The sequence below is a fragment of the Daucus carota genome, chromosome 1, assembly GCF_001625215.2.
Source record: "Daucus carota subsp. sativus chromosome 1, DH1 v3.0, whole genome shotgun sequence".
NCBI lineage: Eukaryota > Viridiplantae > Streptophyta > Magnoliopsida > Apiales > Apiaceae > Daucus > Daucus carota.
In genome coordinates, this window is record NC_030381.2 from 35,848,606 (window position 1) to 35,990,164 (window position 141,559).

At 34.6% G+C, this 141,559-nt stretch overlaps 17 protein-coding genes and 1 pseudogene across 26 annotated transcripts; 6 read left to right on the plus strand and 12 right to left on the minus strand.

The window, feature by feature from the left end:
* Window positions 1–2,578: 2,578 nt before the first annotated feature.
* LOC108203830 (E3 ubiquitin-protein ligase UPL6) lies at window positions 2,579–23,728 on the minus strand. Its single transcript, XM_017373026.2, has 26 exons — window positions 23,250–23,728; window positions 20,668–20,765; window positions 20,396–20,523; window positions 19,787–19,898; window positions 17,701–17,881; window positions 15,183–15,362; window positions 14,552–14,734; window positions 14,183–14,264; window positions 13,588–13,697; window positions 13,121–13,425; window positions 12,882–12,978; window positions 11,565–11,708; window positions 11,311–11,394; window positions 11,147–11,233; window positions 10,791–10,931; window positions 10,515–10,640; window positions 8,682–8,780; window positions 7,792–7,859; window positions 6,185–6,251; window positions 5,759–5,929; window positions 5,579–5,668; window positions 4,673–4,753; window positions 4,201–4,274; window positions 3,929–4,000; window positions 3,724–3,813; window positions 2,579–3,059 (listed from the first exon to the last, which is right to left on the minus strand). Exons 1-26 carry the CDS (start codon window positions 23,406–23,408, stop codon window positions 2,993–2,995), a joined length of 3,096 nt encoding a protein of 1,031 aa, XP_017228515.1. The 5' UTR covers window positions 23,409–23,728; the 3' UTR covers window positions 2,579–2,992.
* A 3,271-nt stretch (window positions 23,729–26,999) lies between these two features.
* On the plus strand, window positions 27,000–35,386 carry LOC108204328 (uncharacterized). Its single transcript, XM_017373708.2, has 14 exons — window positions 27,000–27,204; window positions 27,543–27,655; window positions 28,352–28,448; window positions 28,550–28,674; window positions 29,656–30,208; window positions 30,342–30,527; window positions 31,158–31,451; window positions 31,868–32,020; window positions 32,599–32,753; window positions 32,888–32,993; window positions 33,088–34,002; window positions 34,187–34,265; window positions 34,352–34,714; window positions 34,945–35,386. Exons 1-14 carry the CDS (start codon window positions 27,100–27,102, stop codon window positions 35,136–35,138), a joined length of 3,438 nt encoding a protein of 1,145 aa, XP_017229197.1. The 5' UTR covers window positions 27,000–27,099; the 3' UTR covers window positions 35,139–35,386.
* A 90-nt stretch (window positions 35,387–35,476) lies between these two features.
* Window positions 35,477–39,411, minus strand: LOC108204329 (small ribosomal subunit protein bS1c-like; annotated as a pseudogene).
* A 4,051-nt stretch (window positions 39,412–43,462) lies between these two features.
* LOC108204332 (stress-response A/B barrel domain-containing protein HS1-like) lies at window positions 43,463–44,137 on the plus strand. The gene is made up of 2 exons (XM_017373711.2): window positions 43,463–43,632; window positions 43,948–44,137. Exons 1-2 carry the CDS (start codon window positions 43,463–43,465, stop codon window positions 44,135–44,137), a joined length of 360 nt encoding a protein of 119 aa, XP_017229200.1.
* Window positions 44,138–46,633: 2,496 nt separating this feature from the next.
* LOC108204333 (stress-response A/B barrel domain-containing protein HS1-like) lies at window positions 46,634–47,308 on the plus strand. The gene is made up of 2 exons (XM_017373712.2): window positions 46,634–46,803; window positions 47,119–47,308. Exons 1-2 carry the CDS (start codon window positions 46,634–46,636, stop codon window positions 47,306–47,308), a joined length of 360 nt encoding a protein of 119 aa, XP_017229201.1.
* Window positions 47,309–54,435: 7,127 nt separating this feature from the next.
* LOC108205046 (dihydrolipoyl dehydrogenase, mitochondrial) lies at window positions 54,436–58,651 on the minus strand. 2 transcript variants are annotated; one of them, XM_017374807.2, is made up of 3 exons: window positions 58,273–58,598; window positions 55,722–56,979; window positions 54,436–55,055 (listed from the first exon to the last, which is right to left on the minus strand). In XM_017374807.2, exons 1-2 carry the CDS (start codon window positions 58,519–58,521, stop codon window positions 55,729–55,731), a joined length of 1,500 nt encoding a protein of 499 aa, XP_017230296.1. In that variant the 5' UTR covers window positions 58,522–58,598; the 3' UTR covers window positions 54,436–55,055; window positions 55,722–55,728. The 2 variants fall into 2 exon arrangements, with proteins under 2 accessions (XP_017230296.1, XP_017230295.1); XM_017374806.1 differs by lacking the exon at window positions 54,436–55,055 and having other exon boundaries at window positions 55,429–56,979; window positions 58,273–58,651.
* Window positions 58,652–59,390: 739 nt separating this feature from the next.
* On the minus strand, window positions 59,391–61,373 carry LOC108208098 (probable protein phosphatase 2C 2). The gene is made up of 2 exons (XM_017378584.2): window positions 61,021–61,373; window positions 59,391–60,469 (listed from the first exon to the last, which is right to left on the minus strand). Exons 1-2 carry the CDS (start codon window positions 61,129–61,131, stop codon window positions 59,471–59,473), a joined length of 1,110 nt encoding a protein of 369 aa, XP_017234073.1. The 5' UTR covers window positions 61,132–61,373; the 3' UTR covers window positions 59,391–59,470.
* A 1,616-nt stretch (window positions 61,374–62,989) lies between these two features.
* On the minus strand, window positions 62,990–68,655 carry LOC108205400 (hydroxyproline O-galactosyltransferase GALT3). The gene is made up of 8 exons (XM_017375343.2): window positions 68,478–68,655; window positions 67,126–68,131; window positions 66,319–66,554; window positions 65,932–66,210; window positions 65,306–65,434; window positions 63,927–64,103; window positions 63,736–63,843; window positions 62,990–63,395 (listed from the first exon to the last, which is right to left on the minus strand). The coding sequence occupies exons 2-8, from the start codon at window positions 67,892–67,894 to the stop codon at window positions 63,189–63,191; spliced, it is 1,905 nt and encodes a 634-aa protein (XP_017230832.1). The 5' UTR covers window positions 67,895–68,131; window positions 68,478–68,655; the 3' UTR covers window positions 62,990–63,188.
* A 1,149-nt stretch (window positions 68,656–69,804) lies between these two features.
* LOC108214545 (zinc finger BED domain-containing protein RICESLEEPER 1-like) lies at window positions 69,805–73,879 on the minus strand. Its single transcript, XM_017386611.2, has 3 exons — window positions 73,800–73,879; window positions 71,274–72,989; window positions 69,805–70,092 (listed from the first exon to the last, which is right to left on the minus strand). Exon 2 carries the CDS (start codon window positions 72,985–72,987, stop codon window positions 71,293–71,295), a length of 1,695 nt encoding a protein of 564 aa, XP_017242100.1. The 5' UTR covers window positions 72,988–72,989; window positions 73,800–73,879; the 3' UTR covers window positions 69,805–70,092; window positions 71,274–71,292.
* Window positions 73,880–74,699: 820 nt separating this feature from the next.
* LOC108209958 (zinc finger BED domain-containing protein RICESLEEPER 2-like) lies at window positions 74,700–79,017 on the minus strand. Of its 4 annotated transcripts, none has more exons than XR_010285780.1 (4): window positions 78,893–79,017; window positions 76,901–78,454; window positions 75,290–75,349; window positions 74,700–74,965 (listed from the first exon to the last, which is right to left on the minus strand). XR_010285780.1 is itself a non-coding variant. In XM_017381186.2 (3 exons), exon 2 carries the CDS (start codon window positions 78,450–78,452, stop codon window positions 76,920–76,922), a length of 1,533 nt encoding a protein of 510 aa, XP_017236675.1. In that variant the 5' UTR covers window positions 78,453–78,454; window positions 78,893–79,017; the 3' UTR covers window positions 74,700–74,965; window positions 76,901–76,919. The 4 variants fall into 4 exon arrangements, 1 of the variants encoding a protein (XP_017236675.1); XR_001804762.2 differs by lacking the exon at window positions 75,290–75,349 and adding an exon at window positions 76,461–76,497; XR_001804763.2 differs by lacking the exon at window positions 75,290–75,349 and adding an exon at window positions 76,461–76,497 and having other exon boundaries at window positions 74,700–75,003.
* A 1,222-nt stretch (window positions 79,018–80,239) lies between these two features.
* LOC108212427 (zinc finger BED domain-containing protein RICESLEEPER 2-like) lies at window positions 80,240–84,213 on the minus strand. Of its 3 annotated transcripts, none has more exons than XR_010285781.1 (3): window positions 84,081–84,213; window positions 81,646–83,227; window positions 80,240–80,500 (listed from the first exon to the last, which is right to left on the minus strand). XR_010285781.1 is itself a non-coding variant. In XM_017384159.2 (3 exons), the coding sequence occupies exon 2, from the start codon at window positions 83,223–83,225 to the stop codon at window positions 81,720–81,722; it is 1,506 nt and encodes a 501-aa protein (XP_017239648.1). In that variant the 5' UTR covers window positions 83,226–83,227; window positions 84,081–84,213; the 3' UTR covers window positions 80,240–80,494; window positions 81,701–81,719. The 3 variants fall into 3 exon arrangements, 2 of the variants coding, with proteins under 2 accessions (XP_017239648.1, XP_017239642.1); XM_017384159.2 differs by having other exon boundaries at window positions 80,240–80,494; window positions 81,701–83,227; XM_017384153.2 differs by having other exon boundaries at window positions 81,701–83,227.
* Window positions 84,214–86,867: 2,654 nt separating this feature from the next.
* Window positions 86,868–95,286, plus strand: LOC108205206 (uncharacterized). 3 transcript variants are annotated; one of them, XR_001803915.2, is made up of 11 exons: window positions 86,868–87,395; window positions 87,645–87,729; window positions 87,814–87,889; window positions 88,198–88,368; window positions 88,629–88,731; window positions 89,750–89,859; window positions 90,551–90,640; window positions 90,729–90,809; window positions 91,445–92,302; window positions 94,357–94,834; window positions 94,946–95,286. XR_001803915.2 is itself a non-coding variant. In XM_017375052.2 (10 exons), exons 1-10 carry the CDS (start codon window positions 86,966–86,968, stop codon window positions 94,447–94,449), a joined length of 2,097 nt encoding a protein of 698 aa, XP_017230541.1. In that variant the 5' UTR covers window positions 86,868–86,965; the 3' UTR covers window positions 94,450–95,286. The 3 variants fall into 3 exon arrangements, 1 of the variants encoding a protein (XP_017230541.1); XR_001803917.2 differs by having other exon boundaries at window positions 94,357–94,513; XM_017375052.2 differs by having other exon boundaries at window positions 94,357–95,286.
* A 3,495-nt stretch (window positions 95,287–98,781) lies between these two features.
* On the plus strand, window positions 98,782–101,299 carry LOC108204701 (polygalacturonase At1g48100). The gene is made up of 6 exons (XM_017374264.2): window positions 98,782–99,349; window positions 99,429–99,596; window positions 99,871–99,915; window positions 100,022–100,229; window positions 100,330–100,411; window positions 100,511–101,299. The coding sequence occupies exons 1-6, from the start codon at window positions 98,912–98,914 to the stop codon at window positions 101,013–101,015; spliced, it is 1,446 nt and encodes a 481-aa protein (XP_017229753.1). The 5' UTR covers window positions 98,782–98,911; the 3' UTR covers window positions 101,016–101,299.
* Window positions 101,300–101,369: 70 nt separating this feature from the next.
* Window positions 101,370–106,451, minus strand: LOC108204700 (probable boron transporter 2). 2 transcript variants are annotated; one of them, XM_064081877.1, is made up of 13 exons: window positions 106,314–106,451; window positions 105,684–105,903; window positions 105,508–105,590; window positions 105,224–105,416; window positions 104,944–105,082; window positions 104,480–104,645; window positions 104,037–104,203; window positions 103,767–103,940; window positions 103,578–103,673; window positions 103,241–103,378; window positions 102,802–103,121; window positions 102,355–102,622; window positions 101,370–101,957 (listed from the first exon to the last, which is right to left on the minus strand). In XM_064081877.1, exons 2-13 carry the CDS (start codon window positions 105,785–105,787, stop codon window positions 101,679–101,681), a joined length of 2,127 nt encoding a protein of 708 aa, XP_063937947.1. In that variant the 5' UTR covers window positions 105,788–105,903; window positions 106,314–106,451; the 3' UTR covers window positions 101,370–101,678. The 2 variants fall into 2 exon arrangements, with proteins under 2 accessions (XP_063937947.1, XP_063937949.1); XM_064081879.1 differs by having other exon boundaries at window positions 101,439–101,957; window positions 105,684–105,796; window positions 106,314–106,441.
* A 5,145-nt stretch (window positions 106,452–111,596) lies between these two features.
* Window positions 111,597–113,200, minus strand: LOC108221772 (fe(2+) transport protein 1). The gene is made up of 3 exons (XM_017395633.2): window positions 112,575–113,200; window positions 112,055–112,204; window positions 111,597–111,975 (listed from the first exon to the last, which is right to left on the minus strand). The coding sequence occupies exons 1-3, from the start codon at window positions 113,163–113,165 to the stop codon at window positions 111,670–111,672; spliced, it is 1,047 nt and encodes a 348-aa protein (XP_017251122.1). The 5' UTR covers window positions 113,166–113,200; the 3' UTR covers window positions 111,597–111,669.
* A 1,712-nt stretch (window positions 113,201–114,912) lies between these two features.
* On the minus strand, window positions 114,913–130,283 carry LOC108205503 (probable inactive DNA (cytosine-5)-methyltransferase DRM3). The gene is made up of 11 exons (XM_017375486.2): window positions 130,151–130,283; window positions 129,348–129,445; window positions 126,447–126,543; window positions 126,112–126,158; window positions 125,490–125,591; window positions 125,191–125,295; window positions 121,525–121,624; window positions 118,810–118,922; window positions 117,679–117,781; window positions 116,892–116,950; window positions 114,913–116,470 (listed from the first exon to the last, which is right to left on the minus strand). Exons 2-11 carry the CDS (start codon window positions 129,414–129,416, stop codon window positions 115,097–115,099), a joined length of 2,169 nt encoding a protein of 722 aa, XP_017230975.1. The 5' UTR covers window positions 129,417–129,445; window positions 130,151–130,283; the 3' UTR covers window positions 114,913–115,096.
* Window positions 130,284–134,195: 3,912 nt separating this feature from the next.
* LOC108221782 (cysteine-rich receptor-like protein kinase 2) lies at window positions 134,196–138,368 on the minus strand. The gene is made up of 8 exons (XM_017395643.2): window positions 138,002–138,368; window positions 137,337–137,734; window positions 137,029–137,151; window positions 136,784–136,911; window positions 136,495–136,696; window positions 134,966–135,197; window positions 134,705–134,849; window positions 134,196–134,620 (listed from the first exon to the last, which is right to left on the minus strand). Exons 1-8 carry the CDS (start codon window positions 138,364–138,366, stop codon window positions 134,309–134,311), a joined length of 1,905 nt encoding a protein of 634 aa, XP_017251132.2. The 5' UTR covers window positions 138,367–138,368; the 3' UTR covers window positions 134,196–134,308.
* Window positions 138,369–139,891: 1,523 nt separating this feature from the next.
* Window positions 139,892–141,059, plus strand: LOC108221791 (uncharacterized). The gene is made up of 3 exons (XM_017395651.1): window positions 139,892–140,302; window positions 140,384–140,452; window positions 140,535–141,059. Exons 1-3 carry the CDS (start codon window positions 139,892–139,894, stop codon window positions 141,057–141,059), a joined length of 1,005 nt encoding a protein of 334 aa, XP_017251140.1.
* Window positions 141,060–141,559: the final 500 nt, after the last annotated feature.

The window sequence follows — 141,559 nt, forward strand, 5'->3', positions numbered from 1 at the left end:
TTTCGGGCTGATGTTGGCTTTTAATTTAGTTTCAACAAAATTGAAACATAATAAATAATTATAGAATTAGTGACACGAAGGATATACTCTTTCTTTTTATACGTGATATTTCGACTATTGACATGTAACTTGAAATGTTTTAACTGTATATTAAAATTAATTTTTAATTACATATTTTTTTTTTCAGAAAAGTAAATTTTGAAAACAAATAATTTTACCAGTTTCATCAAAACACTTAAAAAAATATGACAAAAGTCAACTGCTAAATAAAAAACAGAAAAAATTGTTTTCAGGAATGCCCGTGTATTCCAGATTTCTTAATTAGTGTATCGACTTAAACTTCCTTCGTCCCTTTTTAGTTGTCACATTTTTATTTTTATTGGTCAAATTGACTAATTTTTTACCAAAAATTATAAATCACTCTTTCACTATTTTTAAAAAGCTGAAAATTACATGTTAAAGTAAATTAAAAATTATTTCCGATGACATATTTATTTTATTTTTTCACTTATTAGAATATTAATAAATTTCAGTCAAATCTAGAGACTCGCAGGCACATATAGAGAGAAAATGACCTTAATATCATAATTTATATACATACATGTCCAAAATACCAGTTATCATTGAAGGCAGAGGCGGATCTTAGAAGGGGCAAGAGGGGGCAACTGACCCCCCTTAAATTTTATTTTTTTTAACATTATACATATTTTTAGGTTGTAAAATTGAAATTGACCCCCCTTAATTTTTTTGTGACCCCTTTTAATTTTTTTTACAAAAAATTGACCCCCTTAACTTCATAGTCAGATCCGCCACTGATTGAAGGTGTCTAAAATAACCACTCATATGCGCAGTTCCCGAATGCGTGCCCTCTTAATAATCGAACAAATAGTGAATTCACATATTCATGTGTCTCTATACTCTCATCCCTGTCTAATTAACACATCTCTCTTCACGTGACCACATCTATCTTCTAATATTAAAAGTATTCATATCGCTTTGTGTTTATACATGTAGTATTTATATATAAAAGCTCACAACTGGAAAACTCATCGGCAATTAGTCACACCACCTTCGACTTATATATCTTTACATCAGAATTCAAACTTAGTTGCACATTTTATAATATCCTCGAAATCAAAAACTCTATTTGTTTGTGATATTATTTAAGGTTGAAGTTGGAAAAAAAGGTGAGAGATACATATATATATATTTCTAATAGAGAATCGAAAGAATTCAAGGTGTGAGACTTAAAAGAAATATGTGCAAATACAGTATTTGTAACTAAGATAACATCGCACGGAATCGCAACAACTCGCATATTATGAATGCGTAGGTAGTAGTTACGCATGGCAGGAATGTGTGTGTGCAGGCACGCATGATCTCGTTGCGTGTACAATATGTTATTTTGGGAAGTTTTTCTGAGAATTGTTATTTTGGTCGAATTGATCTGAAAAGGTGATAAAAAGGATATTCACCCCACATATAGGTTGTCATAGCATTGCGTGTGTATGGTCTATCTTCGTAAACGTTTAATGTGTTTGTACATTTGCTCCTAATATAAAACCAAACCAACATACTTCGCATATCTCGCTTAGAGCAGGGTGTAATGAGTATGCAAACCATGCCCCTGTTCGCAAAGAGTAGGGAGGTTGTTTCCGTGCAGACGCCGGTAGAATATAAAATATTGTATGACATGTATGTAAATAGTATATTGACCTATGATTTTGTTATATGAGACTTACCTGTTTTGCAAAATCCTACATCAATTGAATGATTTGAGTCCTCTTCAGATCAAAGTGTCATATTTAAAAAAATAAAAATCTCGTAAATGCTCTTCGTAATACCTCATTTGGTGATTGATGTACGACTCAACAACATCTTGATCCTTCACAAATAATGCAGAACTACAATTACAGATTGAAGTCGATAAACGAGGGTTAAGGTGAAGGAACTTGGGCGGTTGTTACAAGTGAAGTGGCGGTTCCTTTTCTTTGATTTTTACTCCCTCCGTCTCATTTTATAGGTCTTTTTTGGAAAAAAAAAATAAATTTGTCCCAATATACTTGTCCCTATCTTCTTTCAATACAATTTTATCTCTATATTAATTATGACTTTTTTGAAACTCAACATCATTCTCATTTCTCAATATACTAAATCACTATATGTATTGTGATTTTTTTGAAACTCAACTCTATTCTCCCTCATCAATGTACCAATTAATGATACATGACATAAAATTATATCTAACCAATCATTGTCTTAATATGCGTGTTTATTCCAAAATAGACCTATAAATTGAGACGGAGGGAGTAGAATATTTTTGATTTTCTTACATGTTGCTCCTCATATTTAGCTGCGAAAGAAAACTAATGCACAAATACGTTATAGTTTTTAGTCAATGACTTTGTCGATTCGTTTTCTTCTTACAATTTTTCTCCCATCAATAAAATAAACTAGTTTGTAGCCCAAAAGTTCACATTCTTTCTTCTTTTTTGGATTAAGGATATAAGAAAACACCCGACCTTGGAAAAAATCTTGCTAGGAGACGTGCAAAATACTCATTAAAACTCAGATAAAATGCCTGAAATAGTAAGAAAACATAGAATTATTGTACCAGAGTCATCAGATAATAGTTACAAGTGCTTCAAGTGAACATAATTAAAATACATTATGATTACATTATTTATAAGAGTTCATGATATATTCACAAACTTCCAAACTTCTGAAACATGGTATACATTGCACTGACCTGTATATATACATCTACCTTAACTGAATAATTTAATATCTACCAATTTTTTTTTTCTTAAGCACGCTGTTGCACTGTCAATGTTTTGACAGTCATCTCCCGTTGTCCACTGTACAGCTTGAGAAATACAAATCTGGATATATCACTTCTTATGAACCAAACTCTCTTGTGTTGGCACAAAGTTGGTTGACTCCATTTTGAACTCGATATTACATGTAGAAGATTTCAAAATGAGGTCCTTCATCAGCTCAAATCGAAACCAGCCTCAGCATTTATAGAATACAATAATTTCTGCTCCATCTGTGCCTTGCTGCATCAGAATTTTTTTTCAGAAGGTGCAAATAAGTTTTCATTTAAGGACAACAATGTCGGAAAGAGCCAAATATAATTTGACAAACAAGTTCTAAAGCATACAAGAGACTATTTGCTATGATATCAATATATTGTCAGTCATATTTTTATTCCAAACCAAAATCATAAAGCTCTGATTCTAAGTTGATCTTGCTGCCTATGTCCGATCTATAATCAGTCCTACACGGGTGATAGATGACGGCATGACCCTTAAACATTCAGTTCATTTTCTACATAGTAATACTAAATCCTTTCTTTTAGCCTCTTTAGACTTGTAGCTAGCTGAACCACACTCATTTCTGAGTTAAAGAATCCTTATCCCTACCATTGTAGGCTTGTAGCCTAGTGGATACCTCCTCAACCTTTGTAACACGAGGTCGAGGAGAGAAGAGTGCGCGAGTATTAAGTATTTTGTTATTGGCCTTGCCAAAAAAAAAGATAGCCTCCGCCAGAATAACTAGAACACAAACTTATGGTGGTGACCACAGATAAAAATTTGTGCAGCTTCAGTTAATAATCTTGTAATTAAATAGTACACTAAACATTACTTCTCTATAGCTGTTCATTCGCTACAAAATTTTAGGCTCACAACTTCAAAGAAAGGTGAATGAACTGGGCCAAACCTTTTATATGGGGGGAGCTTTAAGAGATTCATACAAGTAGCAGATGTTGGCAACCGATCAAGGGCTTCTTCAGATGCCTCACCACCAGCTCTGTAAGAAAAAAAAAAACATGAAAACTATGCAATCAGCTAGGTAAAAGCATAAATTCTTAGTCATAAGAGAAACATATGATCTCAAGACAGGATGGAAAAGATATGAAAATTACCTTTGTATACAGAACAAGGGTTCCAGATATTTAAATCCAAGTAAAGGTCCTCTAGAGCAACCTGTCACGAACCTGTTTAAAATGTCAGTATACATAAAGATCCATTCCATTAGTTTACTCATGTAAAGGTAAAAAATAATACTTGTGTCCATCACACAGCCCAATTTAATTATCTAAATTATCAAGGCTATAAACACTAAAATTCAATTTGACCATCCAACAGACAACTACTTGTATTTTTTTAAAAGAGTAAGACACATGGTTTAACTTACTTCAAAAACTTCCTCTGGTTTTCCATGGAAAAACTTTTTAGAACTTCCCAGAACATATCAATGACATAGTGATCCTGCCAGATATAAAATGTTAGTGATCCACTATATAAGATCAGAAACAAAACAAACAGATATTATAAAAGTACACCAAGATAACGATAAAACATAGCGGTAAGATTGCCGTAAGAAGAACGCCTAGTCTTGTTGAAAAGTATTAACATTGAAGAAAGGGATAGTGTAAGCAGCATATAAAGTTAGTAAAGCACTACAGTTAGGAAGAAATTTAATGGTTTCAATATGGCAATTGCTACAAGAGAGATGCTGGCAATAATAATGATTCTGACATGCGAAGAAAAAAGAGAGTTAAATTTTGGGATTCAAATGATATTGCCAGCGGAGAAAAAATTGACATGATATTAAGAATAAAAGTTTTATATATACACAAACATCCTTATGGCCCTACAGAACTTACTTGATGATAACCACCCGCATAATTTGTATGAGACCGAAGATTATCAAGATCAAAGCCATCTACTGATCCTGATATCATCAGCTGGATGGAAAGGGAAACAAGAAAAATTACTAGGGTGCATACAATTAGGAAAGAATGGAGCCACTACAATTCAGTTAGAATACATATATGTGTTTATATATGAGAAAATTTCCCACAAATATGTAGTACCTCCCATTTTCCTAAGCATGGTTTGAATTTTGATTTAAGGTTAAAAAATTATCCTTCTATATTCTAATAGGTCCAAGATTGTAACCATTATAATATATCAAAAATAAAATTAGATTAATAATATAATATAGGGTTAACAACAGTACAATATAAAATTGGTCAATTTAACCAAAATATTCAGAACAGCCAAAGCAAATGGGACGCAGGAAGTACTAAATGGTCGTACATGCTTTTGAAAATAAAAATTGAATGTAAAACATAGTAGGTACCAAGTTATTCCGGTCTTTTAATTTAGAATATTATTTCTGATACTATCATTATTATTGATCATTAGGTCAAAGCTTAAGGGCCAGAATGATTTCAGTGGATGTTCCTATTACCATATTATGCACACAAAACCATATCTACATTACATGGAAGAGAAAAAATGTAGAGTTTAGTTCTGCTTATTTAGTAGTAAGTATTCTGCAAATATGTAGAGTTTCCATCACGAAAGCTAAAAATATAAATTTGTGAGCTTAAAAGAGAAAAAGATATTTCAAATGTATAGCCTACACTAGTGTCCCCAGTATGCTGAGCCGGGCTATATACTTTAACAGCATATTGACAAACAACTACACTCAAAATATGAGACACAATTAATTAGAAACCCAATAATATACAGCAATTAATATATTACATATCGTATTATATAACCTGAAGTTCATGCTCGTTAAATATATCAATCCAATCTTTCGGAATGAGTTGCTGGAAACCCCTAAAGAAATGAGAACTTTGCTGCCGTATCTGCAACATTATGTCAACTTTGTATAGTAACTCCCCACCAGATGAAATGATGATAATTAAGTTAATAAGCAGTGTGCAGAATTATATTACCTGGTAGTTCAATCGATGATTCGCTACAAGATGAATAAATGTGATGACATTTTCATTGGTAACACGCAAGTTCTTCCCTCCAGGTAGCAGATCTTCTACTGTTTGCTCCCCGTATTCATTATTTACAATAACAAAGTACAATTCCAACTCAGATATATCGCCCTCATAATGCTACAATTGACAACCAGAAATTTATATGAAATTACTAGTGATCAAGGAGCAAGACAGATATGCAAAATCAAATGTCAACCAATCTTATAATATAAAATATATTGAGAAGTATCCATGAACAATATTTGCTTTACTGTGAAACACAGTCAATACAACATTCTTTCATTTGATTAACTTGCAAATCAAAACAAGCACAAGGATGTATTGCGAGTAAAATGAAAAACCAAATATTGGAAGTAAAAGAGCAGGAATCACCTTTAAGAAGATGAGGTGACGATATAATTCAGGATCCAAGGAAGGCAAGTCATTCAGATAGTTGTACCTGAGCAAACGAATATGTAAAAACAAAAAGGATAATGTTATTACTCACTTCGTTAGGTAAGTATGGAACTCAAGTACAAAATTTAGAAAAGTAATATCTTTTTCCCTAAGGTTTCATAGTTCCCAAAAGGCATAGTTTTTTCTTGTGCTAACTTAGGGAGATTGATGATCTAATCGTAATCAAATTCGAAGTATTTGACTATTAATATTGTGTCCATTCTATTTACGAGAATCTGTCTCTTTTGAGAGATCTAGCTGACGAAAATTCGATGATGCGGGTGAGGAACATGAAACAATGGCATTATCTCTATTATCAGCTATACTCCAAAGAAAAGTTGGCTAATGCTTACCGCGAAGCAACATACAATTGCAGTAATAATGTGGAACACAGACATAAAGAGCCACTGAAAACATTCATTTTTACTGCTTCAAAGTAACAGTACTTCACAATTGCTCATGGCAGGTGGATTATTATTAGCTAGTGCATTTCCACAGGGAACAGAGTCCATGTTAGAATTTTGTTTCGTTATTAACTTCTAGGATTAATATTTGAACACTTATAATCTGCAGAATATCAATTTTTAGGGTCTTGAAGATAAAAATTGAAATAACAAAGTTACAAAATTATGTTTATTAATGATTTTGCGCTTACATGCGTCTTATTGTTTCTTAACAAAAGGCTCATATTTCAGATTATAAAGAAACTGAAACTACATCTCCCTTTTCTACTCTTATAATTATTCATCGGTGATGTGATATATGATGTGACATTACAAGTTACAGCAGAAAATATGAGATTGAGGAAGTGAAGCAAGTACTCCCTCCGTCCCTTTTTAGTTGTCCAGTTTTGACTTTCAATGGTCAAATTGACTAAAGTTTGACTGAACTTTATATATATTATATAATTGAAAAAAAAATAAAAAATTTATATCATATGAAGTACATTCAATCTATTTTAAAATGCAATTTTCAGTTTTTAAAATAATAAAAAAATTGTCCTTAATCTTTGGTCAAAAATGGTCAATTTGACCATTGAAAGTTAAAAGTGGACAACTAAAAAGAAACTGAGGGAGCAATTTTTAGGCAAGCCTCACTTCTGTGTCCAGTATCCACTCATGTCGTATGTTGTTTACCGTCTACCCAGTTTCCTTTACATATTTAATTAAATGGGAAAAATATAACTGTTAATTTGATATAAATAAAACCAACACATCAACAATGAAGTTTTAAATAACGGTCTTTCTAATGTGTGCCCAAGGGCACACAATAAACACTAAATTCTATAAAAATGGCTTATTTTGATTGGTGGAGTTGATGTGAATGCAGGGGGGCCATCATCATTTATTGTTCATCCACCAATCAAAAGAAGCTATTTTTATTGGAGTTAGGGACTATTGTGTGCCCTTGGGCACACCATAGAAAATCTTTTTAAATAATAATGAAACCTGGATTACAAAGATAAAAGGTATTTAGTAAGGATAAACGCATAACAGCAAGTTACAATGATGTAAACATCAATCTAATGAAGGTGATTTGCTTACTTCTGCTTTAACTTGCTCAAGAAAAATGTTGCAAAGGGTATATCCACAAGAATACCCTCAAACATCGCCTGCAGAGTAGCCAATTGAAAATGACAGAGACCCATTAAAGTGTTGATCAAAGAATAGAACGCCAGATATAATAACACAAAAAATTCAACAATTTACAATCAGAAAAAGCATAAATAGGCTATAAATTCAACAGAAGATAAGGAAAAAACTATTGGTATAAAATAGGGAATGTAAGTGATTAAAGACCAGACAGTCAAAAAGAGGCATGCTAGCGCTAGTCAAGTGATGAATTTTCTTTTTTCATGTGTTGACAAAGATCTAATTTTGATCTATATTAAACCTATGGTTTTTCCTTTATATACATTTATCTAAATACTGCAAAATATAACAAAAGAACTTCCATTTTATTGCACAAGCATGCATATAGTCATGCTACAAATGTTCTCATAATTAGATAGTAATTACAAATTATGTAAAGTATTGGCAAGATTGCACATGCGCGGAATCATAATAGTTCAGAGAACAATTTACCCAAAAGAGCACAATTTACAATCTTGAGACCTCCATTAATTTTTGTTTTTTGTAGTTACTATTCAGACAACTTACAAGCCATTTTTCTTGCGAACATGTAATTTTTTATAGTTGCAACTATCCAACATGTAACTGCTTCAATTTAAATCAAACATATACATAAAAGCACTAATAAATAAGCACATATTTAAGCTAGACCAAACATGGTCAAAGTCATATCCAGCAAATACAGGTTTAACAAGCGAAATAGAAAAACCCCCAGCGTGTACTTGTTGTGCTTTTTCCGTAGTTGAGTAAAAAAAATCACATATCTAACAGGGTCAAAAACAGAACAAAACAAAAACATATACCTTCGCAAGAAGAGTTCCAAGAAAGTGGAAAAACTGGAGATGCTGTTCATGTACCATTGCTGATCCAGGATTCGGATAGAGTAAGTGATCAGTTGTTTCCTATAGACAGCCAAAACAATATAGCACCAAGATATGAGTAATAATGGTGAGCGTGCAAGTGCCAGGCATGTTTTATGGTGTTGGCCCCCATTATCACAATATCCATCGTTAATGCCCAGAATATTACGATCGGAAAAAATGGCCCCGAATACCATTTATTAACGCTACAACCTGTAGCGTTTTGAATATTTATCAAAAACGCTACATCGTCTAGCGTTTGTTAGTGTTAAAATAACAGAACGTCTAGCGTTTGTTAGTGTTAAAATAACAGAACGCTATTTCATGTAGCGTTCTGTTTGGGCTAAAAGAATATAACACTACATGATATAGCGTTCTTCTGGGGATAAAAAACAGAACCTACTTCGTAGATCGTTTTGCTGGGGTTAAAACAACAAAATGCTACACGATCTAGCGTTATCTTCCAAAATTAAAAACGCTAGATTATCCAGCGTTAATAACTGGTATTCGGGGCCATTTTCCCTAACTATGTTGTTTTGGGCATCAACTATGTGTTTTGTGACATCTGGGGACTTCTCCATGTTTTAATGTCATTATAGATATAATCTGGCCAACTACATAATTACTTAAGAAACAAGATAACAGTTTACACTAATTATAAAGTACATGAAGATATCACAGAATATGATGGAAAGATAACTGTCTTGCCAAAGCATGTCCCAGCTCAACCTAATACAAGATATAACACCAAGATTATCCATATTACTAGAGAAACTATCCTGGTCATCCAACGCATCCAATGGCATAAATATTAAATATGTTGTCAACAAACTCAGTTATATTTCCAAATTATTACCAGGAAACCAGAACATGTTATTGTAGCAGTAGGCTGCTCGTTTATTCAAATATGTTTATAAACAATCCAGTATCTCTCGGTACAACTACAATGTATCCCTGAGATTACCATGACTATAAAAACCATCCAGTATTAGCTGACTAACATCAACTATAAGAGAGAAGGGAGTTTCAGTTTTTGCCCTTTTATCTTTATCTTACAAGTAACAACCAATCTGCCTCTATAGTAAGACAGTAAAATTATCAAGTGGAGCCACACTTCTCAAAGAAACTATAATATATTTTTTGACTTCACAAGAACAGCAAACTGAAACATATTTAAACTTTTTTAGTAGCTAGTAGAACCATACTTATTCGAAAATAATAAAGGAGTACGTAAGAGAATTCCAATACCCTGTAAAAGATAGGAAAGAGTAAACACTGAGCTATACTGTTATCCAGAGACGCAACAGAATATCTAAGATTAATAAAAAGTGAATCTTAAGGGGTGGAACCAATGAGAAACTATAACAGACAATCTCTAGAACAAAACAATACTACTCGGAAGATTAAGAAAGCGGCTAAAATCCCAGGACGATTACACCAACAGGTCCACAACAAAAGTATATCCTAAATGACAGAGAAATAGCTTCAGTGGATGCTAAATATGAATTTACAGTCCACACAACATCCTACTAGAATCTCATGTGGGAACCTAGAAGAGCGCAGAGCACATTATCCTTTAAGGGACATTCAGGGATCCAAGCTCTTGACACCATCTTGACTTGGTAACTATGATTTTTTGTAATATTATAACAAGGCAAGGGGCAAGGACCAGAGAGAGATATAACTTGTAACATATTTTCACGTTTTACTAATTCATACATAGATTAGATATAGAGGCACTGGTGAAAGAAAACAGAAATTACAAGGATATGCAACCTTAAAAAGCCCGTACTGTGCGTCGAAAGCTGCTCGAGTGATGTTCTCCATAAAATCTTTAAAAATACCACCGCCATCAATACCAGCCTCTTCAACACCAAATTCGTTAACGAAGGTAACTCGAATCTAGATGCATAGAACAACAATGGTGTAAATTATCTAAAGCCACTATAACGTGCTACTTTTACTAATGAAAATGGATATAGGAAAAAAAAGCAAAGAATATATCCACAGAAGCATAAATGTCAAAACATGAATTAACTAAATAATCTCTACCGCTGCTTTAAGATCTTCTTCTGATAATGAGCTCAACTGACTAAAAGCATCTTCCAATATATGGTCTCGTCTTATTCTGAAACGGTTTCTAGTAAAAACGGCATGAGAATCACTAGTTTCTTTTGCTGCAGCTAGCTGTGACTGGTAAATATGCAAAAAGAAAAAATATATTAAGGGTACAAGAATAAATACGTAAAAGCAAAATTAAGTACCACTACTTAAACTGGCCCCAAAGCATATGTACACAAAAAAGTAAATACACTGCTGCCACCAAGGAGTTGGCCTTATTTTTTAAAAACAATTAACCAGTAAAAAAAACATTAAAATAAACAAAACAAAACTTGTATGTTACTCACAGTAAAGATTTTCACTCTGCTTGTAAAAGGGACCAAGAATGGAGCTCGTTTCAGCACATCATATGCTCTACTACCTTCAACCATGGCCTGCAGAATAGTGAAATATATAAACTAAGCCAGTCATTTCCTTATACATATTGGAAATACTTTTGAGAAGACGTCACCTGAGAATTGAAGTGCTCATTGACCCCGTCAGCCTGGAAGTCACTAGGGGGTGTAAATTGCCGTCTATTATTCCAATCTTGCAACTACAAGAGCAATAAACAAAACTTGGTTATTCTTAAATTGAAATGGCTGTATTCATTATCGATTACTCAAAGCTGAAAATTTTCCATAACCCAAAAATGCTTTTTAGCAATGTCAATTCAAATCATCTAGCAACAGCAACATATCACAAAACAAAGATAAGCATACGTACCTGGGACAGAAGCTCAGAAGCTGCAATACTAACCCTGTGTTGTATAAATTCTACAGGCCGGCTCCTTAATGAATTTGTATTGGTGGCAGACTTTGCTGAGCTTGCAGGCATTGAAGGATTTAACCACAACAGCTGCCATAAAGCCTGGGAAAAGAGCAAATGCATGCATCAGGGAAAGGAAATTACATATGCTGCACAAAATGAAGAGTGTGGAAAATACAAAAAGAAAATACCAGCAGCATTATATGACACTTAAAGTTTAATTGAATGCACAAGAGTAGGCTTGACATATACACCTTGTTTTATAAAAGGTTATGAAATTGATTGGGCATTCAGATAAGCAGACTCGTTCAGGTTCAACTCAGCTTGGCTCAAGCTCTTTAGGTTTTGAATATATTTTGTGTAAACTTTATATATTTTGAACAATAATATAATAACTATCTGTAAGATAATTTTATAATATAACTTGGACAGTTGGCTCATCATTCCAATTATGTTTGAACTTCATTAAGGAAAAGGATGTATTGAATTTAAATATATGAAATCAGAGCTATTATTATAAAACTAATTTGGTATGGTAAGGTCAACCTGTGTCAGAACTATATTAATATAAGGGAGCTGAACACTCTTTTTAGACTTGTTTAAAATTTAGGTTTTGCTCTGCTCATGAGAAACAACTTGAGAATTGAGATATTTATAAAAAAAGTTGGCCAGGCTCGACAACAACTATAACTCTACATCATTGAATAAACAACTCCACGTGTACAATAAAGAGCACCGGAACTGTCTCCATAATGTGGATATTCTAGTAATCAACATGCATAACTGATACATGCATGATTAGATATTATTACTTATGCACTTACAATTTTAAATCCGTGCATGAGATTCAATAAATTATGATGCACTAAATTAAGAAAAAGACACTTCAAACTCCAGGAGCCAAGCTGACTCAAATTCTTGGTAAGAAGTCTATGCAGATCACGTAGCAAGCTTGAGCCTAATTATTGAACATATTAGCAATCAATAATCTGCCAATTGCAGTTTAACAGTGAACTAAACCAATGATATCAATTGCATGCATGTTCTTTTATTTGTCAGAATTTTATGCATATTTTTTTATTTTTTAATAGACATGGGATATCTTATTCAAAAAAGTAAAAGAGCACCCATCCACATAAAAGAATTATATGATGGTACAATACACAAATTTTCATCAAATTCACATGATATATTCCCAAGGGTATATGTAGCACCTCAAACAGTATTCTTTCCAAGAAAGTTTACTCTGACAAGTCCAAATTTACAGTAACTCACCTGTCTCAGGATAACAATCAAGCATCTAATATCCTTTAGCGATAGTGGTTTCTCTTGGTCATAAAACTCCTCATTATCAACAATCATAAGCATGTGCCTGTTACAACATGATGGCTAACTCATAGTGGCTAAACATGTGCTTAGTTTATAAACACTGCAGTAAGATTTAATGTCTATAGGATAGCAAGACAATATCAGATACATAAGACAATATTAGATACATAAGACAACATTCTTACTTGTATATAGGACAAAAAACTGCCAACGGCAATAGCCATCCAGGTGCATCTCCTGGCAAATATGCAGAATGCTCTGAGAAGGATGACCAATTTTGATTTTCATGGCATCGCTTCATGAAGTTCCAGAGAACAGGTATTATTTCAGTTCTATAAGCTAATACAGTCATGATGCGCTCAAGGGGTAGAATATTGAAAGTCACGTGCAAGAAGGAACAGGCAGCAGTAACAGCAGCCACTTCTTTATTACTGGGCCTTTCTTTGTATGAACCATTGGCGTGTGAAAATCCTTTGAACAAAACATTTGTCTGTACAAAATGTACCAAAAACACTAGTATAAATTCAAGATACATCCAGTAGTATGATATAAATACGATAGAATTTGAATACTATCATTGTTATAGTTCCAAAGAATCAAATAAGTATATACTATCTGTATAGTTATTAACATGGCATAATAGCCAACATACCAGCTGTAAAAGAAAACGAGGATCTATGGCATTTGAAATTTGTCGTTCTAGATCCACATTCAAAACTTTGTCGTTAGTTTTCTCATCAATAGCCATTTCATCATCATCCGCTGCAAAATTTTAAGTCACGTTTAAACTTTCTAGAAATAAGATAATTAAATAATATGAACAGTTCCCATACTCTTACGTTGCGTTTGGTTGGGATGAATGATAGTGAGAGGATGGAATAATATTTACACTATTTTATGCGTGAATGTCAATAAATTCCATTCTAAGAAATCTAAAATGAAGTTCAACCCTACAAATTTAAGACGAAATGCTTTATTCTCCTTCCTACTCAATTTCCTTACAAACTTCATCACTGAAAATTTTACCCCCTCATTTTTGTTCACTCTTCCCTTTGCAGCCCTTCTGTCTCTTTTAATTTGCTCACAAATTTTTCAGTTATTCAATTACCATTCATTCTCTCTAACAAACAAATTGGACTCCAGTACTTGAACATTAGACAGAAAGTTAATGGAAGTTAATATGATTATTATATGAGAGATAGAGCACAACAGGGAGTAGAAAAGGAGAATAGAGTTCAGAGGCATACCTTCTTTACTTTTTGTATTTAAAGTGTAAAAGGGAGCGAGTTCCTCCAAAAAAGATGTCGCAACAACCGTAAAATCCATAGCCTAGTTCAAGAGAACAGAAAGATAATGACAAGGGCCAATAATAATGCCATAAAGCCTGTACTACAAAATATTAAAAGGAAAAGTGGAACATGGATATAATTTAACCTTTTAAAATGAATACAAAGCAAACTATATACAAGCCAAAAAGGATTCAGTTAAAAGATATTAGTCTGACTTCTTGAGTGGATGATGGTTAAACCAAGTATCATAAATGTAATTTAAATATCTAAAAGTCAAACATATAGTATGCAAGGAAGATTATTCACTTCAAAACCCACTATATTTACCAAATCAAAAGAGCAGTCGGGCCGAGCGAAAGCAAGTGCAGCTGCTTCCAATAAGTTCCCAAGTAAGCATGCATAACCAGGAAATTCAGCAGACATGTCAACTGGTAGAACTTTATCAGGACCTTTTGCAAAAATTGTCATATGATGGATATATTGTTGACTCAGATCATTTGTTGTAAAAATCTATATAAAGAGAAAGAACATTAGCAAGCATTACCCAGCACAAGCTTTGTGACAACAGGCCAAATCTAAGAACCATGATTAGAGTACTGCTACAGTCAAAGCCAGAAATCAATACTAGGAGCATATTTTTAAGTGAATATAAGAAGATACGTGACTATATTATTAGTCATGGTTACAATAATAAAAAAAAGTTTGATTATCCACATTAACATGTTGGATTATCCAAAAAAAAAACAGATTCTATTCATTAGTACCGAAATTATATATTTTTAAGGGGTGATTAATGATATTTTATATACAAGTCAAATAATCAAATGGGCAAATCGAAAAACTCCTAGCTGTGGAGGGTATTACACCAAGTGAGTGCAAATTGTTGCGGCATGCCAACGCACAAGACAAATACAGATACAGAGAGACGGATGCAGTAAAACCACAAAAGCCTAAATACCTTCTTAAGGTATGGAAAAAGTTGCCATAGGAATGGAATTGTTAGGATCTGGGATATGAACGTCCATCGTACATCCGTTGCACATATACATGGTTTTTGCCCCATATGAGACATAATGAGCACAAGAACATGCTCCAATGACGAGTCTTTGGCAGCAGGACCTTGAAAACTTGTGCTTTTCTACACATTTAATAATCAGGTCAGTTCACAAATAAACAACATAGCACCATCTGCACCACATGGAAGATTAAAATATATATGAAGATAAATTTAAAACTGAAATGTCTTTCACTAAGCGATAGCGGCGAATGATATTGCTATAAACATACACATGATTAAACTGTGCTACAGCTATGACAAGCCGTTTCATTAAAACCAGTGTAGCTACTATTCTGATCTACATTTTTTCATAGGGCCAACCAGACAAATGCATTAACATTCATAGAAGTAAATACAATAAAGGCTGCAGGTGAATTTTAACAATTACAAGATTGTCATTCTGAATCCGAATTATCAGATTAGCAGTGGCTCAGATTTATTAATATACATCAGAACAGACTATACAGTCCCCACAGCCTTGTTTGTTAGGTAGCCAGTAGCCAATAGTGAGCGAATGTTGCAGTTCTGGAAGGACATTTGCAATTCCCATAAAATTTAAACTTACAAGAATCTTAAATAACTAAAGTATAGTCCGCAAAATATTCCAAACACTAGTTTTGAGAGATAAAAACAGCAAGATAGTCAGATAATTGGGGAGTTTTTCTGTATAAAGGTAAGGTTAGATGTGATTTCCCACATAAAAAGAGACAGTGTAGCTCGCAAACACTGACTTCTACAAACTTACTGGATCCCCTTCCTTGAGATTGTGCAAAATGTTTCACCTTCTTTTTTGGAGCGGTCATTGGAAGCACTGTACTACACTAAACCTTTAGAGTCATGAAACTCCAATAATTTACTAAGGTTTTATACTCACTCGTGTGCACACAAAAACTGGCAGTGAATAATTTTGACCAGTCAAATTTGACCCATTGTAAAGATCAAGTATTTACGGGTAGAAAGTTTTAACAATGCAAGTTGTAGAATTTAAAATCTACTCTGGAAGTTTTTCTAATGATATTTATCTATAAACATATACATACGAAATTCACAAAAAACCAATGTCCATTGACCGTATGATAAACCACCACTTTCAGGCAGCGGACGTTGTAATTGATAAATTAATTATTTGTTAACTAATTTGAAGAGAAGTTTGTCGTTCAAACTTCATAAAGTAATACAAGGCGCAAGTTTCTTAATACATATTACTGTTTAAGTCCATAAGTAATAGAAAATTCAGAGTTGCCTCACGAATTTGAGTCACTTCAAGTGAGCTAAAGTGCAACCTTGTTCAAACGAGAAGCATTTTTTAAAACCCATGTGATGTGTCATGGAAACCTACTGCATACCCTGTTGATGTAGGATGCCCTTAACAGTAATTCATCAAATATTAATTTGTAAAGTTTTTTAAATTTAACAAAAAGAGGACATTTAAGGAACTCAGGTAGCCAATGCAAAGGACAATGCCCACTCTTACTAGAGTTGCTACCACACAGTGATCTATCTTTTTATACAATTATACATTTTTATTTAAAATTTAAAAAATATAGTATATAACTATGATAACATAATTCAACCTTTAGAAAGGATATTTATTAAAAATCGAACAATACTTAACATTAATTACTTGTGCGTGCAATGCTATAAAATTGATAACATATTAGCTATAAAAATTTCTGCAAAGAACATATGGGTAAATAGATTTTAAATTTATATGTTGAAAGTGATATCAAGCCTTGTCACCACACCTAAAGACAAATGTCGATTAAAAGTCTGAGCTCAAGAACACTTACTGTCAGCAAAGACTTGCATATTTAAAATATGAGGTTGAATATACATAAACAACATAAAGAATAAGATCATATGCAACGGAAATCACAGTCATGAAATGTCATGAGGCAGAAGACATTATAAGCAGAAAATAAAATTCTAAAAAATTAAACAAGATGGCTCTGTAAAGCACCTCTCAAAAATAACTCGACCTAAAAAAGAATTATATAAGGAATTTCAGAAACAACAAGATGTGTGTGTCATTAGTAAAAACTACTCATTCACATATTCCGGTCAAGAAATGCAGCTTTAAGAAAAACTCAGGAAACCATGAATGACAAGAACAATAGAGGTACCATGTATGACAAGAACAATAGTGCTCCAAAAGAGAAACCAAAACTAAGATATTTTGAAGGAAAAACGTGGTTGCACTATATAAAATTACACAAGTAATAAGTTACAGATGGCAGAAAAAACTAAAACTCGGTCCAAACATTGGCCATCAGGTGCCCTTGCAAAACAGAACAGAGGATCGAAAAATGCAGATGTAGAAAGAACACTAGGAATCATAAATACAAAAACAAAAAAGAGGTTTCCCATATAATAAGAGCATGCACAAATACTATCAACCACTGGGTCAAGAAAGGTTTACCTTTGCCGTAAAAATAATCTCCCTTATTTGATAATATACATTCCTCTGCAAGAGAAAGGCAACAATCTTACAAGACCAAGAAACTTGGGGTTCAATCAGCATAACTAATGACTCTAGTAAGAGGGTTGTTGATGTACTGGATCCTGAAGGTGCCATAATGAGTTGATCCTTCAACTGATTCCTGTTAAAAAGTATAACCAAAAAAGTTGTCTGTCATTTTTATATAGAAAAAAATGCTTGAAACAGATGTGCAAAATAATATCGCATAACAATTTCAGTAAAAGCTGGAAAATATAATTTTTACCGATTCAACATCACATTAGATAGACTTAGGTTACCACTAAGACTGACAATTAGATTTGAGTCAAATGATTTTTCTACTGTGTGCCCATTGGCACACCCTAACAACCACTTTTTGATTATGTGGAGAATTTTTATTGGCTCTCATCTCATAAATAATGATGGCCCCCCTGCATGCACAAAAACCTGCCACCTAGTTAAAAAGTATCTAGTGTGTGCCCATGGGCACACGCTAGAAAGACCCTAAGCTAAATATCGACTTCACTTGTAAAACTCTTATAGAGACTCGTCAAAAGATTTGCACTTTTTTGTCCAAATATTAAAACAAGTACAACTTTTAAAAAGGCTTCAAACACTTAAACAATTTAGATAGCTCAAAGATGAACCCCTCTGACCCCAACACAACTTACAAGTGTTCAAAACTTGAAATTCAATAAATTTTCCAAATGGATCAATGGTACAACCTAATAACCTATTGATATAGTATGATGGATATCTAAAGACTAAATTATAGCTCTCCTACAAAGGCAAGAAAACATAACTGACAACAAATATTTGTAAGTATTCCGTCTCATTGCCAAATTACTTTGCAACGACAATATAGAAGCCGGTGAAGGAATTTTGTAACTTAAACAGTCGTTTAAGATGTAGCGATATCATCTACGCTTGAAATGACATCTCTTCAAAGGATTTCTACGAGTAACATTAAAATACTCAATTACTTAACAGAAACGCTGCTGTAATTCGTCAACACATGTGTGGCATGTAACTGTAAGTCCTGTATATTAAAGAGTATCTATTGACTGAATATTGGAACCAAAAGTTAATTAGCAAAAAGGCTGGGGAGGACGGGTACTTTAGATTCGTAAACATTAAAGAGATTTACAATCTAACATGAGTTCAACTACAAAATTGGCTCAATAATATTGGAAGGTTCGAGGAGTAATTCAAAGGTTGGCAACTACCCAACAATGCAGAAGAGTTTCATCCTTAGCAATCCAATGCCCCACCCCCAATCCCCCTCCCTCTTTCATGTAATTTAAAAAATAAAGAGACACAAGCAATGCTTCCGAAAAATAAATCATTCATGCTTCAAAAAATCAAGAGCATAGAGCTCAACCTCAGATAGATCATCCAGGTTCCATGTATTATTGTATTGTATACAAGATTTAACTGAAGTGCTGAGAAAACAAGGGCCTATCATGTTTTTAGTGAAGGGGTCACAGTATGTGAAGTGCAGTAAGAACGTAAAGCAATTCATAATTAATTTATGTACCCTATATAAGGTCATTAGCACAGAGACGAAAATAGATAATTATAATTTATATGAAAAACAAACTATACAAAGTGTGGTTCAAACAAATAAGCTTACTAAACTAATAAACTATTTTTTTAATAATTAAGGGTATGAAAACAAAACATTAATTCTAAAAAAGGAACAAACCAATATTTGTAACACAGTCCAAACTGGAATTTCATCTGGTCCTTGTCCAAGGAAAGGAGTGGCCAAAAAAGGAGAAAGAACATTATTTGACATAGAGAAGATCAAGTTATCAAATACCAGAACAAGGTCATTAAGACATTAACACATCACAACATATAGAAATTTATGAAAAAATTGCATGCCTCATGGTTTTGATCCTCATGTAAATGACATAACCAAGTTGTATTAATTTGACCTTAGAGTAGGCACCTACTGTCAACCACATATATATAAATTTATAATGCATATCAGAAATTGTTTTAACTGTAGCAGAACTCCAACACAAGTAAACCCAAAAAATACCTATTCTCATAAACTGCTTGGATACAAGCATAGGCAAATCGCTTCACCCTGTAACTCACAGATTCATCTTCGAACAAATAGTCTGTACCTCCAAAGAGGACATAAATATCTCCTGACACATAAGAGAACTTTAATTAATGAAATGAAGTTTCTAAATTCAATACAATTCTTGTGCATTAACTTCAAACATGAACCATAAGCTCTAAGCATCATGGACATGGGGGGAGGGGGGGCACTTGTGTACAAAATACAAATAACAAGTTAAACCTAACAAAACCAAAATTTCCCGAGGTTATAATTTCTATATTATGGTTCTTAACCATCATTTCTCTGTCACTTATGCTTATTCAAAAATTTATATATTAAACTACATTCTGCAACATTATGCATGTGGGCTTTTAGACATACATGTTGCATTTTAAGCTCTAATTTACAGATTTCTTTCAAGAAGATTACAACTGAGGTGGGTATATCAACATATATAAACAATGTTGGAGTAACACAAACTGAATCACTTGAGATATTTATTTCATCAAAAGTGAAAGACAAGTTTGATTAACATGGTATATGGACAAAAAGTACTTCAAAGAGCAATCAAATAATACACACCGCTATTTTGAACAAACTGTCTAAGCAGCCGGCATACTTCCACAAGAGCAGAATAATCAGTAGCATTTTTGGCATTGAAGAAAAAGAGAAATTGACGAAGAAAATTCGAATTGGGCCCAAAGCAAGACCTGCATATCCAGATATTAGAAGTAAGATACATACTACATTTATAGACAAAAAAAAACAAATATTCTTACCACATGTCACATATATGCATATAACAAAATAATTCTCAAAGAAAAATATTAGTGAAAGAATCATATTTATCCAACCTGTCGACATTTTGTAAGTGCCTCCCATATACACTGAAAAACTGTTCTCGGACTTTCGAACGTTCTGCTTCCACCACTTTTCTTCCTCTGAAGCATTTCTGTTGCTAGTAATTAGTCAAATTCAAAATTCTACAATAGCAGATAAAAGTCTTTCTATAATATTGTCAAACAAACAAGATACACAGTATTAAACTTATTAAACGATATCGTCATAACATAAAATGTAGAATGCTAATCCAAAAAATTAACCCTAAAGATTGAATGACTCAGCAGTTGATTTTAAAATTAAGAAATGCAGAACTATAGTAAATATAATAACATAATCCTCTCCTATTTGCGGTGTTGTTACCAAAACAATTCCAAAAAATGGAACACTAAAACAAGGATTTCAAACCTAAATCTGCTTGTAGCAAGACATAGCAAGCCCTAAAATATAAGGAATACACCAAATTAGGTAGTTTCACAAATGAAGTCATTTAGCAACATTTCCGCTATAAAAATTCAATACTCGGAAATAATTTTCAAAACAATCTCTGTAGCAAGAGACTTAACATCAATTAATATTGCTCTGTAGTCCATACTGGAGGACTAAAAGACATCTCAAGTTCTATGCACATACATAATCACCATCCAAAGGTCAAGAACTACGCCTCTTTAAGCACCACAGAAAACAAAGGAACCATGATAAAGTTTGTTCTAGAGAAAACTTGAATTTGATGGACGGAAAAAAGATCATGAAGTATACGAATCTCAAACAAGACTTCTAAAATAACATCCAAATTTGATGGAGTAAGATAATTGAATATTTTAGTCAAAACAAAGACACTTACTGAAGTCTTCCAACCTATAAGAAGAAAGAAGAAAATATATTTTACCTACATAACTTACTCTAGCATATGTCAAAACATCTTACACCTCTCCCAATCCTGAGTCCCAAGAACAACACATGCATAAAACCATATAGTGGTCGAATTCGAAGAGGCTTGCCCATATCTACAGTGTCTTGATGCTCATCCAATACTAGGATTTATGACTTACTTTTTAAGCTCTATTACTCCCACTATCCTATCCACTTCTATGCATTTGTGTTTGTGTTGGGCACAGAGGTTATAAAGTAGTGAGAGAGTAAAAAATGTGGGTAAGGTGGAAGGACAAGTGTTATTAAAAGCGCACACACATGTGCACGCATATGCGCCCCTAAAGTGCATTGCTTCAGAGATGCGATATGCAATGTGCCTTCACCCTCAATGATGCCTTCACCTTCAATGATGCGCTCGCTTATGCGCAGTTCAAAAAGCGCAAGATAAGCGCGCTTCTGTGAATATGGTTCATTTACAAATAAAATGGGTCAAAGAAAACCTTACACACCCTTAAAGTACAAGAACGGAGGTACTGAATGTGAGACAACCACTCATTTTCTTATATAATTCTTGCATAGAGACACACACATACATATACACATATGCATATGTGTATAAAGAAATGTATACTAAACACAAACTTAAACTAATGACTCTGTAACTACTTAAGAGCATCTCCAAGATACTCTCTATATGAGCTCTTAAGTTGAAAATAAAGAGTCATTCATGGTTCAAACAGAGCTCCAAGAGGCTCTTTATATACTTAAAAGCCTTTTCTCTCTCCTCTATTTAAAGAGCCTCCACATAGCTCTTATCTTATTTTTATTAATAAAAAATGTTATTCCCTCCGATTCGTCCACTTTTTCAGCTCTTTTGGTTCAAATATGAATTAAAAATAAAATACAGGATGAGTATAAAGAGCTTCACTGGAATTGACACTCTTAATAATACTCTTAAGAATGTACTAACTTGCTAGAAGTCGTGTTGTTTATATTATATTTAGGAGTCAACTAAGGAAACTCTTGGAGATGCTAACATAAGTAAGCATTTACTCCTTCGCTAATAAGATTTTCGATCAAATTAAAAAAAAATCTTAATACTCCCTCCCGAAAACCTTCGTTTTAAAATTTCCAATAAAACAAAAAAAACATCTTAATACTCTCCCAAAAGCTCCACCCAATTACCACAACACAAACAACACTAAATGTAAAAAAAAATGTGCAATATTAAGCAGCATAAACGTATAGGGTCGCGCTCAATAGAACCAATGCTTAAAATAGAACCATAGAACCACTAAGGTTTTAATGCACATAGATTTTCATGATCTAAATCTAAATACATGTTTTTTGCATCGTTGGGTGTGTTCAAAAGTAATTTCAAAATAGAATACATAAATGAGACATTTTTTTCATATGCAGTTCTGCAGCGGAACCCTAACTAATACTAGAAATAAGCTAATGGTTCTAAGGGTTCTATGGCTAACAGTTCTATGTCGAACATGACCCTAAACATATAATTCACCTCTTTAAATAATCAAATTACGATTTATCTCAGCCTACAATGCACTATCGCAAAGACTAACTACAAACTCCACTTCCGAAATCAAGAGGCGTAAAGTAGCAAATATCACCAAAAGTACATACACTCCGTCTCTCCGTCAATTAACAAACATCGCAACAAGCACGATCAAGTAAATAATGCAATAAAATAAAATGAGGTAACCTGGATGTTAGTAGCTGCAGTGTTTTGTTGGCGCAATCGCAACCGCTTATTCCTCTCTAACCTAGTTTGTTCCAGAAGCTTCTGCCTATCCCTTTCTTTCGAACTCCGACCGCCTAAATCGACTCGCTTACGAGTCGACGGATCGCCGCTGAAAAACATCCTTCCACTCCGAATTCACCCCGAATTCGATGCCTCGAGAATCGTGTCGCCTGCTACAGAATGCTGAGTTATGATTAATGATTTGTTGTGAGAGAGATTGAGATTGAAAGTTGAGAGTTGTGGAGAAGAAAGGTATTGAAAAGAGAGAAAAATAAATAAAGGGGAATTGAATTGAATGGAATGGGCGAGTATGTGTCGATTACAAAAGGGAATGGAATCAGAGAAGGGCTTTGTTTTCTTGTTTTTTCTTTTTGTGCGTCACGAGTGAGGGTGGAAGTGGTGGAGTTATTATTTATTTGGGAGAGCGTTGAACCTGAATTCACCGAGTCAACAAAAGACCTCCTACGTTCCACCCTTCACATCCTTGCGATCAAAATTTATTTTATTTTTCCAAAAACAGTTTTAAAATTTTAATCAAAAATAATTTTATTTTTAAAAGTTTAAAATTATTTAGGAAAGATAATTGTAGTGAAGATAAAGAGTATTAGTAATATTTATAAACATAAACAAACGAATAATCTATATAATTATATTATAACTAGTGTTGTAAAAAGCGGGAATCAGACTTAATCGGCAAAAGCACCGTCTAGCGATTAATCGGATAATCAGGGGTTATTGATTAATCGGATCATTAATCGGAATCAATTTAATATTATTTTTTAAATATAAATATATTTATATTTATATTTACAACAGATTTATAATCATATATTCTATAAATTAAAAAAATCAATGATTTTATCCACAAAATATCCATTTTTTTAAATATTTAGGTCAATTAATCCCGTAAGACAGTAGTACAGTGTGTCTTAAAATTATTATTTAATTTTTAAATTTCTTTTACTATGATTTTTAAATTTACCAATTTTTGCCGATTTTATCGTGTTTTGACCGATTAATCTCGATTACTCCCGTTTTTGTCCGATTTTTTAGAAAAAACAATTTTTTCACCGATTAACACTTAATCGAGACGGTGGCCGTCCGAACATCGATTAATCGGCGACTAATCCTGATTAATCGCCAATTTTTAGAACACTGATTATAACAAACAAATATATAAATAATTTTTATTAGTAAAGTCTGTTTACATATTTTTAATAATTGGTCATTACTCTTTTTTTTATAAATTGAAAAAATTTATAAATAATTGGATAAATAAGTAATAACGTGTTTTATTCAAATTCAAATATGAATCATCATCTGACTCTTACTCGAACATGCTGTCTTCTAATAATATCTCCAGCCATACAAAATCCTTGGCTAAAATATGAGCTGGCATACTAAAAATAAAAAATTTAGCCAACCTCGTAAAAAACTCACGCTCCAAATCACACCTATCTGTTGTCTATAATTTTGGCCTACAAAATCCTTGGCTAAAATGTGAACTGATATATTATATTTTAACAATCAAAAATATTAATAACACATTATTTTTAAATTATAACGAGCCAATACCGTTTAAGCATAAAATCTTATAGGTTCAACAAACTTTACATAATGTCTGTCCAATTTAGCCAATCCATTGGAGATACTGAAATGTTCTATGCTGGGATAAACATGAACCATTATCTAAACATTTTTGAATTTGACATTATCTATTGCAAAAGAATCACAAAGCTATTTTTTCTTATGGAAGAAGAAATATAAAAAATATGATTTAAAATTAGTCAAAAACAATCATTACATATTAATATTAGAAAAAAAATTACAAATAGATAACAAAAATATTTCATTGTTTATACCTATGCTATTTATAATATATAAAATATTATTATAACTAAATTTACAAGAAAAAAAAAATATTCAATCGATCAATATAATGTAACCAAATTTCAATTCATTATCATATAATTCAAAGTGCAAAAAAATTATGAGAATTCAACAATATTAAACTACTAATAAAATAATATCTGTGAATTTGTTCATGAATTTGGCGAGGACGTCAATTTTATAATAAATCTATTCTATAAGAAGGTGTTTATAACATTTGGTATGGTTTAGAATTTAGATATACCACTATTACAAGTATGACTAAATAAACATTTTAGCAATTTAAATATAATTTTAGTGTAAGTAAAATAATTTAGGGATCTTTTTAAAAATACCCATCTGTAAAATTATTTTTTTAAAAATACTACCATCTTTTTCATTGTTTTTAAAAATACCTTTTCATAAAAAAAAATTTCAAAAATACGATTTGCAACCTTTGCAACCTCATTTGCAACCTTGGGCGGCGCAGCCGTAAAAGTTGCAAATGAGGTTGCAAAAGTTGCAAATAAAAATGGAAATGAGGTTGCAAAAGTTGCAAATGAGGTTGCAAAAGTTGCAAATAAAAATAGAAAGTTGCAACAGTTGCAACTGCAATTGCAACTAGTTCAACTGAAAACTGTAAGTTGCAAAAGTTGCAAATGAGGTTGCAAAAGTTGCAAATGAGGTTGCAACTGCAGTTGCAAAAGTTGCAACTTCAGTTGCAACTTCATTTGCAACCTCAGTTGCAACTAAATGCAACTGAAAACTGTAAGTAACAACAGATGTATGGTGTGCCCCTGGCGGGGCCATTAGATTACAATAGAATCAACTGAATGCAACCATATGCAACTGAATACAACCATATGCAACCATATATGCAATTACAAATCCTGATTTCAAGTTCCAGTTTTCAAATGTCGTTTTCGACCTCATTTTCGGAATCGATATATATATATATATATATATCGATTCCGAAAATGAGGTCGAAAACGACATTTGAAAACTGGAACTTGAAATCAGGAATTTGGTTGCATATGAAGTTGCAAAAGAGGTTGCAACACGGCTGGCGCCGCCTGGAGTTGCAGATGAGGTTGCAAAAGTTGCAAACAGTATTTTTGAAAAAAAGATTTTATGAAAAGGTATTTTTAAAAAGAATTCTGGAAGGTAGTATTTTTGTAAATAATTAAAGAAAAGGTAGGTAGTTTTGTAGATTTCCCAATAATTTATGCATGATTTCTTTTACTTGCTTTTCGTCTATTTTTATGTTTTTGAGTAATTTTTATTTTTTTTATTCTAATCTATACTATATTATAATAAGCCAGCATGGGTATAATTTGTAGTCGTACAAAATTTTGGTTTGGTCATCTCCTTTATAACTACAAGTTTGTCACATGTAAACTTCTCTTACTCTTACAAAGCCAGCATGGGTATAATTTGTAGTCGTACAAAATTTTGGTTTGGTCATCTCCTTTATAACTACAAGTTTGTCACATGTAAACTTCTCTTACTCTTACAATATTAAAGAGTTTTATATGGTTCAAATTACAAACACTTATGATGTAGTACAAGATATAAACTCCACCATTATTCTTTTAAATATAATTTATATACTGTTCATATACTATATTATAATAAACGATATTGGTATAATTTGTAGTTGTCTAAAAAATATAATAAGTTGGTAAATATAATCCGGTTAAAATCCAATTCACTAATACAAAAATACTAATAAGATGATGTTAAAATTTAAATTATAACTAATAAATTACGAATTCTATACTCGCCCGTGCTTTGCACGGCTTAAAGGCTAGTACACATAAGTCGATTTCTTCTTACCCACGTTTTAACACTTATAATTCCAGATTTCCAAACTAACGGTTCACTTAAGCCCCAAACCCTAACTTAGTTATTTTGACACTACATACACCGTCGAACGTGAAAAATGGTGAAAGTACGAATGAACACGGCTGACCTTGCCGCTGAGGTCAAGTGTCTACGACGGTTAATTGGGATGCGTTGCTCTAATGTCTATGACTTGAATCCCAAGGTACTGTTTTTTCCTTTCCGAGCAGTGTTATATGCACAAATTTGGGAACAAAACTTTACACAAAGACATGCTAATTGAGGTGTGATGTTTTAATTAGCGTTATTTATGTGATTACAGAGAGCCCGTTCTAATCAAAACTTACTTAAAACATGTCATATTTTGTACCGATTTTGTGCACGAAGCATCTTCTTTCCGATAATATAACACACTCACCCGCCTAATAACCAATAATGAATAACCAGTAGGTTTATTAATTTGAAAAGTTTATTCATTTGATTTGGCTATAACAAGAACCTGAGAAAGTTTTTATGTTTATAATTCTTAATATTTGTGTATAGACATATGTGTTTAAGCTTATAAACAGCAGTGGACAAACTGAATCCGGCGAGAGCGAGAAAGTCTTGTTGTTGATGGAAAGTGGCGCCAGGTTGCATACTACTGATTATGTAAGGTGAGTATTCTATATCTCCCAGGTTGCGATTTTAATAACCCGAAGAGAAGTCGATTTAATATGATGCATGTTTGTATTTCCATGCGGTTAATCTATACACGCCTAATTCGAAAATGATAGCCTGTTAGTTTAATCTCTGAAATGAAATGAACTTGTTTTTCGGGTGATGCTAGTACAAAATTGTTCACATGTTAATAATTTTCAGCTATTCAGTATATGATCACTCTCTGTTGTGAGGTGAATCCACATTCAGTTCATGTATTATATATAATATATATGTCTGAAGTAACTTCCGGAGAAAGAGGGCTATGTGATGATATTACAATTAGACAATTGTTCAAATACAAATGAATAGCAATCACTCTTAAACGACTCCACCCCTTCTCTATATGTCATCACCTCCTCTCTGTATGACATCACCTACCTAGAATTTGTCCCTATTCCCACTCAATTCACTCCGGGCCCTATTCCTAAGCCGAAACTTGGCTCCACCATGGTCCCTAGACCCCACACAGACCTTACTAGGCCCCACCCAAGTCCCATCGAGACCCATCCCGGGATCCATCCCCAGGCCCAAAATCCTTGACATTCTATTTAATTATATTTGTTTGTATTTATTTTTTATTTCAGTAGTTTGTATGAGAGTGACACCCGTTATAATTATTTGTTATGTGAAAGACACTTTTTCGTATGTAGGGACAAAAGCAATACTCCTTCCGGATTCACACTCAAACTAAGGAAGCACATAAGGACTAGAAGGCTTGAGGATGTGCGGCAAATTGGATATGATAGGGTATATACCTTCTCAGAATATTTAGTTGCTGCATAAAAGTTATTTATAGTTGTTCTTGTTCATATGGGCTTTTTGTAATGCCTCTATTGTGTTGCCTTCAGATAGTTCTCTTTCAATTTGGACTTGGTGCTAATACACATTACGTGTTATTGGAGCTGTATGCCCACGGGAATATAATTCTCACAGATTCTGATTTCATGGTTTTGACTCTTCTTCGATCACACAGGTTGGTGATTCTTGATCTATGATCATATTGGTTTCAATAGGTGCCAAAATTTATAGTTTATTCGGCTGAAGAGCTTCATGTGCCACATTCTGTTTTCCTGGACAAAGTTTCAGCTAGTCATTCTAGCTTGGGTTCCAAGCCAAGGATGTATTTCAACCCTACATATTTTTTCAAAATTACTTTTTATCATTGACTGAGAGTAGACCTTGATGCTTAATTTCGTTTTTTGGTTACTAATTTCATGCACGGATTGGTTCTTTATCTCTGTTCATATATTTTGACGCACCAGTGTTGGTAGTTCTTCCACAACAGCAAAGAGGATTAAGTGATTGACATATGCCACGTTTTGACCCTAGCTAGATACTACTTCCTCTTAAATTAAATTCTCCAAGCATTGATGGGACATGCCCTCCTATATTGCATTTGAAGTTCACTAGATTCACAATGCAATGTTACGCCTCAGTAGTGATATCTTGATAACTTTTATTCATGCCCCCTAGCTACTAGTTAAATGCTTTTATTGTGAGCACACCAATGTCTCAGTGTGTGTGTGTGTGGGGTGGTGGTAGTTAGAAGTTTTAGCCTGAAGGCCCTGAACTAGAAGTCTAGAACTAAGAATTAACCAATGTATATTATATATTCCTATGTTTTGCTGGTAGAGATAGTATATGAACAGAGGCTTGACTTCAACCGTTGTTTGAATTATTTGTCCAAAAGATGTTAACAACTACAAGCATTAATGGAAAGCGTCCTATTTTGCCTTCACTCTACAGTCAACATAAACTTCAGACCGCAATGTTCTTCCATAGTACTTATCTTGGATATGCTTGCCTAATGTTCAGACGATTAGAGAACCTTTGGTCCATGCATGTGTGTGTTAAATTTTTTACACATGCCTTCAAAGCAAAACAGGTCTGATGTTTTTATGTGAGCATTGCTTTTTACTTACTTCAATTGATGATGACGAGTCAAGAATGGCAGGGATGATGACAAAGGATTGGCAATTATGTCGAGGCACAAGTACCCATTAGACCTTTGTCGAGTTTTTGAGCGGACCACTATTACAAAGGTACAAGAAGTCCTTGCATCTAAAATACCCCCCGAAGCATCCAAAAAAACCCCCAAGCGCAATGAACACATGAAACATAGTGAGGTGGGTGATATTGGTCCTGATATGCATAAAGCAAAGCAAAAACGAGAACGTTCAAGGTCTGCGGGTAAGCCAAAAACTGGTACCTATCCCCAGAAACTGACCTTTAAATTTGCTCTCGGGGAAGCATTGGGTTATGGACCGGGAATACTGGAACATATTATTCTAGATGCTGGGTTGGCTCCAAATGTAAAATTTACAAAGCACTTTAAATTAGATGAAAATGCTCTCCAGGCTCTGCTAAAATCTATTGAGAAATTTGAAGACTGGATGGAGGACGTTATAAAAGGGGATAAAATTCCTGAAGGATATATCTTGATGAAGAGGAAGGTTTTGGGGGAGGACTCCAGTACTTCTGATAGTGAAACGCAAAACTCTAATCAGGTTTTGTATTTGTCGCGAGCATTAATCTTTTCTTTTAAATTGAACTGTATTACAAGTTCTGTTTGTGCCATATTATTGGTGATAGGAATATTGCAATCTTTTTTGTGCCTCATTACAAATGTCCTCCTTACAGATCTACAATGATTTTTGCCCATTGCTGTTGAATCAGTTTAAGTCGAGGGATTCTTTGTATTTTGAGACCTTTGATGCAGCACTGGATGAGTTCTACAGTAAAATCGAGTCTCAAAAGTTGGAACAACAGCATAAAGCGAAAGAGAGCTTCGCAATGCAGAAACTTAACAAAATACGCACAGACCAGGTACATATCTGAATTTTAACTATAAAGGTCCAATGTACTCCCATTTTCTAGTTTTGCGTCATACAATCACATTATATGCACTGATCAGGTTCACATCTATATCTGACTACAGAGATTCAACTGTTTTTCACCAGAACCATCACTGGTATAAAGTTTAATAATTGGCTTGGTTTGCCATATCTTTATTTCACGTGGTTTATGCTAAGTTTCACTTTACGGGCGTATGAAAAGAAATTTACTGTGAGTACCAAAGTGTCATCTTTTACGATGTCTTTGGGGTCAAATTGCATACAAATATCTTTTTAAGGTTTTTTTAAGAAAGTAAATATGCTTTCTTATGTAGTGAGAACTGAGCTTGCCCCCCATTAGTTATGATTTAAACAATCCAATGGAAACACTTAGTAAAACTTCAACTTCTGGATTAGTCAGCATATATGCCGATGTTGCTTGTGAGAAGGCCCGGTTGTTTTATTAGGTATCATACTATTTAATATATAGGAAATGAACTTTGATGTTCTAGTCATTTATAGAGATAAAGCTCAAAAATAGTTTCATGATTTTGATGCGTACTTTGGATATTTACTGTACTGAACATGTTTCTGAAATCCAAACATCTATGCAATGTTACAGGAAAGCCGTGTACATGTATTGAAGAATGAAGTTGATAATAGTGTTAAAATGGCGGAACTGATTGAGTACAACTTAGAAGATGTTGATGCTGCTATACTAGCTGTTCGTGTTGCTGTGGAAAATGGTAAGAGTTGGGAAGATCTAGTTCGCATGGTAAAAGAGGAGAAAAAGTCTGGAAATCCTGTGGCTGGCCTCATTGACAAGCTCTACCTTGAAAAAAATTGCATGACACTTCTTTTGAGTAACAATCTCGATGAAATGGATGATAATGGAAAGACACAACCTGTAGATAAGGTATCACGTAAAGATACATATATAGTTGGTTCTCTTTTCCCCTAGCTCAGTTTTATAGTGTAGTTTCCTCGCAGATTAATTCTGCGTGAACATGCAACTATGCATAGTATCCATTAAAATTTGGATATGTTTCTATATGATTATAAACACATTCACATACTATGTGATGCTATATGGTTGGTTTGATGTTAGACATCATTCAATAACAATATCCGAATTACCATCTTAGTATCTTGTACATCTGAGTAATTGATCCAAGTCCATATGGTTTTTATGCTTGCAGTTAATGTTATTATGGTCTTTGCTACTGTTGGATGTTTTATAAGTAGTGGAATGCTTCAGCCCCTCGGTACCTAAATTCGTTAAAGAGATATAGCATCTCACTATAATTTCCTCATTATTTGATAAACTTGTAGGTGGAAGTTGACCTGACACTTTCAGCTTTTGCCAATGCTCGGCGCTGGTATGAAATGAAGAAAAAACAGGAAAGCAAGCAGGAAAAGACAGTCTCAGCTCATGAAAAAGCTTTCAAAGCTGCTGAGAGAAAGACCCAGTATCATCTTTCACTGGTACACGAACATAAGAGCACTTTACCAGGATACTTTACATACATATTTATTTCTTACTACTTCGACAAGTCCCTTCTTGCATAGTCGGGTGAACTGTGACCTTAGTTACTACCACTTACACGAAGACTTTGTGAAATTGTTTCTTGATGCCAGTTTAGGTGTCATGCACAATATCGCATGCAATGGCCCTTTATATATTTAAGTGATTTGGTTACAGGCAGCTCCGTCTGAAGTTGAACCTACATAATGTTATAAGTTGGATGTTTACAAATATTAATGATAGTACCATATTACCACCTAGTAAGACTTCACTTATTATCTGGCAAAGTAAATGATCCTCTGCGACTTCTATTTCATCAAGATTACACTTCATAATAACTGTGGTCTGTGGGATCAATATTTTTCTAGGCATGCAGAATCTGGATTTAATTTAGTGGATATGGAATACTAACTGGAGTACTATGTGTCCTGCATCCAGTTAGTACTCCATATAAGGTTACTCCATTGAACTTTTCCCTGCAGAATTTTATTACATAACATATTTTTAGTCCTTACTGTAACTCGATTTTCGTTTGCAGGAAAAAACTGTTGCTGCAATTACACATATGCGCAAAGTTCACTGGTTTGAAAAATTCAACTGGTTTATCAGCAGTGAGAATTATCTGGTAATTAGTGGAAGAGATGCTCAACAAAATGAGATGATAGTCAAACGTTATATGTCAAAAGGAGATTTGTAAGTAATTCTTATAATCATTTGTTTATTTGTTTTCGTTACTTCACTTGTATGATAAGCGTTCACTGCTAAACAATTAGGCAGCATTTGTGTAGTTCAAACTTACATATATTGTGAGTTTGGTGATAAACCAGGTATGTCCATGCAGAACTTCATGGAGCTTCTAGCACCATAATTAAAAACCACAAGCCAGAAAGCCCTGTACCCCCTCTCACGTTAAACCAAGCTGGATGTTTCACTGTAAGTAGGAATGCCACTAGCTATGCTTCTCTAGTTATTTTCATTTCTCTTTTTGCATGGTACAGGAATTTACCTTGACTTTGTTTTTGATTAGGTCTGTCACAGCCAGGCTTGGGACTCCAAGATTGTCACAAGTGCGTGGTGGGTCTATCCTAACCAGGTCAGTAAAACTGCTCCCACCGGAGAATATCTCACAGTTGGAAGTTTCATGATCCGGGGGAAAAAGAATTTTCTTCCACCACACCCTCTTGTCATGGGATTTGGAATGTTATTTCGTTTGGATGAGAGTTCTTTGGGGTCTCATATAAATGAGAGGAGAGTTAGGGGTGAAGGGGAAGGAATAAATGAAAAAGAGGAAACTGATCATTTTAAAGAACTATCAGACTCTGAGTCCGAGGAGGAGGTTTCAGAGAAGCACAATCTGCCATTGGGAACTAGTCCAGAGTTGTCTAGAGAAGAACCAAGACTTGAAGCAGTGTCTAGTGAGTATCACTCAGACAATAGTCCAAATATCAGTGATGTCAAAGCTATGAACGAGCAGAAACATTCTGTTGAAAATGGGGCTAGTCTGCATAATATGCACACCGGACCTCAATTTTCTGGTACCTCACAACTTGAGGACCTTATGGATAGAGCACTAGTGCTTAGGCCTACTGAGTTGGCTAATAATAACGGGTTCCAAGGTTCTCAAGAAGGATCTGAGCAACATAATCTTTACGACGGAGAAAGAGCACAAAGGGAAAAGCCTTATATTTCAAAAGCTGAGAGAAGAAAGCAAAAGAAAGACCAGAAAAGAGACAGTGTAAATGGGTCAATTAATCATGGAAAGAAAGAGGATTCCAGATGTAATAGCAATACAAGAAGCGAGCCTGACAATCACAATCAATCTTCGAGGCCAGGAGGTGGTGGGAAATTGATCCGCGGGCAGAAAGGTAAGCTTAAGAAGATGAAAGAAAAGTACGCTGATCAGGACGAGGAGGAAAAGGAAATTCGAATGGCTTTACTTGCTGTGAGTACAAACCTTGACAGTTGCAGTAATTATATTGAAACTTTTTTTCATTCTCTTACATTATGTTACTCACCATATGACTTCATTCTTTACCTATACTGTAATCTTTCTTATGTATTTTACGTTATATTTTGAAGTTCAAAATACATGAATCCACTAACTCCTTTCTATTATGATTTCCTAGTCTGCTGGAAAAGTAGAAAATAACATAGTGGAGCCTGAGACTGAAGTATCAGCAGCAGATGTGCCAAAACCAGTTACTGGTATGTTTTATACATCAAGAGGACCTTACAAGTTCACAGGCTTTCTATAAGTTATCAGTAAGGGATATATTTTTTTGTTTTTTCAGGCTTTGGAGTTGCGACAAAAATATGTTACAAATGTAAGAAGGCAGGTCATCTGTCTCGCGATTGCCAAGAGCTTCCAGATGAAGCTCTGCAAGGTCGTGCACGTACTAGACCTAAGAAAAGTTCCGATGCAAGCATAGATATAGGTGGTACTGAGGAAGACAGGGTAGCCATGGAAGAAGAAAATATACATGAGATTGAGGAAGATGAGAAAGATCAACAAAATGATGCGGATTATTTGACAGGGAATCCGTTGCCTAATGACATCTTATTATACGCCGTACCTGTCTGTGGCCCTTACAATGCATTGCAATCATACAAATATCGAGTCAAGATAATCCCAGGCACATCAAAGAGAGGGAAAGGTAATTATATAATTTTTCAAAGATAAGTAATATTTTCAGTACCCGTTCAGGTTTCTAGTTTTGTCTGTCGTAATATGGCACATATATATATTTACAGGTCAACATTTATAAAGTTGACGAAAATATGTTCTCTTGATATTTCTCAGGAACCTCAGCATTGTGTTCTGTTGAGCTGACATGTTTTTAACCATTGTTTTTCTTCTTTTCCTCCCTCTTTTCGATATCTGCAGCTGCCAAGATGTCTGTGAACTTGTTCAGTCAGATGCCAGAGGCAACACAAAGAGAGAAGGAACTGATGAAAGCATGTACAGATTCTGAGATTGTTGCCGCAATCATTGGCAATTTGAAAGTGTGTGCGACAGGCCTTAATCAACTGAAGCAGAAAGAAAAGAAAGGAAAGAAAGCTAGCAGACAACAAAAATAGCGACTTTAAGAGTAGTCCAGACACGCATAAGTAGAACTTCTCTTGGCTTATGAAGAGAGTTCAAAGGGATCTGCATTTGACTGAAGATAACATGATCAAATCTTTGCTTACAGTGACTGAAAAGTTACTTGTCTTTAATATTGTGACGTGTTGGCTTTAATTCTATTGGTGAAACTGGATGTGAATACTATGAACTATGAAGACAGCAAGTCTCAACACGCGGTAATATAGACAACATTAGTTCTTACAACCTATGTTGCCAACCTTTTTTGATTTCACGTGTAAGCCTTTCATTCAATTCTTTAAATCACCCTCAAAGGCATTACTGTGGTTGATAGTAGCAAAGAATTAAAAAGCACACTTTTTATATTGATAAATGTTACAGAAGTTCTGTTTATACTAGTCAACTGTAGGTATATCATTCAAAATCCAGACCCTTTGGAGGTGCTTCCAACGCCAGAGGACTTAAGAGGGGATCAGGGCAGAGTAATCTACTCTGCAAAGTAGAAAAATTAATTATATTCAACATGATTGGTCTAGGATTACAAGTAAATATCAACTAAATAAAGCAAATTCATACCTCAGGCTGCAGTCTCAGCATATCAGCACGAGCCATGGCTTCCGCCTGAGCAATTCTTTCCCTAAATATCTGGCCCATCTCCTCTGCCTGTTGGAATCAAGCAATGAAGTAATTTATTATGTCTGTTCAACATGATTATGCAAAAAATTAAAGCTGGACTGCGACAATTGGACATTTCTATCAACACAGAATGCCGATCACACACCAGCTAATAGAGATTGAAGAAAAATAAAGGCCAAATTAAATACCAAAATACCAAGCAGCTTTACTAAAGCATAGTAAAATTATTACAAAGGATTACCTTCTCAAAAACTAGCTTGGGGTTGCGAATCATGTCACCGGGAGAAGGTTCTAATTTTTTGGTGGAGAGACTGATTCGCCCTCTTTCGCGATCGTTACTCAAAATCATGACCTATGTAAAGGTTTATTGTTATCTAACAGGAAAGGTAATATTTACCCACTGCTGCATATATGTAGACACTATACCTTGAGAACGTCACCAGGCTGAAATACTGTTGCAAGGTCGGAAACAAGATCCTGACTTATCTGACTGACATGAAGAAGCCCGCTTATTCCACCAATATCAATGAAGGCTCCATAAGGTTTCAAGCTCTGAACAGATCCTGTGACAACCGATCCAATTTCAAGATGGGATTGGCTGTCCACCAAGGCCTTGCTGTTACTTAGAACAAGTTTAGATTGTTCCTCATCTACCTCAACAAATTTGAGAAGAATTTCCTTATCAATAAGTTCTTTACCAACTGATTTCTGATGCATAAATGAGTATCAGTAAGTACTAAATTTAAAATTTAAAAGGAAGGATATTTATGATTCAACAAGAGTCTGTAAACTCATATAATGTGGCGGAGACAACAGATTAAAGACAAAATAAAATATAAAGTAAACAATCCTCTATATCCGGTCAATTTTTTAGAAACTTGTTTTGTGTTATCATGTTATAGTCAGCCATCAGAATAACAAATCTGGAGTTCTGGACTAAGGAAAACGATGTATCAAGTGCATTCCATATCTCTACACTTAAAGATAATGGACAACTCCATTATTTTTCACACTTGTGGTGGAACTGTGATATGCCTTGAGCAAAAAATTGACAAAGAGAGAATTAACAAAATTTCAGTGATACTGGATTTTAGCAAAGATGCTTCCAGAGTTCACTGCAGAATTAATTACAGAATTAGCATCATGCATTAATCCAGAATTGTTCGAAGGTACCCGTAGGCCGTAGCATATTCATTTTATTAATAAAGAAAGCAATTTATATTCTTCAGTCAAGCAATATGCATATTCCTTACCAAAGCTAGAAAGTTTAAAACCTTACGCCCATAAGGAGGAAGAGTAACTAGTTACATGTTTGATGATCGTAAACTCAATAATATTATCAGGATTAAGGGGCCTAATCATCTTTTTTTGGGGACAGAATGACATGCAGGGAAAAAAGACAGGAAAAAAGGAGAAAAGGAAAGAGTGCAGGGCCTGGTGTTGAGTGCATGCCATCAGAGTTGAAGCTGCAATGGATTAGCACTTTATAAAGCTTATTCGTCCTATTTCCTTTCTGCCTAGTGCCTATGATGGAGGGTATAAATCAGTATCTGTGTAGAATATTTGAACATTTAGAACGTAGAAATCTACCTCTGACCCTGAAACGGAGCATAAAACTTCATATATGGAAATATGGAGACACTTTGCAATGAATCCTAGTGATTCTTTGCAAGAGGTTATATATAAATTGACCAAATTGTGCATGCATGATGCGTAAAGATTAAAAACAAAAAAAAGTTAATTTACTTAAAGTTGCGAGCCATGTTAAGAACAAACACCATTGATATTTGTGAGAAGGGAACAAATCCACGAAGTCCCTCAACCAGTGCCACAATACCACCTTTGTTTGCATCTATAACCTGAAAATACCAGAAAGAGAGATTACAGAAAAATGTAAAAAGTTGGAGAATAAGAGGGCTATTAATAATTTTGATATTGTATGCAACTATGCATACTGCTAAAGTGGGGATAAAACCATCTATCAAAAGAAACTTGCATCAAATAATAACAATTCAGGACATTTGATTGGTGGGAATACAAAAAAGATTATCACCATTTACAACACTATCGTCCTGTTATTTTTATTAGTGAAAGAGGGATCATAAACTCAATATATCCTTACACATACCTTACCCTTCACAGCAATATCTTCAGCTTGGAGCTGTCTGCATCGCTCCCATGCAATGTCATATTGATTGGACCGCAAGCTCAATATCAAACTATCATCAGCTTCATTTTTACCAATGATTACAAATTCCTCAGACAAACCCTGAACTATCCCGGCCTCTTCTACATGCTTTATATCGTAAATGCAAGCTTCATGAACAGGTAAATAGGCTGAAGATTTTGCAGTTATGTCTACTAGTGCTCCATTTGCATCTGTACTGAATACTGTTCCAGTCACCTAAACACATAGGGAGACAAATGAAACTATTATAAGCACAGATTAAGCCATATCATAAATTTTGAAAATCTTGATAAATCCTACTCTTAATCACAAGATTTAAAGATACTAAATTGACTAATTTTCTTCATAACAATAAAACAGTGACTTTTTGCTGCCTTCCTGTAGTATTTGTGTAGACGAAAGTGTTAAACCTAAGTTCTGCCTTTTTGAAACTTCAGAAGCCAAAATCAAGTAATTTTAGCTGCATTCCTCTAGTATTTGTGTAGCAAAAACCAGCCAACCAATTCACCTTTTTATTAGTAGTAATTAGTCAAAATATATTTAAAGAGCTGAAAAAATGAGGTGGCCTTGATCAAACGTTAAGTAACATAATATCATATGTTACAACAGTAAATGATGTTTTAATTCTGATAGGTTATCAAAATGAGTTGTAAAACATATAATGGTAATTATCGTAGCTCAGCTCTTCTCCTAACGCCTTAAGATCCAAAAAAAAAAAAACTTATCATGGTAACATAGATCTTATGAGCCACAAAAACAGGATTTCTGAGTGAAAAAACATGTAGTCGGATTTTGCAACTACATGTCCTTAATGTCCTTCATATTTAGTCAGTCACTAAGCAAATACTTTCGCTGCATCTCTGTAACATACAGTTATAATCAACATGAAACACACAACATACATTCATTTAAGCACAAACCCACCAACAATTTCACCTCCATAGTATTAATTACTCAACACATATCAATATATTAATCTCAAGAACTTGAGAAATGAAAAAAGGTGTGACCTTGGTGCCAATCTCAGAGCTAAAATCATACAACTCAATAGCAGCAAGAAAATCATCAAGAGTGAAAGGAACACCATCCATGGGGTGACTATGACACCTCTGATACGCATTCAAAAACATTTCTTTAAGCTTTAATCTTTCTCTTGTCTGGGCATTACTTGTGATTGCCACTGCTGCTGCTGCTACAACAAGTGTTCTTGAACTATACTTACAAGCGTTGTTGTGTGTCATAACTTTAACTTTTCTGGAGAGACGTGAAGTGTGGAGAGATGGGTTTTTTAGACCCCCAATTTGGTGGGCTAGAGAAGCCATTGATGTGGTGTTTGGATGGTTTCTGATCATTTCTTTGATGAATTGTCAATTTTTCTAGTAGATAAAGAAGATGGAGTTTGAACAGAACAACTGGGTTCACTAACCAAAGGATTTTATTGTAATGGGCTTTATGATGAGTTTTTTGTTGGGTCATGACAAGGCCCTTGCCGAATTTGTGCTATGCTAGAGATCTTGTTTTAATTGGTTATTAGTGACCTCACTCGTTATAAAATTCGGAAATCAATTTTAAGTATATACTCCCTCCGTCCTGCCAGGATACTTACGTTAGGGGTGAGCAAAAAAAACCGAAAAACCGAAACCGAGCCGAAAAACAGAAAAACCAAACCGAAAAAAACCGTAACCGACAAAAACCGAAAAAAACCGTAACCGAACCGAACCGACATAACGGTTTGGTTACGGTTACGGTTTTACTCTTAAAACCGAACCGAAAAACCGAACCGCTTATATAATATATAATAAAAATATAATATTTATTATATATTATTATATATAACATATTATATATATGTGTGTGATACAATATATTATTTATATAGTTTAATAAGAGAAATTGATATTATAAGTATATAAATATTTTTCTAAAATTAAAAATAGTATTAAATTTGTATATACTAGTTTCTAATCATATAAAAACCGGAAAAAACCGAAACCGACCAACGGTTAACCGAACCGAAAAAAACCGTTTCAAACGGTTCGGTTACGGTTTCTACCTAAAAACCGAACCGAACCGAAATACACGGTTCGGTAACGGTTTTAGATAGAAACCGAACCGAACCGACCCGTGCACACCCCTAACTTACGTGCACTGTTTGCACGTATTTTGAGACTCTCGTAAAATATAGTTCTATAACGTATTTTTAATTTTTTTCTTTTTTTGAATAAAAGTTTAAACGTCAAATTTTTTTTCAGGATTTTTTTAAAAAATAAATATATAATGTAAGAGCATCTCCAACCATCTAAAACCCTTGGTTAAAAGATGAGTTGGCATACTTAAAATAAAAAGATTTAGCCAACAACTCCAAAAACTCAACTCCAACCATGATGAGCTGTTGTCTATAAATTTAGCCAATCTCTTATGGATGGCTAAATTTGTCGAACCTCTACAGGTCTGTAAGAAAATCTGTAGGAAGATTGTACATCATTTATTACCATATTGAACTGATATATTCTATTTTAACAATTTAAAATATTAATAACATACTATTTTTAAATTATAGCCAACCAATATAGCCAGTACCATTGTAGCAAAATGTCTTACAGGTTCAGCAAATTTTACATAATGTCTTACAGGTCCAATTTAGCCAACGATTATAGCCAATGCCGTTGGAGATGCTCTAAGTATACTTTATAAGAGCATCTCCAACCATCTAAAACCCTTGGTTAAAAAGTGAGTTGGCATACTTAATATAAAAAAATTTAGTCAACAGTTTCAAACACTCAACTCCAACCATGTCTATAAATTAAGCCAACCTCCTATGGATGGCTAAATTTGTCGAACCTCTACAGGTCTGTAAGAAAATCTGCAAGAAGATTGTACATCATTTATTACCATATTGAACTGATATATTCTATTTTAACAATTTAAATATTAATAACATACTATTTTTAAATTATTGCCAACCAATATAGCCAGTACCATTGAAGCAAAATGTCTTACAGGTTCAGCAAATTTTACATAATATCTTACAGGTCCAATTTAGCCAACGATTATAGCCAACGCCGTCAGAGATGCTCTAAGAGCATTTGAAATGCGTGTCAAAAAGTAACGCAAAGAACTTGGTGGGACGGAGGGAGTATGTCTATTTGTCGATTTTGTGAATACTTTTTTTAATAATTAAATGCACTCGCGACAAGATTGAACCTGAACATCTCATGAAGGAGCAAGAGACATACTATCATTGAATCAAAAAACGTTAGCCTCGAAGATTTGAGGTTAGTTTGAAGAAGAAATGCATGGCAGCAGTGCTTGTAACAAATAAAGTATGGAAACATGGCCTGTAAGAGCATTCACAGCCCGCCCCCAATCCCCAACCTCAAAAACTTACTAAAAATAGTAAATCCTCCAACAATTTTACCAATTTTTAAAAATTTCTTCCATCCCATTCCTCATATTCAATCCCTATTTCCCATAAAAGTATAAGATAACACATGAAATTAATAAAATAATAATGAAATGATAATGAAATAGTAGATGAATAGTGTATGAGGGATGAATAGTGTAACCCCAAATATGGGGATTTATTCTAATCTCTAAAACCAAACTCTATTTTGGGATTCCGGATATAGAGTACATTTTTGCAAAAGTTAGTAGATTTATTCAAATTATGGGGTTGGGGTTGGCTTCGGGGAATGGGACGGGAATGCTCTGAGCATTCACATTGGGTTACCTATCCCCATCCCCAAAATCATACTAAAAATAGTAAGTTTTCAAAATTATTTTCAAAATTTATTTATCTTCTAAAATTTCCTACATCCCAATCCCCATCTCCATCTCTATACTATTTTTTATTACTTGTTTCTCTCACTTCCTTTCATAACTATAACTACTAATATTATTTTATCATTTCTCACTCCTCATTCATATAAAAGTATTATTAGAATAGTAAAGAGGGGATGAATAGTAAGCCCTCAAATTTGGGGACTCATTTTCTAGTCCTTAAAAATTTCCCCAAAATAGGGAACCGGATGGAATGTTACTTTTTGGTTAAAATTCATTTTTTCCCCAAAATATAGGGATGGGGATATGAATAAGGACTCCAATGTGAATGCTCTAAGTTGTGACATACAAAGTGGCAGTAGAAGTGTATAAAGAAGAGAGCCTGGTTGCATCAGAAATAACAAAACTAACATGGCGCACACTGAACAACACTTCATATAGAACAGAGGGAGAAAAAGGAAGAACCGCAGAAAAACAAGAGGAAATAGAGGGTGGGATATGTGGAGGAGACTATAAGCACTTGTTGCTTGCGAAATTCAGACAAGACATAACTCAACAAGAGATAGATGATCTTATCAGGGGTTACGCTAGTCTAGTATTTTTGTCCCTTCCCTCAGATGTTTTCACTGGTAAATTAAGGCACTCTCCTCTTTTTTCGCATTTTATCAATACTGTCACAGTGTGACTCGTCTATGTAGAAGGCAGGTAACAAGAATCTGCATTTTTTGTGTTCTAGGGTACTTCTACTTGTATATGTAGAAGGCAGGTAACTCATGTCTGTTGGTGTGTACTAGCTAGTATACAGCTGCATTTGCTTGCACATTTTACTTTCTTATCTAAGAATGTGTTTGTTCGGAAGCACAATAGTTTCCAGATTAATTAAAACCTAATTAAAACAACTTTAATGGAATTTTAATCAGTGCTTCAGTCTATGTTTCTGTTATTCCACCATTATGAAATATTGATAAAACAAAGCCTTGCACAAAGGATGTCGCTAGCTCCCTAAACCCGCTGTAAGCACAAAGGATGTCGCTAGATATCTAAGATAACGGCAAATGTTAAAACATGTGATAAACGAGAAAGGAAAAAAGTACATCATTGTATCAAGAATTTATACACAAGCATCAAAGCACAACAGCTGCAGTATGAGTGTACAGCACTCACCATATGTTACTACATCTGTACATCTGCGATTCCTTCCTTATTTGGCAAACAATAACTGTCACAGTGCACCCTAAAACTTAATGAATAACCAACAAGGTCGGCCCACTTGTAGGGTTGTAGAATGTAGACTCTGGTTCAGGGAGCTTGGCAAAGAATTAGATAGCTCTGGAATTCGATATTTGTTGGAAGCTGTTCTATCCATTCACGATGACTATATTTTCGCACTTAATAAATGCAAAAAGTATGTTACACCGCTAAATTATATAATGTAATTTAGTCTTCAGAGAATTTTCTTTCTCTCGTTACATACAAAGTTCAAATAAAATTGGAGACATATATTAGAGATTTTCCTGAAGCCCAAAATGGGCTTTCGAGTGAGGAGGAACGTTAGAATACAATATGACCAGGGTAAACCCTCCTTCTAACATCTTAAGGTTTTAGGAGAACTGGTCACTTAACATACAAAAAGGATATAAAAGAATGACATGGGAGGTTTTCAGGTATAAATAAGAGAGGGTGGTTTCATCAGATAACAAGCAAGTCCAAAGGAAGATGGAAAACCAAAGTACAGAGGAGAAAAAGGGTGGGAAATGTGGAGGAGATTATAAACACTTGGTGCTAGGAAAGTTTACACAAGAAACAACTCAACAAGAGATAGATGATCTCATCAAGGGTTATGCCAATCTCGTCTCTCTCGTCCCTCCCATGATATCATTTCGCTGGTACATTACTCATCATCTCTTCTTACTTCTTAAGCACAATGTGAAGTACATTATCTATAATTTCTCAGACTTTATTTTATCTTGAAGCTAAAATCTCTCGTATTCGTTCTTGTAGTGACAAAATGATTAAAAAAAGAAAAAGAGCCGTCTATTTAATTTTTTCTATAAATTCTTGTAGTTCTACAGGAGGTTTTGCTTAAAGTTCTTGGATACCTGTTATTTAGCAATGGCCTGGTTCTTAAGAAACAATACTAATGTTTCTTTCACTCCAATATGTAAAGGCGGGATAATTTAATTAGTATTTCTACGTTGTAGGGGCAAGGATGTGAGCCAGGAGAATTTGAACCAAGGTTATACCTATATCTTCGAGTCGACCTTTGACAGCACAGAAGATATTGCAGAATATGTAGCTCATCCTGCTCATGTCGAATATGCAAATAAATTACTCCCTAAATTGGAGAAAGTGATCATCGTCGATTACAAACCTGTTGCTGTTCATCCCTGAGCTGAATGCAGGACAGAAATCAATTATCTTTCCACTCCTGTTCTTGTATTTTCATTTATGTGTGAACCAGACTGTTTGCCTCAGCAACTTAATAAGCTGCAGCTGGATTAAATAATGCACTTTGTGGCTCATTTGCTTTACCCCATCTGCTATGCAGATTATGTTTTTATTTTACTCATGAATCTTGATCTCTTAAAATTTCTTACAAAGTATATATATTTCTAGTTATTTGAATGGTCTTAAAAACAATTATGCTAAGCTGGCCGGATAAGAATTAACAGTTGTTGCTAGGTCAGGTGACCAGTGACATATATTCATATTACTTTTCTGTTATTAAAAGGTGCGAGTTACCGATAACTTCTAGAGTGAGTCCTGATCAGATGGTATCACTCTCACTTTGCTCGAATCGAGTTAAATTTGATGAACATCAACTTACTGCCATACTTGGACATTCGAATGTGAACAAAGCCTTAAAAAATCATTTAACATGAAAACGGAAATTGAAAAATTTCTGAATAATCTTTCAAATATATTTTAACGATTTATAGATTACACTCCGATTTGACTAAAAATTCCTGATTTATCATCTGATAAATCTTAAATCCTAAATTATTAAATTAACCAATTAATTTTGATTTCTACGATCATAGAAAAACCCTGTTTTACTTGATGATCGAAGACTGCTTCACATAAATTAAGGATAAAAAGAGAGGGAATAAAAAAAGTTAAAACCAATTTCCGATACAACTTTCTAAAACCAGGAACACGCAGATATTATTATTTCTCTCAAGTTTATTAGCAGCAGGGTCATACAAAATCGTGTTATTTCATGGATGGAACACCCATTTCCCTAAAATATATGGGTTCACCCATATATTTGAGTCGACCTTTGACAGCACAGAAGGCATTGCAGCATATGTTGCTCATTCTGACCACGTTGCGCACTACAAGAATTTCCAGTACTGCCAACAGAAATTACCAACAAAAACTAATCCGTTGACTGTTACTAACGAATTACCAACGGAATCCAAATGTTTGAAAAGTCAACATGATAGTGACTAAAGCCCGCGAAATAGACGGGAAAAGTGCCCGCCAAAACTTACCAACGGAAATGCTAAAGGATTTTCTATCGGAACGTGACCAACAAAATAGTAATGGAATAGCAACCGATTAGTAACGAATTACCAACGACCTAGTAATGGTTACAACAAATTTTAAAAACGCGCATTTGCAAATAATTTTTTCCTAAATTGGAGAAAGTAATCATTGTGGATTACAAACCAACTGCTGTTTTTCTTTGAGCGTGCTGAATTCATACACAAGCATGAAAGCACAACAGCTGCAGTATGAGTGTATGGCACTCACCATGTGTTACCACATCTGTACATCTGCATTCCTTCCTTATTTGGCAAACAAAAACTGTCTCAATGCACCCTAAAGAATAACCAACAAGGTCGGCCCACTTGTAGGGTTGCAGTCCTGGTCCAGGGAGCCTGGCAAAGAATTAGATTACCTGGAATTCGATATTTGTTGGAAGCCGTTCTATCCATTCACGATGACTATTTTTTCGCGCTTAATAAATGCAAAAAGTATGTTACAACATATGTTGATATATAACGCTAAATTATATAAGAGCAATGCTAGGGACGCCAAAATTTGTCCCCAAATTATTTTCCCAAATGACGTGGCAAACACATGGCGGAATTTGGTTGGGTGGTTTATGTGCATACAGGGGATCCCATTATTTATTAGTATGAGTATAACCAATCACAACTTGCCACATAGATTTGGGAAAAAATTTTGGGAACAAAATTTGGGGTACTTAGCATTTTCCATTATATAATGTAATTTAGTCTTCAGAGAATTTTCTCTCTCTCATTACATACAAAGTTCAAAAAAAATTGGAGACATATTAGAGATTTTCGTGAAGCCCAAAAATGAGATTTCGAGTGAAGAGGAACGTTAGAATACAATATGACCAGGGTAAACCCTCCTCCTAACATCTGAGGTTTTAGAGCATCTTCAAGAGACTCTTAAATGAGCTCCTAAATTGAAATTTGAGGAGGGAGAAAGAAATTTTTGCTCCAAGAAACTCTTGGTAGCTCTTCATATCACTAATAGCATCTTGTTTCTCTCTCCTCTCTCCTCAAAGTTAAGAGCCACTACAAAGCTCTTAACTTATTTTTTACAATAAAATATCCATTACCTCCGATTACATTTGAGTTTGTGTCATAACAAGTCAAAAAAAATAAAATATTAACGTAAGAGCAAGTATAAAGAATATTGTTGGAGTTAAGACTCTTAGATTTGTATTAACTTACTGGGAGTCTAATATTTTATATTATATTTAAGAGTGGGTTAGGAGACTATCGGAGATGCTCTTAGAAGAACCGGTCACTTAACATACAAAAAGAATATAAAAGAATGACATGGGAGGTTTTCAGGTATAAATAAGAGAGGGTGGTTTCATCAGATAACAAGCAAGTCCAAAGGAAGATGGAAAACCAAAGTACAGAGGAGAAAAAGGGTGGGAAATGTGGAGGAGATTATAAACACTTGGTGCTAGGAAAGTTTACACAAGAAACAACTCAACAAGAGATAGATGATCTCATCAAGGGTTATGCCAATCTCGTCTCTCTCGTCCCTCCCATGATATCATTTCGCTGGTACATTACTCATCATCTCTTCTTACTTCTTAAGCACAATGTGAAGTACATTATCTATAATTTCTCAGACTTTATTTTATCTTGAAGCTAAAATCTCTCGTATTCGTTCTTGTAGTGACAAAATGATTAAAAAAAGAAAAAGAGCCGTCTATTTAATTTTTTCTATAAATTCTTGTAGTTCTACAGGAGGTTTTGCTTAAAGTTCTTGGATACCTGTTATTTAGCAATGGCCTGGTTCTTAAGAAACAATACTAATGTTTCTTTCACTCCAATATGTAAAGGCGGGATAATTTAATTAGTATTTCTACGTTGTAGGGGCAAGGATGTGAGCCAGGAGAATTTGAACCAAGGTTATACCTATATCTTCGAGTCGACCTTTGACAGCACAGAAGATATTGCAGAATATGTAGCTCATCCTGCTCATGTCGAATATGCAAATAAATTACTCCCTAAATTGGAGAAAGTGATCATCGTCGATTACAAACCTGTTGCTGTTCATCCCTGAGCTGAATGCAGAACAGAAATCAATTATCTTTCCACTCCTGTTCTTGTATTTTCATTTATGTGTGAACCAGACTGTTTGCCTCAGCAACTTAATAAGCTGCAGCTGGATTAAATAATGCACTTTGTGGCTCATTTGCTTTACCCCATCTACTATGCAGATTATGTTTTTATTTTACTCATGAATCTTGATCTCTTAAAATTTCTTACAAAGTATATATATTTCTAGTTATTTGAATGGTCTTAAAAACAATTATGCTAAGCTGGCCGGATAAGAATTAACAGTTGTTGCTAGGTCAGGTGACCAGTGACATATTCATATTACTTTTCTGTTATTAAAAGGTGCGAGTTACCGATAACTTCCAGAGTGAGTCCTGATCAGATAGTATCACTCTCACTTTGCTCGAATCGAGTCAAATTTGATGAACATCAACTTACTGCCATACTTGGACATTCGAATGTGAACAAAGCCTTAAAAAATCATTTAACATGAAAACAGAAATCAAAAAATCTCTGATTAATCTTTCAAATATTATTTTAACGATTTATAGATTACACTCCGATTTGACAAAAAATTCCCGATTTATCAAAAAAAAAACTCTGATAAATCTTAAATCCTAAATTATCAAATTAACCAATTAATTCCGATTTCTACGATCATAGAAAAACCCTGTTTTACTTGATGATCGAAGACTGCTTCACATAAATTAAGGATAAAAAGAGAGGGAATAAAAAAAGTTAAAACCAATTTCCGATACAACTTTCTAAAACCAGGAACACGCAGATATTATTATTTCTCTCAAGTTTATTAGCAGCAGGGTCATACAAAATGGTGTTATTTCATGGATGGAACACCCATTTTCCTAAAATATATGGGTTCACCCATATATTTGAGTCGACCTTCGACAGCACAGAAGGCATTGCAGCATATGTTGCTCATTCTGACCACGTTGCGCACTACAAGAATTTCCAGTACTACCGACATAAATTACCAACAAAAACTAATCCGTTGACTGTTACTAACGAATTACCAATGGAATGGAATATTTTGTTGGCGAAATAGGCGGGAAAAGTGCCCGCCAAAACTTACCAACGGAAATGCTAAAGGATTTTCTATCGGAACGTGACCTACAAAATAGTAATGGAATAGCAACCGATTAGTAACGAATTACCAAGTACCAACGACCTAGTAATGGTTACAACAAATTTTAAAAACGCGCGTTTGCAAATAATTTTTTCCTAAATTGGAGAAAGTAATCACTGTGGATTACAAACCAACTGCTGTTTTTCTTTGAGCGTGCTGAATTCATACACAAGCATGAAAGCACAACAGCTGCAGTGAGTGTATGGCACTCACCATGTGTTACCACATCTGTACATCTGCGATTCCTTACTTATTTGGCAAACAAAAACTGTCTCAATGCACGGCATCTCCAATAGGGGGCTAACTAAAGTTGCTTAAAATAACAAATCTTTAAAAATATTACTATTTTATTTTCTCTCTCTTTGGGCAACTTTTACATAAAAATTTGCTCCAATGGTTGGCACCCAAAGTTGCCACATATTTGTACAAGTATAATTATAACAAGATATGAAACTAAATGACTTTAGGGTGATTTATACACTTTTTTCTATTTTAGGAGGGTACCAAAAGCTGGCAACTTTGCTTGGCACTCCTTCCACTCCAATGGAGAGCCAACAAGAGTGCCATGCCACATCATGACACATGGCACTTTAGCACTCTTTTTGACACCCTCATTGGAGTTGCTCATAACCAACAAGGTCAGCCCACTTGTAGGGTTGCAGTCCTGGTCCAGGGAGCCTGGCAAAGAATTAGATTGCCTGGAATTCGATATTTGTTGGAAGCCGTTCTATCCATTCACGATGACTATTTTTTCGCGCTTAATAAATGCAAAAAGTATGTTACAACATATGTTGATATATAACGCTAAATTATATAATGTAATTTAGTCTTCAGAGAATTTTCTCTCTCTCATTACATACAAAGTTCAAAAAAAATTGGAGACATATATTAGAGATTTTCATGAAGCCCAAAAATGAGATTGAGTGAGGAGGAACATTAGAATACAATATGACTGGGGTAAACCCTCCTCCTAACATCTGAGGTTTTGGAGAACCGGTCACTTAACATACAAAACGAATATAAAAGAATGACATGGGAGGTTTTCAGGTATAAATAAGAGAGGGTGGTTTCATCAGATAACAAGCAAGTCCAAAGGAAGATGGAAAACCAAAGTACAGAGGAGAAAAAGGGTGGGAAATGTGGAGGAGATTATAAACACTTGGTGCTAGGAAAGTTTACACAAGAAACAACTCAACAAGAGATTGATGATCTCATCAAGGGTTTTGCCAATCTCGTCTCTCTCGTCCCTCCCATGATATCATTTCGCTGGTACATTATTACACACCATCTCTTCTTAGTTCTTTCCCTTCATTTTACTGTTTTTTATGACCACCGCGATTATATTAAGCACAATGTGAAGTACATTATCTATAATTTCTCAGAGTTTATTTTATCTTGAAGCTGAAATCTCTCGTATTCGTTCTTGTAGTTACCAAATGATAAAAAAAAAAAAAAAATCTATAAATTCTTGTAGTTCTACAGGAGGTTCTGCTGAAAGTTCTTGGATACCTATTATTTAGCAATGGCCTGGTTTTTAAGAAACAATTCTAATGTTTCTTTCGCTCCAATATGTAAAGGCGAGATAATTTAATTAGTATTTCTACATTGTAGGGGCAAGGATGTGAGCCAGGAGAATTTGAACCAAGGTTATACCCATATTTTCGAGTCGACCTTTGACAGCACAGAAGATATTGCAGAATATCTGGCTCATCCTGCTCATGTCGAATATGCAAATAAATTACTCCCTAAATTGGAGAAAGTCCTCGTCGTCGATTACAAACCCGTTGCTGTTCATCCCTCAGCTGAATGCAGGACAGAAATTGATTATTATTTCACTCCTGTTCTTGTATTTTCATTTATGTGTGAACCAGACTGTTTGCCTCAGCAACTTAATAAGCTGCAGCTGGATTGAATAATGCACTTTGTGGCTCACTTGCTTTACCCCATCTACTATGCAGATTATGTTTTTATTTTACTCATGAATCTTGATCTCTTAAAATTTCTTACAAAGAATATATAGTTCTAGTTATTTGAATGATCCTAAAAACAATTATGCTAAGCTGGCCGGATAAGAATTACCAGTCGTTGCTAGGTCAGGTGACCAGTGACATATTCATATTACTTTTCTCGGTTATTAAAAGGTGCGAGTTACAGATAACTTCCTGAGTGAGTCCTGATCAGATGGTATCACTCTCACTTTGCTCGAATCGAGTTAAATTTGATGAACATCAACTTACTGCCATACTTGGACATTCGAATGTGAACAAAGACTTAAAAAATCATTTAACAGAAAAATGGAAATCGAAAAATCTTTGATTAATCTTTCAAATATATTTTAACGATTTATAGATCACACTCCGATTTGACTAAAACTTCATGATTTATCGAAAAAATCTCTGATAAATCTTAAATCTTATTAGATTAATCAATTAATTCCGATTTCTGATTTCTACGATCATAGAAAAACCCTGTTTTGCTTGATGATCGAAGACTGCTTCACATAAATTAAGGATAAAAAGAGAGGGAATAAAAAAAGTAAAAACCAATTTCCGATACAACTCTCTAAAACCAGGAACACGCAGATATATTATTTCTCTCAATTTTATTAGCAGCAGGGTCATACAAAATCAAGATCCTGAGAAGTGAGACGTGACTTATCTGACTGACATGAAGAAAAAAGGTGTGACCTTGGTGCCAATCTCAGAGCTAAAATCATACAACTCAATAGCATCAAGAAAATCATCAAGAGTGAAAGAAACACCATCCATGGGGTGACTATGACACCTCTGATACGCATTTAAAATCAAAAAAAAAAAAAAAACATTTCTTTAAGTTTTAATCTTTCTCTTGTCTGGGCATTACTTGTGATTGCCACTGCTGCTGCTGCTACAACAACAAGTGTTCTTGAACTATACTTACAAGCGTTATTTTGTGTAATAACTTTAACTTTTCTGGAGAGATGTGAAATTTGGAGAGATGGGTTTTTTAGACCCCCAATTTGGTGGGCTAGAGAAGCCATTGATGTGGTGTTTGGATTGTTTCTGATCATTTCTTTGATGAATATGTGTTATGCTAGAGATTTTGTTTTAATTGGTTATATATCACTGGTTATAAATTCGGAAATCAATTTTAAGTATATGTATTGTGAGTACTTTCTTTAATAATTAAACGCACTCATGACAAGGTTTGAACCTGAACATCTCGTGGAGCGAGAGATATACCGTTGAATCAAAAAACGTTAGCCTCAAAGATTTGAGGTTAGTTTGAGGAAAAAAAATGCATGGCAGCAGTGCTGTAACAAATAAAGTATGGAAACATGGCCTGTAAGTTGTGACATACAGGCAGTATAAGTGTATAAATAAGAGAACCTGGTTGCATCAGAAATAACAAAACTAACATGGCGCACACTGAACACTTCATATAGAACAGAGGGAGAAAAAGGAAGAACCGAAGAAAAACAAGAGGAAATAGAGGGTGGGAAATGTCGAGGAGACTATAAGCACTTGTTGCTTGCGAAATTCAGACAAGACATAATTTAACAAGAGATAGATGATCTTATTAGGGTTTATGCTAGTCTGTTTTTTTCGTCCCTTCCCTCAGATCTTTTCGTTGGTAAATTAAGGCACTCTCCTCCTTTTTTCGCATTTTTATCTCATGAAGATACAATTAGTATGTGTTGTTAGATCATAATAAGTTGTTATCCATACTGTCACTGTGTGACTCGTATATGTAGAAGGCGGATAACAAGAATCTGCATTTTTATGTTGCAGGGGCGTTGATGTGAGCAGGGAGAAGTTGAACCAAGGGTTCACCCATATATTTGAGTCGAGCTTCGAAAGCACAGAAGGCATTGCAGCATGTGTAGCTCATCCTGACCACGTCGCGTTTGCAAATAATTTCTTCCTAAATTGGAGAAAGTAATCATTGTGGATTACAAACCAACTGCTGTTTTTCTTTGAGCGTGCTGAATTAATACACAAGCATGAAAGCACAACAGCTGCAGTATGAGTGTCTGGCACTCACCATGTGTTACCACATCTGTACATCTGCCATTCCTTCCTTATTTGGAAAACAAAAACTGTCACAGTGCACCCTAAAACTTGATGAATAACCAACATGGTCGGCCCACTTGTAGGGTTGCTGTCCTGGTCCAGGGAGCTTGGCAAAGAATTAGATTGCTCTGGAATTTGATATTTGTTGGAAGCCGTTCTATCCATTCACGATGACTATTTTTTCGTGCATAATAAATAAAAAATATATATTACAACATATGCTGATATATAATAATTTAGTCTCCAGAAAATTTTCCCTCTCATTACGTACAAAGTTCAAAAAAAATTGTAGACATATTAGAGATTTTCCTAAAGCCCAAAAATGGACTTTCGAGTGAGGAGGAACGTTAGAGTACAATATGACCCTGATAATCCTCCTCCTCCTAACACCTTGAGGTTTTAGGAAAACTTGTCACTTAACATAGAAAAAGGATATAAAAGAATGACCTGGGAGGTTTTCAACTATAAATAAGAGAGGGTGGTTTCATCAGATAACAAGCAAGTCCAAAGGAAGATGGAAAACCAAAGTACAGAGGAGAAAAAGGGTGGGAAATGTGGAGGAGATTATAAACACTTGGTGCTAGGAAAGTTTACACAAGAAACGACTCAACAAGAGATAGATGATCTCATCAAGGGTTATGCCAATCTCGTCTCTCTCGTCCCTCCCATGATATCATTTCGCTGGCACTTTACACACCATCTCTTCTTACTTCTTTCCCTTCATTCTACTGTTTTTTATGACCATCACGATCATAGCAAGTGATGAGAAGATTATTGGAGTTCCATCTTATTAAGCACAATGTGAAGTACATTATCTATAATTTCTCAGACTTTATTTTATCTTGAAGCTGAAATCTCTCGTATTTTCTATAAATTCTTGTAGTTCTACAGGAGGTTTTGCTGAAAGTTCTTGGATACCTATTATATAGCAATGGCCTGGTTTCTAAACAATTCTAATGTTTCTTTCACTCCAATATGTAAAGGCAAGAAAATTTAATTAGTATTTCTACATTGTAGGGGCAAGGATGTGAGCCAGGAGAATTTGAACCAAGGTTATACCCATATCTTCGAGTCGACCTTTGACAGCACAGAAGATATTGCAGAATATGTAGCTCATCCTGCTCATGTCGAATATGCAAATAAATTACTCCCTAAATTGGAGAAAGTGATCATCGTCGATTACAAACCCGTTGCTGTTCATCCCTGAGCTGAATGCAGGACAGAAATCAATTATCTTTCCACTCCCGTTCTTGTATTTTCATTTATGTGTGAACCAGACTGTTTGCCCTAGCAACTTAATAAGCTGCAGCTGGATTGAATAATGCACTTTGTGGCTCACTTGTTTTAACCCATCTACTATGCAGATTATGTTTTTATTTTACTGATGAATCTTGATCTCTTATAATTTCTTACAAAGTATATATATATATTTCTAGTTATTTCAATGATCTTAAAAACAATTATGCTAAGCTGGCCGGATAAGAATTAACAGTTGTTGCTAGGTCAGGTGACCATGACATATTCATATTACTTTTCTCGGTTATTAAAAGGTGCGAGTTACCGATAACATCCTGAGTCCTGATGATCAGATGGTATCACTCTCGCTCCGCTTGAATCGGGTTAAATTTGATGAACATCCAACTTACTTCCATACTTGGACATTTGAATGTGAACGAAGTTTTAAGAAATCATTTCACAGAAAAACTGTGTTTCAAAAATTCCCGATTTACTGAAAAATCTCTGGTTAATCCTTCAAATATATTTTAACAGTTTATCGATTACACTCCGATTTGACTGAAAATTCCTAATTTATCGAAAAAGTCTCCGATGAATCCTAAATCCTAAATTATTAGATTAATCAATTAATTTCGTCTACGACCATAGAAAAACCCTGTTTTACTTGATGATGGAAGACTGCTTCACATAATTTAAGGATAAAAAGAGAGGAAATAAAAAAAAGTTAAAACCAATTTCTGTTACAACTTTCTAAAACCAGGACCACGCAGATATATTATTTCTCTCAAGTTTATTAGCACCAGGGTCATACAAAATTGTGTTATTTCATGGATGGAACACCCATTTTCCTAAAATTGACTGCAAACTATAGTAGAACGGTTTCTTGGTTTCCTGGGCAGCCTTGAGACTCAAGTCAACAGCTGGTTTTACAAATGAAGTGATGAACTCAAAGTCCTTGGCCTTCTTTAATAATGTATATGGTGTATTAACTTTAGGAAAGTCAGCAATGCACTCACTAGAATCCTCAATCGCATATGCAGCTAGATCTTCGATACTTTCGTATTTCTTCTGCTCCAGATACCTTTTGCTAGCGTCAAGTCTTTCGAGGGCCTCTGAGTAATGCTTAGAACACTGAAGGTAGCGGATTCTGTATGCCTGATCTGATTCATTCTTGGCATGGAAATTCAGCCAATGTAAGAGCCTTTTGCATCTTGAATCTGCCAAGTCGATTGTTATCTCAGCCAGTTGCTTGTAATCTGCAGTTGAGCTACGAGGATCGGACTTGTAAAACTCATAGCACCTTGGTTGGTTCTGTTGTTCTGTGGTGTTACAAATATTTTTAACACGATCAGAAACTTCGGTCTGCAAATTTATCTCAGCAAGACTTGTGGATAAAGATACAAAAACAACAGAAACAAATAAGATGCAGCTAATAGAGCAGGAGGCCATTGTTGTTCTTAACTTCTATGGGCTCTGTTGTAGTGTTGTGTACTGGAAATGCTTATTTATACATAGTGATGCGGTCTTAAAGTGCAGAGAGAAGGTTACAAAAAGTAATGCAGGAAAAGAGTTATAAAATTAAATAATTAAGTAATGCGATTAAAGACAGAAAAATTAAGAAGAATTAAAGCCTAACAAATGTTGTTAAGAAGAATAACACTAACAGAAACTGACCTTTCAGAAGAATTAAACTTGTAGGAAAGTAATTTATTGAGAACGAATTTAAAATGCAATTGTTTCACAATTGTAATTAAGAAATGGAACCAAACTGCATTATACATCAACAGGAGATACAAATCTGCTGCTGTTATTAAGCATTTCACATACACTAAGATACAGCAGACCTAATATAATTTCAATTAGAAGAGAAAATATAGAACTTTATAGCTCAATTAGTATACTCCATGCTTACACAATCACAGTGCATGCTGCTTGGCTATGTTATTCCAAAATTTGCAACACATTATGGTATGAAAAGTGTGTACCCGGTCCCTAAATGTGAATGGCCTTATCATAAGTGGCCATGGCAGCCTCCTTCAAGGCCTCGGCCATTGTTGGATGTGCATGACATGTGCGTGCAATATCCTCACTTGATGCACCATACTGCATAGCCAGCACGGCCTCGTGAATAAGCTCCCCAGCATTTGGTGCCATGATGTGCACACCTAATACCTTATCCGTCTCCTTCTCAGCAATTATCTTGACCAGTCCTTCTGCATCGTCAATAGTCTTGGCCCTGCTGTTTGCTAGCATGGGAAATTTTCCGACGACATATTTAATCCCTGATGCCTTAACCTGCTCTTCGGTCTTCCCAACAGATGCCACCTCAGGGTGCGTATAAACTACACCAGGAACCAGATCATAGTCCACATGACCTACTTTTCCTGCAAGGAATTCTGCACATGCAACCCCATCTTCTTCTGCCTTGTGAGCCAACATTGGTCCAGGGATAACATCTCCAATCGCATATACTCCTGGCACGTTGGTAGCAAATCGCTCATTAACTGGGATCCGACCCATTTTGTCAGTTTCAACTCCTATCTTGTCTAACCCAAGCTCACTAGTAAATGGAGTTCTTCCAGCAGAAATCAGAACAACATCAGCTTCAAGAATGCTTTGGTCACCACCAGCTGCTGGTTCAAGGGTCAATTTAACACCATCGCTGGAAGTGTCCACAGACACCACTTTAGTTGTCAGCATAAATTTCATCTTTTGCTTCTCAAGGGTACGTTTGAATTGCTTACGCACTTCACCATCCATTGTTGGAACAATATCTGGTGCAAATTCCACAACAGTAACTTCTGAGCCAAGACGGGCCCACACTGAACCCATTTCAAGACCAATATATCCACCTCCGATTACTACAAGTTTCTTAGGGATTTCGGATAAGGATAGAGCTCCCGTTGATGAAACAATTCTCTTTTCATCAATTGCGACACCAGGTAGACTCTTGATATCCGAACCGGTAGCAATTATTATATTCTTGCCTTTCACCACAGTGGTGCCCCCTTCAATAGTGTCCACAGATATCTCGGTCGGGGAGATAAACTTGCCATATCCCTTAACATAGTTCACCTTGTTTTTTTTAAATAGACCCTCAACACCTTTTGTTAGGCCAGATACTGCTTTATCTTTCTGAGCCATCATTGCCGGCAGATCAACTTCAACTGCAGAGAACTTCACACCATGGTTGGCAAATGTATGTTTCGCTTCATGATACATGTGCGAGGATTGAAGAAGTGCCTGATGAATAACATGATATTTGTTAGAGATGCAGAAGATCAAATTGGTTTGGCTGTGATATCTCATTAATATATTGGGTTGGGTTGTGGGGGGGGGGGGGGGGGGTGAGGTTGTGTAGATGCACGCATGCCTGCAGTTAATTTAAAATGCTCGTAGATCTCTAATTTGATGGCGCATATTATGTGACAAAAATCATGAGTGTCGTCCATTTTACAAATACAAGAAGACTCAATTACATCACAGAAAGAATACCATAAGCTCTTTTGCAAAGACTCCACAGGGGAAAAATCATTATAAAAGAAAAGCTTAAAGTATATTACAGTATGAATTTGGAAGCTAATGTCATAGAGTAATGGAGTACAACCAGAGTTGGAGTATCAAAATAAACAAACATAACAGGTACAACAAAACGACATATGTTTTCTTTATCTCAACCCTGTTTCAACCTCTTTTCTTTCTCCCACAGAAACATAACTACAGCCTGACATTTCTCATTCTTTATCCACCATATACAAATCTACAAACAACCACAGAAGCACTCCAATCCTGTTCCCTTCTCCTCACAGCCACCATCATAAAATTAGCCACACAAAAAGTTTTTGCCACCGAGTACTTAGTTTAGAACAGGGAAAAGGAAAACAAAGAAGATGATGAAGATGTAAATGTGCATTCAATTTGAGTAACATAGGTCCGGGGGGCTGGTTCATTGATTTTGTTTCAATCAAGTCTGCATTATATCTCTCATCAAATTCAGTCTTTTGCAATCATTTTTATGCTTTTGTTGATCGTCTTTAATATGTTAGTAACCCTGTCCTCTATTCATCTTTAAAATAGACGAGGTGGACTTGTGATATTAAAGTTGCCTTCATCTATAATAAGAACACCTCAATTCAAACAGGTAGGTGCTTACATACAGCAAAGTACTTATCCCTCCAGTTCATCGAGTGAATCGGTCTTAATTGTGTGCAATTTAAGGTGTACCGATCACCTATGCTAATCGTCGAATCTCAACAACAAGAAAGGAGGTTCGGAAATTGGAAGCTAAAGCAACTTGGCTAAACAAAACTAAAACCATGTCAAGCATATAATTCATTCAGTATATTAAAATCGAGGCAATCAGGAACAAAGAAGAAACTTCAATTATACACTTGTAATTCAGAAACAAGTTGATCACACAGACAATAGAGCTATACAACATAATAATTAAACTCAATCAAAATAACAAATAAGTGACATCACATAAATCAAATTAAGATAAAAATAAATAAAAATAATAATAGTATTAGTTGATACCTTGGAAGGGATACAGCCGACGTTCAGACAAGTACCCCCGAGAGCTCCACGCTTCTCGATACAAGTTGTCTTAAGCCCTAGCTGAGCAGCTTTGATAGCCGCCACATAGCCGCCGGGGCCGCCGCCAATGACAACGACGTCGTTTTCATCAGCAGAGGAAGCGAAGGTTCTAGAAAGAGCGTTGAGAGAAATGGAATATCTGGAAACAAGGGCTGTTATGTTTCTTTTAGCAATACTAGCCATCGCCATCTTGAATTAGTTTGATGAAAATGAAGATGCAAAAGCAGCTGCAGAAGCAGAGCGTATAATCAAGACTTTTATTTGTATGTATAGTGTATATATATAATTATATAGATGAGCGAGAAATCGGGATTATTGTAAGATTATTATTATTGCAGGTGGCGGGTCCTAAACGTGGTCAGCGTGTTCGGTTAGAAACTTAGAATAGGAACGTTGTCAGCGTGTTGTGTTAGAATAACGCAAGAATTATTTTTTTTAAATTTTGATTGGCTTTTCTTATTCTAGTTTTAATGATTTATTATAATTGAAGCAAGAGAAAAGAGTTTAACCTGATTAAAATGTTTTTATTTTACAAACAGCCAACGGAAACCAGAAGCACATGGTCTTGGTCCGTGTTTTACGTCATTTTCGATTTCGATTTCGATTTTAAACCGAAAAATATCTGTTAGTATGATAAATAAAAAATCGGATTTAAATAAGAAATAAGCTATAAAGTTACTTACGGATATAATTTTTATAATAAAATTTAATTCTAACACTAAAATAAATTATCACATTTATTATTATTATTATTTTAATAATTCATAAATCATTTACAATATTAATTATTCAAGCTGATAATTTAAATAATTTAAATTGAGCACTTATTAAGTCACCCTACATCATAGGTCCCTAGATCATAGGTCATTTATATAGATCAAAAGTCAGAATTGTTTACAAGTCGAAAGTCATGATTTTAAGACCGCTCAAAGCCTCAAACCAACTCGAAAATAAATGAAAACTTTACACTGCGTAAACCGTAGCGTGTAGACCAACCCTTCTCCAAAAAAACTAGATCAAGCTTAACAAACTAACAAAGGAGTTGGCATATAGCTCAAATTTATTATTAATTCATAAAATGTTACATGTACAGAACATTGCTTGAGTTGAGCAATGAATAAATTGCATCTACATTCAGTCAGTTCCCTTGTAGAAGACTCCTTAACTTACTCAGCGACTCCTCAGATAGGCTGCAGCACCTCAACTTGGGTCGCTCAGAACAGACAGTATCTCTGAGATCAGTAGGGGCAGAGAAGCACACTACGATTGCAGTGAGATTATCAAATGCATCCAGCCTCAAAGCTTGATCTACAAGAGCCACGGCACACTTCTGCGGATCGTCATTTTGTCTAAGCTGGCGTCGAACAAGACTGACAGCTTCTTGATTTGACATTACATCCCAAATTCCATCACAGCCCATGATCAAAAATTCGTCATCCTCTGTCAAAAGAACATGTTGAACATCTGGCTCTGCCGTGAGCGGTGACAGGTCCCCAGAGGGCAATTTCATGTACCAGTCACCAAGGGCTCTTGTCACAGATAATTCACCATTAAGGTATCCATACTCAATGTAGCCACCCAAATCCTCGATCCTTTTTTGTTCTGGTAGATAACTTGGCCTATGATCTTGTGAGATTGGAACAGCAACCCCTTTCCTGCAAAGAACTGCACGCGAGTCGCCAGCGTTTGCTACTTGTAGATGCCTTCCTAGGACTACAGCAGTCAGGGCAGTGGTTCCACAAGAGTCACGGACGCTACATTCATTAGCCAATGCTTGGTCAGCCAACAAAAATGCTTTCTGATGAGAAATCTTCATGTCTTCTAAAAATTTATCGTCATTATCAGATAATTCGGGCAAATCAGCATCTTCCAAGAATAGTTTAATAGCATTATTCTTGACATAAGATGATGCATCAGAGCCTCCGTGACCATCAAAAACAGCATAGAAGGAACTAGGCTGCGGCCACCTACAATCGGTGCCTAACAAAGCAGACAAATCATCAATACTAATGTGCTCATCCTCATTGGAGCTGCGAGGACCTATATCCGTGTGACTGCCAGAACGAATTTTCGGAGCATATTTTGAGGCAGTAGATATAAGGGAAGTCGCTTGAATACTAGTTGAACACCCAAAAACCTATCACAACGAAAGCAAACTAGGTTATACTTGAACTCAAGTACTCAACTATATATCAAAATCGCACAACCTAAAAGAAAAGGATAAAACAACTGTGAAAACAATTGAAATAAGAAAATTATTTTCACTTCTTCCCCTCTGATCATTCACTTATACCACTTATACCTATGTCTTTGTTACCAAATCATAATCATCTTTCGATGCTCCTAAAAGCAAGTCTTAGCTATTAATTATTATAGTTACTAAGAAAATTACAACTGCCTACATGTTTAATCTATGAAACCAAATCATCTCCTAAAAAATTGAAATTTCAACAAATCATTAAATCACCCGCCGAAATAACTTCGTTCCATCCATTTTTACCCACAATTTCATATACTATTAAACTTCGGTATACGAAGGCCTACCTATGCAACAACCCACCACAGGTAGGTCCAAAAGAGCACGACTATTCATTAGTTGTTGACTCGTGTTCATAACATAAACGAAATTAAAACTATAAAGACATGTATAAAGGCATAAACTAACAGGAGGATGAGAAAAGTTCGTACCGATTGAGAGAATTCGATAGAAACAGAAGTTGTGTACTGAACAGAAACATCAGCTGTTGTTGTTGCTGCTGCTTCTGGAACCATCTCTTTGTTCTTCTTATCAACAATCATTAACACAGACAGAATCAATAACCAAACCCTAACTTGTCAATTTCTTTGAAGTAGTTGTTGTTCAGTGGATGATTTATATTGATGAATCTGATGAAAGTAAATTAGGAAATTGCGGGAAGTGTGTGGGTATATATAGGGTTGAGATTGTGTGTATAGGAGGATTAGGATTCAAAAGACGCGTCGGATGGATTTTTAGATCGGGAAGTTGACGTGTCGTCACCAGTGACTACTGATTAGGATCGGGGGAAGTATTTATATTTATGTTGGGTTTGGTTTGGCGGATGAAATTGGATTATTGAAATAAATAAAAATAATAGAGATAGGATAAAAATTCTGAAAACAAATAGAGATCTAGTAGATTGTTATGATGAATTTAAAGAGAATATTGAGTTTATATATTATATTTTGAAATTATTTTTAAACACACATAATAATAAAAAAACATGTATTTAGATTAAGCTTTTGAAAATCTATTTAAATTTAGCATTTTATAGCAGAATCTTAAGATTCCAAATTTCTATTTTAAGGATCGGTGAGCGCGACCCTATGATTCTATAAGTGCAAATTTCATTATATTTCTTCCATATTAATTCATCACAATCAAACACAAAATTGTATTTTTATATATCAGTTATAGGTGTGATTGTGAAAATCAGAAATTAGATTTGATCGGCCGACTTATTGATTCATGATTTTTTTAATAATAAATTCGTAAAATATTGTAGAAATTAATTAGAATTTTTTTAATAAATTGAAAATCTTTAAAATCCTGTTATAAGTATATATTCTATTGTTATTATTGTTATTATTATTATTATTATTATTATTATTATTTATTTTGTTCATTACGTTTGTAATATTCACATTTTCTCTAATAAGAAGATTCTTATTTCATATTTATAAGATAATACGAATATTGAACTTTCTATATAAATATAATATAACGAAAATAATTTAATCTTAGAATCCTGCCTTATATTCTAATTTTAAAAAGAAACCATGTTGTGTTTCAAAAAAAAAAAAAAAAAAAAAAAGAAACCATGTTAACATCAAGTACCTTGTGGCTTGTTGTGATATGACTGATAAAGACATCGGCGGCTAACTGATATCGAAGAATCCTGTAATTTTGGTCTTCATCCCACCTCCGTATTATTGTTTTTTTTTTTTTTTCCCAAGTATCAATTTTCATATCATAACTTATGAATCCTATCTGCTTGACTACTTGCATTTACATTGTTGAATTATAATAGTACAGAGAATCCTTGGTAGATAGATATAAGATAATGATGATACTTTTACAAAGCTAATTGATGTGCTTGATGGTGTCACACTATCCACTGCAAGTAGTATTATAACAATCTTTTACCAAAATAATAGTATAAAAAAGTATTGTTCTCTTCTTATATATATAAAAATCAATTCATTAATTAAAATTCATACAACATCTATAAATTAAATCAAAATTGATAAATATCGTTGTTAAATCCTTTCTTCTTGGGAGGCAACTAAACGATTTGAAGATGACTTGAAAATATATACTTGTTTTTGAAACGGAAGAAAACTATTAATAAGGGATCGACTAAAAGTATAAACTAGTGGAGTGCGAGTTCTTGAGAAATTATGTATGTTTTTTTATTTTTGATATGTTAACTATTTTTTTAAGCAAAGGTATTCATAAGGTTGGTATTTTAACAATTATATGAGTTATATGGCTGAGGGCTTTCTTTCTCATGAACATTATTGGGATTGAGTAGCTTTTAAATTGCAAATGCTGTGTCTAATATCTTCAATGCTTCATGCTTTGGAACTTAGTGTCCACTAATATGCAACTAGGAACCCAAAAAGTGGCACACTCAAGTTGACAAGAAGTCTAAAGAGACTGCTTTCATAGATGTTAGTATAACTTTTAAAGATAATATAAATGTCACTATAACAGAATCATATGACAGAGTTGTACAACAAACAATCAAAACGGTACACATCTAATGCCTAAGTTAAAGTACATTTGCATACAACTTAAACTCAGGTGTCATTGTTGTCGATTACGTCCGTTTAAGTCATTCACAGCAGTCGGGCTTATGTTCTTTCTGCAGCTTCTCCCACAGGCATAAGACCATTCGCGGATTTTGGTAGTGCGCGAGGATGTAATTAGGCTCGCATCCCGCATTATAAAACCGTTCATCACTAATGTACTGCACTTCGTGACCACGTTCTTTGAATTTTTCGATCCATATTCCCATGGATACATCTTCTAATTTGAAAAGCTATAAATGCAGCAATTGAGCAATAAATTTCAAATTGAGAAGTATATTTAACTCATGAAAGCTGAATGACTTGACAATAAGATTTACTTGATTATGCACAAAGTACAAAATCTGTAATACACTACCTCATCTCTTAGTATTGTTCTTAGATTGCACTGGAAATTTTATTAGAGCAAGAGAAAATATTTTAAGCATTTTTAACAAACTCTACAAATAAAATTATAGGCCTTATAATTAATAATAAAATAACAGGGAAATACTTCCAGAAACCAAAGCAAATCTATCATTGAGCAAGGGGAAAACCATTAGGCAATGTACAGACTGAGAATGAATTTCTTACCTTGAGCTCTCTTTTTTGGTGCGCTTGCACAATAAATTTCGCAATATCTCTGGATATTATATAACCTGGACCATGAGCCCATGGCGGGTAGCTCTCATGTGGCCATTCCTGCCAAAGAAATCACAATCGTCCTTCATTCGAAGGTATTTTGCCAAACTTTCAATGATGGTAAGTTTGACAAAGACTAATACCTCGGTACTAATAAACCATTTGTTTTCCGCGTCTCTCTGGGGCTTTGACTCAAAAGATATTAGACCATATAAGAGGCCATCAGAAGCCTTTTGCTTGAGACTAGACAGAACTTCATCTATCCTCACAAAAGCGTCATCGTCTGTCTTCATTATATATTTAGCTGGGAGGATTTTGGTCTGCAGATATATTTATATATAATGTATTAGCAAATTCTTGCACCAAGTCAACTAGCCACTTCAATCTGTGCTTGAGAAGAGGTTAATTGATGAAAATATACGACTTAACATCTGATCTAAGGACCAATTATAAGCATGTCGTGATTATGAAAACGACAACAAATTTTAAACATAGTTAGCATTCAAAGAAAAGATGATTAAATCACTTTCATAAATACAAGATCAACCAAAATAATACTTTCAATCAGCATGATGCAGGACAGCTTTAAGCCATCACAGCCCTTGCTATTTATTGCATGTACATCTACACAGCTATATCAGTGCATTTTACATTAAAATCATTTCGGGAAAAGGCTATCATTGTATGCCTCGTTAAGATGACTGGTAGTAACCAAGTGTTTCATATCTGGTTTCTTTGATATGTTGGAACTGGATGCTTGTACCTAATTTATTTGCGCTAGTTATAGCTCCAGGGCAGTAGATCTGCAGGCCCTAAGACACCATTACCTTTCTGTAGATTAGTTCTCACAATTTCATATTTTGCCATAACCATTTATTATCATTTGTATTCAGTTTCATTGGTTTGTTGGAACAGGATGGTCATACCTAATTTACTTGCACAAGTTAGTTATAGCTCCAGGCAGTAGATCTGCAAAACTAAGTAAGAAGTAGTAATTACCTTCCATAATTTTAGTTCTCACCCTTTCAGATTTTGCCATATCATATACATTCATTTTAATTTGTCCTCCCTATAATATATCCCACCATTACATAATCCATTATATTGTAAGCTATCAGTCATTTCCGCTAGCAGTTCATCAGCCTATATTACAACTAAGAATACAATTTTATGCAGATGTGAGGTTCTAGCATACTTAACTAGAGGTAAGAGTTTGTTGTCCATACCTGATTTACAGATAAAGCAAAAACAATGATAAACATATACGTAAAATTACCCTGACTTACGAGCGCCAAAATAAAATAAAAGGCGAGATTCGAGAAAGTATATATCAAACTATACAACCTATCCTTTTGTGTCGCTGGTGGATCTTATGCAGTGTTAGTTATATTCATAATTAAGTTTGGAACTAGAGAGTAAATTCTAATGTAATAAGGATCACAATGGCAAACATGATGCTCGCATAGAACAAATATCAAGAGTTTTGGAAAAGGTAAACATACACATTTTTAAAACTACGTACCCCCATAGTGCATATTGCAATCGTTTTCAAACTGATCAGACTGTAGTAATCAACAAAAGGCATAAGCTGCATATCTCCATAAGCTTGAGATTCTTTCCACAGCTGAAAGTTGACTTGAATATTCTTGTGCTGCAGGCATATAACATAAAGCGTGACCAAGCAAAGTCTAGCTATTTTTAAACATTTTCTGGTTATAGCAGCATATTGTTGGTAAAAGTAGATGATAACTTGAAAAATTAAAATCAATGCAAACGAAGTAGTTCATATAAATGTGAGAGGTTGCCTAATTAAAAAATATCTTTGAACAGTTAAACAGTTTATATATGAGAAGTACTCCTAACCCGAATACCATAACAGAGTAGAATGGAAAGATGGGCCAAGTACTTCTGTCTAGACGACCTTGGAACTTATCTGTATAATATATCTTGCGCCCCTAAGCCAGTTGCATTTTAGTTAAAAAATCAAAACTAAGGCTGGGACCATATCTAGTGCCAAAAAAGTTGCAAGGCACAAGTTGCATGAAGAAGGGAGCTATCACATGCAAGCTTTCCAGATTAAATCTGGGGTACACAAAAGAATATATTTGAATATTTAATATATTCCTCCTGTTTTTGATGCTCACTTACAAGGCCAGTGAAAAACCGAACTGCCACTTCCCCGGAACGTACAGCATCGTACTGCATCCAGGATCTCCTTAATGCCATACGCCGATTAAAATTATTGCAAGAAGAGAATACCCCAATTAACAGTACAAGCCTTTTCTTGGCAGTTACTGGAGCTTTAAGGTGCTCAACATCTACAATCAAATCCAAATCTTCAGAAACAGGCAAACCTTTAGCAATGGCAGACACAGGTTCCACGTCACCCAATAGTCTAACTCCATTAATCAACCATGGTTCAAGTTTCTGCATAAGCATATAGTTTGAGAGTAACTATCCCCTTTAACTTACAAATAAAATAGGATCACACAAACTCCACTTCAACTGTGTGATTGCTAACAGAGGATACCGTACCTCCCTATACTCGAAAGATGTTTCATGCCGTCCATTCACACTCATGTGGAATCCCTCCACACCAGTCCACAAGGTGGCAGTGAATGGGCTACCTTCAGAAAATGGAAAATTGGCACTGACATGAGCACTCCCACTGGAAACATTTGATGATTGGTTGACACTAAGATTACTAGCATGAGCAATTTCTTCTTCAGCACTTGTGGCGACTTCTTCGTTACATTTTGCCAGTCCATCAACTGATAGAGACTAAAAATATGTCAAATAGTAGTCGAACAACAAAATCTCATTTATTGACAGAACGAAGAAGAAAAAAAAAGACAAAATTTTACTACAAAAAAAACTACTAATAGCTCAATTTCAAGTACAGTGATAAGCAATTACCCTTGCAGATATATACTTAAAAAATTCAAAGCTGATTTAGAAGTTGAGAAAAAAAAAGAAGGAAAACCAGTTTTCGAAGCCATCAAAAAGGAAACAAAAGCTATCTTAGCTTAAATCATGTGCTATCAACAATATCAAATAGGTGAAACTTATTTCTAGTTCTCCTATTTTGATAAATAAAATAAGGTCTGATATCATATTGGTATTGCTCTACCACCACTAACTAAGAGGGTCAAGCACCAAGTACAAGCTTCATGTTCAGGTGTGTAAACATGCAAGTACAAACTTCTTCTGCACATAATAACATGTAATACTGCTATCCGTATAAGCCAAGATTTATTATGATAAATATACACAACATTGTTGCATAGATTGAGCTACAGCTACAAGCATTGACTATAAAACGAAAGAAAATATACTAAATACCGTTCGTGGTGTTAATGGAATGATGATTAGGACACCTTTCTTCCTTCCCCCAACCAGTCTCATTGGTCCATGTATTCTGAACTATAATGGGCTCCTTTGTCAAATTTTCTCCAGGTAAAAATACATTAAAATGCAAAACTATTGGAGGATTTTGTTCTTCCGGAAATTTTGAGGCTACAAGTTCGATTGTAAAGTTTCCCTGTCCCCTATTGGGAATTCCTATTAACGTGACCGACGAATCCTCAACTAAACCACAAGGAATTTCAAGAATGTATCCACTACCAGATGTTGATGTATTCAAACCACTCGGCATGCCAACATAGTAAGGGCATTTCTTGTCATTCTGGATGTTATCATTCAACTGGGAGGATTTATCTTTCTCAATCAATGACAATAACTCTTTCCATGACACAGCAGCCTCTTTAATGCCTTGAAATGTTTCAGGTAAAGCATCTGACCTTGAAAGAAGCATACGCATCTGAGACCAAACAAGCAAAACCTTTGACTCTTCTTCAGACATATTCCTAAAAGCATAGAGGTCATCAAGTCCTTCGACGTCAACAAAGTGGGGCCTTTTCTCAGGATTTTGGACAGTTTCAGTTTTCACTGTATTAGAACTATCTCCACTCTCAGTAGAATCTTTAGACAAATGGCTATTAAAAAAATCATAAGCTGACTGCTTATGCGGCTGTTTTCCTACAAAGCTGTACCGAAGAAGTAAAATCAAACCAAGTCCTACTATCAACACTCCTCCAGACCAATTCTTCATCCCCACTAACTCTCAAACTTAAACATACAATCGCTCCACATACATATAACTGAACTCAAAGGACCCTTGTATTGAAATTCGATACTAGCCCTGTTCCCAAAAATCAATTTCTACGATTCTAACAAATTCTCACAAAAACAATAGCTTCACGCAATATTAACCACCAATCCTGAAAAATCGCATCGCCACGTATCGAACTTCATCCTAATGTACCAACCTTCCCCTTATCTCCATACCCTGCACCAAACTTCAATCATTACGCCATCCCAACAACTACTTCTTGCAAACAGTGCTCACAAATCAGGATCATACAGCAAGAATATGCAAAATGGAATCTAACAACACTATAACAATAGACTCAAAAATACAAACTTGAGTTATGTTGTAACATAAAAATGAAAGTAATGACAATTAACCAAGCTAAAAAGTCAAAAAAGCTAAAAATAATGAGTGTAGTTAAGAAAGATGGGAACTTTATAACATTGCAAGAAAATCAATACTGAACAAGTTCAAGAACAAAGAAAATAAAAAAAAAATGAAAAAGATGTTAAAGTCTGCTAACTAAAAAGAATGAGAGAGATACCTGTGATGGGTATTTCAAATACTTGTTGATTTTTGCAACATGGATCTTTAGACTTTGAGCTGGGGAGCTGCCTTGTCACTTCTTCATGTTTTGCTGTTTGTGCTCGGACACGACGTCGTTTTCGTAGTTTCTCCACTTCTCACCGCTTCCAGTTTTGTCCTTGCTCTTACAATTTTGTACCAGCTCTTTTGACATTTGTTTTAAATATTTATTTTTAAATAAAAATGAGTTGTGTTAGGATCGCAGTCGTTTTCGATTGACATAATTTTTTGAATAATTAATTTTAATAATTAAAATAAATATTAATAAGTAGATCTTTAAAGAAATTTATAAATAAAATGACTGAAACTATGTTTAGATCAAAATATGTGATATATACTTGTAAAATATGACGAATTAAAAAACACTCATATAATATATTGATTGACACAACAAAACTCTCTCAGATTTAGTCTCTATAAAGTTTAGTGTAAAACTAGTGTATTGTACTGGTCAATTTTAGTATTATATAAATCTATATCGAGTTATTATTATGTATAAATCTATCAGATTTTTAATAAAATATAAAACCAGATCTTGATCAAGATAATAAAATAACATGATATCAATGGTTAGTTTATTTTGAATATATTTAATTCTAAACAAAATTATAATAAAGTGATGATATTTGGTATTGTTTAAATATTGAAATAAAATAATTTATATTTAATTTTTACACGTTATTAACAAGGCTTGAACTTGAATTGATATATAGTATCCTAATTACTAAATACAAAATATTTCTCAGTATAAAACAACTTAACGATTTTAATCTATTCAAAAGATCAAAATTTGATCAGAAATAACTGAATATTAGTTTTGACTTTTAAATGATCATAGGAGATTCATTTTCTCTCATTTAAAAATATTAAATTTTGACAGAATGATTGGCATTTTTTAGCTAAATTTTTAGCGAAATCCATTCTTTTGTCCACATGGTACCTCAGAGACGAGAGAAAATGAGAAATGTTCTTTTAGGGTTGCTCTGAATTCATGCATGGAAGAATTTTGACGATCATTGTCGTTCTCTGGAAGAAGAAAAAAAAAACACTATATATGTCCTTCACTCTCTTACAATTACAATGTATTTCAAATTTTTTGATCGAAGAAAAGAAGAAGATAAAACGAGAGAAGAGAAAATTTTGATAAAAAGTGACAAGAGTGAGAGCTTCTCTTCAAATCATTTCATTTTTAGAGAGAAGATTTCGAAAGAAACTTGAAAGAATTTTCTTCTCTCGTATTTTCAACTCAGGAGCAAGTGTCATTGTTTGGTCCGATTTACACAATCTTATTGCTAGAAGCCACGGATTTAATCGAAACTATTTTCAAAGACAGTCTGTGATGCACAAGACCTTGAAACCAAGATGCATAAGCTTAAGATGTCTGTTAAGTGCCAAGACACTCAAAGCAAATAAAATACCATACTCCAGGTTTATCAGGCCAAAGAAAACTAAATACCATGCAGACTAATAGACATAAAATTCACGACAAAACACCCGAGTTCTGATTTAGTCACACATAATAATAACTAGTTCTTGATCCATCCTCCAGAGTCCCGCCAAATGACTTGCTTTTCCTGAAATATTATATACATATATGCAAAACGTAAGAACGGAAAATAAGCCACAGCAGCAAGAAGAAAGAAAGGCAGTGCAACTAGAAGATATATCAATATGGCTTATGATCCAGAAGCTCACTAGCTCAGAGCAGAAGACACTATGATACTGGAAGGAATTTCACAAGGAGACTTGCTTCTGTGATTCGAACCCATAACAGATACGCAAGTAGGCATTTGACCATCACAGTATCACACCACACGACTTTCAAGAAGATATGAAACTACAGTAGTACACCCCTTGCAAATTTGTTGGTTGCTTGGGGAAATATATGAGAATGAAAGAGTTGGGTGCCTGACAGGCTTCAAAACTTCTGCTGTCATGGCACGGAACTTTTAGACTTGTAAATTTTTTCTCGTAACATATAAACTCTGGTGTAAAATGAGAAGAAAAAAGGTATTTCCAGTTTTCCACTGCTTAAATATATATCTCTCATTACCTCTATCCTTCTTTCATCATCTTTTCAAAATTATGAAACCCATAATAGCTAATAACAGATGCTTACACAGATTTCTCTTAAAGCAGTCCCTTGACTACCAACTTTAAAATGCCAACAACAAATAGTATGCTTATGTATAATAATTCGTGAAACTTAACAACACTTGTAAGAATGGGCTTAGTTTAGCCATAGAGAATCCACCCACAAAAGAAATTAGGCAAAACTGATAAGGAAACAGATTTTATGCAGTCAAATTTGTCCACAGACCTATTTCCACCCACCCCGTGATTTATACATGGAAATATTAACTTTTTTATGAAAGAATAACATAAAAGATGACAAGGTTAAACTTAGTACTAGAGACTGCATAATTTCTGCCAAGTAAAAGGTGAAAACTGATAGTTGGCACTGAATGCGTTCATGCATGAATGCTTAAATTTAATGTAGCCCTTCAGTAAATACTAAGTTTTGACACGTAAAAAAGCTATTGGCACAAGTTATTGAAGATTTTCTAAGAAACTAGATACATAATTATTCTGCAGAAAACAAGGATTAAAAAATAATTTATTTATGTGTAAGTAATATATATTATGGTTGATGACCTAAATATGGGCAGCTATAGCCCAGTAAAAGTAAAAACAGAACAATTAGGATATAATTTGGCGAAGGACATTATCTATACGAAGGTTCATGTAAGCTCACCTCACTAAGTCAACAGATCTCAGTACTTTGGAGAATAGCTCCGAGTGCACGCCAAGGCATTAATTAGAACTGGTCCTAACGAATCAAGAGATTTATCAGCCATTCGATAATCCTGGTAAACAAAAGCTTCATATGAACTGGCTACAGAGAATGGTATTGCTAAAAGGTCGCGCGCCATCTTGGACAGTACAGGATACTTGGGGCTTTCGGTTCTCCACCAACTCATTAAGTCGAAATCCTTCGTCCATGGCAAGACAGGCTCATCAAAGTACCATTCCAGTTCAGACTTTGGGGGTTGATCACCTGGTTTAATAAACTCATTATACTCATCCATACAATTAAACCCAAAGTTGCAGTTTTTTAGTCTCTCAAGTGTATGCATAGGGAGATCTTCTTCTTCTTCTTCCAAAGTTTCTTCTTCAGAATCTCGATCAGGGGGCTTTAACTCAGAAGGCTTTGATTCAGAAAGTTTCGAAGATTTCAGTGCTTCAGTACTATGCATCTTATAATCATCATATATCCCCCGAATGGCCTCCAGAATAGTTGTGACTTTTGAGTTTCCGGAGTTATCATCATACTTCAAAAAGGAAAATTCTATATATTTCATCTTACAGCGCGGATCCATCACAGTAGCGATAGCCAATAACAAAAACATGTCATTCCAGTACTCATCAAACTTCTGTAGCAGATCTGTAGCTAGATCCAACCTGTCAGTACTCATAGATTCTTTCCTCAAGCTTGCCTGAAGCTGATGCAGATTATGAAGATATAGGCTGGCTGTAGGATTTTTTGTGAAGAACAATACTTCTGCTGCATTATATATGTATGCCACCAGTCTACAAACATATCTAAGTTTCTTCCATTCTTTCTCATCGGGTAAGTCCTCATGCTCGGAATGATATTGCTCCAAAAATTTTCCTTTAGCCTCCAAATCTATTGCTTCTTGTAGACTGCTTAATGTAATATGCCAATGAGAGGAACGTACTGACAATCTATCAATGATATCTTCAATTTCTTCAAAAGCCACTTCCACCATTTGACATAAAAGATTCGAACAACAATATATTCCAAATTGCTGGCACTTAATTTGTAGCTTTTTCTTCTCATTAGGGAGATTCTTCAAAGTCTCGATCATGTCATCATATTCAGATCTGTCTCTGGGTGTTATGGTGGATATCTTTTTCTCAATGTGAAAATCTGAAAGGCATTTCAAAATGGTCTTCTCAGCGCCATTTTTAAAGATGTGGTCTGTATCAATATAACAAATAACCCATGACTTTGGTTCCCAGTTATCATCAATAAAGTGAGCTCTTAAGCACAAATAGTCAAAAACTGTTCGTCCTTCAGGAAGCTCAAGACTATAATAATCATAAGTGTCTCGCCTGAGTATGTCCATCGACAGGGCAATCAACCCGTCCAATTTTTCCATAGTCTGCACAACTTTTGCTTTCTCTTCTTGATAAACCTTCAAGCAACTACGTTTTAGTTCAAGATAACTAAAAGGAAAGCTTGGGTTCATCATCATTGTCAACTTTTTTATAGATGAAAAAGAAATTTCTGCTGAGCAAACAAACCTTCCCATTGATTCATAAACTCCCTCCACATTGATACCAGACTCATTATTGGAAGCAGGATTGGCTTGTTGCTTGTCAGCTCTAGAAAAGTATCTAGTAATACGATTGCTTTCTTCAAATTTACGTTTACCCTTATCCATATCTGAAAAACACAATGCGAGTGTAAAGAACAATTGTGTATGCCACAAGCCAACATCAACATAAAATATAGCCGAAGTCTTCCACATATATATATTCTACCGTGTTTGTGTTTATACCTCCTTATCACTCGCTTCGCTGTTTAAAAGTGTGTGTAAAAGAACAATTGTGTATGCCACAAGCCAACATCAACATAAAATATAGCCGAAGTCTTCCACATATATATATTCTACCGTGTTTGTGTTTATACATCCTTTTCACTCGCTTCGCTGTTTAAAAGTGTGTTTAGAAGCTGTTCGATATTTAGCCTCATCCAAATCCTTATTAATGAATTGCACATTGTATGAGAATTGAGGTATTTAATAATCACATCTAGGCTTCCAACTCCATTTTTTTATAATTAACGCAATCCAACCAAATGCAGTCATACCTTCTGTTTCTACTACAAGTTCAATACTGAATCAATTTTATCATAACAATTACAAACAACAAAATGAATGGGGACAGATCCCTAACGATATATAAAGAAATATGCTATCAATTTCTGATGAAAAATAAAGCAATCACAAAAACCCTAGTACAAACCCTTAACCTAAAAAATTATTTTTATTTCCGAAATAATACATTTTTGGCGGGAAAATTACTTTCTTTATTCAAACACACTACATAGAGATGGACAAAAAAGAACCCTAGAAACCAACTTCATTGCAATACATTATGCATATTCAGTTTAATGGATCTCATATATAACATTAGCAACCAAATGCATATGAATTTTCATGTAGATTAATTTGATTAAACAGATAGAAGATACCTTAAGTCGAGGAAGAAAGACAGGGAGAGCCAAAAGCCACAGAGCGTGTAGTCGTATAAGAGTCTTATGTTTGACAAATTTATAGTGGGTGTTGATGGGCTTACGAAGTTTTACAGGCCCAATACATATGTTAGGTGTTGATTCAGTTTACTGGTCAGAAGACTCAGAACTCAGATCTGTTGGACATGAAAATGTTTTTTTTTTTTTGGGCAGTTATTTGGGACATATAATTCCGCCCAAACCTTTAGCCGAAAAGTTGAAATTATGAAAAAGATTGTAGAGTAATTTCTGATTTAATATAAATTATATTTGTCTACAAATTTGATTATCATTTGATATTTGATTATATTTATCTAATAAAGATTATTTTCATATATTTTTCGTTTAATTAATTGTATTATCTTTAATATTGATTCATATATTATCAAGACTTTCTCGTGAACTTAACCTTATCTCTGTATAGATAATTATCGGGAATTTGTTTGATTATCATTTTTTTACTAACATTGCATTATAAATGATCTTGAAATTTTACATAAAATAGATGATGAAGATGGAGTCCTACTCAAGTCCTTGCTAGTTGCTACCATTTTATTCGTTTCAGAATGGGTATTAAAATTTAAATATGACAAACCCTGCTCAAATCCCTTGCTATTTGCTAGCTTTAAAAAAAATATTAAAACTAAACAAAGTTTTTATTATCGTACAAGACTGAAGAAACTTATGGCTAATGATCGATGAAGTCAGTTGTCTAGAATTTGTTTATGTTTTCTTGAAATAAAGAATAATTATCTGTAGTAACCTTGCAATTTTTTCTAACACATACAAATTATCTTTTATCAAAAGAAAATTTAATTAATGGCTGATACGCAAATAGGAAAGTAATAGAAAGCATTGTAATGTCTACTAAAATACTTCAAACAAATCGCACAATACTAGAAGTTAGCGTTTTCTGCCAAAAGGAAACTAGATCTAATGCAATGCAAACACATAATACTTGAAGTCAGCGTTTTCTGCCAAAAGGAAACTAGATCTAATGCAATGCAAACTACTCACGAACGAAGCCAACAAACAAAATCCATGACAAAACCACCAATGCTTTGATCCGATGATGCAGGATCCACGCCTCCTGATTCCTGAACCCCTTCCAGATGACTTGCTATTCCCTGACAAATATATGCAGAAATCAGGCAAGTCATGTCCACTGCAACAGCAATAAGACATTAAGTAAAAGATATTTCGGTGAGACTTAATAATGAGCTACATCACACAGAAAACATAAACTAGAAGATGGCAAGACTTGTGAGCTACACATCACAACAGCCTGAAACCAGAACATATATTTATTATTAATTGAACCCATTAACAAACGTATATGCATAATGCATGTATATAATTTTACCATCACATCACGCATGATTCTTATGTAAACCCAGCAAATCAATTGCTTATTTGCATAGACATATGAGAATTAAACAAGAGTAGAGTACCTGAACTGACCCAGCTTTACATTTTTACTTGGGGTACCACAAAACTTCCTGACTCTTGAACTTTTTCCCAAAGAAGAAAAAGATAATTGTGTGAAAATGATATGGCATTTCTAAATGGATCCAAAAGATAAAAAAATGATACACAATGAATATACATACATACATATATATATATATATCCTTCTCTCTCAGAACTTTTTCCAAAAAAAAAGAAAAGAAATAAATTGCGTGAAGATTATATAGCATTTCTAAATGGAGGCTCCCTTACAAAAATGACCAGTTTGAACTCGTTCTTTTAAAAAACAACCAGTTTCGTTTCGACTTTTCAAAACTAACCAGTCTAATTCAACTGAATTTGGGCGACCTATATAGGAACCTGGAGGACGCAAGGGTCGCCCCTGACATGGGCGACCTACACCTCACTTGTTTTAAGCTTGGGTCGCCCTGTACACGGGCGACCCTATGTACTTATCCAATCTTAAATCAGGTGTGATTTACTGGTGTTCATTTTGTTTACTCAAAAGAGCCAAGCAAGTGGCAATCATGAATTGGAAAGATACAGTTTTGCATGAGTTGCCACTTGCTTGGCTCTTTTGAGTAAACGAAATGAACACCATTAAATCACACTTGTTTTAGGATTGGATAAGTATATAGGGTCGCCCTTGTACAGGGCGACCCATGTCGGAAAAAAAATTAACTGAGGTCGCCCATGGCAGGGGCAACCCCTTCCTCAAAATCTTTTCAGCTTGGGTCGCCTAAGTTCCAATTAAATAGACTAGTTAGTTTTAAAAAGTCAAAACGAAACTGGTTGTTTTTGAAAAGGCGTTTCAAACTGGTTAGTTTGGTAAGGGAGCCTCTGAATGGATTTGAAGGACAAAGATATGATATACAATGCTCATGTAATATCTATAAATCCTTCCCACATCATCTTTATAAATCAATAAACTCAAATAACTACTTCTCTGGAGTACCAACTACTAATCAATATACCGGCTATGTTTTCAAATCCGCCAAACTTCATAATGCATATAAGCTTAGTGAAACCAATAAACATGTAGAATACACCCTTAAAACCATGTATTTTAAATTTATATACATTTTTCAACATTATCGTCAATTCAAATGATCAAAAATTAAAAAGTACAACGAAGTCAAAATTAAAACAACTAACCAACAAAATTTGCTCAGGGACTTGACTCTCTCCAATCCTGTAAAGGGTTTCAAAAAATATTTTCTTAAAATAATACAATATATAATCAAAAGTGAAACCTAATATTAATAAGAGAATGCATGAACTAATACTTCAGAAAAGAAAGAAGATAGTATGCAATGAATGTGTTCATGCATTTATATAATGTAGAACTGTAGATCCTAACAACTCTTGAAACTTCAAAAGAAGTAGCAGCACTACTTACTCAATATTTTTTACAAAAACGAGATGACAATCATTCTAAGAAATGAAAATTTTGAAGGAATACGTTACTAAAAGTAAAATAATATTTCCTGGGCTTACACTCCTCAGTCCTCATGAAAATATGGGATACAGCCTTCTTGACGTGATAAAGAACTTTAACATGCAATTTCGCAAAGGAAAAGGGATAATTACCATACCTAAATACGATGAAGAACTTCAGTCCTCTTTAAAATAGCTCCGACTGCACACCAATGCATTAACTAAATCTCGTCCCAGAAAAGCAAGACTTTTATCAGCCGCTCGAGAATCTCTGTAATAATAAGCTTCATATGAACTGACTAGTGAAAATGGTATTGCCAAAAAGTCGCGGGCCATCTTGGATAATATAGGATATTTGGGGCTTTCAGTTCTCCACCAACTCACTAAGTCAAAATCCTTGCTCCATGGCATGACAGGCTCATCAAAGTACAACTCCAATTCAGATTTTGGGGGTCCATTGCTTGGTTTAAGAAACTCATTATACTCATCTAAACAATTAAACCCAAAGTTACAATTTTCGAGTCTCTCTAGTGTATGCTTTGGAATTCCTTTGCAGTCAGAACAAAGTTCATCCCCGTCCGAGTCTGAATCTGATTTAGAAGGTTTTAAACCAGAGGGCTTTGGATCAGAAGGCTTGGAAGTCTGTGATTCAAGACTATGCATCTTATAATCATCATATATCCCCCGAATTGCCTCAAGAACAGATATGACTTGCGTGTTTCCTGAATTATCCTCATACTTCAGAGATGAAAATTCTATATACTTCATCTTGCAGCGTGGATCCAGCACAGTAGCAATAGCCAGCACCAAGAACATGTCATTCCAGTACTCATCAAACTTCTTTAGAAGATCTGTGACTATAGTTAACCTGTCAGGACTGATAGACTCTTTCCTCAAGCTTGCCTGAAGCTCCAGAAGATTATGAAGATATAGGCTAGCAGTAGGATTTTTTGTGAAGTACAGTATCTCTGCTGCATTATATATGTAATCCACCAGTCTGCAAACATATTTAAGTTTAGTCCATTCTTCCTCAGTAGGTGGATCAAAATAATCACAACCAAACAGCTCTGAAAATTCTCCATCAGCCTCCGCCTTCATCGCATTTTGTAGTGTACTGAATGTAAGGTGCCAGTACATAAAATTTTTTTGTGTTATTTTCAAGATAATGTCAGAAATGTCCTTAAAAGCTGCTTCCACCATTCTGCCTAAAAGGTTAGCACAACAATATATTTTAAATGGCTGGCAATTTGATTGCAGTGTTTTCTTCTCCTTAGCCTGGTTTTCTACAACCTCAATCAGTTCAAAATACATATTATCATATGCACGTGTCACAGTGAATATCTTATTCTCAATGCGCATATCCAAAATACATTTCAGAATTGTCTTCTCATAGCCAGTTTCCATAATGTGGTCTGCATCAACATAGTAAAGAACCCACGACTTTGGTTTCCAATTATCATCAATAAAATGAGCTCTGACACACAAATAGTCAATAATCTCTGGCTCATCACAATCTTTGGGACGAGGAAGACCATAAGTGTCCAGCCTCAATAACTCAATCGAGAGGGCAATCTGTCCATCTAAATTTTCCAAAATCTTAATAACTTTTGCTACCCCTTCCTGATAAACTTTTAAGCAACTGCCTTTAAATTCACCATAACTAAAAGAAAAGCCCGGGTTCACTCCCGGATTACGTTTACCCTTATCCATGTCTGAAAATCGCAATGCATAAAAAAGATCCGATAAGTACAATCAACTAAAATATCACAATATATAACAGAGAATCAGTAAGTTTCAACCAAATAAACCCCTCAACAAAACACTACATAATCACATGAATTAAACGCCTTGTAGTATATATAACATATTGCATCCTCTAAAACCCTAATCTAAACCCTAGTTTATTTAACTGAACTAACATGTTTACATTCATATGGTGGTGAAAAAGTGACTATATCATCATTCAAACACAACAGATTACATGAATATAACCGCAAAGAACCCCAGTAACAAATTAAATACAGACAGTAAAACATCTAATAAAAAAAATATCAAAGTAACAAACTAAATAAGGATCAAACACTATAAAAATATAGAAATGCAGATCAAAAACACATGTGTTGAGTTGATTGGAGCAAAGAGAAGAACACCTGATTAGAAGACGAAACGACGGAGAATGCGAAAAGACTCTAGGGTAAAATGAGTCTAAAGAGACTGTAGTCTACTGGTTTATATAATGGGTAAATTTGTCTTACCATTTTAACCCCTCAACGCCCCAAATTTATTGTAATTTAATTGGAAAATGTATGTTATGCATTTAAAGATTGTTTCTAAGATTGTGCTCCTAAATTTTTTTTTGGGATACAAAATAAATGAATGTGAGTGAAAATTCTCATTTTCAGAGTGAAAGTTTTGGGGTTAACTGGCCGATCTCTATATGGATAATTGTCAGGAATTTATATGATTACTAGTATTTTTTTATTAAACATAATACTGCATTATAAATGACATTTAGATTTTAAACAAAATAGTTGATCAAATAAGTCCCGGTGTTCTTGCTAGTTGCTACCGCATTATAAATGATTTGTGAATTTTAAACAAAATAGATGATCAAAGTAGTCCTCGAGTTCTTGGTAGTTGTGAAAAATGACCCATATCTTATAAATTTTGGAAGCAATCTTCGGAATAACACTGTTTAACGCTATGATAATCTAGCGTTTCAATTTGGGAAGAAAATATTATATCGTGTAATATTTTGATGTTTTAACATCATCAAAACGCTACACGATATAGCGTCTTGATGTTTTAACCCCATCAAAACGATACACAATGTAGCGTTCTATTAGGTTAACCTAACATAACGCTGCATAAACTAGCATTCTGTTTTTTTTTTTTCAAAGTCCCAGCATTCTGTTCTTAATCCGTTTAATCCTAACAGAATGCTACACGATGTAGCGTTACTAAATGTTATTTGGAGCCATTTTTTCGAATCCTGATATTGATATTTAGACCATTAATCATTAATATGATGATAGTGAGGGCCAACACCGAAGAATTCCGTGTATATAATCATATTACTTTATTGATAATTCGGAGAACCTGATCATATTATTTTATTGACAATTTGAAGAATCTATTCTTAGAATGGAGAAGACTAAAATCGATTGCTACCCTCTTATTCGTTTTAAAATGACTCTGAAATTTAAACTTGGCTGTCCCTGCTCAAATCCCTTGCTAGTCACTACCTTTGCAAAAAAATATTAAAACTAAACAAAAGTTTTTAAAAATATTGAAACTAAACAAAAGTTTTTATGACCAAAGAAGACTGAAGCAACTTATGGCTAATGATCGTTTTAGTCGGTTGTCTAGAATTTGTTTTTGTTTTCCTTAAAATAAAAAAATTTGTTTGCAAATGCTTTCCGTGTACAATCCCCTAGTCCAGGTATTAACCGTAAACCGATAGCTATCTCTTGTAACCTTGCATTTAATTTCTAACATTGATCAAAAGAAAAATTAAATAATGGCTGATACGCAAATAGGAATTTAATAGAAAGCATTGTATTGTCTACTCAAATACTTCAAACAAATCCCATAATACTTGAAGTCAGCGTTTTCTTCCAAAAGGAAACTAGATCTATTGCAAGGCAAGCTACTCATGAACGAACCCAACAAACAAAATCCACGACATAACCACCAAAGCTTTGATCTGATGATGCACAATCCACGCTCCTGAACCCCTGCCAGATGACTTGCTATTCCTGACAAATATACAGCAATATGACATTAAGTAAAAGATATTTAGGTCAGACTTAATTATGAGCTACATCACAAAGAAGACGTAAACTAGAAGATAAGGCAAGACTATGAGCTACAAGTCAGAACAGGGAGAAGCTATGAGACCAGAACATAAACTTGTTATTATTAATAGAACCCATTAACAAACTTATATGCATGTATATAATTTTACCAATACACCACGCACGCTTTTTACACAGATATAAAACTACACCCCCTGCAAATAAATTGCTTACTTAAACAGACATATGAGAATTAAACAGGAGTAGATAATTGCATGAAAGTGATATGGCATTTCCAAATGGATCCAGAGGACAGAAATATGACATGCAATGCATACATAGATATCTATATATCCTTCTCTTTCATAACTTTTTCCCCAAAAAAGAAGAAGATAATTGCGTGAAAATGATATGGCATTTCTAAATTGATCCCGAGGACAAAAATATAATATACAATGCTCACATATATATCAATATATCCTTCTCTAATCATCTTTATAAGTCAATAAACTCAAACGACTACTTCTCTTGGAGCAGTCCCAAATGCCAACTACTAATCAATATACCGGCTATGTTTTGAATCCGCCAAACTTCTTAATGCATATAAGCTTACTGAACCCAATAAACATATAAAATGCACCCTTAAAGGCCATTTGTTTTCAATTTATAAACACTTTCCAAAATTATAGTCAATTCAAGTGGAATAATAATCAAAATTTAAAAGGTAATACGAAGTCATAATTAAAACAATTAACCAACAAAGTTTGCTCAGGGACTTGAATCTCTCCAATCCTGTAGAGAGTTTTAAAAAATATTTTCTTCTTAAGAAAATAGAATAAATAACTAAAAGCGGAACCTAATAATAAAGAATGCATGAACTAATACGTCAGGAAAGAAAGAAAATAGTATGCAATGAATGTGTTCAACTGTTCATCCATTTATATAATGTAGATCTGTAGATCCTAACTCTTGAAACTTCAAAAGAAGCTGCAGCCCCACTTATTCAATATTTTATACAAAAACGAGATGACCAGTCATTCTAGAAATTTTAAATTTTGAAGGAATACGTTATTAAAAGTAAAATAATATTTCATGGGCTCACATACCTCATGAAGATATGGGATATAGCCTTCTTGATGTGAAAAGAGAGAATTATCATACCTAAATACGACAAAGAACTTCAATCCTCTTTAATATAGCTCCTAGTGCACACCAATGCATTAACGAGATCACGTCCCAGGAAAGCAAGACTTTTACTGGCCGCTCGAGAATCTCTGTAGTAATAAGCTTCATTTGAACTGACAAGTGCAAATGGTATTGCCAAAAAGTCATGGGCCATCTTGGATAGTATAGGATATTTGGGGCTTTCAGTTCTCCACCAACTCACCAAGTCAAAATCCTTGCTCCATGGCATGACAGGCTCATCAAAGTACAACTCCAATTCAGACTTTGGGGGTCCATTGCTTGGTTTAAGAAACTCATTATACTCATCTAGACAATTAAACCCAAAGTTGCAATTTTGGAGTCTCTCGAGTGTATGCTTTGGAATTTCTTCGCAATCAGAAAAAATTTCCCAGTCTGAGTTTGAGTCTGATTCAGAAGCTTCTAAATCAGAGGACTTCGAATCAGAAGGCTTGGAAGTCTTCGGTTCAAGACTATGCATCTTATAACCATCATATATCCCACGAATTGCCTCCAGAACAGATGTGACTTGCATGTTTCCCAAATTACCCTCATACTTCAGATATGAAAATTCTATATACTTCATCTTACAGCGTGGATCCAGCACAGTAGCAATAGCCAACACCAAGAACATGTCATTCCAGTACTCATCAAACTTCTTTAGCAGATCTGTGACTATAGTTAACCTGTCAGGACTGATAGACTCTTTCTTCAAGCTTGCCTGAAGCTCCCGAAGATTATGAAGATACAGGCTAGCAGTAGGATTTTTTGTGAAGAACAGTATCTCTGCCGCATTATACATGTAATCCACCAGTCTACAAACATATTTAAGTTTAGTCCATTCTTCCTCAGTAGGTGGATCAAAATAATCACAACCAAACAGCTCTGAAAATTTTCCATCAGCCTCCGCCTTTATCGCCTCTTGTAGTGTACTGAATGTAAGGTGCCAGTACATATAATTTTTTTGCGATATTTTCCAGATTACATCAGAAATGTCCTCAAAAGCTGCTTCCACCATTCTGCCTAAAAGGTTAGCACAACAATATATTTTAAATGGCTGGCACTTTGATTGAAGTGTTTTCTTCTCCTTGGCCTGGTTTTCTACGACCTTAATCAGTTCAGAATACATAATATCATACGCACGAGTTACAGTGAATATCTTATTCTCAATGCGCATATCCGAAATACATTTCAGAATTGTCTTCTCGTAGCCAGTTTTCATGATGTGGAGTGCATCAACATAGTAAAGAACCCACGACTTTGGTTTCCAATTATCATCAATAAAATGAGCCCTGACACACAAATAGTCAATAATCTCTGGCTCATCACAATCTTTGGGACGAGGAAGGCCATAAGTGTCCAGCCTCAACAAGTCAATCGAGAGGGCAACCCGTCCATCTAACTTTTCAAAAATCTTAATAACTTTTGCTCTCTCTTCCTGATAAATTTCTAAGCAACTACCTTTAAGTTCATCAGAACTAAAAGAAAAGCCACCCTTATCCATATCTGAAAATCGCAATGCATAAACAAATATCCAATAAGTACAATCAACTAAGACATCGCAATATATAACAGAGAACCAAATAAACCCCTCAACAAAACACTACGAGATCACAAGAATCAAACGCCTTGTAGTTTCACTTAAAAGAATATGTATAACATAGAGTAAAAATTCAGTTTGGTAGCTAAAGTTTTCAAAATGTTGACCAATGTTCTAAAATAATAAAATTGTGGCCGGACTTTTCCTCCGGTTTTAAAAAAAGTGGTTTTTGTGAATTCCCATTAACAATACACCCTTAAGGATTAACAATTAAAGAATAAAATTCAAGATAATGGCTAAAGTTTTTACATTTTCACAAAATATTGGCTCATTGATACAAACTTTAGCCACCATCTTCAAAATACTCCTTAATTTTAAATCTTTAACAGTGTATCATTAATGAGAGTTAGCAACCACTTTTTTGATAAGGAAGAAAAATCCAGCCAACATTTTGCTATTCAGAGAAATAAACCAACATTTCATGAAAATCCGAAAATTTTAACCACTATCTTGAAATTTACTCTGTAATATATTGCATCCTCTAAAGCCCTAATCTAAACCCTGGTTTATTTAACTAAACTAACATGTGTATATTCATATGGTGGTGAAAAAGTTATTATATTATCACTCAAACACGACAGATCACATGAATATAACCGCAACGAACCCCAGTAATAAATTAAATGCAGACTGTAAAACATCAATTAAAACAAATAATCTCCATGATAACAAACTAAAGAAGGATCAAACACTATAAAATACAGGAATGCAGGATCAAAAACACATGTGTTGAGTTGATTGAAGCAAAGAGAAGAAAACCTGATCGGAGACGAAACGACAGGGAATGCGAAAAGACTCTAGGGTAAAATGAGTCCAAAGAGAGTCTCGGCTACTTGTTGCTTATATAATGGGGTAAAATTATCTTACCATTTCTGACCCCCTCAACGCCAAATTTTTTTTGTTGTGCTTTAGTTGGAAAATGCTGAGTACGAAGTATCCAAAAATTGTTTTCAAAGTTATTTAGAAAATTATTCTCAGTTTTTTTCTTCTAAATTTCAGTTCGTAATATTTGATTGGTTATATTTACACTTAGATAATAATAGTTTAGAAGCCGCGCGTTGCGGCGATCCATAAAAATTATATTAATGATTCAATATTAATATTTGTAGAATAAAATAATTTTATGGTTGTCTATAAAAAGTATATTAATGTTTCAAAGTTAATATTTGTAGGATAAAATAAATTTATATCATAAAAATCTTGATGTAATACCAATACTAATATATAAAATTGCAAAATTATACTATAATTTATGGTGAAAAAATGAAAATAAATTTATACACGTAATTAACAATTTAAAGCATGACGAATCTTAATTTTATTTGTTTTTTTAAAGTAATCATGTTCTTATATTGTCACCTTCCTCCAATTTTTTTGGATTGATTGTGCACAAAAACATCTAACTTAAATATAACTACCCTCTTAAAAGTTGCTTGAACGGAGCAAACAGATAATGCATGAATAGTTTTTTCATGTATACAAAGTAAATAATATAAAAATTAACAACAACAAACATGTCCGATGAACAAAACAAATATTATAAAAGAATAACCAACAAACATACATCACTAATAATTAATTTATTGACATCAACAATCAATATCATGTCAAGAATATATTCTTTTCCCATATTTGGATTTGTCGACTCCAATATAACGGTTTATAACGACATTTGCTTGCAATAATCTTTAATGTATAAACAACCTTCACTTATCAGAAGAACGAAACCTCCGAGTTAGAAATCGAGCAAGAGAAAGGTATTTCTAAGTTTTGATATTTTTCATCCAAAAATTTCAGAAAAATAGAACGGAGCGATGTGAGAGGCGTCACCTACACGCCCCTCGCTTCTCCTTTAAAAATCGAGTAAGAGAACTATCAGGTAGGTTTGTGGTATTGAGAGAGGAGGTTGTGTTTAGATGATCCAAAACCCTACGATCTATACAGGTATTTATAGGTGCAGGGAAACTTGTTTGCTACTCTTTCCCATAATTAAATAATCTGAACAAAATCAGATTAAAATTTTCAAGTTACTATATTCCATAAATAATCTGTCTTTCCCATAATTAAATAATTTAAAACAAAATCAGATTAAAACTTTCAAGCTACTATATTCCATAAATAATCTGAAACAAAATCAGATTCTGAAACTTGCTTCTAATATACCCGAAACTAAAAAAGATAGTTCTAATAACAAAATCAGATTAAAACTTTCAAGCTACTATATTCCATAAATAATCTGAAACAAAATCAGATTCTGAAACTTGCTTCTAATATACCTGAAACTAAAAAAGGTAGTTCTAATAACAAAATCAGATTAAAATTTTCAATCTAATATATTCCATAAATAATCTGAAACAAAATCAGATTCTGAAACTTACTTCTAATATATCTGAAACTAAAAAAGGTAGTTCTAATTTTTGATATTTTTCATCCAAAAATTTCAGAAAATTAGAAAAACAGAACGAAGCGATATGAGAGGCGCCACCTACACGCCCCTCGCTTCTCCTTTATTTAAGTTTCATCCAAAAATTTCAGAAAATTAGAAAAACAGAACGAAGCGATATGAGAGGCGCCACCTACACGCCCCTCGCTTCTCCTTTATTTAAGTATATTGATTATTACGATCCCTCCTGTATGCACATATATCACCCAAAAATTGTTCACGGATTTATCACGTTATTTAGAAGAAAAAAAAAGAAATATAATTCGAGATACATAACATTACTTTTTTCTCAAATCTTAATTGACAATATATTATTGTTTTTCATTATACTAATAATAATGGGTGTTAATCTCTTTTATCACAATTTCAAGCAATAATGTCTCAAATGTTATATTCGCAAATAATAATCTCAAATATCACTTTATAATATTACATCGTTTATTTATAATTTTTTCAAACCAAAAAATAAATGCTACATGATGGCGTTTATCCTCTATTTTCCGATTCCATAAAAACACTACAACCCCTGACGGTAGATAGTGTAATGTTATGGAATAATGTTACATTATCTAACATTTAAAACCAGATCAATTTAACATATCACTTAAACTCTACACTGTGGGTCATTTTATTCTTACAAACTTAGCGGAGCATGGTGCGGTGTTTTAACATGGTATTCATATTCAACGTATTTCAACTCTATTTTTTGATATTTGAAATCTTTTTAACGGATCTTGTACATATACCTCTAAATTAAGATGAATCATATGTCTGTCATTTTATTTGGTAAAAAAAAGTTGTAACCAAATTTAAGTTTTTACCATTACTCAGTTCAGGTCTGGGTGCCTCTGATGATCGATTCTAACTGGTATTATTTAATCATTAATCACTAAAATCATTAAAGTACGTCTCAATTTTTTTTAAGATTACATGATTAATAAATAACTGATTCTAATTAAATTGATTTATGCATATAAAAGCATTATTATTAATATTAAAATCAATAATCGATATTTAAGATTTTGAAAGAAAAAAAAAAGAAAAAGAAAAGAGAGAACGATGCGGAATCAGATAGAGGCCGGGGCCATCCCAGCCCGAGCACCCCATAGGCCATAAGTGATGTTTCGTAATATATTTTCTTTTGGTAATTGATGGGGTTCCGTTGTTGATAACATAATAATAGCTCCTACTCAACACAGCCATGGCGCGTGGATTGATACTCTATACTCCAGCCAACACCTCTTCCCAAATAATCCTAACCTCTATTTCTCGAACAACATTCAAATTTACAAACACCCCTCGAATTACACGGCGGCCCATTACCTTAAACTGCAGTTGCACCGATGACCCAGTTGACATTTCGAGCTACACACAAGTGTTTGCCAAGAGGATGGCCATGGCTGGCCTCCACCCTCATCATCGTATAGCTCTGGGTGTCTCTGGTGGGCCAGACAGTATGGCTCTGTGTGTATTGGCTGCTCATTGGAAAAAACAAGGCCTTGAAAATCAAGGCCTTGGTTCTGGTATCCCAGAGCTGATTGATGGAATTTTGGGAATTATTGTTGACCATGGATTGCGCAGTGAGAGTGGAACTGAGGCTAAACTCGTGCAACGTCGGCTTGTTAAAATGGGTATCACTGCTTTCTTGTTGAAATTCTGTTTTTTGGAATGCTCTTGTAGCTACACTTGTTTGGGATGTTAATTTAAAATTCTGAATTTGGACTAGTGGAATGTTTCGGTAATCGAAAGAATTGAATTTAATATAACGACTCAATTCGTGTCATTTGAAATGAAGTGCGTGTTGCCAAACACAATCTTATGTTTCCGTAGTCTATTTTAAATTTTATTTGATAATGGATGGTTAATTAGGCTTTTTGTAGGAATCAGCTGCGAAATTGCTTGTGTTGATTGGGCAAATGGGAAGCCTAAACAGGGACATGTGCAAGAAGCAGCTCGTGCTGTGAGGTGATATTTCAAGTCCAGGACCCTTCTCCCTAAAATACGTGTCTTAGTTCTCGGTTTTCTCCCTTAATGTATTCTTTATATCAGGTACCAGCAACTTCAAAGAATTTGTAACCAGTACCAGATGAGCGCGTTACTAGTTGCACATCATGCAGATGATCAGGTCTGATGCCATGAATATCTTGATGCTTTCCTTGTTTGTAACTATTATTATCTATTTACATATCGTCGGGCAATAAGAATATATCACAGAAGGATGCTGTAATAAAATCAGTTAAAAAGCTTTTCGGCAAGTCATATTTGCTTCCTTTATTAATAAGATTCATTCATATGTTGTAGAGTATAAGTTTTATTTAGTGTTGCCAACCACTGTTTTTTCACCACAGAACTAGGCTCACATTATGAAGTCGGTGAGTTGAGTTGTAACAATGCGAACATATTTAATAACGTCCATGTTGATCAATGATGCAGGCAGAGTTGTTTATTCTTAGGCTATCTCGTAATAGTGGTGTCCTTGGACTTGCTGGAATGGCATTTACATCTCAGGTGTTTAACACAAATTCGAATTGCATAATTGGAGATTCGAATAGCATATTATTGGTTAGGCCATTGCTGAATTTTACGAAAGATGACATGTACAAGGTAATTACTTCTCATGATTCCTGAAACTTTAAATATTTAAGCTTGTGATAGAAGCTCTCAACTGTATTCCCTTTTTTTTTTTGAACGTGAATTATGAAATTTAAAAATGCTTTTTGAAACTTAATGTTGGGCCTCATTGCTACAAGTACTAACCATCCATATTTTTTATTAAGAAAAATAGGAAGGGAAACTGTAGTGCTGTTGTAATGTTGTCTTGTACTTACCGGAAGTTATAATACATGATTAGGCTTGTATCGCAGATATGCCAGGGGGATAATCAGGAATGGGTGGAAGATCCAACAAACCAAAGTCAAGTATATGTCCGTAATCGGATCCGAAAGTCATTGACAGATATTTCATCATGTGAGTTGCATGAAAGATCACAAAGCATGATAAACTGAAATTTGTTCATCTTTCATGTGTGTGTGTGTGTGTGTATTATTTGTTAAGCCCATATATATAAAACGATGAACAGGAGTACCTAAACATTGTATAGAATGGATCCCTCATATGACAAACCCTTGCAAAGTGGAACCACATACATACACAAAACCTAAGAAAACCCATGACAAAGCAGCACCACATTTCGGGAACTAAAGAAGCAGACAATAATATGAGAAACAACCATACAAATTCCTTAAAAACTCCTCCCTCCTGCAGTTCATCTTCAAAATAAAAGTTAAATCATTTATCTTGCCCATCTGCTGAACACCACCCAGTACTTCTCCATATTGACCACCCCTATGCACCAAGCCACCTGCTTCAAGCCCTCCTCTATCTGTGCAAAGACCTCTACAGGGTCTACATCATCCTCTTGAATATCCACTTCAATGAAGATAGGATTTCGAGGACCATAGACAATGTCCAACTTCAAAATCTCATTCAGGATCCCCACTGGTCGGGGCGGACAAGAACATTTTGTTTAGTGTCTGTACGCCAAGTCTTCGCGAGGCAAGTTGCAGCCTTCTTTTTTGTCAGAAACACATAGGGAATGACACAATGCCCGCGTCTGTCTTTCCATCGCTTGAAAAATTGCTGAACCACTCTCCTATAGTGGCTGAGCATAGTGAAAGCTAGTGATTTAACGAGACCTACAGCAGATGACCATCTGCAACATCACAACACCTAAACAATTTTTGTTTCCATTAGGCACCAGATTCCTTCTTAAATCCCCGTTATATATATATATATATGTATGTAAAATTTTCCAGAACCGCACATTGTAGTACTTTTTTAAATTTAATCTATTTCAGAATATCCATTTGCTAAACTAGTTTGATTTATCTTATTTCTTGTTGGTATATCGTCAATGATCCCATGACATAAAGTGAACCACCATGATTTTAAGCTTGACATGCTAACTCCATTTCATTATAAACAGCTATCTTAAAGCGTGAACTTCAGATGGTAATTTCTGCCTGTGGACAAACGCGTATGTATGTGGACCAGTTTTGTCATTATCTGATAATGCAGACTGTGACAATAACAACAGTAAGTATTTTCCCAACTGTTTAAGACTAATTATTCACAATACGTGATTTTATTTATTTTTTGTTTTGTGGAGTTTATGCTGTACATCTCAAAAAACTACTCTATACAACTATCAAAGTCATACTTAGAGAATGTTTATAGGTAAAAATATAGCAACTTGGACAATGCTAGATACTGTGTTTTACGTAGTCAAGATATACATCCCTGCAATGTTCCTGCTGGCAATAATAAACTTTTTTTTACAGTGTAGTCTTCATATTACAGGGTACTTCAAATTCTGGTTATTGCACTTAAATGCCTATTATACGGCATGTTTGAGAACTCTATTATTTTAATTAAATGTTAAATGTACATTACTTTCTCCATTCTTGTACGCACATTAACCAAACCAACTTGTGCTATTATATTTTTTGACCTCGGGGACACCTACTGTACTTTTTTATGCCGTTTACAGGACAGAGGTACTAAATTTTGTGTGTGCAACATTGTGAATATCATTTACTGTTTAATAAGTTGTTTATAAATTCATTAGCTGTATGGGTTCTGTATTTGCATTACTCTTGGGATATAATTTAATCAATATCATTATAACATCGAAGTTGTACATATTAATAAAAAGAAATACCAATTACTGTCTAAACATTTCTCTAAACCTTTTTCTTTCCTATTTGCCCTCTCTCTATGGTTGTAGCACGGGTATGCTGTTGTTGATTTAGAGATCCTCAATTCGATGGAAATCAGTTATCTGTGCCTTTCGAAGTTTGTAACGTTGCTGTTGAAGGTACTACTTAGTGGTTGTGCATTAAATAATTGTTAAAAAGAAAGCATGTTTAGCCAATTTTTGTGAATTGACATGTTCTACTTGTTAGTTCATATCCCAAAGCCACAGACCAGTTCGAGGAAGTGCATTGAAACAAGTGATGGACTATGTTCGAACTTACCCCTGCAAGGTGCATCCATTTTCGGGTTTTTATTTACTTTGTGCATCATAATTTGCATATTTAAATTTCTGCATTCTATTGAAATGCATTAACCTAAAAGTACTGTAAGGTCTAGGGAAATTGGCCAAACAGAGGTGATGATGATAGTTAATTTACTTAACTTCGTAAGATTGATAATCAGTCCTTTGCTAAAATGATTATATATCGTTTTTATTTTTGCTAAAATGTTAGTTACAGCACTTAATTTTCTCACCCTTTTGCTTTGTGTCTCAGATTTATTTTCTGTTTAGCCTTTAGATTACAACTTCTTCTAAGCTTCACTTGTCTTAAGGTCCGAGGTTCTCCTTTTGTTTAGTACAGAAGTAAACTTGGAGGAGTTAGAAGTGCACTGGAGGATCCCTTTTATAGCTGATAATTTGAAAATTAGCAGTTATTAATTTAAGTGCACAATGATCTGGGATCCTCAACTATTAGTAATTTGTTGGTGCCACAAAAGAGTCAGTTATACTACATTTGAAGAATATTATGCACTAAATCTTTTTCTTTTACGCAGAGATAGGATTTAGTGAGTTTGAATCCTGTATTTGCATCTCTTTCATTCAGCAATTTTAGTTAAATTTAATTGTAAATATTTGTTCTTGCAGACTTCATTCACTGCAGCTGGTTGTTATCTTTGTGCAGCTCCAGGGTCTAAAGGAACCAAAGTCCTGGTTTGTTTATCAAAGAATAGTGCTTTGCCTTTAAAGATGCAGTTGCTGTACAGGGATTCCTGTGAAGGAAAAAAATTTCATACCTTCAGTGAGGTTGAAAAACATGTGGAACATGTAGAGTCTTATTCTGATAAGATGATTTTAAATGCCTCAGATGTACACTTTTTGGATACAACATCATCTACATCATTGCTGAATGAAGCGAAGAAACTCAGCTTGCTTTCTGAGTCAACACATACAACAATTATTTCTTTGCGAGATGATGAAATAGAAAAATTCGTGTCTAAGACTTCTAAAGTGCCTAAAATTGAATCAGAAACAGAAGCTCTACACACTGCATCAACTTCCTTCGGGAACTCACTTCCCTCTAATACAATTGGTTACTACATGAACAGATTTTTGCTTGAATGGAAACTGACAAAGGATATTTCAAATAATGCATATTCTGCGGACAAGGACCGTCAAGGACAGGGTTCGGGGGAGACAGTTCATCAATATTATTGCAAGTGTTGTCTAGTTAAGTTTGATATGGAACTTGAAGTTCGCTGCATGATTGATGCTGATTGGTTGTATCTTGCTGATTTAGTAAAGTGCTGCGATGTGAATGATTTTCTTAATAAGCAACTACTAGATATGGGAATGTCCAAGGAAGCAGAGTCAGTGGAAACATATTCAGAATTTTCAAGATCATCAGCAGAAAGAGCTCTCTTGTCACTGAAATCTATCCCAGTTGCTGCAAGAAGAGGCCTGCCTGTGCTAGTCCATCCTCAAGGACTACTACTCAGCATTCCGGTATGCTGAATCCTGGACTCCTGGTTATCTCTCTAATTCATTTCAATAATATTCTACATAATATAAATATATAAATATAATCTATACTATATTACTAAAACTAAAAATTTGGTCGTTGGTTTGTAGTTTGTAGTGTGGTAAAGTGCATTATAACCGTTAGATCACTTAAAAATCAAATTGATTAGAATCGTCAGATTGAATTTATATATTTTATCACTTAAATCAAATTGATTAGAATCGTTAGATTGAACTTTTTATATATCACTATCTAAAACACTGCTAAAAGTCTAGGGTTCGAATCCTGTCAAAAACACTGCTAGTCTCCACCCTCATCATCGTATAGCTACAGGCGTCTCTGGTGGGCCAGACAATATGGCTCTATGTGTTTTGGCTGCTCATAAAAAAAAAGGCCTTAATCGATTGATGGAATGTTGGCAATTATTCTTGATCATGGACTACATACTGAGAGCGAAATTAAGGCTAAACTTGTGCAATGTCTTCTTGTCAATAATATATTATATTTTTTAATTAAATCAAATTTAATATATAATAATATACTTTATTTTTATTTCTAGAATTAAATGATATATATAATTTTAATTTGTTGTTTACAGGATTCGAACTTTATTTATCAGTATTTTTTTGATATTATATTATTATAATATTTTAATATGTGACTGACAAGATTCGAACCTTACATCACTAGCTTATTTTACTCAGACTCGGGTACGAAGTGTCGGACACGACACATATCCGAGTGTCGGACTCGAAAAATCTGAAAATTGAGGACACGGGGACATTGTTCTATTTTTAGACACGGGCACATGGACATGACATAATACATTAATAAACAAGCATGGCATAATACATTAATAAACAAGCATGAGAAATAAATACCTTAATATAAAGTAACAACCAAAATTAGATTAAACACAAATTTGTAAAGAATTTTGCAAATGAGTGATTTTTTATGCTTGTTCTTTTGTTTTGATTCCTTCTTTCTGCTCATTTTTCTTGTTTGCGTTGTATATTCAACTTATATGTGGTTTTGAAGTTGGTCAAAGTGTCCACATTTTAGCCAAAGAATCCGATACAGAATAAGTGTCGTGTTTGAGTGTCCAAGTCCTGGACACAGGTTCAGATACCCAAATAGAAGAGTCCGAGTAACATAACCTTTAGGAGTTTTTTAAATAGTGAAATATAAAATATTCAATTTAACGGTTCTAGTCAATTTGATTTAAGTGATATAATAAAAAATTTAATCTAATTGTTCTGATCAACTCTAAGTGATCTGTAATTATAATGCACTATACCAGACTACAAGCCAACTACCAAACTTTTGCATGTTTAGCTTTAATAATATGGTATAGATTTCTATAGATATTTCATAAAGTCGAATATGGTAATAGATGTTTAGACATAAAGGTATAACTGATAATATTGTATGGTAATCTTCACAAATATTCTCTACCCTTTTGATGACTGCAACTGTTAAATTAGCAGAGCAGGGGAATGAGTCCAATTGTTCATGAGCTATTCGAGCTCGGCTTGTAAAATAGTTGAATTATGGTTCGAAGATAATTAAGAGCCTAAGCTCAAGCTTGAGCTGTTCTAGAATTTTACCAAGCCTGGCTCACGAGCTTAAATTTATACATATTACATTTGAGCTTTTGTTAGTATTTAGTAGAATAGATTCAAATATCGAACTGAGCTTAAACATATTGAACTTTTGTCTATCTGAGTATCGAGCTTGAATGGCTCGGTCTAGCTTGATCCCAAACAATTTAGTCAATCTAGAGCGTGGTAGTGTTCGACTCGTCTCAGTTCGTTGACACCCCTGTAAAGGAGTCAAATCTAATACCATTTCTTTTGTTTCTATTTTTTTGCTTCTCTGTATTGATAATACGTTTAAGTCCACTGATGCCTTATGTGATTCTTTTGGTTAGTGACGTCCACATTTTCTCCAAGTATTGTATATGTACAAAGATAGATATTAATGTATTATATGTTTTTTAGATAATATTTTGACAATTTATATTTTTTTTGTTCACCAGAGTGTTGACTTCAAGCACTGCCCTGGCTTGGAGGTATCTGCGATATGGAAACCTAGAGCACCTCTTGAAGGAGGTCAATGTTCCTATATATAGTCTTTGCTAGGTGGCTAGGTGGCTTGCAGAGTTGCAGTAATGAATACATTGGGACTGAAAAATGGTATCCGCATCTTTGCTAAACTGTGTCTGTCTGTCCCTTTGTAAGATACTTCCCTGCAAATTGTATTTCTATAGAAGCATGTAGCAGAGTTCAAGTTCTCAACCAGTTCATAAGATTAATTTACTGATGTAATATGAAGGTGACAAGGTAAAATTTTGTCTAGGCCTATATGTAGCTATGTGATTTTTGCAGACTTGGCCAATTTTGTCTATGGCATTCACAATATTATGGAAGAGGGTTTCTTGAATGCAAGGGGTGCACTGTTACTTGGAAACTCCTGAAGCTTGATTCTTCAACTTTGAGTCATATCCCTGTGGAAATGTATCAACTTTAGAGTGTGCCTTCTATTCTCTTGGATAAGTATTAAAATATATCCTGGCGTTACTGAATGTTAATGGCAGCAAATTATAGTGTGTTTTTCTTTTGGGGCAGGGTTAAGAAGGATGAACTCTATAGTTTTGTGCAACTTGGTAGTATACAACTCGAAGTTATTTCCCCCCCTGAGGTTGGATATTACAAGCAAGGGCTTCTGATAGGTTTTCGCCCCTGCGCAGAAGCTACATATTGTGCCTTGCTGCTGTAGTAGAGGCGTTCGATCTTATTCTTGTTTTAACTTTCATCTTTAAGGTGGCTATGACATTTACAGCGGGATTCTGAAGGGTGTTTCTGCTGTGCTGTGTATTTCCTCTGCAAGCTACTGTTACATTCTTGTTGCATTATATTTTTGAATCCATTTTTACCCGGAAGAAACTTTATGAGGCTGTTGTATTATAGTGAATGTTGTTTAAAATTGTCAGAATAAATTACCAGGGACACCCCCAAACTCAGAAGCCTGCTCTGTGCCAAATCAAAATTGTCAGCAAGAACACAACTTGCAACTTAAAGACGCATGCATGCAATTCTTGAATGACTTATAAGTTATAAGTTATAAATCAAATGAAAACACTTGAAGTGCATTCACGGTTGAACAAAGACTATCTGACACATTTTCTTTGGTAAAAGAATTACTATATATTAATTTTGTTTTTCTCGTGTGTTTTTGTTGTAACCTACCACATGCGAGAGAGCCTTAATTTGAAACCCAAAAGCACTCCCAGCCACACACAGAGACATATATTCATGAGATGTAAAGGTGCATCACATACCTTTTATCTTAAACAATCATGTTTAATCCTGAATAAACACAGATTAAAGCTGCACCCCGAATTAATTATATCAACATCCACGACAGAATCATATCACACACAATAATTAAATGATTATAATTGTACGTTCGTGTTTGTCATATATATCCTCTGTCTATTAATTCCACACCATAATCCTGTGATTATAAGGAATAATTCGTGATTAGCAAAAGCATAACTTATACGTGAAATTATACAACCATCATGTATCTATCCGTGACAATGATAAAGGTAAGTTAGATGCACCCGTGAAAAACATAGATGCATGTAGAAGGTGACGCGTGGCCTCTTGAAGTCTGTCCACCAACACACTTACTAACACATGCGAGTGTGTGTGGGGCATCACATCACCCGAATGCAGGATCATCCTAAGAAGAAAACAACTTCATTACACAACACCAGCATGTGAATGTTGAATCCGTAGTTTTTTTGCCATCCATCTATGTGACGTTTAACGAGGTTATTTTCGACCCGAGCTGAATTTGAACCGGGTTCTAAAAATTATCCGACAAGAATGCTCAACTTTCTTGTGTTATCTGCGGACAATATTAATGTTTAAAATTTTGTTAGTGTCTGTCTATGTTAGCAAATAAATAAACTTTTCATATTTTTCTAAAAATAAATTTATTTGAATTGTGTTTTGTTGAATTTAAAATAAATATATTTTTAAAATAAATAACTTAATTCTGAAAATTAAGGAAATACAAACAACACCACAAGCCCGTTTGCCTGTGTTTAAAGCTCCAGTTTTATTTTGATATTAAGCTGAAAAATATCTATTTGTGTAATGAGTTAGAAGTCGACTTAAAGTTAAAATTAAATTAGAAATTGACTTGAAACCAAAAGTTAGTCTGAGATATTTTTTTCCCGTGATTTAGTTTTTTATATAAAAGCTACCAATAATTTATAAATCACCCATACTTTTATTTTTATTATTTTTTAATAAAATCATTAATAATTCAAAAGAATCCAAATCTATATTTTATACTCTCATCTTACCATCTTAAGTCGTCTTCGATCATAAATCATAATCTTCAAACAGACTCCATGATACATTAACGATAATTTTTAACTGAAAAACGGGTTGGGACTTGGGATTAAAAAAATGTAAGAGACACTGAAGTTTAGATTGCAAGGTGTGTTCACGCCAAAGTTAAAGATTACTTTGTCGCCCTCCTGGATTATACTCTCTTTTTGGATTTAACAGTGGTTTGATTTTTTTTATTTTCACGCATAGCTCTGACCGCACACATAAAATTATTATTTTTAAATTTTTTTTTTTGTGAATAAAAGTATATCACTAATATTTTTATTCACAAAAAAAAAAAATAATTTAGTTGTGCATGCGTGCAAAAAAGTCAAGAGACTAATATATCCCAACAGAGGGAATATATGTTTGGGAGCAAGGACTCGCCACATTTTAAGTCTCATAAAGTTAAATTATTTTAATTTTCTTTTCTCCTTCATCAAAATTTAATGTCTAAATTTTTATCATTAAATTTTTATTTATAAATTAAATAAAAAAATAAGTTATAAATATATTAAATTACATGTCCAATAATATAAAAATGAGTACGACGGATATAGCTTAAATTATAATTAACTTTCTTAAAATATTGTCGGTCAAGAATGCTCAACTTTCTGGTGTTATTTTCGAAGTTCTTTAAAACTTTGTTTAGCGACTATATTTGTAGATATCCCAATCATATATAGATTTTTAGGCTTTGACGATACCCCGAAATCTCAGAATCTACAGATTTATGTCAAATTTTATATTCAGAGAGACAGGGGAGAGAGTCTCGAAACTTCCCCGCCGCCCCACAAGATAATCAGCCGAAAGTAATTTTAATATAAAAACACCGAAGAAAATTTCCAACAATAAACTACAAATTACATGCATGTGCAATTTATTTTCCCTTAAAATAACATTTACTGTCACTCACCAAGTCTATATGTTTTAATGTTTTTTTGGACAGAACTGAGTATTACTCTGTATATGGGTATGAATGTGAAATGAGTATGTGTTTTGGAAATAATGTGTGGAAAAAAGATGCATCAACCCGTGAATGGTTTAATTCTATTGTCGTGAACCTACTTTATTGTATATGCTTCAAACTTCCATGGCCACAACAAAAAAGAAGCTAAACTACAAAATATATTCACGAGACTCCTCTCAACATATAAGTGCATCCACATACATTTACGTATAAACCATTTTACATAACAGTACTCTTCTTGCCTTCTTTTCACATCAAAACCACATTCACTCATGCAGATGATCCGGATAAGAAAGCTTTTCTCTGACACCTTATGATTTAAGAAAAACGGTTTACTTAACATTATTTCAGTATAATATCCAGTTTCTATATTTATTCGGTTTATAAATATTAACTAACGAATCACGATCGAGTCTATGACGAACTCGTGCATTCGAATTATTTACGAATTTGACTTGACCCAATTTTAAAAAAAACTCGGAATTTGACCACGTTCTGTAAGAATAGCTAGATTAATAGTAAAATGATAAGCAAGATTTGAGTGAAGTGTGTTTTTCCGGTCTAGGCACACTTTCCAAGAAAGCCAGGGCCTCAAAACTGAAGAAGAGCCAAGAGGTCACAAGTTCTTGTAAAATCCAACCTCATAGATGGATAGACATGACTCTTCTCTAGTAAATTGGAAAGAAAATTCTAGCAAGTTTTGCAGAAGGAACAGTCCTCTTCAAACTACAAAACAAGCAGTCAAACAAAGATACACTATTTCATCTAGTACAACCAAATTGAAAAGGTAACATGCAGACTAGATCTCAGAAAAATAAATAAATTCATGTAACTTAGAAGTTCCCGAACAAAACATATCCCGTATGTCCCGCTCATAAAATTTACGACGCTTTTATGTAGTAAAAATGTTGTTACCGGGCTGGAGTCTGGAGAAAAACAGAGAAGAGACCAGTCTACCTAATTGCAACAGAGAACTAATCTCCCCTAGCATATAATAATGTCCAACATGAGCTTTACACGTGTCAGTCTGGTGCATGAAGATTTTGTCCTGAAGAACCTTTTCTCAGTACTTAAAATCCATACATTTTAGTTATATAACAACAGCTCCAACTTCAAATGGTCCATCCCACTAGCTCTCTCAACTGTTAACTCCCTCTCTTGTTCTCACATTCCTCTTATTCTGCACTTGAAAATCTTAAAAGTACTATTTACTTTGAATGGATTTCTTTCGTGGGAATTTATGTTTTTTCATTGTGATTCTATTGTTCTTGAATTCAAACAATGTACAAGGAAGATATCATTATCACAAGAAGCAAAAGCCCAAGAAATCCCCTGTTTCACCCTCCCCTGTTTTACCAAGCCCTGAGCCCCCTGTTTCTCAGTCTCCTTCATATCCTCCTCCAGTTCCTTCAGACCCAAACACTGATCCTCCCCCAGTTTCTGATGACCCTGGAAGCTCCACAGGCTGCGTGTTCGATGTCACGTCTTTCGGGGCAGTGGGAGATGGCACCACTGATGATACTGCAGCATTCAGGGATGCCTGGAAAGCAGCCTGTGCTGTAGAGTCAGCTGTTGTTTTAGCTCCTTCAGATTATACTTTTATGATCACTTCAACTGTCTTTTATGGTCCTTGTAAACCAGGCCTCATCTTTCAAGTAAGAACATAACTTTTTTTGTTATTGTCCATAAAAATGTAACTTTTGCTCAGAGGTGAAATTTTTTCATGTCATGTAGGTCGACGGAGTCCTAATGCCGCCTAATGGTCCAGATTGCTGGCCTGAAAAGGACAGCAACAAGCAATGGCTTGTGTTTTACAGATTAGATGATATGACATTCACTGGAATAGGCACCATTGAAGGAAATGGTGAGCAATGGTGGGAACTTCCTTGCAAACCTCACAGGGTATTTTCTCCAGACACTTGAAATACATAAAATTAATTGAGACATTTGCAAAAATATCCATATTCTCGAACTTATTTTCAAAAATATGATGAAAATTGCAACTGAGGTTGCAACACAGTTGATTTCCAGGTTACTGGCGTTTGCAAACGAGGTTGCGCCGTATTTTTGATAATAATTTCTGCAACTCGGATATTTTTGAAAATAGCCCAATTAATTGTACTAGTACATGCATTTATGTTCAGTGTACTAAATGAATCAAGAAATGCAATTTCAGGGTCCTAATGGATCAACTTTGCCTGGACCATGTGACAGCCCTGCTGTGAGTTGAACAATCCTAAACTTGATTACAGCTTAATTATATTAGTAATGTACAGATTACAAATTATGTTAACTGAACAACTGTACAATTCTTTTTATGTTTTCAGCTAATCCGATTCTTCATGAGCTCGAATATAGTGGTGAGCGGTCTCAGAATCAAGAACAGTCCAATGTTTCACATGAAATTCGACGGTTGTGAAGGGGTGTTGATTGAGAAATTGTCCATTTCTTCGCCTAAGCTTAGCCCCAACACTGATGGGATTCACATTGAAAACACAAAATTTGTTGGCATATATGACTCAGTAATTGGAAATGGTACCACTGCTAACCTATGCTCCACAGAGATTCTTGCAGATTTTGTATTTGGCTCGTGAACTTAATGTTAAGAAGTGTGCCCTGCTGTTTATTTTGACAGGAGATGATTGCATTTCTATTGGACCTGGGTGTGCTAATGTCAACATTGAAGGTGTCACGTGTGGCCCTAGTCATGGTATAAGGTATGTAATTTTATTCGGGATTCATTGATAGCCTAGTGACGTCGTATGGTATTCGACCTTTTACACTGTTCTGAGCTTTCAACTTTTTGTGAATTTTAGTATTGGAAGCCTAGGAGTTCACAATTCTCAGGCATGTGTGTCGAACATTACTGTCCGGAATGCTATAATAAAGGATTCGGACAACGGGGTGAGGATCAAGACGTGGCAAGGCGGGGCGGGGTCAGTAACAGACATATCATTTGAAAACATTCAGATGGAAAATGTGAGAAACTGCGTGATCATAGACCAGTACTACTGCTCAAACAAGGCCTGCTTAAACCAGACTTCAGCTGTATACGTGAGAGACATATCATTCAGGAACATTAAGGGAACTTACGATGTCCGGAGCCCTCCAATCCATTTTGCCTGCAGCGACACTGTGCCTTGCACGAACATAACCATGTCAGAAGTAGAGCTGCTTCCAGAAGAAGGGGAACTGGTGGATGATCCTTTCTGTTGGAATACATATGGAAATCAAGAAACACTGACAATTCCCCCTATCGATTGTTTACTCGACGGAGAGCCTGCCTCAGAAGTGGAGAACTACAGACTGCAGTGTTCTTGAGAGCTATACAATGTGTCAGCAATCTGCAATCTGCATAGATAGTTATATATGGATTAATACTGCATATATAGATATGGATTGTAAAATAGAGATCCATAAGTTAGAAGTATTAGAATTCAACATGGATCTTGGCTGATTGTTGGTCACAGAAGATCCATCCCTTTGGGATTTCTTTCCCATACTGAGTGATGTGAATTTTGGCCTACTATCTACTATGTAGTATGTAACTACTGGATGTGACATAATATATTAGTGTATATCTATATCTATAAGGATTGGTGTTATTGCTTCTGCAATGTCTGAAATTCTTCTTGAATATTACCAGGTTTTGATCTCCACTGCTCCAGCTCTTAAGGCAATAAGAATTCATACTTCTTCTTTCATATTGATCAAGAGTTCCTCATGCTACATGGATACAAGAACTGTGGAAGAATGTTGACAAATGTTTGCAGAACATAACATTTACAGAGCCTATACATGGATATGGAACTCATTTGCTCCATTCATGGAGTTCTACAGAAGCTGAACATTTTCAAGAATTGTAGCATGTTATAGAGGCGGCGAGCCAATGTTTGTTGCAAGCTATCTGTTAAACTCTTTTTTTTCCTGAATAATCTAGCAATGAATTAAATTTTGACAAAGACTTGAATCTTTCCTAGACTATCAGATTTGTTTTCCTAAAAGTGAAGGTTTTCCTTCCACCCTGGGACTAAATGGCCCTCTGCCTCCAAACCGAGGACTTAGATCTCCTCTGAGTTCACTTAATCGAGGACTATATCCTTTATCAGAGAAACTCTTAACAAAACTTTTCCGTGGTTTCTCACTGCATCCTGTCAACTTCACACTGCACATTCGTCTGATCTCTCCCCGGCCTCTGGTAATCACATCATCAAAAATCTCTCTGTCATCAGCAAATGAAGCACTAGAACCTAGCTCTGTGTCCTGCAAGTAGACACATGAAGAAATAAGAATAGAAGCAGAGATAAAGTTGATTAAAAGAATGAGACAACCCAAGTATAAGACAACCATCGACTCTAAATATAATGCAGATAACATAAACTTGATGACATTTGTGGTCCTCCCTTTTGAGAAAATAGATTTGATCTTAAATTAGTAATAAAAGAATTGTTTTCTAGAATTGTCATTGGATTTTCATTAGATATTATAAGAAAATAAAACAAACCATCAACAGGAGAGCAAGGCATTTTTCATAATCATGGAAAAAGATTCATTTTACTTAAATATACAATACACAATTTACGCTATAGAAAGACCAAAAGAGAGAATGTAGAAGGTATAACTGCATTAGTTTATATCATTGGAAGAACAAAAATCTTACCATTGCAAGGTTATATGGTAAAGCCGATGCCTCTTCATACTCAGCTGCATCTAAATCCTGGAGGTGTCCCTCCTTGAAAAACTTGGGCAAAATGTATTGTCTGATAGGAACCAGAAGCATGATTATCAAAGGGAACAAAACCCCAGCAAGAGGAATCCAGGTAATTCCAAAAGTGATTAATAAGTAAGCAGTCTGGAAAATTGTGAAAAAGGCGATTGTCTTGAAAGGTACAGTTTCCACAAAAGTTGCGTGGTTATCCTCCAGTATTCTGAAAACAGATGCATTAGGTTAGTTGCAGAAATTCAGTTATAAGCACACGAGATAACTGAATTTAAAAATATAGTTTGGATCTATAGGTAGCTAGCATTTGGTTAGTTGCAGAAATTCAGTTATAAGTACACGAGATAACTGAATTTATAAATATAGTTTAGATCTGTTGGTAGTTACTTGTATCTTCTACTCGGAGATGTGAATAGCAGGAGGATCCGTTCCCAAAACTGGTTTCCTGGCAAGCTTTCGACAGCCATGTATGCAAAGTATCCCCAGAGTACTGATGTCGGAATCTTTTTGAGAAGAGGCATGGCTGCAACACATCCTCCCACCATTAAAGATTGAATTAAATTACTGACCCGCTGTTCTTTCACCTCAACAGGTATCAAATCATCAATCTCTTTCTCAACATCAAATATCGACTCATCAACTGGAGCATTAATATTTTCTATGATTGAAGCTGATTTAATAGTAGACTCTTTCAATTCATTTAATCTCTGTGCCAAGAATAAAGTTTGAACAATGCATGTATTAGTATGTAGTTCTTAAAGTAGAATAGATATGAAAGAAAACTATCTTATATGGATGTATTGACAAAGTCATGAAAGCACCCTACTCGAGCTGATGGCTCTTGGTAAATTAGAGGACTCTGCATCTCTTGATAGGCTTCTTGCAACTTTCCATATACTTGAACCAAACTGGCATTCTTACCCAAACATTCACGTGCTGTTTTTACCAATCGATTTCGAAGAAGCTGAATGCAAGAGGACAAATCAGCAACGAATATGCTTAGCTCTGTGAATATACATGTGATAAACTGAATGTATATTGTGCAAGATGATGCAGTTATATGGAGGTAAATGTTTTTCTTTTTAGTGAAGACAACATGATAATCAGCTTCAATCAAAATATTTCGCCACAAGGTAAAGTTTTTGTCAGTAATATATAGAAACCTGATGCTTAAGTGTAGCCAAACTCTTAGTATGCATTGGAGATTGCGGAATGACACCATTTGATGGTGGGATCCCAGTAAGACCACAGAATATGACCTGCAACATTAGAACAAGTCACTAAATTACAGTGGTGATTGTATTAATTATAGAAAACAGCTTATCAGGAAGATAAGAAACATTTATCTTTACCATAAATCCTAACAAAAATAAATCATAATGAAATGAAGGTGGCTTTCGCAAGTTGAATTCACTCTGCTGAGCAAGTTGAGATGCTACACTGTGGTCAAAATAATACAGAACTGCAATCATAGTGGCTGGAATAAAAGCTCCTATTATGTAGAGGACTGGCACTTGTATCATATCCTAAAAGTCAGAAATCACATACATATATGTTACGAAATTAGTTCAAGAGAGGAAAGAAGCTACATAAACTGCTTCTGCATCAAGAAAAAAACATGCCTTCATGACTGTCCAGTTGCTGTATGCACCTGGAGACCATGGATTTGGGCTGAGAAGCCGCCTTGGAATTCCCTCTGGAACATTCCCGGATGGTATATAAGAGGCAGCGGTCCAGACAACAACCAACAATGGAACACCATAATCCGCTATAAGGCCTCGAAGCCAACCTGTGTAAGTAGACACGGATAAAAGTCTCAGAAGAGGGGAACATGATTCATGCACCTCAAGCTACCTAAAGGAAGTACACAACTATTTCTTTTTATCCCAGAGGACGATCCGAATTCCTTGTGACACTAAATGCTGGTCAGGCCATTTACCATCATCAATATTGTTCAGTACTATCCAGGTACTTTCCTTTCTTTAAAGGAGACGGGGTCGAGGATGCACATAATTGAAGTTTCATTTGATCCCATATCATCTAAAAATATTGTGAGGATGCTTACCAGAGCCATAACGCCAAGACCTTGCTCTTCTACTTTTCAATGCGGTGAGCAGAAGGCCAAATGACATAACCAGGGCAAACATCCCATTGGCAAACCTCCATGAAGGAAGGTATTCAGTCGAATTGCGATTTTCTCTGTTCGGTACACGAAATTCATCGATAAGTCCCTACATCCATCAAGTAATTTAGTAATCACAGAGACATGGTTACACATGAATACTCAAAAAGACAAGTAGTCCCGCAAAAATCATGTCCAAAAGAATACAATGCTTCTTAGTGCCAATGAGCTGAAACACATTATAGCCACTTTTTATGGGTAACCATAAAAACTACTAACCCCTAACCAAGAAACAGACAATTTTTTGTCACCCATATGTTCTGTTGCTCGAAAAACCACCATATTTTGTTTCCGGTATATCAAATCTGAATACCAACTGATGAAACCTTTAAAAGATTGCCACTTACTTTTATGGCTTCCTGCATAAAGAGCATTGCAATAAGCAATCCAAACAATTCTCCCGCCAGACGAGTGAACCTATTAATGATTGAACATGCTCCTAGAATAGCCAGAAGGAACAACAGAATTGCAGTCCAAATACATACCCTGCAAAACCAAATTCCATGTAGGCACTACCATTAGAAAGAAACTTAAACAATTTTCTACACTGACTTCATGTTTCAACAGAATAAATGTTAAACTGCAAATGTGCAACATCTCTTTATAATATAAGCAGAACTAATATACCATCCAGTCCAAGCTAGAAAGAGATTTGGTCCCAGCTCTGGTCTATCCTTTGCAAAGTTGTACATAAATGTGTACATAAGTACAGTAGGTTCAGCAACTCCAAGAATAAGCAAAGGTTGACCGCCCAATATAGAGTGTATAATACCACATATTGCAGTAGAAGCTAAAGTTTGCACTGCTGTGAGTTTACCATCTGTTGATCCAAGGCACGTTTTAAATGCAAAATTGCATGAGAATGGTGAAACAGGATAATGATGAATAAGAATTTCTATTTTTTCACATACCTGTACTTCGTTCCAGTTGTTCACCAAATGATATCACAGGAATTGCTGAAGCAAAAAATATATATGTTGTAGGGGCCAAAATCCTGAAAAGACAAATATGTTGGAGATCCAGATTATCGGCAAATGTCCATTTCCATATAAATCCTCGAACTTATGATTGCATAATGTAAACATACCTTACACCCGATTTAAAACCACTGGTCCAATCTTGTTTATAGCACATCAACCTCCCTTTAACATCATTCTTGATCCCCCGAAACGGAACAAAACTCTCTTCCATGTTTTCTTCCTTTTTTCAAGAAACACAAGCAAGTAAACAGCAATAGCTTCTACTACCCCAAGATTTTCTTGATATATTCTATCAAATCATAGATACAGTAACATAGACTTGTTCAACTGATTCAAGATCACAAGAAACAAAACAAGTTACAATTACAAAGTGGACCAATATAATATACATGTATAAAGCACAACAACACAAACCTTTTGCATTCTTGTTTCCAAATCCTAAAGGGAATATACATGTAAATACCAACAGAAATGTGAACAAAAATTCCAAATGAATAAAGCTCAAAAAGGGTTGTAAAAAAGGATACTAAAGACACCTACAATGTGGGTCTAAAAGAACTTCACTGACAGATGCTCAACAACACAAGCCCAAATCTAAAATCTTTACACACTCAAATCTTACAAAGTAAAACAAATGGGCACTTAAAAACAAGACCAATCAAGCAAAACATCAAGACAAATTTAAAAACTTTGTACATCTAAAAGTGGCTAAACGTAAATGTCACTATATTACTTACCAAATCACAGGCAGGATAGAAAAGTTGGGTGTGAAGAGGTAGAAAAAAATGGGCTTGACAGAAGATGAACAGCTGGCTAGTAGCAAGTATCCCAGCAGCTTCTCGTGTGACCCATGCCAACTCTTTGGTTCAACAAATATATAAGCATCGTTTCTTGTTTCTTTTTTACTGTGTGTGTGACACTGGTTAGTCTATAGTAGGAAGTTTTATCTTTCTTGGGAAACGGATAAACACTATTGTAGCATCTTTGTCTTGAACTGATGGTGTGCAGAAATTAGAATAAATTAACGGGGATGTGCAGAATATTTAAAGCACCGTATACACCAATTTTTTTTTTTTATCGGTTTCCCGGTGCCTGGCTGCCTGCCCATGCTTAGTACTAAAAACTACTATTTCCGTGTCATTTTATGTGATCTCTATTCTTTTTAGGTACGTCATAAAAAGAATGAATCCATCATAATTAATATTTTTGAACACTAATTTTCATTATTACACTCTCTACTTCTCTATTTTATACTTCTTTTTATTAAACAAACACTATTACACCAACTACCTTTCTCTACTATCTCAAATCCATTATTAAAATATTGATAGGTCCTACCATTTTACCCACTTTTCAACTAAACTTACCTCTTTTACTACTTTTTTCTTAATTACCATGAAAGTCAAACAATGTCACTCAATATGGGACGGGGGAGTATAAGTTTGACTTATTTTGACTGGTTCTTGTTTTTTAATAATGATGGACCTCTGCAAATACAACAACATAGATAGAATTCAGTACTTAGCATGTGTTCATGGCACACACTTAGACAAACTTTTTTTTTATTTAGCGACAGATTTTTGTTGACTGTTACGTAAATGTCACCGTTATTTAGGATTAAATATTAATGTACTCCTTCCGTTCTCTCGATAATATACATCGGGGGACGGGGACACGACACTCCGATAAAGTACAGTAGTGTAATTTATTTTTAACATTTTTCTAATACGAATTAAAGTTTGAATGTCATATTTTTATTCAGAAAAGAAATCCTAAAAATAAGTTACAGAGTATATTTTATAAGAGTATTGAAATGCGTGACGTATAAAATTAAATGGGACAGAGGGAGTATATAGGCCTTATTTGGAAGTTAGAAGTTTGGGGCAAAATTAGAGGTTTGAGGTGTTTTAGAGATTTGACCATTAGAATCCGTTAAAATTTGTGTTTGGTAGTTAGCGGATTGAAATAGAGGTTTGAATGCAAAAAGTTAATTTTGAAAAAACTACTTTGAGTAGTTTTTTGGGTTAGAGGTTTTGGTTTGTGTCAGATTAAACTAATCAATCAACTATTTACCAAACAGTTTTACGAGAAACAGCTAATTCAATCTGCTAGTCAAAACATCTACTTCAATCAGCTAGTCAAAACTGTCAAAACATCTACTTCAATCCGCTAACCGCTAATTTTCAAACCAGACCTATATCATTTTATTCATCAATTCTAGTGAGTATTATTTATAGAGAAATTACCACATGTACAGTATTTTAACCCATTAATTGCAAAACTACAATATCCCTTGTACCCGTGCAAGTTTACGGTTTTTGGAAATAACATCTGAGAGGTTTGGAAATATATGTTACTAACTAACGGATCAACATCTCTTCTCTCCCTTCCTCAATCACAGCATCTTATTTAGCATTTTATTTAGACAGGTCAGAGGTGTATTCAATTGAGATATTAATGGATTATTTTTAGTTAATGGATTTTAATGGATTCTATGTGATTTTAATTTTGTGCGGATTCTTGATGAAATATCGTAGAGTTGACGGGATTTAAGCACAATGCTTCAAAATCTCATGGATTTTGGTGGGATTTCAAAAAACTTAAAATACACTGAAGAATGCCACAAAATCCATAATTTTATGAAATCCAAAAAAAATCCATCAGTATTTGAATACCACCAGATTTTAATGGATTTTAAACAATCCCAATTGAATAATATCAGATTTTAATGGATTGTAAACAATCCTAATTGAATACCACCAGATTTTGTAGCATAATTTAAAATCCCAATTGAATACCTCAAGATTTTAATGGAGAGACAAAAGAGAGTGTATTCGATTGGGATATTATAGCATTTTTTTTTCATTCATGCTATCCGAGGGTATTCGATTGAGATTGTTTGAAATCCATTAAAATTGGATGGTATTCAAATGCTAATGGATTTTTTTTGAATTTCAAAAAATGATGGATTTTGTGGCATTCTTCAGTGTATTTTAAGTTTTTTGAAATCCCACCAAAATCCATGGTATTTTGAAGCATTGTACTTAAATCCTATCAACTCTGCGACATTTTATCAAGAATCCGCACAAAATCAAAATAACATACAATCCATTAAAATCCATAAACTAAAAACAATCCATTAAAATCTCAATTGAATACACCCCCTTTAGTCTCTCCTTTTGCTTCTCTCTTTTACTTCCCGTGCTAATCTCTCTCCCCCTCTCGTCTCTATCTATCTCTCTCTTTCTCGCGCTTCCATCCTCTCTTTATTTCTCTACTAGATCTCTTCGTTCCTCTCTCATCAAAATCGAAAACTGAATAAGGCTCGATTAAAGGTATCATATAGGTGTATGTATATAACTATGTGTATATGATTGTATTTGTGATTACGCTGGTGGTTGATTAAGAGTATTGATTGTGCTCATAATTTTTGATTTTGATTTTTGTAGTTGCTTTCGTAATATTAGTATTGGCTCCGCAGAGGTACTTATATTCGTCATTTGTAACCACCTGCAACTCATTATGCAATTAGATATAATTTTTAATAGAATTTTAAAGTTGCATTTGTGTTGCATATATGGTTGTTAGCGGTTTCAGATATGGTTGCATATTCAACCACCGTTTTTTTGCAAATATTTTTTGAAATATAGTATTTTTGCAATTTGTTTTAAGAAGTTACAGTATTTTTGCAATAATTCTTTTTGACTTTAGAATTTATCAGAAAAGCCCTTATTTTTATTGTAGAGATAATGTTTGTTGAGCTTTAAATATTTTTCTTCAATATTATCGCAATCAAATAAAGTTGTGAATTCTAATACTTTAGATAATATATTTATATTTTAAAAAATTTAGTTATTATTTATTTTTTGATTAAAACAAAGAAAATAATTAAAATTAAAAATAAATAGTATATAAATTTTTTAAAATCTGGATATATTATCTAAACTATTAGAATTCACAATATTTATTTGGTTGTGATTCAAGAAAATGTGTAAAATTTTATAAATATTTTCTTTTTACCTCTCATTTTTTATATATTTTTTAACTATTTGATATGTATTTTAAGGTGCATATAAAATATAATTTTACAAATTTTATATTATAGTAAAAATTTAAACATTAATATTTGAATGAGGTACTGGTTGATGTTTATTATAACTTTAATAATTCATGTCGTACACCTGAGAAATCATAAGAATCGATATTTAAAAAATGTAAGACTATTGGCTCCTTTGCAAGATTTTGAAGAACTATTTTGATGGATCGATTTCAATTTCGACCCCTTTCTAAACCAATTTATTTGACAGTTCTCTAATTCTTAATATTCATGTCGGCAGGCCGTATCTATCGACTCCTTTAAGAGTCATATGTTGCATGATCATATTGTAATTAGGATCTAGGGATTAATTTCTTATTTCTATGTTGCAAAGGATAGCAATGTATCCTATTATGTATAGAACACGGATACAATAATAACTGTGCTATATATATTGCACAGGGCTTTTCAACAAAAACCCTGTAATTAAACTCGTTGCACTTGACCATGAAAAATCACCCAGACAAACGTTCCAGAAGAACTACCATGTCTGACGTGAATACCATGAGCGATTTCTGGTCCAAACTTCCTCAAGATCTTCTTCGTTTGTTGGTCGATAGGTACGTGGTTAGTGAGAAGGACTTTCTATGTCTTAGATCAGTATGCAGAGACTGGCGTTCTGCTCTTCCCAAAAGCTGCTGGAAACGGACTCCTTGGCTTTTGGCTAGGAGGTACCAGACCCCGAATGTGGTTATAAAAGGCCTGGATAGTCTATGTTCAGGTCATGGGAGTCTAAGTTCATTGTTCGTGACAGATTTGTCTTGGCGTTATTGGGGGTCCTTCACTGGCTGGATCCTAGGCCAAAATCACTCTGATTATACGTTGAAATTGATAAATCCGCTTACAAAAGCTGTTATTGATCTCCCTGAGCTTCATCACTATTTAGGAAAGGGCGTGGTCTATCATGCTCCTGGCTCTGATCCTCGTAATCCCGTTATAGGCGTTATGGCAGTTTCTCATAGCTTCAGTGGGATTGCAATGATCGACAATGAGTGCAAAGAGTGGACGTTTTTGAAAGACAAGAGATACGTCTCCAATAGTGATTTTAAGGACTTGATTTGGTATAAAGATAATGTTGCTGCAGTACGTGGTGATGGGGAAATCGTGTTTTTTGATGAAAAAAGAGTGGTTCGTTCGTTCAATCCAAAAAGGACATTAGTTAGGGAATATTATGATCATTATTTGGTTGAATCATCAGGGGACTTGTTAATAGTAGCCAATGTAGAGCATCGTTATGAAGTCTACAGGCTCAGTCTCAAAACTGGAGGCTGGACACGTGTTTGGGACTTGGGTAGACACTCTCTGTTTGTCGGGAAGAGTTATTCGATGTCTCATTGGATATCTGCAGACACGACAGGAGACAGTTGGAGACCGAGTTGCATCTACGATGCAACCTACAGTCCAACTGGATCTTGTTACAACATAGCGAAGAAGCAGCAGGAGTGTCACGACGTTAGTTCTTTTGATGGCCTCAATAAGTGTTTTGATTTTATTTGGTATATGCCTGCTGTTGGCTCTAACTGAGCAGATAGGAGTTTTTAGATTTGTTGATGATTTTTCGGTTCATGTTATTAAATCTTGTGGATGTCTATGTTAAAAGCGTCATAGATTTATTATTATTATCTAACGGTACAACATGTTCCAAATAGAGATCATGTAGCGTTCTGAAGCCCGAAACGTTATTTCATATAACGTTTCTAAAATACCAAATCGTGTTAAATTTTGTATTGATTTTTAGACCTGACCATCACACGATGTAGCAATTTTTTTCTAAGAATCGAAATGTTAAACGTTGCATTATCCGGCGTTAATAAGTCATATTGTAGGCCATTTTTCACAACTTGTCAATTTCGGTATTTTTGATATTATTTGAAGAAATTGTGATATATGAAACCTTTTTTCATGTTGAATCGGAAAAGGATTTCGATCAATAATAACTTTCGAGAGTTTTTTTACTTAAATATTAAAGAAAACAGAGTTCGTTGAACCTAAGAATACTAAGCCCAAATTGCCATAACAGACATCCCTCCAGCACCTAATACAACTGCAACATAACACAATGCTTGAAGTTTCAGATGTGCTTGTAATTTTGCACCCATGAAATCAGGTGCTAAGAGATCGACCAATGCCATATAATTCAGTAATCCTGCTGAAGCCGCGTCTAATAGCCCCTCCACGATCAGTGCTGCCGGACTATTGTCACTGTACACGTTCGACAAAACAAGTCCAAGTATGATTCCAAACGGAGTTGTGGCCGAGAAGAAGAACACCATGATTGCATTCGTCTTGGCACGATAATTAGCCTGATGATAAAAGCAATTTAAGCAAGCATGAGAATACGAGATTGAGTAAACTACACAATGATCTGATCCCGTGACTCACCTGAAGTATGCATCCTCCTAGTCCCATTCCTTCGAACATTTGGTGAAAGCATAAAGCAGCCACAAGTGGCCTAATCGTGCATGGATTATTTGATGCCCCTAATGACAATCCGATAATCACTGAGTGCACAATGATCCCTAGTTCCAATATCTGCACAACATAATTAAGCATTATCAACATAAACTTAAATAAATACACGATCTCATCATCTTGATTGCTTCACAACCAGATATTTGTTAAGTGACCAGTTCTCTCAGTATCTCAACGTGAAACTGAGTTCTGATATCATGTTAAGTGACTAATTCTTCAAATACCTCAATATGAGACTGAGTTTTGATACCATGTAAGTGATCAATTCTTCAAATACCTCAACGTGAGACTGAGTTCTGATACCATGTAAGTGACCAATTCTTCAAAAATCTCAAGATATTGGAAGGAGGCTTATCAGGATCATATTATATTCTAACAATGCTAAGATGTACTATAATCTGAATAAAGTATTTTATGCGAAAAAAAATACCTGAGCGACAACACGGCATCTTAGCAAAGTGGCATCAGACCCCTCAGCTGCAACACCGTGACCATGACAATGACTCTGCAACTCCACACTCTCATTGCTAACTTCCTTCTGTTCACCCGATTCCAAAGCATAATGTCTCTTAAACAAACTCATCGCGAACGAATCAACCATTAAAGTCAACACCGCAGAAAACATGGCAACCAATGTGGTAAAAGGATACTTATGCCAAGGTCTGTCAGGCAAACACTCCGATCTAAGAGCGTCGAAAGAGTCAGGCAACACGTGCATGTAGCCGGTGGCAAGAATCACCCCTGAGGCAAATGCCTTCACTACAGCAAAGAGGTTTCGGTCCGGGCTAAGAGCCGGGACCGCGCGTGTAAATATTGGAAGACAAATGCCGATCATACTAGTGATGAGTATGGCAAAGATCGCGATGATTTTGAGTTTTTGCGCGTATGGCTTGTCGTGGCATCCTCCTATCGGTCTAGTGCATTCGGCGGTGGTGTTCGAGGCACCGGAGATTGATGAAACGGTGGAGATTATGATGAGAAATATGAGAAAATGTGCATGGTTTTTGATATGAATAGCCATGGAAATGCAATGTGTTTTTGTTGTTTTTTCAGTGGGGGAGTGAAGTCACTTTTGGAGGTTCCAAATTTAAAGGAGCTAAATTTATCTGATATGGGGAGAATGAGTGAAATGACCATTTGGGGTTCGGGGAATATTTGGTTGTGTTTTGTTTTTGGGTAAATATTGTGGCTGTGGAGGGTATTTTGGGGTTTTTAGCATTGATGAGGTAAGCTTGTGTATAGTGTGTGGGTCATGTGGGGTGAAGTAGAGATTGTGTTGACATTCTTTCTCGGACGTACTTTAACTGATGGCGCATGATGATGTGGCAGATGCCAGGTAATATGACGTGCCACGTAGGTAGCTAATATGATTACCTAAAAAGCAGGATTCTTGGGGTCATTTTGAGCTTCCTTTATATTTTTTTTGTACCATCTAGCTACTCTTACAAAATTAAGAATCGATGTCTATAAAAAAAACGGAAAATGACCGTGCATCCCGATTTATATCATTTCAAATTGATATATTATCATGTGATTTCGTAATGCTCGATATTTTTGTGTGTTTAGATAAATAAATAATACAATTTAGTCAATATGTATACAATTCTTTTCATTTTATTATTGGATTTTACTTTTTAGCATGTGCAAATGTGAAGTATATATAAAAATATATCCTTTCGTGTTGCCACCCACACCCTGGTTTCGTTAAATGATCTTTCATGTGTCCATGCAGTAGGGGTGTGCATGGTGCGATTCCGGACATTAACCGTTACCAAATCGATGAATGCGGTTCGGTTCGGTTAATCATCATTAATCATAACCGCACCAATTAAAACGGCTTTTCGGTTACGGTTAACCATTAGTCGGTTGCGGTTTTTTTTCGGTTTTTCCATTATTATTTGCTACCCTTGTGCATAATATTTTTTTAAAAAAATATAAAATTTTCATGAACATGTACAATATGTTCGGTTACTATTTACTATTGTTTCTATACGAGGATATAAGAAACATTACATACTTCCATCTAAAAAACCTTAATAAACAATAAAAACTAAAACATATATATATTTTGACAAGAAATTAGATGATGTCAAATCAATAAAATTACCCAAAATCAACTAATCATGAAATTCAAATAAAAAGTTTTCAAAAAGTACATAAATAAAAAAAATAGAATAGGTTTCATAATAAAATTTGATCAGCAGAAATATTTCTGCTTTGTGGCAAATCACAATAGCCCTAGTTTTCGATCAAGCACTCCTCCAAATATTTGGGTGCCCGGTTATTTAAGTGACTCAGCAAGTATGCAAGTATGGAAGAAGAACCTCCATATAAAATTAGATGTGAAGTTTAAAAATGACTAAGATGCTTTATTACTATTTTTAATATATATATATATATATATATATATATATATATATATATATATATATATATATTTCGGTTTGGTTAATTTCGGTGCGGTTTTAGCATAAAACCGAAAATAAAACCGCACCACTAATTTCGGTTTTTTATCTCGGTTATTTTTGGTTTTATTTGCGGTTTGGTTTTTTTCGGTGTGGTTTTTCGGTTTTTTTAGGTTTTTTTTGCGGTTTCGGTTTTTCCTGCTGGCCCCTACCATGCAGCATGCTATTGCATCATTTTATAAGAAAGGGCTTGCATCTGGTGAATACTAACATATCCTGAACATTGAAATTTTGACTTAGTAGCATGTAGAGCATTAAGCAAGTTCCATAACCAGGCCAAATATTATCCTTTCACAGTTGATATGAAAAGAAACATGATAATTAAATAGTAGCACTACACAATGAAATGAGACACATAAGTTAGTTGAAACAAATTCTTGATCTTACATCTTGCTAAAGGATGCAACGGAATGCTACATACTCTAAACTCTAATTCATCCTTTTCATAATAAGATTGTGAAGGACAAGCATGACTAGATGTAGAAGTTCACCTACTGTTTCCCATCATGGACTTTACACGTTGCAAAATTCTAACAAATTCATAGAACATCGAGAAGTCTAGACCAGAAATATTGCCATGATCTTCAATAGTAGGGCATTTTGGATTGTAAGTGCTAGGAGTTTGACAAATGACCAAATCAAATCCTCCGAACCTTTGTTTAAGAATTTCAAACTTTGAACTTGATAGTTTCTGAATGTCTTCAATCTGCACGAGGTCTCCGACTTGCCCAGAATTGCTCCACCACTGCTTTAGAATCTTGCGCTTTATTTCACATGTTTCAACTGAAACAACGCCTTTTAATCGAATGCCAAGCCGGTCCAAAGTTATTTCTGCCCCTCCAACTCCACTATATAATGACAATAAGGTTAATCCTTCCGGAAACATGGTTTTTAAAACAGAAAGATGATATCCCAAGGTATCTATCTGAAAACTGTGTTTCAGAGCCTGAAGTCGATCATGCATGCTGAACCCGGCGGCTTGAGTGTGATTGACAGGGTAGCCTAAAATGCGCTCAATATGCTCGGGTTCTATGGGCTTCAACTTGTTATGACCAACCCATACAAGATTATATATTTTACAGCGATGAAGGAGATCTGTCTGCTGGTCTATTGAAAGCAACCCTCCATAATCATTCAGTAAACTTTCAAGTCTATTGCACTGCTGAGAGATTCCGGTAAGGTCAGTATTAATGCAGCTGATTTGTTTTCTCGTATCCCATGGAGGCCACCATTTTTTCGTACTTGGTATCACTTCTTCAATTGTCATCGGAGATCTAGGGATGAGGTGAAACCTATTCTCATTCGGAAGATTGTGTACATAACCCTCCTTCCTACTGAATGCCGAAAAAAACTGTGTGTTCACAAATTCTGGTTCAACGGCATACAAGAATTGAGATATCTTGATCCAAGAATCCTGGGAGAGATTGAGCACATTTCCGTAGAAGAAGTACGGTGGACCAGCTACCATTCGATCGAGACTTTTGCATGAAACAGGCTTTGGCAATGAAATAGACTCTCCGGTTAGCCGTGGTTTACGCTGTTTTTGTGCTAACCGTGAGCTGCTAGTCTTGGAAATTGCTTGCCTTGCTTCAAGCCATGGTGGTAAGGCAGCGCCTGAGTCATCCTCATACTCTTCTTTCAGCCTCTTCGAACTGCTAGACTCATCGATATATCCTTCTTTTGGCCTTTTTCCCTTGCAACTTTCCATCATGCCATTACTACTGAACTCAGAATGAGACACAGGACTGGTATCTTCAGTTTTTATTGTCAAGTCATCATAACGCATAGTGCCTTGACCATTCATCCCATATAATGATCTACTTGAGCTGGCATTCCTTTTCCAACTAGGATTATAGGTATACTGCATATAAATAATAGGATATATAAGAGAAGGTAATATTGGAAACGTTAAACAAACAATCAAAATTCTTAGAAATTGCTAAATATCTGCGTGATGTTCAGCAAATTCTCGTTTTGAGTGCTCCAAAGCTTTAATGGTTTCATAATTTGTATACAAACTACATGCAGCTTAAATGCCCCATTTCTGTGTGCTGCTGCATACCTATCACTTGCTGTTCCTTGTTAAAAATTTACTTGACAATTTCAGAATTAATATAGGAATTCAACTAAAGAAAACATTAAGAATTTGTACAATATGCCTATAAAGCTAGAGTTTGTTGTTCATTACCTAATAACGCATAGAAAGAGATGAAAACTATGTACATGCTACTATACAATAATTAAAAGAGAATACTGCTTGATAGTAAGATGGAAAAGAAAACCTTGCCAATTTGACCAGAAACAATCGAATCTGCAAGTTCCTCGACAGAAGCTTTTGAACCTGGGAGATTAAATAGTAATATTAAATGACTAAAAAACTAGCACATCAATTAGACACAGGTAACGGGCTTAGAACTGAAGCTATGGAAAAAAGAAACGTAAAATAAAAGACTACTTCTATATCGAATTATAATACACTGGTTCTTCGAATTTGTCCGAAAGGGATCCAGAGGCACCAAATCAAGCATAAATGAAATCATAATAATAGTGAAAACAAGAGTCCACAAATTCATCACAGCCTCATAATGTAGATGGCGAACCTAGCCTACATTCATTTATTGGTAATATGATGAAATGTTATATTTAACCTCATTTATGTTTCTTTCTTGCAACAAGATATCATAGTTATCAGTGAGTGATCAAATAGAAATTATATACTAAACATGAAACGTTAGACATCTTTAGTTATAGGTTGTCGATTGTTACAAGGCGCTCAACCCTGAATAAGATTCTATGTAAGCCTTTGTTACCCGAACCCGGCTGAAGTGTCCAACACAGATACATGTTCATATGTCGGACACATCTAATTCCAAACAATGTTCGATGTAGAGCATGCTCAGACTGTTTAATTTAAATAAAACCTATATCGTTACTGATCTAAATTATTGTATCATAACAATGAATCTTGCAGACATAGTCATTGATTTACAATACCCCCGATACACAGGGACACCTGTGATTATGTCCAGACAAAGAATTATTGAGTCCATATTGAGAATTATTACTCACCACACATATCGATAGCAGCAGAAATATCTTTCTCCGAAAAACCCATTTCGAGCAACCGAAGCGTATTGTTTAAAGTCCCAAACAAGGTTTCAGTGCTGGCATCCTATATGTCATGACTCATGTAATTTCAGAAACAAAAACATGATCTTACAGTATCATATGTTAAACAAATTTAACTAAAGATGTGCCAAAAATTAAGAATTCAATTTCTCAATCACTAAATTTGATAACCAATGATAGATTAATAGTACATTGGTACTGCCCAACTTGGTGAAGGGCACAGTAAACTACTGGATTGAGGTGAGCGAAGGTAATTTACCTTTTCTGGAGCAAAATTTTACAATTAACTAATTACATACAATTATATATCAGTGTCCCTAGCTTTGGTGTCCTCTAACTACAACTTACCAAACACTCTTCTGAATAGATTCACACAGCATAATCATCCAAAGAGAGGAATCCCAATGCAAACTTTTTTTCGCTTTCTATCTCATATAATTTAACATTAGAAAATTGGAAAATTACATTTAATCTCGCTAAATTATTCTTGACAAACAATATGTGTTTAAGGATATATTTACTACTATATCAATGGAAATCCCAACCTGAAATCTATAAGCAATCTTATAAAGGTAGAAATCCTAACTTGAAATCTATAAGCATTCTTATAAAGGTAGAAACATGCTACTCATGTTAATTCAATCACTGGTTGTCCATGTATGGTTCTGGGTTTCTTATGCCTACTAACTTTAAGAGATAGAAGTTGCACATGTATATATTTGTTATATGCAGGATCTGATAACATTAGAAACAAACAAAATGATACCACTGAAAAGGTGGTGTCGTTTAGAGACAATGTGAAACATATGTCTGGATCAATCGTACCCATATTACTATTTAATGCAAACTTAGCAAGATAACTGAAAATTTAGAAAATTCCATTTTCATTAACCATCACTTCCCAGAAATTTAATATTGTATAACTTTAATGTGTTCATTTTCTTTTTTTGCCTTGTGTTGTAACACAATAGGTTGATGGAGAACATTTCTACTTTATAAACATGTTACAAAATTAGCTACAAAATAAAATTACTAACATAAGCAAGATACAATGTACAGTATAAACCTTACCGCATTCTTTTCGTCATCACCATAATTAGAAATCTGAACATTCTTTTCAGAGTTTTCAGCAATTTGGGCAGCAGCGATAAAATCTATTATGTCACTTATAGGAGCATTTTCACCTGCAATACAACAAGAGAAAAATACATATATGTTGCTATAACCTCAAAGGAATCAGGAAAGTATAAAAACATTGTCATTGATCTAAACTGTGACAAATGGACCATATGCGATACAGTGACGCACAGGTGAACTTTTAGAGGTGAAACCCATTTCCTCTATTCTCTTAACCATTTAGCTATAAGTGGCTTTATTGGGATGGTTCTGCACATCATTACAACCTATTTAATATAATTTCTTTAGCTCATGTGAAAATTGTATTTCTCTCATCCGTGTTAAGAAGTAGAAAACATGTGTTAGATCTTCACTATGAACAAGGAAGGTTTATTTAATTGTATTGAAGTAAGCATTAAACATGTGTTAGATGTTCGCTATGAACAAGGAAGGTTAAGTTAATTGTAATAAGATAAGCAGAAGCGAAAGGGCAGCAATTTCCGACTTCAGCCTTCTATGTGATTAAAACTTTTTTTCATCTGCATCTTCATTTAATTGTGGATTTCACTATCGTTATACTGTCCCTAAATTGGTTTTTATTTTATTTTACTTTCACAGACCCTCATTTTCAGAAGAAAATGAGAACATTACTTCATTGTGTGTGAGTGGGTGGGAGTAACTGCGTGTCGCAGCCCTTACATGTGGATATGTTGTCAATTTCTACCCATACTATAAATCGTGATACTTTGCAGCCCTAACTTTTCATTCGCGCTTCTTCTTGCACCCATTTAGCCATTTCCTTCAACAACCATTACTCTTAATATTCAAGGAAATTATGACATGAGCATTCTAAATTCTGAATAATTCAATAACTTTTTGCATCCCTATCTTCATTAAATTGGGGATATCACTATCTTTCTACTGTCCCTAATTTGTTGAGGAACCCTCATTTTTAGGAGAAAATGATATCATTACTTCATTGTAGAATAAAGACAATATATGGTCTATGCCCCCCAATTTAATAAGAATGTGAAAATAAACAACAATGGATCACAAGTACAAATGATGAGTATAACAAGAGTTTAACATAAAAGACTGCTTGTTTCTGAATGGAGATCATGTACTTGTGTTGTTTCTTGAAAATCCTCTTTGGGCCAAGAAAAGATCTATAGCTAAGAATGAGGTGATAGCCTGTAGATGAATTCTTATTGCAGTCATTGATTTACCTGTATCCCAATTCTTTAACCAGGCAAACCAGAGTCAGATGTCAGAAACAACACCCAGTTATTTGTTTTATCCTAAACTTTTTTACCTATATAATCTGAATAAATTTATGTTTTTGCTAAAAACATGCACTTCAGTGGTAAAAGTGCAGAAACTCCTAAAAAATAACTCCACTAGTTTTTTAGACGTACATGATCTAGTTCTTTATTATGGCCCTAAAAGATTCACACACACACACACATATCCCCTTCGATTAGTTGGTGAGATTTTTAAAAGAATAGGTTGCTCATAGCTGTTTGCATATAAGAAAATAACAGTTTTAAATTGTGGCTGATGGCGAGCAAGTCATCCTCGATGGCAGAAAGTTTGTGGACAGAGTGAGCCTTGACATCATTATTCATTAGGAATAGAAGACTGTAAATTCATGAAGATGACAGAGATTTGGTTGAAGGTTGAACTGAGATTGTCATCCACCATTGTTGAATTAAATATTTTATAACTTAAATAAAGAAGTTGATTGTTATAGTATGGCTTTCGATATCATTGTTGACTAAAGAACTTTATAGCTTAAATGAAATAGTTGATTGTTAGAGCATCTCTAATTAGGTAAAACCCTTAGCTAAAAGTACATGATAGATAATACAAAGAAAAATTACAGAGAGTATGTAAAAAATTGTCCACTCCAACAGAACAATCCCATTAGGTTGAAAATTTAGCCAACCCCTTAATATTGTCTATATTTGTCAAACCTCTAGAGAACTGTAGTAAAGTTTCACATCATCTATTACCATATGAAATAATATATTATATTTATAACAACTTGAAATAATAATATTATAATCCCTCTGTCCCTCTCATTTCTTTACAGTATTTTCGCATTGCTTGACACGCATTTTAACACGCATATAAAACATAGTTTCGTAACTTATTTTTAAAATTTTTCTTTTTTGTATAAAACCTTAAACATAAACTTTTGTTCAGAAGAAAAAAAAGTTTAAAATAATTTATTGAACTACATTTTATGAAAGCATTAAAATGCGTGCCGAGCCTCCGTCCCCCAATGTAAATAATTGAGGGGGGTGGGGGGTGGGGGGGGGGGGGGGGGGGGGGCGGAGGGAGTACTATTTTTAAAATATAGCCGATCAATATAGTCAATTCCGTTACATGTTAGCAAACACCACTGGAGATCTCTTATAATACGGCTCTTCAATTCTCACTGATAATAATTATTTTGGACGAAATCAAGTTTAGACTCTAGAGGGTGCAAATGATGGCGTTAACCAGGGTTGAGGGTTAGTGCAACAATTTCAAGCATGAGACTCAAGAGGGCTAATGGATGCTAAGTGGCAAGTGCCATGATTTTAAGTATGAGACTGGACTGGAGTGACAGAATGCCCAAAGCTATGGGGTGCCAACTGTATTTCCACTCTAAAATGCTCAACATACCAAGTTTATTTATAGCATAATCAACTTCATCCTCAGAGAAATTCATCATCAGTAAACTTGCTTTTTTCCCATCTTTAACTCCACTCGATATGTCAGGTTCCTGCCGGAGATCAAAAAACAAGTCATGCATGCAAGTTAAAGAACAAAAAAGCTTAAGGCTAGTAAATTTATGACACTGATCACTGAAAGAACACTAATCTCGAACACAAATAATTGTTTTAAAGTATGAGTAATCAAGTAATCAAGCATAGCCTGCATACACAAAAACATACATGAAGTGTATTGAAGTCAATTTCAACTATAAGCGATCTTAGCATAATAGTTCCTCTCGTTTCTGCTGTGAATCATCCACGCCTGTCTTCAAAGAAAGCAGCTTAAGGATCTAGGATCTAAACATTTATGGTACACCCCTTTCAATCATAAATGTATAACACCCATACAATTTCATTTATTGGGTTTTCTTTCTGTGATGGTTGCAACTGTAGTTGTAGCTGTCACATAAAACACAACACATAACTAGAACAGGCCATGAACTTCAACTGAAACAACTTAAAAGAGGTAAACAGCCAAAAAATATACTCCCTCCGTCCCCCTCAATTGTTTACATTGGAGGGGGACACGGAGACCAAGACAATGTATGAAAAATGAGTAAAGTTTGATGAAAAGTAGGTAAAGTGGTGGGACCTACCAATATTTAATAATAGATTTGAGATAGTGGAGGAAAGTAGTGGGTGTAATAGTAGTTTTTATTATTAAATATGAGATAGTAGAGGAAGATAGTGGGTGTAATGATGGGAAAAACTTACTATTTATAGTAACGTAAAGAAATGAGAGGGACATCCCAAAATAGTAACTGTAAACAAATGAGAGGGACAGAGGGAGTAACAAATATACCACAACACACAATACAAACTGAATTGAAAGGAATGCTGATTAAAAAGAACAGTTTAGATCATTCATGCTGCCTTACCCCTAGTTCAAGTTTCATGTGTATACTAATGAAAAACGGGTGCCTCTGCGAAGGACATTATGATGCTGGACACGGGTTCTGATTTTGTCCTACCAGTCCCAATAATCCCAGACCCAATTAGTTTATTTCGCATTCACACAAACCCAAAGATTGATTACTAAATTAATACAAGTCTAAACCAATTCTCAAGCCTCGGTTGGTTAATATTTCTTCAGACATTCCTTGTCCTTAAAAATAAACCAACTTGTCCTCAAACAGGGCCAAGGCTTAATTCTTAATTAATTAAAACACCAACCAACCACTAAAGCTACTAATCCTTATCCTAGATGATTGAATAGCTTGGAATGTACTTCCTGATGAATGGTTCCAAATGTTACAATCCCCATTCCTTGAAACAAAACTTGTCCTCCAAGCCCAAAACTTAGCTACCAGTCAATTAAGAGTTGACACTTGACAGATGGTTGTCCTTATTATCCAAGTAAAAATACCAATTTATATAGCTTCTGGTCTCTACCCCCTAACAGGTGAACTATATGATTTTCTGGAAAAAAAAAAGAGAACAAAGAGAAGTGGAAGGGGAAGCCTTTCGTCAAGATACAGCAGGAGTCCTGCTGCAGGACGTTACAAAAGTGAAAAAGTACAAGTATAACAAAAAGTGTCGAACCATGAACCTAATTGGGATCTATCAATGACACCTAAACCAAAGAGTAAGAATTTTATAACATACAAGTTTAGAGTGCTCAGATTAATGAATATACTGAAAAGAATAATAAAACAAGAGGATTAAAAGAAATACATTAATTAAACATTTAGTCTATAGCCTCATAGTGATCTCAAATCCTTTAGCAAGTACCTTGATACAGGTTTGGGTTCACTATTTACCACCAATAATATGTTGGAAGGATTATCAGTTGATAGGTGGCTCATGGGCCACTCAAAGTTGGATCATGCAGGCTTGCAGTTTGTAAGGTGGCTCAAAGTCTCAAACCCAGGTTCTTCTGGTGGTGGTGGGTGATGTATTAAGTATTTTTTGCTGGTGGAGGGTCAACTGGGATACTTGATGTAAAAGCTTGGTGATCAAAATTTTGTTAGTTATACATGGGTGTAAGTTGGCTTTTTCAGTAAGGATGAGCCTTTTTTTTTAAGGAGTTGATTTGTTAGTTGATGATAAAAAGCAAGAAACATTCCAGAGTGAAAGGTTAATTCTCAGCTGACCTCCCATGATTCCAGAGTACAAAATTGTAAAATATGAGCACATCACATGACATAAAAACCATGACAGCATAGTGATATCATAAGTGTAGCCTCCAAGTATGTTGACATCACACATGATATCAACATTACTGTTCAAAGAATAGACACCAAATTTAGGGCTATTATATATAAAGGCAAAATCTCTCATTGTAAAATAAGAGAGCCGGATAGAGCAGTTGTAAAGTTATATATATACAAATATATATAAACAAGTTTCCTGTAATATATACTTCTCTTTCATTATCGTTTTTCTCCCTAGACACAAAGACACACTAATATGTGACATGGTATCAGAGCGGGCAGATTTTTAGAGAGAAATCAGTCATGAAAATCCGCAAAAAAACAAGTTTTTAAGGAAAATTTGCTGATTCTGTTTTTATCCAAACACAATCCCCAAAACCTAGTCCAAATCAATATAGAAAACATATCAGCAGGACAACATAAGAGATTACATTACAGCTCTCTGTCATTCGTCTCAAATGAAGACAAATCCACCAGGACCTGCAATGGTCAATTGTGATCTCTGCCCATGCAAAATAAGGTGACAAACAAATTTCCTGGCAATGGTAAAGAGGTTGATGGCCATTCAGCAACCATCAAGAAGGTGGTCATACACCACGGGGCTGACAGCAACACCTCCTAATTTATCGTGTGGTCGAAAGATTCGAGTCCCGATATCTCATATATTCTCAATTAAAGGATTGAGAGGTGGTCATCCACCACAGTGCTGACAGCAGCGCACTTTCTCTATTTTGACATGGCCTAAAGTATACTACATGGTTGAAAAGTTGAGTCTGGGTAGTCCCAAAATTCTCATATTTGCCATCCCAAGATAAGTTAATCCTAAGATGGGGTCTTTCCCGGAACATTATGATTATGCATAAGGGTTTCTAGTGGTCCACTCTTCAATCCCAGATTGGGTATCTCATCCAAGATGGGCTTTTGAGTGAGGGGCATGTTAGATATGAGCACATCACATGACATAAGAACCATGACAATATGGTGATATTATAAATGTAGCCTCCTAGTATGTTAACATCAGACATGACATCAACATTACTGTTCAACGAGTAGGTACCGAGTTTAGGGCTGTTATTAATAAAGGCACAACCTCTCATTGTAAAATAAGAGAACCAGGTAGAAACAGTTGTAAAGTTATATATATACAAATTTATATTAACAAATTTCCTGCCTTATATACTCTTCTTTCATTAATGTTTTTCTCCTTAGACACAAACAGACACTAATCTGTGACAAAAGTACTTCACATAGGCCTTCTTAAGTAGTTTGCCAGACCAGACACTTTCTTTATGAAGTTAAACAAGCAAAGATATACTACAAATACTGTGCAATCTCTTACCGCCTTAGATACCTGAAGTAGGAATAAAGTGTTCTATTCACGCAATTCAATAATAACAACACAAAAATAAATAGCACATTACCTCTTTAGGATGAACATGCATTGAAATATCGACATGGCTGCTTGCATCATTTCTCTCTCCAAACAAGCTATCCAAAGAATCAGATGATTCGGATGTATGAGGAACCTGTTCAAGTCCGAAAATAATTGTCAATTACTTCCCAAGAGTGAGACCGATAAAGTCGAGAACCATACTAAATCCATTATCCACAGAGTTTAATCTATTATTAGTATCGAGAAATAAAAAAAAACGAAAATCAATAAACACATCTCAAAGCAGTCAACCAAACTGATAGAAAACAATGTACAAGTTGCCATTACCTTCACCTTCTCGTTTGGTAGTACAACTCCAGCTAGTTCATCATTGGTGTTGAGAAAGCCACCAAAGGAATTCAAAGACTCAGGCCTCGTATCTTTTTGAGCCTGTAACTCCAAAAAAATTGCTATGTATCAATCACAAAAAAATTTTGTAACCAGACAAGGCAGTTCTTTATTTATCTGGGTTAAAGCTCATTTATTCAAATATCCTCAACAGAAAAAGAAATTTGTAGGAATGTGAGATCTAAATGTCAAAACCATTCCAAAAAAAAAAAACTATATATTTAGTTATTCCATTCCATACAGAACTTAAAACTTAAAATATAACTTAGCTTCTTTATATAACTTGAAATAGATAGAAAAATCAATCCGTGATGCACTCCAGAAGCTTTATTAAATAAAATTTTCAAAGAAGGGTGAGAGATGGTAATGTTATGATCTACATACTACAGGCCTAATAAAACTCGTCTATCCTAGGACAGAAACCGGAATATTTGGCTATGTGAGTAGGCTCACACACTAGAATATAACTCAAATGTATGATTGCATAACAATATTGTTCTGTCCAAACCAAACACGGGCAAACACCAAAAGAACAAAATGACAAAAATAAACACATACTTACCGAGTACTGAAATAGAGTCTCCAGTAGTGTTCCTTCATTGTCTTCACCTAAATTAAGAGGAATTATTGGCGTTTCAAGTGTTAAAAAAAATCAACAAACTGTTCTAGGTTGGAGCACACTGCACAAGTGAAAACTATCATAGTTTTCAAGCACAACTGTGTTCCAAAAACAGTAGGGAAGCAAGAAGGTAAGGCACTTGCAGATTATGGAGTCTAGGGGTCTGTTGTGTTTTGTGAAAGGTGTGGCACCTAACTCTACAAAAGTTTGTTAGTGAAAACAACGGTTTTTCTTAATTGCTTCTGAAAAACTATTTTACTGTTGTTTTATGCATTTACCATTTTCCTCAATTGCTTTGTCAACAAGAGATGGTGGGAACCCCATTTCTATAAATGATGATCTTACACGGCTGCTTGATGAGCTAGCAACATTGTCCTGCAAAAAACAAATAATATCAATGCAAAGTGGCTTACAACAAGAATCCCATAATTTTAGATAGGGATTATTTATAAATGTCTATTGGAAAAAAAAAATGGACAAAAAGATATATAACTGAGATTCAAAACAATAATGTAGTTAACCCTTGAAATTTTTTTTGGGTAAAGAGAGAAATTTGTCCCAAAAAACTACTCCTGATTATTACATTATGATAGACTGATTGTAAATATAGTTTCATCATATATTGGCCATGTGACAATCAGTGTTGTGATTGCCAATATCGAAAAAAGCAAAAGAACCATACATCTGTAACACACATTAAAATTATCAAAGTATCAAAAAACCAATCAATATAATTAATCTAAGCAGGAAGAATCTACACATTAAAAGTAGTATTTACAGGGGAGGTTCAAAATTAGCGGTTATAAAGGTAAGTAGAGTTCTTAAGTTGACACTAATATTAATTATTAGATTGATAACACAACTGGCCACCCACTTGGCTTCCTCACTATGATGACTTTTACGAGTCCAGTCACAACTTTAATGCTAAGAGGTATATTATCATCAAGATTAACATTCATTCTTTAACAATCTCCCCCTTGTTTGTTCTATTTTTTTTTTTTTGATAGAATTGTAGACCAAAATTTGAGATTTAATGATAACAACACCCTGGTTTTTTGTTTTGGTTTGGATTGGATCAGATTTAGCTAAATCCAAATCCATTGTGTTTCGGATCGAATCGGGTTTTTCGGGTATATATAATTTTAAATAATACAGTAAAGTTCAAAATACCGGATAAAAGAAAAGAATACATTTTTTCTTAATTGAGTTAAAACAAAAATAATTATGTGTGTGTACACAACAAATAAAATTAAACATATAACAAATATAAATAAAAAAGGGTTAATGCTCTATTTCATCACTGTACTGGATCAAAACTTTCAGTTGACCTACCGAGTGAAAAAAACTTTCAGTCAACTAATTGTACCCTTTAAAACTTGCAAAAAGGTCACTTCGTTAGCCTCTGTTAAAAACTTAACGTGTTACTGCTCTGTTTCATCACTGTTTTTGATCAAAATTTTCAGTTACCCCACCGAGTAAAGGACAACTTACAAGCAATCTCCCCCCTCCACTTCCTCATACTCCTGATTTTTCTCCCCCTTTACTATGGTGTCAATACATACGTATCGAAAATTATACAGAGGAAGCTGGAGACTGTTGTTGCTGAAACTGTATGATATTTTTGACCAAAGCAACAATCATCCAACGGACCCTCAATGTAGAATGTTGTTCCCAGTAGAGATGCCAACAGTTGTGCCTTATATTAGGCAGGTCACACATTAATGCTTCGTCTTAATGTTTATGCAGTACATGTGATGAGGTTTATGGTTGAGGTACCCGTACCTCCGTAAGTCCTCTAGTCCTCTACCCATACCTTTGTCTTAACTTGATCTCATTGTCTCTGCATAACACTATGTTTTAACCAGGGATATTTACGGCATATTATCCATGGCTAGCTATATATTGAGTCACTGACTTTGAGTGAGAACAGACTCCAGTGGGTCTAGCTTTATATCTCCGTGTGTTATTATCTCACTTCACTAACCATTTTCATTAACAGAACTCTCCACTCAGCTCTTGATTTAGGCAATGCAGGGGGTGTTGCTGTCAGTAACCCCAGCAACAACCATAATTCTGACCAAACACCTCTTCCCCTCCCTTTCGGACCCTGTTCAACCTCCAACCCTTCTTCTCAATCATCCAGCCCCAAATTAACCTTAAGAACCCTAATTTACACATGCAAATCTGAAAAATATATGCAGTTCCGTTAAAATTAACGTTTTCCGTTAAAGTCAACGATGTGGTTAACGGCGCTGAAATGTTTTTTAAACTTAATTATGTGATTGTAAGTTTTTAGATGCTTTATTATTTAAATGAAATTTTTTTTGGCTCGGTAGGCCAACTGAAAGTTTTGATCCAGTACAGTGACCAAATAAAGCATTAACCCTAATTAAAAACAATTAACTTTCATGATTTCGGGTTCGGGTCGAGTTTTGAATATCGATTTGCGACACATAAAATCCAAATCCAAACTCTTTCAAGTTTAAAAAGTTAAATCCAAATCCAAATTTTAGTTTTGGTAATGTCAATCGGAATGTTAAGTGACTGCTCTTTTAAAACCTCGAGGTGTTGAGAAGAGGGGTGTTGAGAGGAGGGCTTGCCATTGATCATATTGTATTCTAACATTCTCCTTAAAAGCTCATTTTTTAGTCGAGAGTAGATCACGGGCACACACCTTTGGTACATAACTAGTTATGCTTTTGTGTCCATGATTAAATTTATGAATATTGGGGGACGCAGATAGTCGAACCGAATCTCGCGCGAGTCTGATACCATGAAGTGGACCACCTCAAGGTTTTGGGATTGAAAGAAAGGGGAGGGCTTACCAGGATCATATTGTATTCTAACAATATCTAATTGGATATCAGATCTGATTATTTTGTCATCCCTATTTTATTTTTTGTTTTGCTTCTCTTAAGAAGATAACTGTAGAGAGGATAGTCGGGTCAAGGGGTCAAGGGGTCCTTATTCATTGTGCTAAGATTTTAAAGGTCATTCACTATGATAAAACTTTAAATTCACTATTTCCACATACCGATTTAAGTGAATTGACACTACAATCAACAAAATGTTTTTTTATAGGAAACAACATGAAATGTATCTGAAATTCTATACGAAATTATGGTAAACACTAGGAAGAGAAAACAACAATTTAATCTCTAAAATACATGCATACATACCCCAATTTTCCATGGGCACATGTCATCCAGTTGCAAATCCTCATTATCTTCAACCTTAACGTTTGACATATTTGCGTCTAGAAATGTGAGGTAGCAATCTGAGATAACAGATAAAAAAATCATCCATCAAAACTTTTAAACAACTCAACATACAACATTCAAGTAACTAGTAATTTAAGCTAAATGGCATGATTGAATAGTTCAAGTGGTATTGACTTAGCCTTTGTTGTCCCAGAATGCAAGATTTCTCAGTATTCTGGTTCGACTCTCGCTCACCCCGAGAATTATCTTTAGAATATAGTCTAATTTTTAGGCATATAGCCAACTTGTTCAAAGGAAAAAACTGATGGTAGATGGTTGCATCAATCAAAATCACTTGTGAGGTACCTAACTAAGGAAATGCTAGGTACCCAAAAACTCTACCCAAATTTTTTCCCCAAATCTACTTGGCAAGATTGATTCAATTCACATTAATAATAATGGGACCCATGCACATCAACCACCCAATTAAAACTAGCCATTTGTGCGCCACAGTCATTCGGGAAAAAAATTGGGAGTAAAATTTGGGTACCTAGCACTACCCCCAACTAAATATATTGCTGGTGAATCATGCAATCAATCCGTTCACAATAAATAGTAATGGCATTTTAATAAAGATTAGCAATTAAAACGCTATAAATTGAAAACTCACATTTAATCATAACATATCGAAACGACCTAGCCTTTTCTTTTGCAGATTAATTGAATTACAAAAACTTCAAACAGAACATGCATGTATATATATACAAAGTGTAATGACATACCTTGTCGGAGCTGTGGCGAGATGACTCGATCTCCGGGCGCGGCAGAAGGCGCGTAGACTTCACTGCCACCACGCCAATACTCTCGTCGCAGTAAAACAGATGAATTTGTATAGCTGAGGTAAGTAATGCGGGATTTTAGTATATTACTAGCCTTTAACCCCGTGCAAAGCACGGGCGGGTATATGATTCGTAATTTATTAATTATAATTTAATTCTTAACACCATTTTATTAGTATTTTAGTATTAATGAATTGGATTTTAGTTAAATTATATTAACCAACTCGTTATATCTTCTAACGGAAATTTAGCTTTCACAATTTATTATCTATCTGTAAATATTTTTCTATATTAATATGTGACAGTTTATTATTCAATTTAAATCAAAATTTTCATATTTCATATATCTTCATATGTTACGTAATGGCTCGTGTTTGTAATGAAATAGAATATGTAAGTGTTAAATTTCGAGTAGAATATAATTAAAAAGTAGCGTCTTTAATTATTTGTATGTATTTTAGACAAAAGATATTCAAAATTGTATATTTATAATTAGTTATACATTTATCTATAAGTAATTTTTAATATTAATATATGTTATTAACAGTAGTTTCACCTTTTTTTAACTAATTATAAATTATATTTAAAAAGATATTAATATACATAAGGAGTGTTTTTAGTATATGAAACTGTTTAATAGATATCTACTTGTAGACTTTTAGTTTTAGAGGAGAGTACCAAACCAAAATTTTGTACGACTACAAATTATACCTATGTTGGCTTTTTATAGTATAGTATAGATTATTGCTAAGGTTAGACGCCTGTTACTGACACGTGCCGGTCATGTTTGCCATTTACTGACGCGTAGGATTATTGCTGTTTGACTCGATTTGACTGTCCACAATTTTTTGAACTTTTGATTTACTTGATAAGTATTTTAAGATATATATAAAATATATTTTTATAATTTACTTTTAAATTTTTTTTATGAATTTAAATATTAAATTATTATTCAAGAAAAAATTTGAAATAATTTATTAAAGTATCGAACTCCGTCTCACCATATAAACAATTGAAATATGAAGAAAAAGAACGTGATTTTTGCTGCTAATATGTTATTGATATTTTCTTATTAATAATAAAGATATAAAAAATGAGTATGCGCAAGCTACCCCGAGTTCTCTCAAACCCCTTTATTCAAAATGTTTATATTTGGATGACATTGAGTTGAGTATGGGAGTTGAGAAAAATAACGAAAATGTAAAGAAAAGTTAAGGATGGTAATGATTGATATGTAAAAAAAAATAGTGAAGAAAAATAATTGATAAAATTTTTGAAAGAAATAGTCGACAAAAATGTAGTAGTAGTGGTGAGTTAATTTGGTTGATTTTAGTTTTTTAACTTTTCCAATAAAATATTAAAATACAATTATATAAATTTAATTTAAGATACAACTTTCATCAAATTTATTATTATTAAAAGGATAAAGATAATAATATACAATTATATGAAAGAATAAAATAAATGTCGGCTTGGAATGAGTTAAAATATAACACCTCATTCCAACCCAATTAATTCGGTTTTCTTATTTTTAACCCATTTAAAAATCTATTTAATAATATCAGTTAAAAATAGGGGCGGGTTGGGTCGGTTTGGTCGGATCATAAATCAGGGCATCCCTGACCGGGACAAACAGGCTATACAGTTGATGATGCCCTGAGTAGTAATGTTGAAAATTATACAGAAAAATGATAACAGTACAACACTGAAATTAGCTAACGACCTATAAATGAAGTACTAGTAACAGTTGCAATAGATTTTCAATTAGACATAGATGTGCTATCCTTAATCTTGTTATGTGATTCTGTAGGCATACTTTGTTGGTAACTCAGGTTCATCAGATGTATTACCAATTAAAAGCATGGCAACAACTTGAGACATTGGTGGTCTTGAAAACACTGGAGATTGAGTGCACAATAAACCTATCTCCAGGCATTTCTTCACATCTTCTACCCTGTATTTATCTATCAGGGTCTAGTGTCTTGTCTATTAACTCCGAGTACATGCTGTTCTTGTACATTATCCATGCCTATTACGATGTAAATGTGTATAACATATCAGCCGGATAGAAAAATGTTGTCCATTATGTTGTTAAAAGGATTCTTAAGTATTTGAGGCAATTTAGTGACAATGGTGGCTTCTGGAGAGCGACCAAGCAAGTAGCGTTTGAGGTCAGCGGATATATTTGAATCTTTATGTCCCTGTGGTACCTTCACATGTTTCAACTGATAGAATGGAGAAGGAACCAGGACAAGAAGTTTTGAAACAGCAGAACGTGCCTAGAAAAAGACCCCCAAAAAATGATTAAGATATGGAATTTCGAGTTTCAAGATTATGTAATTCGGATTCTGGAAAGATATAATTAGTGAAATTGACATACGGAAGAGTAGTCCAGACAAGCTTCCATCTTTTGGAGAGAACGCTTGTCTGAACAGCCGATTTAGCATCAACAAATGAGAGAATTTCATGAATTAAATCGTTGCTCAACCGGCTTATTTTGTCTTCACCTTCTTCTCGTTCTTCTGATAATCTTGCTATCTTCTGCATCTCCATCTGCTCCATTATCTACCCAATTGTTACAATTTTACACAGCAGAGATTTGATGTTGCTAGCGAAGTTGAGGTGAAGTAGAAAATGATGCAGGGTCTATACTATTTAATTCTTCAAAATGTTGTAGATTATGACACATTTTTAAAAACATATAATATATTGTGATTCATAAAATTTATTACTCATAATAGAATTGTCATTTTTAAGTCCCGTATAATCTTAAAGAACTTTAAACGATTAAGTTTTATTGAATTTTTAATCATATAATAAAATCTTGATTCAATATCATCATATATTTTAGAATAATTTAAAATTTTAATTTAATATCTTAAAATATAATATAATTTTAAAACTTTGAATTAAATATATCATGCATTTTTTTAATAGACGGATATAATAGACGTTAATTTCATGAATGAAAAAATATAAAAAATATTAATTAAACACCATTCTTAATTTGTAGTTTATTAACGCTGACATGGTCTTTTGTATATGGAATAATTTATATATATATATATATATATATATATATATATATTATTATTATTATTAATAAAAAATAATATATATTCTCACCAGTGCGCACCCCTTGTCATTCAATTCAAGGCATCTCCAATAGCCACATGTCAAAATTTTGGTTGGTGATCTATGTCACAAAGGGCAATCATTGCTTAGATTGCACACCTAGCATAACATCAAGATAAAATGTGCATGAGCTTAAAAATGGACTTGTACAGACTGAAATCGAGATAGATAGTACAGTAGAATAAAAAAAATGAAATCGAGATGATTAGTGTTCATGTTTAAGGTTTAACCAAGATCGACCCGATTATTTGTGGCGATTATTGGCAAGATATTAATTAATTGTTAGCGAGATAGTAATCAACTAGGAGTAAACCTTGGTATTGTTGCAGTGGGTTTTGAACTGGAAACATCAGACATATACAAAATTACACAAACATAGATTCAGGTTGTGCCACTAAACACACTCCATAAATCATAAGCGTATCATTAAGAGCAATAAATTATATATGTAAGTGAAAAGAAATGTAAGGAAAAGTATAGAGTCTAAACAACACGGAGATGCTTTTTATAGGGTGGACGGGCGATATTTTCCATGTGGAGGCGATAACAACGAGGTGATTAAATTATCATTATTATACAGGAAGGTGAGGCGACAGTTACGAGGGTGTGGCGATAATAACGAGATGATTGATTGTCGTTTATGACAAATAATGTTGAGCACAAATTCTAGAATAATCTCTATATCGAATTGAGATAAGATATTTACGATTAATACCCAGAAAACTACTTTGAATAATTAATACGCGAAAACTAATACAGAGAAAAAAGAAAACACCAATTCCATGATAGTTTAATGTTACATGTAACTAGAGCACCCTAAAATAAATAATTGTAGACTTTAAAATCCGAATATGTACTCAAAGCTTCCCCAAGTGTAGTTATGTATATTTTTCCATGTAGTAGTTGAAAATTATACTGAAAAATGATAACAGTACAGCTATGATAAGAGTACAACGCTGGAGTTAGCTAACGACCTGTAAATGAAGTACTAGTAACAGTTGCAATAGAGAACCCATTAGACATAAATGTGTTATCCTTAATCTTGTTATGTGATTCTGCAGGCATACTTCTGGTTGGTAACTTAGGCTCTTCAGATGTATTACCAATTAAGAGCATGGCAACAACTTGAGACATTGGTGGTCTTGAAGACACCGAAGATTGAGTGCACAATAAACCTATCTCCATGCATTTCTTCACATCTTCTACCCTGTATTCATCAGGGTCTAGTGTCTTATCTATTAACTCTGAGTACATGTTGTTCTCGTACATTCTCCATGCCTATTACAATGAAAATTTGTATAACATATCAGCCATGGAGAGAAAAATGTTGTCCATTATGTTAGTAATCACATAAGAACTTACATCTTCGAGTAGGTATTCATTGGTAGATTGAACATCATTGCACCTTCTGCCACTAATAATTTCAAGGACTACGATCCCGAAGCCATATGTATCTACTTTCTCAGACAATTGCCCATGTATTGCATACTCTGGTGCCGTATACCCTCTGTTTATGTTAGAAAGTGAGAGTGATATACAGAAAACTTGGTTGTGTATGAGTGATCAGCAACCCGACTTTAAAGAAAGAAAATATTTAGAATTAAATTAATTAGATCGACTTACAATGTCCCAGCAAATTTGGTGTTAACATGACTTTGGCTCTCAGGGAGAAGTCTGGCAAATCCAAAATCAGCAATTTTTGGCTGAAACTCTTCATCAAGCAATATGTTGCTCGATTTTATATCTCGATGTATGATCCTTACATGATATTGTTCATGTAAATAGGCAAGACCCTTGGCTGTGCCAAAAATTATGTCAAACCTTTGTTTCCAGTTAAGAGTCCCTCGCCTCTCACCTGTTTCAGTTAGTAACAGTTTATAACGCACCAAGAAATCAGCACTGTTCTTTTTGCTAAAAAATGAAGGGAAAATAGATTTTTTTGCCACCTAACTTATTATTTATTTAGAAATTTACCTCTCACCTGTCACTAATGTTAGGTTCAGATTTTTTTTTATCACTAACGTTAGGTTCGGATTTGATTATTAACACTATATTATTTTTTTTAGCATTATTAAAATATAGTGTTAGTTTGCAATATTATGGTGATCTGATATGTGTCTATATCTTTATACTCCCTCTGTCCTCCTCATTTCTTTATGTTACTTTTTGACACATTTTTCCATGCTCATTTAAAGTATAGTTCCATAATATATTTTTTAAATTTTTTTGCTCTAAATAAAAGGTTGATGTTTAAACTTTTATTCAAAAAAAGATTTTTTTTTTAAAAAAAGTTACGAAACTATACTTTATAGAATTCTCGAAATGCGAGCAACCAGTGTACGTAAACTATTGAGAGGTACGGAGGGCGTATGTATTACTACATATATGTCCTAGGTAGTTTATTATGCAGGACCAGAGTTACACACACATTTTGGTCACTAACGTTAGATTTTGATTTGATTATTAACAATATGTTATTTCTTTTGCATTATAAAAATATAGTGGTAGTCTGCAATATTATGGAGTACTACATATAAAAATATCGACACATATCAGATCACTATTATATCGCAGACTATCACTATGTTTTAATAATACTAAAATGAATAATATAGTGTTAATAATCAAATCCGAACCTAACGTTAGTGACAAAAAAAATCCGAACCTAACATTAATGACAAAAAAGAAAAAGATTATAGTTCAGTGGTAGGTTTCTAAATAAATAATAAGTTGGATGGTAAAAAAATCTATTTTCCCAAAAATGAAAGCTAGTGAAAAAAATCCTAATATATAATCACAAACATATCTGTAAGCATTTCTGTTATTGCAAAAAGCTAGAATGTAGTAAAAACAATTCTAATACATATTTACATAAGCAAGTTGGTGCCATGTACTTAGCAAGTAATTCCTTACAAGATAGAATTTCTGTTATAAGTAAACTGTGACATGGAAGTAACTGATGTATTGTTTTGGTTATTTACTTCACCAGATGCAATTTAGTCATTATTCATGTACTAATGAATTTGGTTATTTCTTCACTAGATGTATTCTGAAACACTGCAAAATCCCTATTTGTCAACTCACAGTCACAGATGTTGTGCTCAGACTCAAGTGAGCAAACTTTACATCAATGGTGGCATCAGTTTACTAACCATATAGAAATCTTTCAAGGCTGGAGTTGGCCATGTACTCAATGACAACCTGTCCTTTAATGCAACATCCAAGGAGACGGATGAGATTACGATGATGAACATTACTAATGAGTCTAACTTCACTATCAAATATTGTCTCTGCTACCCTGGTGTCTAATGCTATTCTTTTCACTGCAACAATATCCCCATTCTTTAAAGTTCCCTGTCGACAACACGATGATGTAAGAACACGCAGAAAAACCAGTTTGTAATTTTATCATCAAATGAACAGATCTTGGTACACATATACCTTGTATACATCTCCATAACCACCTTTTCCAAGTTTGTTTACTATGCTGAAATTTTTTGTAGCTAATTTCAAGTCATTATAACTGTATTTTGTAGGGCTTTGCAATTCAGTTGCTCCCAATATGTCACCTGGTACAGTTGCAGATGATTAGCACTGTAACAGACATAGCTATCACATGAAGAAGCGATGATATTGCAGATATAGTAAGAGATGAACTAAAACTCCCAGCAACAGAAAATAGTTACCTCTTGGTGCTGCGATTCGTTTCCCTAAAACTTTGTACCATAAATATAATATCATAATCAATATAAGCCCTGCTATCCCCACAATGCTGCCAATTAAAATTGCTTTCTTGTTGCTTGAACTCCCTATATAAAGCACACAGCATCACGTTACTAAAGCCTTGCGCTATGATAGATATCCATATTAGCAAAGTGTTGCCAAACTTTAATGTATCACAGAGCGTGGCCGTGCATTCATCAATTTTAGTACAGAATGCATAGCAAAGACAGTAAGCTCAAAATTTTACTAGAGGGTTGAAAAGAAATATTACCACTTCTCAGGAAAGGTGTGATATCAGTAGTCTGATTTTCAGCAAAAAATGCGGTGTCTGAGTACCTGAAGAAACACCCTACATCTATGGCCCTCCCATCAGCCTGAGGTGGACAAGTTCTTAAACTACTATAAGCCATAGTTAAACAATGTAGGCACCCAGTTTTGTTTAATGTCTCGATGCATTGTGCCACTGCATAAACTGCACCAACACCACCAGCTATTTGTCTGGTAGATGCGGCAAAAAAACCTTTGATCTTCGGTGTTGCAATTCGAAGGTCTCCAAGTAGTCCATCTACGGCTGTTTTGAAAGCTGTGGTCCAAGATACAGTTTGGTTTCCACAAATCCCCATATTGCCAGGGAGAGTTGTCTCTTCATCGATGCTATTGCTATCATACCTTTTGTAATATGTGTAATAATCCAGGAAGCTCAATAAGAAGACAGACAAATAAAGAATACAATTTTCAAGCACAACCTTATGGTGGAGAGAAACAAATTTATTTGCCTGTTTAATTAGAAAACCCGAGAAAAAGAACTATCTGAGAGGGCCAAAAAAAATCTCCTACTAGTTTTCATAATTTTATTGAGATTAAAAGGTAAAAATTAAACTATCACTTGAAGGTTAGCCAGGGCTAAAAGGGATCAGCCCCAACCTGGTTCCTAACCTGAGGAAGCAGCCATCATATATGACACGAGCCCCGCTAGAAGCAGAGCAGTTGCGAATTGCTGACACGGCTGCATCAAAGCACGCCACACAGTCTCTGCTGGATAAGTATTTCCTGCACTGACACATGCCATAAACAGGGTCCGAGCTTCTAGGCCACTGAACCGTCGCAAAATGTATGTTTTCATCTAGAAGTTGTGTCCTGAGGTCTGTCATGGTGCTGTTAAAATTACTATAGAAATTCCACAAGTTTGAAGCATTGTACAAGCTGCAGCCCTGGAGTAACAGTTTGGTTTCTGGTTGCGACAAGGCAGTGTTTATCATTTTCAATAGTAATACACTGATGAAGAACTTCATGTTACACATCATTGTTGCTTGCTTGAGACTAAAATTCAAGGAATGTGAGATTTAAAATATGCTAAATGCATATGACTGTTAAAATTAAAGTATTACTGACAATTGACAAATGGTCCAGTTAAGCCAAGTCATTTTGCAATTTGATATTGATTTGAATGGGTCCGAAAAAGGACAGTTACCGAATCTACAAGTAAGAAGCAACACATCATCATCTAAAATATAAAACAATACCACATAGCATTGACTCGGAAGACCCGGTATTGTAAAAAGCGGGAATCAGACTTAATCGGTGAAGTCACATAACAAGAATTAATCAAGGATTAATTGGATTGATCGGGCAATCGGATGATTAATTGAATAATCAGATATTTAATCAGTTAGTTGAATTATGGAATATGGATTAATCGGTGATTAAAATCACCGACTTTTAGAACTGAACATAAAAATTTACTTCTCCTTTTTCAGTGACCTCATTTGTTAAAACCAATTAGTACTATTGTGTAAAACAGCTTATATCCCGTGTAAAAGTACTGTAAAGTTGCAGAACCTCAATGATGCTTTGCAAGAAAGTTGGTAAGATTCTTTAAGAACCTGGGGCAATGATTTGGCGCCAAAACAATGATATTGCCAGAATGATAAGTGGTAGTACTCACAGGAGCATTAGTTTCAAAGTTTACCAATTATGGACAAGTTATCAAGCATTCTTCAGTTATGTTTTCCAGAAAAATCAAGATAAGATTTTTATAAGACTGACAATCGCAGAGAAGAACTTAGATTCAGGAAATGACACAGCATCGAGCTTTAGAGTAGTAAAACGATACAGCATCGAGCTTTAGAGTTAATAAAGCCGGAAAATCCCAGCTATTTTGAGGCAATATGCAATTTGTCAGGTGAAGAGTTGTTAAAGCAGGCAAACTAATAGAATCCAGTAACTGAACCCTAAAGTAGCATGTGCTTAAAGAAGGCAAGTACCAAGTACGAGTGAGCCCAGATGATCCTGCGATCGAGTGAAGTTTCAAATTTAAGAACCCGAGCATTGTGCAAAATTGCGACATACGAGGCTCGTCCCCATTGCCACCCCGTAGTTTTATATTCACATTCTCCAACTCAGACACTGCAAACATGATTGGAAAGAAACCAACAGAAGTAAAATTGCTAATATTGGGCGCTAAAACTATTATCTTGCCAGAATGATTAGTCATAGTGCTCACAGGTGCATTGATTCAAGGTATATATATAGGGCGGACCCAGTGCTGGGTTGTGGTGGGCTCCAGCCCGGGTCACTTCTCAACTTTGTCCAAAACTACTATTAAAGCATGTGTTCAGCCCAGGTAAAAAACATATAACTCCAGACTTTCAGTACAACAAGTCCTTCTGATTTTTAATACAAGCTTGTGTTCAAATGGTTGATTTATAATAACAATAATTATTATTATAAATTAAGAATCAGTGAACGCACAATCAAGAAACGAATGCTTCTACAAGTGAAGGTGGGCTCAAATCCAAGTTATATGTGGCGTACTGGCGTAGTATAATGGCAGCACAGGATGTAGTTTGTCAAGGAAGTAGGAGACCTATTGGCGATGGAGAGACTACAAGTGTTTGGAAAATACCGTGGCTGCCATGTAGAGATAATGGGTATTTAACAACTGATATACCTCAAGAACTAGAAAATATCAGAGTTGTTAATCTAATGGAGACAGGGAGGAAACGATGGGATGAAGATGTGCTACAGGATATCTGTAATCACAGAGATGCTACGTTAAGAATATTCCGCTTCCAGTGCAGAACCGAGGACTCGTGGTTTTGGATATTGGAGAAATCAGGATGTTTCTCTGTTAAAAGCTGCTACAGGAAACTACAAGGTGAACAGGACTGGCCACTTGCAGCATTTTGGAGATACCAGGGAAAGTCATTAATTTTATATGGAGAGTTTGTAGAGCTTGTCTGCCAACTGCAGTGGGTCTTGCGGCAAAACGAGTGCAGCTTGATATTAGATGCTATTGGTGTTTAATTCGGAATGAAGATGCAACTCATGTCTTGTTTGATTGCCCATTTGCAAGAATGGTCTGGGCAAATGTACGAGGGCCAAGGGGTATGTGGGTGATATTTTGCAACAGCTTGTTAATTTATGCGCACCAGATAAGCTAGCTTTGATTGTGTTGATTTGTTGGCAGCTTTGGCATCGCCGAAACAGGTGGGTATGGGACAGAATTAGTATTTCTGAATTTGGTGTGCAAGCAACAGCAATGAATATGCTGTATGAGTGGCGCCAGAGTATGTTGGAAAAGCAGAAATATAAAGCCGTGTCAAGTGTGAGCCCAAGAAGATGGTATCCACCACAGCCAGGTTGGGTAAAGGTTAATATAGATGCTGCTGTGTTTATAGAGGCTGGTTGCACTAGTATAGGAAGTACTATTCGGGATGAGCATGGCGCTTTTGTCCGAGCAAGGAACCGCAAAATTGCAGCAGTATATCAACCACGGGAAGCAGAGGCAGTTGGGTTAAAAGAAGCTCTTTCATGGGTAAAAGATCTGGGATATAAAAGATGCATATTCGAGACTGATGCAAAGACAGTTGCTGAGGCATGTAAGAAGGTTCATGGACGTGCGTATTTTCACTTAATTGTGTCGAGTTGTGTTGAGTTATTTAAGCACTATGATGAGGTGCTAGTTGAATTTGTTCATAGGTCTGCGAGGTAGCTCATAGGGTTACTCGTTCTATACGTCAGGCATCCACGAGTGGGTTGATACGGCTCCGGAGTTTATTTCTAATGCTTTGATCATTGATTCAGTTTAATAAAAGCAAGTACGTTTATCTTTAAAAAAAAAAACTAGAGTGGGGGATTGTGATTGAATTTATATAGGAATCTATAGACAAATTTTTTACATCTAATGTTGAATCTTTTCTATGTTTCTAATATGTGTATATAGGATTAAAATTTCATTTATAATAATCTTAATACTAGAATTTTAATATGTATTATTGAATATAATACATTTATTTATATAATATATTTTGGTTATTTTTCTTTTGTAGATATATAATTATATTTAAATTAGAATAACGTCCTCGATATGTAAATATTTCTACCGGTTAATATATTTATTTACTTGTATAGAGTAAAATAACGATACTTTCAATATATTAAAATTTTAAGAAATAATTATAAACCTTGTTTAGATATATAGTTATATCCTAT

Coding starts and splice junctions, on each gene's coding strand:
- LOC108203830 (XM_017373026.2), bottom strand. CDS start 23,408: ATGTTTTTCAGCGGCGATCCGTCGACTCGTAAGCGAGTCGATTTAGGC. Junction 8,781..10,514: donor CACAGTACGGGCTTTTTAAG/GTTGCATATCCT, acceptor GGCTGTCTATAG/GAAACAACTGATCACTTACT. Junction 7,860..8,681: donor TTGGAACTCTTCTTGCGAAG/GTATATGTTTTT, acceptor GCTACTCTGCAG/GCGATGTTTGAGGGTATTCT.
- LOC108204328 (XM_017373708.2), top strand. CDS start 27,100: ATGGTGAAAGTACGAATGAACACGGCTGACCTTGCCGCTGAGGTCAAG. Junction 32,994..33,087: donor ACCAAGCTGGATGTTTCACT/GTAAGTAGGAAT, acceptor GTTTTTGATTAG/GTCTGTCACAGCCAGGCTTG. Junction 34,003..34,186: donor TTCGAATGGCTTTACTTGCT/GTGAGTACAAAC, acceptor ATGATTTCCTAG/TCTGCTGGAAAAGTAGAAAA.
- LOC108204332 (XM_017373711.2), top strand. CDS start 43,463: ATGGAAAACCAAAGTACAGAGGAGAAAAAGGGTGGGAAATGTGGAGGA. Junction 43,633..43,947: donor CCCATGATATCATTTCGCTG/GTACATTACTCA, acceptor TCTACGTTGTAG/GGGCAAGGATGTGAGCCAGG.
- LOC108204333 (XM_017373712.2), top strand. CDS start 46,634: ATGGAAAACCAAAGTACAGAGGAGAAAAAGGGTGGGAAATGTGGAGGA. Junction 46,804..47,118: donor CCCATGATATCATTTCGCTG/GTACATTACTCA, acceptor TCTACGTTGTAG/GGGCAAGGATGTGAGCCAGG.
- LOC108205046 (XM_017374807.2), bottom strand. CDS start 58,521: ATGGCGATGGCTAGTATTGCTAAAAGAAACATAACAGCCCTTGTTTCC. Junction 56,980..58,272: donor TCGGCTGTATCCCTTCCAAG/GTATCAACTAAT, acceptor GTTATTCATCAG/GCACTTCTTCAATCCTCGCA.
- LOC108208098 (XM_017378584.2), bottom strand. CDS start 61,131: ATGATTGTTGATAAGAAGAACAAAGAGATGGTTCCAGAAGCAGCAGCA. Junction 60,470..61,020: donor CTATCGAATTCTCTCAATCG/GTACGAACTTTT, acceptor TCGTTGTGATAG/GTTTTTGGGTGTTCAACTAG.
- LOC108205400 (XM_017375343.2), bottom strand. CDS start 67,894: ATGAAGAATTGGTCTGGAGGAGTGTTGATAGTAGGACTTGGTTTGATT. Junction 66,555..67,125: donor TTCCATTAACACCACGAACG/GTATTTAGTATA, acceptor AGTCTCTATCAG/TTGATGGACTGGCAAAATGT. Junction 63,844..63,926: donor AATGGTTTATTAGTACCGAG/GTATTAGTCTTT, acceptor TTTCTTTGGCAG/GAATGGCCACATGAGAGCTA.
- LOC108214545 (XM_017386611.2), bottom strand. CDS start 72,987: ATGGATAAGGGTAAACGTAAATTTGAAGAAAGCAATCGTATTACTAGA.
- LOC108209958 (XM_017381186.2), bottom strand. CDS start 78,452: ATGGATAAGGGTAAACGTAATCCGGGAGTGAACCCGGGCTTTTCTTTT.
- LOC108212427 (XM_017384159.2), bottom strand. CDS start 83,225: ATGGATAAGGGTGGCTTTTCTTTTAGTTCTGATGAACTTAAAGGTAGT.
- LOC108205206 (XM_017375052.2), top strand. CDS start 86,966: ATGGCGCGTGGATTGATACTCTATACTCCAGCCAACACCTCTTCCCAA. Junction 87,730..87,813: donor GAAGCAGCTCGTGCTGTGAG/GTGATATTTCAA, acceptor TCTTTATATCAG/GTACCAGCAACTTCAAAGAA. Junction 89,860..90,550: donor AGACTGTGACAATAACAACA/GTAAGTATTTTC, acceptor CTATGGTTGTAG/CACGGGTATGCTGTTGTTGA.
- LOC108204701 (XM_017374264.2), top strand. CDS start 98,912: ATGGATTTCTTTCGTGGGAATTTATGTTTTTTCATTGTGATTCTATTG. Junction 99,916..100,021: donor GACCATGTGACAGCCCTGCT/GTGAGTTGAACA, acceptor TTATGTTTTCAG/CTAATCCGATTCTTCATGAG. Junction 100,412..100,510: donor GGCCCTAGTCATGGTATAAG/GTATGTAATTTT, acceptor TGTGAATTTTAG/TATTGGAAGCCTAGGAGTTC.
- LOC108204700 (XM_064081877.1), bottom strand. CDS start 105,787: ATGGAAGAGAGTTTTGTTCCGTTTCGGGGGATCAAGAATGATGTTAAA. Junction 104,646..104,943: donor TTATGCAGGAAGCCATAAAA/GTAAGTGGCAAT, acceptor TGATGGATGTAG/GGACTTATCGATGAATTTCG. Junction 103,379..103,577: donor TGGCTACACTTAAGCATCAG/GTTTCTATATAT, acceptor TCTTGCATTCAG/CTTCTTCGAAATCGATTGGT.
- LOC108221772 (XM_017395633.2), bottom strand. CDS start 113,165: ATGGCTATTCATATCAAAAACCATGCACATTTTCTCATATTTCTCATC. Junction 112,205..112,574: donor GATGCCGTGTTGTCGCTCAG/GTATTTTTTTTC, acceptor TATGTTGTGCAG/ATATTGGAACTAGGGATCAT. Junction 111,976..112,054: donor TAGGAGGATGCATACTTCAG/GTGAGTCACGGG, acceptor TTTTATCATCAG/GCTAATTATCGTGCCAAGAC.
- LOC108205503 (XM_017375486.2), bottom strand. CDS start 129,416: ATGTCAAACGTTAAGGTTGAAGATAATGAGGATTTGCAACTGGATGAC. Junction 118,923..121,524: donor TTATGCTATAAATAAACTTG/GTATGTTGAGCA, acceptor GTTGTATTGCAG/GTGAAAATGCTCCTATAAGT. Junction 116,471..116,891: donor TTTCTGGTCAAATTGGCAAG/GTTTTCTTTTCC, acceptor ATTTATATGCAG/TATACCTATAATCCTAGTTG.
- LOC108221782 (XM_017395643.2), bottom strand. CDS start 138,366: ATGTGTAACATGAAGTTCTTCATCAGTGTATTACTATTGAAAATGATA. Junction 135,198..136,494: donor CCTTGAAAGATTTCTATATG/GTTAGTAAACTG, acceptor TAACTGAAACAG/GTGAGAGGCGAGGGACTCTT. Junction 134,621..134,704: donor ATGAATACCTACTCGAAGAT/GTAAGTTCTTAT, acceptor TCATTGTAATAG/GCATGGAGAATGTACGAGAA.
- LOC108221791 (XM_017395651.1), top strand. CDS start 139,892: ATGGCAGCACAGGATGTAGTTTGTCAAGGAAGTAGGAGACCTATTGGC. Junction 140,303..140,383: donor ATGGAGAGTTTGTAGAGCTT/GTCTGCCAACTG, acceptor TTCGGAATGAAG/ATGCAACTCATGTCTTGTTT. Junction 140,453..140,534: donor AAATGTACGAGGGCCAAGGG/GTATGTGGGTGA, acceptor ATTTGTTGGCAG/CTTTGGCATCGCCGAAACAG.